This window comes from Helianthus annuus, chromosome 13, assembly GCF_002127325.2.
Source record: "Helianthus annuus cultivar XRQ/B chromosome 13, HanXRQr2.0-SUNRISE, whole genome shotgun sequence".
NCBI classification, from domain to species: domain Eukaryota; kingdom Viridiplantae; phylum Streptophyta; class Magnoliopsida; order Asterales; family Asteraceae; genus Helianthus; species Helianthus annuus.
The window spans coordinates 84,027,103-84,145,430 of record NC_035445.2 but is presented as its reverse complement, the minus strand read 5'-3'; the positions used below and the strand labels follow the sequence as shown (position 1 = coordinate 84,145,430).

Below are 118,328 nucleotides of genomic sequence, written 5' to 3'. Positions count from 1 at the left end.
AGAGTGTTGTGTAATGATCTAAGGGCTTGGTCTTGGCTATAAATACCATGCTCATGCTCACAACTTTCACCACAACACAAACTCACTCATCTGATCATTCCAAGAGCTTTCAAGTCTTCTTCTCTGCTCTATAATCAAGTCTTAACTTCTGTAAGTCATTAGATCCTTTGTGGTTTGAATTATGCTTAGTATATAGCTAAAAACCAAACCGTCGTAAATACGGTTTGACTATTAAATAAATCCGTGATGGTTCCGTCTTATGACGAATCAAAGGTAGCTATGAGTTGGTATTTATGTGGGTAATAAACCTCTAAAAGGGTTCCCTCTGATCACCACTCTAACTACGACAAATGTCGAGTCAAACGTGCGGTTAAAAAGTCAACAGAAAGCTATTTTTGCGATTTATGCATAACCTGTAATATATATGCTATGAAACCTGTTTAGACACTCATAAAACATGATATTAAGTATATAAACTTGTTTGCGCTCGTTTGAATCGACCATTTGCTATATTGACCCGGTTCGGAGCCGAATGTCGCAAAAGTTTGACTTTTGCTTTGACTTCAGTTCTGACCCGTTTTAGTGAGGTATAAATATGCCTTAGGACTCTCTTTGGACCAGGTTACATGATGGTATAGACCTCTGTGATCGGTTCATGAATTGTCCGAGTCTTTTACGCATTTCCGTTAATCGCCTAAAAGTTGACCGTAACGGCCTTTTAAAAAATAAAACGAGTATTTCGGACACGTGAACGGACCATAACCTTGCTTATTAAATTATAAGCATGTCCTTAAAGTTTCACGTCAATCCGAGGTCTAGAATGAGAGTTATGCTAAATAGCGCATTTAAAGTAAACTTTTGTAATTAACGGCGCAATTAGCATAACGCCCATCTAAACCAAGATTTCGTCACCAAAACTTTTACCCACTGTATAAAATAATATTTTTGGAATTTTAAAGATTTTTAATAACTTTTACCTTGCTCATAACCTGCGGTTATGGCTACGGTTCGGTAAATACCGAATATGCCCTTTCGGCCAAAACTTGAGTTCTACAAGGTCTTTTGACCCGATTCCAGTTGCTACTGATTTTAAATAATAAATAAGGTATTTTAAACTTTATAAACTGTTCGGGAAACTCAGATTTCCTGTAGAACTCGAAAAGCTCCTTAAAAGTCTTTAAAATGACCGGAAAACCCCTACGGGGCGTAATATTAACTTAAACTCGTTACGGGCATCACGGAAGGTATCCTACTGATACCACAACCTCTTTAAGGCATATTGACTTAGGAAATAAACGTAAGACTCTCATGGTTAACCGTTTCGCCTATTGCGCACACGGTTCGGCTTATGAAACTAGTTTTCATAAAATAGCCGATACGGGTCAAATTATATTATTTGGACCCCAAAATCCAGAGTGTGAACCTTGAACCCATATAAAACAAGTCTCTGAACTTGTTCGGGGCAGAATCACATTCCATTCTCGGTTTTCGCCTTTTCGCGCGATTAAACCATATCTATATTCCGGAACCAACCAGGTCTAGGCTACGGCCAATATAAAGACCCGTTAGGATTCTAAGAGGTTAATTAAAACCTTCGTTCCAGATAGGAGCCCGGTAAAAGCTATCGGCGATTTAATCAAACTAAGGAATAATACTTGCAAAGGTAAATACTTTAACTTATTTCCCCTATACGGGCTTGGGTTACGGTATGTTAATACCGCTTGATTGAGCATTATATTTATTCCATCGCTTAGGTGGTTAATTAAATAATATGATCGGCTCATTTAAACAGTTTTGTTTCTTAAAAGCCTTTGGGGGGTTTAATGACCGTTGTCCCGGATATCCTTGGCATCATTTTACGAAATGGCCACGACCATCGACATCCCGGTGTAGGCGTACACCCGGTATACATTGTCGACATTAAATTAAAAGACGTAGCCGTTGGTTTTTATACTACGGTTTTACGCAATGTGGTGTGTCTATAAATCTTTAACCCGGCACGACCCGGGCTACTGAACGCATAAAAGAACATGTAAAACATTCACAAGATTTTAATAATTTTCCCAAGTTATAAAAGAGTTTGTGCCTTGTGCATTCAAATCAATTTTAAATAAACATTTTCAAATGTGTCAGTTGAATGTATTTACCAGTGTAAACTGACGTATTTTCCCCAAAAAGAGTAAGTGCAGGTACTATACGAAATTGGCTGGTATTAGCTTCCTAAGCATCACGAATAGTCTCGCAAACTCGATGCCGTATCTGAATGAACAATATTTATTTATTTTGATCCGATGTGGATACATTCGACTTCTGTAATACATTTGATATTACAACCAGAGGTTGAAGTATATATTTATCTTTAAAGCTTCCGCTGTGCATTTATATAATTGTGTGGTTTGACTATATTGTTGCCAACTACGTCACGGTAATCCCCCACCGGGCCCACCAGTGATACACGTGGAAACCGGGGTGTGACACGCTGCCATCAACGAGGCCAAATATAAATCCAAACTTGAAAAGTACTACAACACGCGCGTCCGCGTTTGTACTTTCAATCCAGGAGACTACGTCCTACGCGACAACGAAGTATCTAATGCTGAGCGCCCAGGCAAACTTGCCCCCAAGTGGGAAGGACCCTACCTCATCAAAGAGGTCTTAGGGAAGGGCACATACAAATTACAAACGTTAGAAGGCGAACCTATCACACGAACATGGAACGCACAACAGCTTCGACGCTGTTATATGTAAGCCATGTTCCTACATTTTCTATGTAACATACCGGGCCGCAGGCCATTGGTAAATAAATAAATAAGCAATTTTATACATTATTGTTTGTTACTGCTATTACAAATGCGTGTTCCACTTTGCGGTATCCCAAAAACAGATTGGCAAAATCTTCATTCGCGATACCCATACAAAGTGGTAACCACACACAAATATTGTAATAGGCCAGCATAAGGCAAAAAGACTTGCATATTTATCCGGCCGGATAAACAAGTTTTTGTTAACACTAACACAATTCCTGAGCCCAAAAAGGCAAACCATGGAATTGACGCGTACTCATACGACAAAGGTATGGAGTGTACTTGAACCCATTCACAAATGGGTAGAGTTCCGGATATATAAGTTTTTACAAAGCTTACACAATTCTAAAACCCTAACGGGGTAAATAACGGAATTGACGCGTACTCATACCGCAACAGTATGGAGTACACTCGACCCCACTCACAACGGGTAGAGATTTGCATACATACGTTCAAACATGCAAGAATTAAAAACACTTGTACAAATTGAACAAAAAAAAAACTTTATATTCAAAAAATTCAAGCACCCACGCGATGCTTAATGGATTTACATAAAGTTCCTATTATATGCAAGAGGAAGACAAAAAGGGGGCACACTAGCCAACCTAAACCCTATTTTGTACCACTGGTTCCAGCATCACCAGCGGGATCTTCCTCTTCCGCATCGGCATAGAGCATCCGCAGCCGATCTACATAATCCGCAGCCTCTAAACAGTCGTCCAACTCCTCCACACAAGCGAGGGACGTATCATAAAAGGAGGCTATAGCCGCGTTCAGGCGACCTTCGGTGTCCACGTCACGGAACCCAGATCGCTCTGCAGTAAAACCGCCTTCAGACATGACGTTCATATGACTGACACAGCGGCTGTAACCAGCTTTAAAACCGGCATCGCGGGCACGTTCCTTGACCAAGTCTAAACCAGCTGCGGTCTCAGGTGCATCCATGATAGCCTGAACAATCTGCAGTAAAAGGATGATAAGTCTCGGATACTAATCGAAGCAAATATAAAGGCAAAGGATACTTACACGCGCGATACCGTGACTCCGCATCCACTCACGGTCAGCCTCCAGTTGGTTAAACGAAGAGGTCAGAGCATCTCTGGCCTTAACGGCAACATTGGCCCGCTCTTCCGCTGCAGTCATGCGGGCTGTGAGGTCAGTGACCGCGACCTCCCGGGTCTGAACCTCAGCCTGTCAAAGAGCAGAAAACAGTTTACTCAGTAAACATTCTCAAAAAGCAGGGAAATATAAAACAAAGGTAACAAGTCATACCTAAAGGCTGGCAACAACTTTATCCAAACGAATGCGCTCAGCATTCGCCTCTTCAAGAGCCTTGGAAGAACGGTTCTCCCTCTCTTCGGCCTCCTCCAGGGCCTTCGCAGCACGCGCCCCGGCTTCCTTGGCCTCTTCAAACGCCTTTATGGCCTCGGCCTCCGCCTGCTGCGCTTTAACCGCAATCGCCTCAGCTGCAGCTTTCTCTTTGCCCAAGGCAACGTTCGCTGCCTTGGCATTTGTCAACTCCTGCCGAGCACGAAACAGATTGTCATTCTGCTTAGCCCAAGATTCATTCCACTTCTTGCGCTCATTGGACAACTTTTCGTTCCAACTCTTGCGTTCATCAGAAAGGAGTTTGGCAAGAGTACGAACCTGTTTCAGCTGAGCAGTGGCAGCCCACTCCGAGGTCTGTTTCTGCTTCTCAAACGCAGCTCTATCCTTCTCAAGCTGCTCCGCACCCGCACGAGCAGCCTTGACCAGCTCTTCCGCTTCGGCCCGCAGACGAGCAGCTTCCTCCTCTCTGCGGCCTAACACCTTGTAGTCTTCCAAAATGGCGTTAGCCACTATGGAACTTTCTACTAGCATGGTGGAAAGTTGATTGATGCGCAGCTCACGGGGTGCGGCACGGGCACGTTCAACTTCAAAGGGGGTGCCCAGACCACCCAAAATCTCCTTACACGCAGAAGGGTCATTGGAAATATCATCCCCCTGCATAACAGTCTAGGGGGGTCGGTGATACACAGTACTTCGACCCTGGGTATACGTGCGGTAATAATACTCCAATTCAGACTCCCCAGGCTGAATTGGAGGCCCATCATAACCCGCACCACCGGTACCCGAACCGGTAACCTTCACACCAGCAGAAGACTTCTGCGGCTCATCATCAGTCTTCTGCGCCTCCGCATCAGACTTTTGTCTTACAGAATCCGAAAACCGTAGATCCAAATTATCACCTTCATTGGGAAAGATTAGATTGTTGGAGGAATCAACGGTATCGAAAATCTGGGTCGCAACCTTCTCCGCGGTACCCTCCGTTCGCACGGTTGACTCAGGAACCACCTCGACAGGAGGTGTCGAAGGTTCCTCAGTTACACCCGCACCCGTGGCATGCGGGGGTGACGCCGGAGCATCAAAGATAGAAAAATCTTTATCTTGAAGCTCTGCAAAACAAAGTCAAATAGCTATCAAAACACAAGTTGTACATAACACTTGAGACAAGCTATACAACACTTACCAACAGTACCCGCAAGTTTCTTTGCTGTCGGACCAGTCCTCTTAGACTGCAACCTCCGACGTTTCGGCCCACCGGCACCAGCGGCCATCTCTTCTACTTGCCTCTTCCCAGCACCAGACTGCGAGCCCGCAGCTGTACCTAAACCCTCAAGGGTATCAGATACTATCACATAATCCAAGTATCTACGAAAAGAAGAGTGAGAGATACCTGCCGCTTGCGGCACCAGATGAGGCACAACAGTGACCTCCGGTATTTTCTTCTGGCGAAAGCGCACGCCTTTCACCGTTTGCCTCTTAGGCACACCCTTCGCGTCAGGGTCCCCTAAGGCCCCAAGATCACCTGCATGAAAACCATTCAAGAGGTGAGTCAGTGCAACCATTATTGCTATCACAAGAAAAAAGGATTCCTAAATCTACCTTTGCCCCGCGGCAACTCAACTGCCAATGCGGCCTCAGTAGGCACCCGGAAGTTATCTCGAATGATAACATTAAACTCCTCCTCGCCATCCGCACAAACAACTGTTTCAACCTGACCCTGGAAATCCGGGGCAAACATCCTCCATAAGGGAGCATCCTCTGATAGCAAACGTACAAGTCAGTAACGCATACGGGGATAAGAAAGTTAAACAAATGAAAAGTACGTACCACCACTTTTCTCCCGCACCACGGGCTTTGACTTCTTGTTCCTCCTTGTCAGCATCATGCGCAACACCCACAACTGTGTGTTGCTCAGCTTCACCGACTCAATGGTCTGCAACTGCGGAAACCACTCCACCGACTTCATGCTAGGGACTGCAATGGTCTCTGATATGATCGTCTCAGTCACATTCCGAAACGTCATATTTGCAACAATCGCAGCAGCCTTGATGTAAAAGAACTTCATTTTCCACTTCGTCATCCCCTTGGGAGGAGTCATCAGTTTGGGACTACCATCTCGTTGACGGAAGGAAAAGAACCCCAAGGACACCGTCATTTGATAAAACCATCGGAAATCTCCAACGGTAGGCTCTATGCTAAGAGCACGAAAGGTTGATTCAAAATTTCGAATCCGGATCAAACCAAACGGACTCAGTTGAGAAATGTGGATCTTGTACCACTCCAAAACCTCAACAAAAAAAACAGTCAAAGGTAACCGGAGATTACAGTCACCAAAAAAGTCTGCCCACATGGTAACATAACCGGCCGGAGCATCGGCACCGGTGTCACCCTCCGATGGGTAAAATGCCCCATATTCAGGGGGCATTTGAACGTCAAGAATCAGACGATCAAAGGACTTCTTAGTCCATTTTAGCACCGGTAAACCACCACCGGCGGCTCCCCCTCTTCTTCCTCCGCCACCACCGGCGATGAAGGCTCCGGATTGTCACCTTCCACATTATGTGGACTTGATGGTTCAGCCATCAGAAATGTCGACGAAACGAAAGAACGTGAGTAGAAACACTAAACTCAACCTCACCGGAAGTTCAAGAAGTATCGTCGGAGAAGACAAAGAAATGTTCTCTCACCGGCAAATTTTTGAAATTTCAAACAAGTGAGGGGAAACCACGAACGGTTTCCCCTTATATACCCATCGCAATTAATGCGGAGGGAGAAAACGAATCATCACGTTCAAAAAGAACGAATTGCGCGACACCACGTGTCAAGCGCCGTTTTCGCTGACGGTTATCACGCGCGCGTGGCCGCCCACGCGCCTGACATAAGAGACGTTTACATTCCTTGCTACAGTGCATTTAATGCCTCGGCCAGTGCAAACGTCCTTTCATTTCAGCACATGCCAGAAAGATCTCACCAACTTCCACCAACTCACACGTGAGATCAGCCACGTATGCAACAAAAAGCGACTACCTTATCCAATTACAAGCGGCGTGCGGTTTCTCTGGTATACCGCACCATAACCCATACCGCATGTCGTTTTTTTTACATACCCCTAAAAATAGGCAAAAATATATATCTCCACACTATAAGGGGGTATAATACCTGTCCGCACTACCCACGAGCACACGTGGAATATGCGGAAATGACACACACGAGCCCGTTCAGGTGTGTCAGATACTCAGAACCAGCGTTGTTCTTTGGACTGAACCGCATCTCAGATACAGGTAAACCGCATTGCCTTCATTCTCTTCAAGCTTCAAATCCCTCATGTCCGGTTTACAACCACAGAGGGTGCATGAACCCCTTCTTTAACAAGAAGAAGGAAGGGAATGTACGCGCGCGCACATCAGCAACCCTGACTCGTGAACCTTCAAGAGCCACATCCGAACAACACACCCGTTTCGAGCGAATATGGGAATGCAAAACCGGAGACACTCATGAGTCGCTGCGGACATAACCATAGCTTCCGCAAATGGTTGTTACGGAAGAGCCACAACTAACTCCACATCGAGGAACGAAACTACTTCAAGGAAAAACTCCTCGGTATTGGAGCGTGAAGGAAGGTGCCTAAGGAAGAGATGCGGACAAGATCCCCAATGATCATACGAGCCCTTGTCGAACAACAAGCGATCGAACAAGCGGTAACAAGTCTGCTTATGACTTTGTCACCCTACTTGTACGTTGGATAGAATAAACAATGATAGGCATTACCATGCCTATGATCATGTTTATTTGACCATTATCCAGAATCACATTGTTCGACCAAACATGGCCAACAATGACGCAAGTGCCCAACGTTGTTCCCACAACCGTGGCCAACAATGTCAAGCAACGAGGTAACCGCAAAGGACGTGCGGTTACTTGAGAGCTAATGGGAAGAACATGAACACCCCACGAAAGGAATCATCATTAGATATCCAATCATGGGAACAGCATGCTCTCTTCTTTATTCACCACTTCAAAGGTTGGTTCGAAGTTTGTGCACACCTTCAACCACCATCTCAAAGATTGGTTCGAAGTTTGTACACTTCCTCCAACTAATTCCTACAGTTGGTTCGGCGCACCAACAGGTGGCAACCAGCCAAAGGCTGAGAATTTCGCATCAGACGAAACATTTTCACCGGTACGGAAGAGGCGTCAAATGACCCTTCCATACCTCCAGCTTGATTTACAAACAGAAAAGACCATCCACATGGTCTAGGATCTTCTCCAGACTCCAAACTACCTTCTAAACACCATAGTCCAGTACTCCTCCCACATACAACTTGTATGTGGCAGCAACACTAGACTGGGGGGACTTGAAGGGGTATGGTCCCAGACCTCGCGTCAGCATCGACCGCGAGTGACCATTACCCTTATCAAAACCCCCACCAGCTAACAACCTACTTGTGCCCATGCGAGAACGCGTCGATACAAGGGTTGAATCCAATCTATCTAGTGATGAAGGAGGACTTACATGGAACATGAGAACGGTAGAGTGATGCGACATAGCATCACATCTGATGTATGAAAACAGAAGTATTCACAGCGATGCGGCCTCGCACCGCGTCCAGTGAACACTTCTATCAATACAACGAAGCTGGATAACAGCAACAGTCACCACAGGCGACGATGCGGCCAGCACCGCATCTCGCGTATTTCTTGATCACAAGCAAGAGACGCGATAACATCAGATGTTACCGCAGGCAGCGATGCGGCTAGCACCGCATCCTATACGCTCAACAAGTGGGACTGACACCACAGTGCAAGTGGAACCAATGGCAGTCACCTGTCAGGTCTACGTAAGCGACAGACTGACGTGGCGTCGTCTCCCCGGCCGACATGTCTGACACACCTGCAAAGGTGCAGCATGCCGTCAGTCTATCCATCCACCTCCTCCTTCACTCCTCGGCTATAAATACCAACCCCAAACCAGGTTTAAGGTATCTTTTCACAACTCTCTCACTACTACTACTATCTTACTTTGCTTCCCAAGCAAACTACTGATTCTCACGCCGGAGAGTGGTAACAAGGAGCACCCCCCACCCCATCCTCCTTGTTACGAGTCACGGTTTGTTTCCTTGTGCAGGAGATCAACCCACCGGTGATCCAGCCAGCGATCCTCGAGAGGAAGGGATTAACCCTTCTTGACGAGACCAATGAGTTAACCCTGCCCGGTTAACCATTGTTTCATCAGATATTAAATGTAAAGTTTACTAAGTATATAAGTTGATGTCTTGTATTCTTGTAAGTGGAATTGCCAACGCCCCGCTTGTTGTAAGCGCATATAATGTATATATGTGTGGGCGCTCGGGGATAATAGTGAAAGTGCACTAATTTTAACGTTATTTTACTAATTTTGTGAAAATAACATTAAAAGAGGAGAATGGTTAATCATGTATCATGTGGTGGCGTTGATAGCCGAAAGACAAGGGGGTACATGCACTAATTGGTTTTTGTCTCAATTGTTGAGTGTTGTGTGCCTTATGTCCATGATTTGATACAAAACTACTATCAAGCCGAGGATCTCACTGAAAACAGCAGGTAAGGTTGTCTACGTATTACCTTATTCAGACTCTACCTTAGCTTTGCTATTGGTGGAATTTAAGAAACAATTATAAGGTTACAGAAAAAGATAACTTAAGATTAAGAAGCTTGAATATGCCTTGTTTCGACCTTGATATCGTCATTAATGAACTTTAAACACGAGCTCAGTATGTTCATACTTATACAGTTATGCAATGCATTATTTTGTATGTATATATTTACATATAAATATAATATATATTTATATAACATTTTATATTAAATTATATATTTTATTTAATAAAATAAATTTATATGAATAACATGTTCGTTTAAGCTCGCAGGTCTAATAAAACTTGATATAGCTTTTTAATATTTTATTATTTATTATTATTATTATTGTTATTATTATTATTTATTATAATATTAACTTTTAAGCTTTAACTTTTTTTTAACGGCCAACAAACTCAATCTCGAGTAATCTTGGGGCACCCACTGGACAAACGGAGTACTCCGAGAGTAACCCGAGTCCACCACCAATTCCGGGGAAAACCCGGTAACCCACCCGCCCGTAGGCACGACAGTGAAATTACCGGTAAAACCCGTTTGGCTCAAGGATCCAACCCAGGTTTCCCTGGGTCTCCTATCATTGCCCACCAGTGTCTCACTCTGCACCAAATGGGAGTCGAACCTGCATCTCTCAAGAGAAATGCAAGCCCCCCACCATTTGATCTAGAGATCATTGGCACTTTTAAGCTTTAACTTACTTTTATTTTTATTTTACTTTTTTAAAACAATATATTCTCTTTTGTTTATCATTTCTTTCCTTAAATCATAATTGCATCTCGGGAAAGAGCTTGTATAAGTTTGTATGGATTTAAGTTTTTTACACGAGTTTCTCAAGTATCTAAGAAGTGTCTCGGTTCAAGTGGTAGGAGAACTTGAGTTCTTCATTGAAGACTCAAATTCAATTCTCATTTGGTGTAAAAAAAGAGTGAGGCATGACCCAAGGAAACCTGAGTTCGATCCTTGAGCCAAACGAGTTTTACTGGTAATTTACCGTCGCACCTACGGGCGGGTGGGTTACTGCGTTTTCTCCGAAATTGGTGGTGGACGACTTGGGTTACTCTCGGAGTACTCCGTTTGTCCAGTGGATGCCCCGATACTAGAGTGTTCAAGATTGATTTATTGGCTATTAAAAAAAATCTAAGAAGCGGCTCGATTTATTTACACTTTTTTTTTATCAAATTAATGCTTACAACCAACTTTTAGCTATCACCTTTTTAATGAAAATAACTTTAATAACTAATCATTATATTCTAAACCTTTTTAGTTTTTATCATAAAGTTGATGGTTAATAAACTAGTTCTAGCGAGCGGTACATAGCGTTTCTACAGTTAACACCACACGTGAATGCATAGTTTGTTACTGAAAAACTCCATGTGATGTGAATCACTAACTTTTTTTTACTTTATATGCATCACCATATATTACAAATCATTAAAAATAAGACTAGGAAACATTACTTGATTGACGGCAATAAGATGAAAAAATAATTTTTGTGGGTCAAGTACTTTTCTTACATAGATCCAACTCACATAATGTATTTAACACTGTTTTAAAAATCGGACTAAACAGACCAATTAGTTGGGAGCCTCATGTGTCGCTAGTTTGCTTACTACTTACTAGCTTATGGGATGTATAAAATGAGCAAGTCGGTTTTGAGCGTACCAGATAATTAAGTCCGTATAAATTGTGAATCTTACTTCTTCACTGGTTTTCTACCAGATCCACTAGTTATATATAGACTCTCACTATTCTCGCACCCCTACATCTTATTCTCACACTTTTTTTTTCACTCTGTCTTTCTCTATATATCTATGTATGTATAAAAATAGATAGAGGAGATCGAAGGGTGTTATATATATATACCATTCCAATTTCTAGAAATATTAGCATTTAATGTCCATATTTGAACAACCAAACTTTAAATATATGCATGATATAATATATTAATTATTTCATAAATATAGATAAGAGATTGGAGTGTTTGATCTTAATTAATGCTTGTACAGCTAGTCAGTTCTTGTCACTTTGCATGGCATGATTGTTTCACAATGCAATGCAAACGTATCCCATTAATTGATTAAAGTCATATCCAAAAGTTTTTGTTATCGTGTGTATTCTTTATTTTATTATACAATATATGTCTGTCTTTTGCATTTAAAAAATAAATATATATGTACGAGCTCTAGAAAATATGATTAAATTTTTAAATTGAATCCGGGTCCAGTTATTAGTGGACAATGTTAAACATAGCTTTTAAGGTCAGCGGCATAATAAAAATCTTTTAACTTGCAGTGTTACAAATTATAATAAAATTACAACACAAAATGGGTTATGGTATGTTAACATATAATAATTTTAGTCATCGTTTTGAAAGTTAAACCGCTTAATTTGGAAACCAGACTCTTCACTTGTCATGTATGCATCCATTCTGTTAAAAATATTGGGTTTTTTATATATTCGCTATATAATCATTCATCTGGTTTATATTTTGGGCTTCATTATATTTTGGGCTTTTATATCTGTTACTTACTTGGTTGTTTAAGTTGTTGTAACAGGTGTTTAAGTTTGTTGTAACTGGCCCATCTAACACAAAATATCTCGAGGGTGTTGACTGTAAATACAAGGGCTAATATTGTACGTTTGCTTGAAGTTCTGGATTGATCTGAAACTTGCTAAAGTTTCAGATTATATAAGCTGTTGTTACTTCATTATTGGTAGTAGTTGGTGTCATCTTCTCTCTGATCATCCGTCACAATTAGGGTTTCATGTTCAGGAGTTGGTTGTGAATGTCTCTCACCTGTATCTGAGAGATTATTCTTTTGATTTTGTTGTACTTTTGAGTAGATGATCATCAGTGGATGATCATCTTTGTACAGTTTGTATCTTGTATTGTTGATCTTACTTTTGTAAGATCTTCTGGGTATTTGAGGGGCAAATCTCTTTGGGTTGGATAAATAAGATTTTGTCACCGTTTTGTCACTATATTCTGTGTTGTATTTGTTGTGTTTTTGATTCATAAAACTTTACATGGTATCAGAGCTTCTTGGCTCTTGATCCGTTCTTGTTTCCGCTGATTAAATCTGATTTAGGTGTGGTTTGTGTGTAGGTCTGCTTCAAGTTGCAGATCTGGTTCTGTGGTTGGTAGATCTTCTGGATCTTGGGTTTTTTGGATATTTCAAACCCTAGCTAGGGTTTCTGTCTTCGTGGTGAAGAGCTGCGTTGGTCTCTAAATCCTTGAAGATTTAGGGTAAACCAACCGGTTTTTATTGGTTGACTTTGTGAATAAACTTCAGATCTGTTTAGATCTGGTGTTGTCTTGGATTGCTTGCACCCACTGTGAGATCTTTCTTTATCCTCTCTTTTTTCTGTTGGTTGATATAGTTGAAGTCGGGGTAGTGAGGACCGGCACTTGATTGTTTGTGTTTTCTGTGATTTTTGTTATTTTTGCTATTTTTTGTTGTCTTGGCTCCTATATTAAGACCTGTCCAGGCACCTTGAGTGATGAACCTGGAATCTGGACACTGATATAGCTTCGTCTTGTTTTTTTTGTCTGTATTCTTGTTTCGTGTTGTTGTTATATCTGTTGTTTCCTATTGTTTGTTAGTTATGACTGATAAAGGTGATAGTTCTGGGTCTTCTCAGACCTTGATTAGTAAGTTGGATATAGGTGATCCTTTGTTTTTACACCCTAGTGATTCAAGTTCTTTAACTATTGTTGGTATAAAATTAAAAGGAACTGAAAACTATAGGGTTTGGTCTAGTGCTATGAAATTAGCCTTAGAAGCCAAAAATAAATTTGGCTTTATTGATGGTAAATGCAAGAAAAATACTGATGATGAAGTGTTAAGTAGCCAATGGGACAGATGTAATTCTGTTGTATTAAGCTGGTTATTAAATTCTGTCTCAGAGGAGTTGTATTTAGGACAAGTGTTTTCTAAATTAGCCTCTGATGTCTGGATAGATTTGAAAGAAACTTATGACAAAGTTGATGGCTCAATAGTTTATGATTTGTATAAAAAGATAAATTGTATTACTCAAAATGGAAGTTCAGTTTCTGAGTATTATCATAAACTGAATACAATGTGGAAGCAGTTTGATGCAGTGCTTCAACTGCCTTCTTGTTCATGTCAAGCAGCCAAAGATTATAATGATTTCTCTACTTTAATCAAACTCATGCAGTTTCTAATGGGCTTAGATGATGTATATCAGCCTGTTAGAACAAATTTATTAACAAGAGAGCCATTACCTTCAGTCAAAGTTGCTTTTTCAATTGTATCCAGAGAAGAATCACATAGAAATTCAAGTGTAGGAACTAAACCTCAAAATGTTTCTTTTGTTTCTAAAACTGGTCAGAATTTTGAACAAAAAAAGAAAGAATTTAGAGGTCCTAATCCAAATTTCAAATGTACTCATTGTAATAAAGTGGGTCATACTGTTGATAGATGTTATGAATTAGTTGGTTATCCTTCAAGTTCCAAGAAGAAACCTGGAGGTCAAAGTGGAAAAAACTTTTCTAATAATAGAGCAAATGTATCTTCTGTTCCATCTGTTTCTCCTTTTTCTCCAGAACAGGTTGCTAAACTCTTGAGTCTTGTTAGTGAAAAAACCAGTTCTGACTCACAGCCTTCTAATATGGGAGGTGAGTCTGTTTGTAGTTTTAATTCTTTAGGAGAATTTGTGTGTTGTTCTAGTCTTATTAATTTTGGTTTTGACTGCAATTGGATCTGTGATTCTGGTGCTAATCAACACATGGTCAAAACTGATATAGATATGTTTAATAGTGTTGATGTATCTGAATTTGATTTGTTTGTGTCTCATCCTAATGGAACTAAGGCTAAAGTGTCTAAAATTGGAAGTATAAAACTTGCTGAAAATGTCATTTTAAATGATGTTTTCTTTGTTCCTACTTATAGTGTAAACCTTTTGTCTGTTTATAAGTTGTCTAGGGATAATCAAATTACTGTTGTTTTTAATGAGAATACTTGTACTCTTCAGGATTCGAAATCAGGGAGAGTCCTGGTGACTGGTAAACAGGACAATGGTCTGTATTTTTTAAATAAAGGTGGTAATTCTGTTAATTTTTGTTTTAATAGTTTAAACAACAGTAATTTGTGGCACAGCAGGCTTGGTCATCCTGCTGATCAGGTCTTGTCAATTTTAAAAAATGATCTAGGTGTGGTTGATGTTAAAAAACACACATGTGAGGTTTGTCATAGAGCTAAACAAGTGAGAGTTCCTTTCCCTTTGAGTGAACATAAAACAAAGAATGTAGGAGATATTGTTCATCTTGATGTCTGGGGTCCATATAAAATTACTAGTAGAGATGGATTCAAATATTTTTTAACTGTGGTTGATGATTTTTCAAGAACTGTTTGGTGTTATTTATTGAGAAATAAAATGGAAGTTTTTGAAAACATTGAAGGGTTTTATGAATTACTTCTAACTCAATTTAAAAAAAGAGTCAAAGTTTTTAGAAGTGATAATGGAACTGAATTTATTAATAATAAAATGGACAATTTTTGTAAGACAAAAGGTATTTTGCATCAAACTTCATGTTCTTACACAACACAGCAAAATGGTGTGGTTGAAATAAAGCATCGTCATCTTTTAAACTTGGCAAGATCACTGTTGTTTCAAAGTGGTGTTCCTTTAAATTTTTGGTCTGATTGCTTGTTAACTGCTGTTTATATAATTAACAGGTTACCTTCATCTGTGCTGTTAGGAAAAGTCCATATGAGTTAGTTTTTGGTTTTAGACCCTCTCTTGCACACTTTAGGATATTTGGCTGTTTGTGTTTTAGCACAATATTAAATGATTCAGATAAGTTGTCTTTTAATGCTGAAAAATGTGTTTTAATTGGATATTCTAATGTTAAAAAGGGTTACAAGTTGTGGAGCTTAGATAATAAAAGAGAGTTTTTTTCTAGAGATGTTAAATTTTATAAAACTGTCTTTCCTTTTAAATCTGAACAACTAAGTAATCTTGATAAAATTTTTCCAACTAATTTGAATCATTTAAATTTCTTTGATAGTGTTGATACATTAACAGCCTGTCCTACTGTTCCCGATGATGAAGAGGGGAGTCATGAATCTCATGAGGTTACTGGTGGTGATCAGCAACCAATCCCCTCTACATCTGCCGTTCCAAGAAATGTTAATGTTGACCCTCAGCATTCTACTCTTGGAACTGAAAGTAGTAGTAGTGAAGGATCTGGTAGGGCAGAGGGCACTAGTGTCTCAAATGATGAGGTTAACCCATCTGAGGGAACAAGTCCTTCTTTTAGAAGGTCAAGTAGGAAGTCTGTGTTGCCAAAAAAATTTGAAAATTTTGTGTTAAACAGTAAAGCTAAGTATAGTTTGGACAAAGTTGTTAGTTATTCATGTTTGTCATTTGAAAATAAGTGTTTTACTGCTACTCTTAATAAAACTGTTGAACCTTCAACTTATGAGGAAGCAGCTAGTGATCCCAGATGGGTAGAAGCTATGAACAAAGAGATGGATGCTTTGTTCAGAAATAATACCTGGGTACTGGCTGATCTTCCTCAAGGTCGAAAAGCTATTGGGTGCAAATGGGTGTACCGGGTTAAATATAGATCAAATGGGGAAATTGAAAGATTTAAAGCCAGACTAGTTGCTAAAGGCTTTAATCAAAGAGAAGGTCTTGATTTTGGAGAGACCTTCTCACCTGTAGTTAAAATGGTTACTGTTAGAACTGTTATAACTCTTGCTGTGTTTTATGGTTGGTCTTTGTACCAACTGGACGTGGATAATGCCTTTTTACATGGAACTATTAATGAGGATGTTTACATGAAACTGCCTCAAGGTTATTATTCAAAAAATGAGACCAAAGTGTGTAAGCTTGTTAAGTCTCTGTATGGACTTAAACAAGCACCTAGAAAATGGAATGAGAGACTTACTGATGTTTTAGTTGCAAATGGTTATGTGCAAAGTAAATGTGATCATTCCTTATTTATGTTGTCTAAAACTGATGTTACTGTGTTTTTGTTAGTATATGTTGATGATGTTGTGGTAACTGGTAATTCTGAAATTGAAATTAAACGAATTAAGCATGTTCTACATGAAACCTTTAGAATTAAAGATTTAGGGGTTTTAAAATACTTTCTTGGTATAGAAGTTTTGTATGATAACAAAACTGTTTGTCTTAACCAAAGAAAGTATTGTTTAGAACTTCTAAATGAGTTTGGTTACCTTGGTTGTAAACCTGTTAGTGTTCCGATTGAACAGAGTTATTTGGTTACATCTAAGCTTGAAAAAAATCAACAAGATCTTAAAAACATAACTGGGTTTCAAAAGTTAATAGGGAAACTGATATATCTGTCTTTAACAAGACCGGATATTAGTTACACAGTACAATTTTTAAGCCAGTTTATGCACAAACCAAAGGAAAGTGCATTTAAACTTGGCTTTGAGACTTTTAAGATACTTAAAGCAAAGTCCTGGTAAAGGATTGACCTTTAAGAAGTCTTCTGAGTTAAATTTATATGGGTTTGCTGATTCAGATTGGGCAAAATGTTTGTCCACTCGAAAATCAGTTACTGGGTTTTGTATTTTCTTGGGAGAGTGTCTTGTGTCTTGGAAAAGCAAGAAACAAAGCATTGTTTCAAGATCTACAGCAGAAGCTGAGTATCGTGCTATGTGTTCTGCTACTTGTGAGTTGATGTGGTTAAGAAACTTGTTATTTGAATTAAATGTTGATTGTCAGTTACCTATGTTATTGAGTTGTGATAGTTAAGCTGCATTGTCTATAGCAGCTAATCCAGTATTTCACGAAAGAACTAAGCATTTTGAGTTAGATCTGCATTTCTTGAGAGAAAAGGTTGCTAATGGTGTTATTAGCCCTATAAAAGTTGACTCAGAAAGTCAACTTGCTGATATCTTTACAAAAGGGCTAAGTGTTGATCAACATGAAGCATTTTGTGAAAAGTTGGGGCTTGTTGATCTGTTTAAACCAGTTGAATGAAGGGGGGATGTTAAAAATATTGGGTTTTTTATATATTCGCTATATAATCATTCATCTGGTTTATATTTTGGGCTTCATTATATTTTAGGCTTTTATATCTGTTACTTACTTGGTTGTTTAAGTTGTTGTAACAGGTGTTTAAGTTTGTTGTAACTGGCCCATCTAACACAAAATATCTCGAGGGTGTTGACTGTAAATACAAGGGCTGATATTGTACGTTTGCTTGAAGTTCTGGATTGATCTGAAACTTGCTAAAGTTTCAGATTATATAAGCTGTTGTTACTTCATTATTGGTAGTAGTTGGTGTCATCTTCTCTCTGATCATCCGTCACAATTAGGGTTTCATGTTCAGGAGTTTGTTGTGAATGTCTCTCACCTGTATCTGAGAGATTATTCTTTTGATTTTGTTGTACTTTTGAGTAGATGATCATCAGTGGATGATCATCTTTGTACAGTTTGTATCTTGTATTGTTGATCTTACTTTTGTAAGATCTTCTGGGTATTTGGGGGGGCAAATCTCTTTGGGTTGGATAAATAAGATTTTGTCACCGTTTTGTCACTATATTCTGTGTTGTATTTGTTGTGTTTTTGATTCATAAAACTTTACACATTCAATCGCTTGTGATCAAACTGAGCAATTGCTTGTGATCAGAGAATTGGCCATGCTAGGTTGAACCGGATCGATCCATAATTATTGAATCGTTTTTTGTCGGATCTCGATTGTAATAGCGATGCTAGTTATATATGGGTTGGATGGATCTGGAAGAAGCAATGACCGACGTTGTAATAAACGAGTGTTAGGAACCATGTAGGTGATGGAGGCGTGGAAGGGAGACGTCACACGAAGCTCAAATGATGAAAGGACGATGATGAAAACTAGAAAATCAAAATAAATTATATTATAACCTTATTAAAAAGCAACTAAGTTATGCATAAGAGAGTTGTACAATTGGCTTTGGGAGCTTTTCAAAAAAAATTGGAATTTTCCTTTTTGACCCTAAAGTTTTAAACTTTGACAATTTAAGTTTAAAGTTTTAATCTTTGTTTCATTTTTAACCTTAAAGTTTTAATCTTGACAATTTAAGTTTATAGTTTTAATCTTTGTTAATTTAACCCCTTTCATTAATTTGATTTTTCACTTCTAATTCAAAAGTTTTCATCTTATACAATTTAACCCCTTTGATTAATTTGATTTTTCACTTCTAATTCAAAAGTTTCCATCTTTTGCGATTTAACCACTTTGATTTTTTTTACTGATGTGTTGTAATCTTGGCTTTGGGAGTTTTTCAAAGAAAAAATGGTTATGCATATGGTTGTTGTAACCTTGGCTTTGAGGGTTTTTTAAAAAAAATTGATTTTTTTACTTTTCACTCAAATGTATTTCATAAATTACCTTTAACGCAAAACTATTTGTTTTTTTTACTTTTAACATAAAACTTTTTATCTTTTGCAATTTATGCTCACAACCTTTTTTACTTTCAACTTTGGCCCTTTATAATTTTCATTTTCCGCAAATTTTTCGCTTTATGCTTCGTTCTAAATTTTGTGACTAAACACATCGAAACGTGCGTCTTTGGTTTAACGTTTTTACGTTTCGTTCTAAACTTTGCGAGTTAACACGACGCAACGTACATGTGTGGGTAAACGTTTTTACATCGTCTATTTTTTTCCCGTTTGAAAGGTTCAACATAACGTGCGCATCCTAAATCGACTTAGTTATAACTAAAGAATCCCCGCCGCATTACGGCGGATCGTAATTCTAGCTAAAGATTAATTCATTGTTTTTTAACAACAAACTAACATACTCTTATGTACTTTTATATCTGTATTTTGGATGATTTAAACTCTCCACCTTTTGGATAGAGAGAAACACATGTCTATTGAGGATGAAAGATTCATTATTGTTTGTTAATTTTTTAAGTTAAATATATATCTTGTAACCTTTTTATTTTTGTAATTAACTTTGTGGCATTTTTATACCATTTTGTATCTATACTATATAATAAAAAAAATCTTTTTAGGGACACTTGTCATCATATTATGTCATCCCTTATAGATAATTTTAATTTTAATTTTAACTAAATGTTAATCAATTTATGTTAATCAATTCATATTTCTGTAAAGAAATATCTTTCGGATAGAATCGATAATAAGTTAATTATTCAAGAATTTCCCACTTGTATCTTAAAACATAAATTGATTAACATTTAGTTAACGTAAATGTTTGCAAATTATTATTTATAGTTGTTAGTTGATATAAACTATTTCTAGATTATAAGAAGAGTTATCTATTATTAATTAGAAGAGATTAAACTAAAATTATAATTACCTATAATAGATTGCCTAATATGATGGCAAGTGTCCCTAAAGAGGTTTCTTTTATTATATAGTACTAGCGGTGAGACCCGTGTGCAAACACGGGTGGTTTCTTAGAAAACTATGCATCACACATATTAACAGAAATTATAGATAGGTATATATATATTTTACCAAAACGTGTTATCTATTGTACATTATAGAGTCGAGTGGGTATGGTTTATTATAAAACTTGGTTATAACCCCGTGTTTTACACTGGGTTGCATAAATAAATTTTATATACTAAATAATAAAATAATATATCTTTAAAAACCTCATTTATTGTACGGGTTGAATAAATATAACTTTATATAAGAACCATAATAATAAAATAATTACATCTTTAAAAATATGCGCATTACACGGTTTGCATAAATGTAATTTTCTGTACTAAATACTAAAAAATATATATCCAAAAATAACCCAGTGTTTTGTACGAATTGAATAAATCTAATTTTATATATCAAATAATTAAAAGTTATATCTTAAAAAACCTCATGTATTACATGGATCGAGTAAATGTCATTTTGTATAGTAAAAATAAAAATATTTAATATATTAATACAAAATTTGATTTTCGTGATAAAAGTAGATTATTCTGTTGTTGCAAAATTTGTTAATGAAGTCTCAATAAATTTACCATTTTATTTAAAACTCCGTAAATGTATATATATTTTTTTATTATTTGGTATATAAAATTACATTTATTCAACCCGTACAATAAATGAGGTTTTTAAAGATATATTGTTTTATTATTTAGTATATAAAATTTATTTATTCAACCCCGTGTAATACACGGGGTTATAACCTAGTTTTCTATATTTAAATAAACTAATTACTAAAATCTGCCAGTCTGGTAATGGTACTTCAATATTGTAGTCTATTCGATAATCGATCTTATTTATAAAAATATAAGAAAAAACATTTAAGTCGTCCCAAATTTATGTCGACCATCTATTTAGCCAAACCACAAATGATTCTATAATTGAAGAGAGACGAAAAACAAAATAATAAATGTAAAGAAATTTTTTCAAACGTTATCGCTTTGCCTTAAAGTTATTCCCTTATGGATTCACACGAAGATGGATGCCCAAACCATCTATCCAAGATTATAATGTTATATATTCTTTTTTTCTATCCGTAGATTTCTATTGCATGTGTTCTATATTTATTATCATATTTTGACGGATGAGTTATCGTACAATAGCCCCTTAAAAGTGTGACGGTACGTGAGTAAATTACGCATGTTCATTTGTAAATCATGCATGTTATAAATTTCAAACCCTAATTACGCATGAAAAAGAAATCACGTATGGTCAAAACACAAACCACGCATAGGGATGATAATGGATCGGGTTTGGGACGGGTTTACGTAATCCCAACCCCAAACCTGGTTAGATAAGCTTATCCTAACCCCGTCGGGTTTCTAGCATGTAAATACTCATCGGGTATCGAGTATACCCGCGAGTTTCGGGTAACACGTTAATTTAAAAAGTTTGCCCATTCAGTATACCCGACCCAAAACCCATCGGGTAACATTATTAATCGGTTACATTTAGTATTAATACTATAAAAATATCAAATAATTACAATGTATACAGAATAAAATACCTATATGTATAAAAAATGGATGTATGATATATATGCATATTTAATAATATTAAAGAAATTATATTGGGTGTATAATCGGGTAAACGAGCATATCATATGCATATTTAATAATATTAAAGAAATTATATTGGGTGTATAATCGGGTAAACGAGTACACTTTATCGGGTAAACAGGAGTATCACCAAATCCCAAATCAGTCCCAAACCTGCGAAAAAAATAAAAACTATTTCAAAACCCGTCCCAAACCCGATTAACCGACCCCGAACCCGTCCCAAAATGTGTCGTGTTTCGGGTTTACGCATCAGGTTCGGGCTCGATTGTCATCCCTAATCACGCATAGGTTGGTTTACCCTAATTACGCATGTTATATCTATAGGAAATAGGTTCACCTTTTGTAAAATATAATTACAAAATATATCATAATGAGACTCTCGTTATTCGTAGGAAATATCATAGTACAATACCGGTTGCAATAACTAAATAAAAAGAATATAAATATAATTATATATACTAATCTTGATTCAAGTCGTATCTCTGGTGGGTCCTTCACGCGCACTTGATAGCATCCTAGACTCGAGTATTCATCATCTTGAGTCTTGAAAAATACTCCTTGACTGCAACAAAGAGCACACTAAAACGTTGACGATTTTGGTTGAGGCACGTGTTCAACACGCTTCCCTTAAAACAGATTTCGCGCCTCTACTAAAGAGGACGCGTCTGTCTCCCAGGGTACAACAGCCGAAGCAGTCTGTACTGCCGGAGATGGCTCACCGGCCCAAGGTTACATCTGGTAATTGTAGTGTTTGAACTCATGTGGTGGAAAACAAGTAGAGAATACTCATCTCTCTAGTTGGTCTTCAAGTGTTTATCCTACTTCTTGTATTCTTCATGTATAAAGCAATACCCTATTCTCTTATCACAAAAGAAAGCACATAGCCTACTATTTGTACAAGACTAGTGAAAGGTTTCACTTAATTATTCACTTAATTAGTCACTTAATTAGAGACTTAAAAACTCGAATAAAACTAATTAAATACTCAAGAGTTACTCTTTAACTTACCACATGAATATTCTAATTAATATTTATAATTTCATTAAATTATAAATATATTTAATATCCATTCACCAAATTTCCAACAATATCATAATTACGCACGTTATTTTGTTAATCGCGTATCATCGCACGTTAAGAGTCTTTTGTCTCTTAAACTTTATCGTATTTTGACAAACAAATGCAAAACTATTTTATTACTAATACGTGTAATATACAATTAATATCATACTCATCTTATACATAATCTTTTGCATTACATGTTATTATTGGCAACATTATAATACAAGTCTCCGATCACGTCGTGAATTAATCACATGATGGAACAAGCATTAGGGTTTTCTGCACTAAATAAATCAGTTTCCGAAGGACGGGGATCGTGAAGAAACATCGGTGGAGGAGGAGGCAGAGGTCGATGTTGATATTCCATGGCATACCCATGATTAGCATAACCTTCAATGTCGTAGCCATGAGTTGAAAACCCCAAAACACCATAATCTTGATTATGATAAGTCTGATTATACACAGGCATCGTGTATATATAAGGGTTATGGCTATAATATTCAAATTTATTTATCACGTCTATATTTTTGCCCCCGTCACTACCACCGATCGCTTTTGCATCATCATCTGGCTTCTTTTTATCACTCTCATCAGTTGCGGCTTTTGCCTCGGCATTTTTCTTTTTCTCGTCTCCTTCTTTGCTATCCACGGCTTTTTCTGTATCGTTTTTCTTTTTCTCGTCTCCTCCACTATTATCCACGGCTTTTTCTACATCATTTTTCTTTTTATCGCCAACAGTGTTGTCGCCTTCTTTCTCTTTTTTACCGTCATCAGTGTTGTCTCCTGCTTTCTCTTTTTTACCGTCACCTTCTTCAACTTTCTTTGTGGCGGTTTTTTCACCATCCTTGTCATCTTCTTTTTTTGGAGGGACAACATCGACATTTCTTTTCAATTTGTCTTTTAAATACGGTACAAGTTCTTTCATATTCATTTTTCCTTTCACCGTAACCAAATTCTTGTTGCCATCGGGTTTTACCGATTCTACCCCTATCCACAATATATAAAAAAACATTAGAACAAATAATCATTTATGTAGAAAACTTATACTTTTGACTGATAAAGATTTGAACCATTAAGCAGTGTGAGGGAGGAACACGTTAGATAAACACCTATTACATTGTAATACTAAAGATCCGTTGATGGTTAATGTTGCTTTCAATTTAATCATATATTAGAATTTGAGAATACCACCTAATACATCATGGAAAAAACTTTTAGTAATTTAGAGTTATTATTTAAAATTGATTAAATTAAAAAAAATAAATTATTAGTTAACAAAAATAAATGGAGAGGTTTGAGTGGTTACTAATATATTGGACGTATGTGTCCATCTAAATCAAAAATTTGTATATTAGTCTGGATGACGTAACTTTACTTTAAATGTATTTAAATTTATACAAAATAATAATTATTTAATAATTTAAGAACAATTTTGGAATTAACTCTTACTCACCATCGAACTTTGAGATGATTCGTTTAATTTTTTGTGAGCAGCCATCACAATGTAATGAAATCTTCAACACCACAGTAGTCGATTGAGGCTAAATAACCACCATGTAAATAAATCAAAACTAAAAAATATATATACTAAGCAAAGATATAGAAATAGTGAACTAAAACTTCATGTCATTTACTCAAATGATGTATGATACCTCTTTGGGTTTCTCATTGTTAGATTTTGGCTCCGGTGGCTTTTCATCGCCTTTCTTTGCACCTCCCTCATCCTTTTGGGGTTTAGGAGATATAATTTCCACGGTTTTCTTGGTCCTGAACTCCACTCGCTCCTTGATATGAGCAGGATCTACTTTCCCCGTTATTGTCAGCTTGTTGTTTGCACAATCGGCTTTTACAGTTTCCACACCTACATACATACAAATAGATATGTTAGTTGTACTAGATATGTATGTATACAAAGGGATGTTCAATAGAGAACCAGATTGATGATTAGTTTGATCTATGTCTACTACCTTCAATAAATTGTACGGATTTCTTGACCTTTTTGGCGCATCCGGCACAATGCAAATCGAGCTTTAGAACGATAGTGATTGGCCCTTCGTCAACTTTCTTTGTGTTATCGGCATCAACGATCTTCTTTTCATTGGCTTCTTTTTTTACATCGACGTTGTTCTATAATAAAGTTCTAAGTAAGCAATTATAAAAAAATAAAAAATAAAACCCTAAAAACAAAGGGAATGGAATGGGTTGAAACTAACCTCACCCATTTGAATTGAGTGTTTGTTACTGAATTTTTGAGGGTAGAGAAAGTTGGAACTAAAAACTTTAGGAATTTGAGGTAAAGGTGGACATTTATAGGGAGTTGGCTGTGGGTTGTGGAAGTTCAATCCTCACCCAACTTTGGCATCTTGTGGAAGTTCTATCTTATATACAATATACACATAAATACATAATATGATATTGATTATTGGTGGATTTAAGCGTGTGTGTAAAATATATGTGTATTAAATTTATTTGAATGCAAGTATATTGATATTTTATGGATGCAAGTGTATCAATATTTTATAAACACTTGATATTGGGATTCCCTAAATAATATACAATGTATGAAGCATGCCTTATGGCTTAAACTATAAAAATCATCCGCGCTACGTTGCGGGAATTCGACTACGATTGATTCTTTTCATGACAATATCAACTCGCTATGGCGACCGAAAGAAAAAAAAATACAAAATAAAGTCGTGTTATGACCAAAATGATATCTACACGTAAAAAAAGATGTTCCATATGGTAAGGTTAAAAATTATTCTTTTATGTGTAAATGTTATGCAATATCTAATCAGTTTATTCGATTATCGAATTTAAAAAAAAATGGAAACATTTGCAAGGGGTATACTCAAAAGCGTTTGAGAAAAAAAAAGGTAAAATTAAAATAAGCCTAATGGAAGAAAAAAAAGTAAAGCGAATTTAAATTATGTTACGCATTTGTAAATTATACAAATATAATATTATAAAGGTATGTTTAAACTCAATTCTGTATTTAAATTTTCAATATGAAAGCCGGATTTTAAACAAATAATCTACTACACACACTTATCTCAACATAATCACTTAGAATACAAATAACAATCAATGAAAGCCAGAAATACTATTATTTTGTTTATGTTTCTCTCAATTAGCGGTTCAGACACCAACCGTGAGTATATATGAACACAGTATCGGTGATAATTCATCCAACCACAAACTCCACCTTAAACGTTGTCGGTGCCTGGAAGTGAGTTATGCCAACCTGCAAGAGCAACTGAAACATGCAATCAACAAAAAAAAAAAAGAATACGTAGCAGATCAAGAATAAATATCTAGCAGGTCACCCTTGTCGGGGTTCAAACATGGCACATGCTCTGCAAGTGTGCATTAAGTATGCAACCAACCAAGCTACAACAATTTTGTTGATTGTTCCTCAAGATAATATATATAATATTAACCTAGAAGACAAAACGACAAAAAAAAAAAAAGAACCAACAACATGGCAGCTGGTTGGTACTGTTAATCTAAGATGAAAAATGTTATAGATGTAATGTAATATAATTTCTTTTAAAGTATCTAAGAAAAAGTTCTTATGGATTATTTAGGATACTATATGGTCGATTAAACAAATCCTTATCTTAGATCAGGATACTATATGGTCAATTAAACAAATCCTTATCTTGATCAAGAGATAATTTAAACGAATCTGATATAATTGTCTTAATATATTTATTTATAAATGCCTTAATAAATATTTATTTAAAGTACGACACAAATGGTAGATGTTTAGTTGAGTAAGGCAACAAAAATGACCTATAATTGTCTCATTAAAAACAATTTTAAAACAGTCTGGTAAGATAAAATACTTGCTAAAGGAAAAAAGAATGACGTATAATATTATCCTTCACTTTATTATTATTGTTGTTGTTGTATTCTTTTTTTCTTTCAATCCTTCTTATTTTATGCTTTCATAACAAAATAATAAATCTTACTATAAATACATGACACAAATAAATATATATAAATAATAAATAATAATAACTATATATAAAATAAACAACTTTAGTTAACTCATAACTACTAAAATTACTTATCAACAGAGCTTAAATTTTACATATAAATTAACTCCACCGACACCTAAAACCCAAAATACCAAATTAAAGAAACAACACTTAGAATTTTTTTAATTTATTATATAACCTAATAAATAGTTTGTGGTTGAGCCAACTCATACGGTTTTATAGCTCTTGTGGGCATGTGGATACAATTTGATGTACGAGTTTGGGGGTTGCATGTAGGTACATGATGCTTTTATCTATGTATGTATATATGCATGCATCCATGCATGAATGCATGATGATTGTTGGTAGATTGGTAGATGACTAGATGAGATAAACACTTGTGGGGTGTTTAATGTTTTCTCTCACGGTGCCGACGAGCTTTTATTCAAGTCAAAGTAAAATAGGAAGGGTTTATGGCATTATAGTCTAGTGGTATTTTTGGGCAGGACAAGATTTAGAGAGTACTAGGTTCTGGGTGCGATTCTCATAAACGGGGTTTTTCAGATTTATTGGATTTACTCCTGAATTGGTGTATATGCATTATTGCCTAGTGGAGACGGATATAATCGGATGGTTTCGCTGGTGGCACAATGATATTCTAGTGCTACGTCAGTGATCCAAATTTGCCGCTAAAAGAAAAATAAGAAGGCAAATTGCTATAAAGTTGTACGATTTAATTAAATCCTTTTTATATAAATGCTAGATGTATTTTGATTTTCTAACTCGTTATTCTAAGAAAATTATATACATAACTAGAGAATGAAAGAAGAGCTTAAAAAATGAGAGAAATCTTTTGAGGGACTTGTATTTTATATTCTAACAAAAGCATGTAACATATGTTATAGAGGTTGATTAGAAAACAATTATAACTATAATACTGAGTGCACGAATATTCTAGTTGTTTATTTATTAATTAAATTTTATTACGAGTAATAACTATAGTTCCTTGCAAGCTAAAACATTCACAATAATTTGGTCAAAAAACGAGTGAAATATAGCGTTCTGGTTATCTCGTAAAATTTACATATCTGGAAAATTGTATTTGATTCCATGCATTCACTAATGTGTGGCCCATATACATAACTACAAGTCTACAAATCTACAATAAACTAAAAAACGTATACAACAGGCCCAACATATCTACATTGTGTTATACACGAGGCCCAATAAATGCCTGGGAACCAATTTAATATTTTATCAAGCCCAAGCATTTTAGTAACTCAACGTAGAGGTGCACATAATCGTTTTTTTTTTTAGAGTAAATTACACAGATTGTCCTTTAATTACACCCTAAATTGCAGTCTGCCTTTTCCCTTTAATTTGTGCATTTCATGTCTTTTAAATAACAAATTTGCACACTCCTTGTCCTTTGCTCCAAACCCCATCCAACAACCCAGTTAAATACACCCATGTGCCTCTCACATGATGGATAAAATTGTAATTAACCTTCCACCTACCCTTAAAAACCCCAGAGTCTTCTTCCTCCCATCTCGTTCCCTCCCAACTTTTGTTGTCTACAACTTATAAACAAACAATACACACACAAACTCCTCTGTACATTCATCTCCTTCAAACACACACAGATATTCACAAGCAGCTCTCTCTCTCCTCTCGATCTAAAACCTGCAAACCCACACAAGCTCATAACCTGCTCCCTCACCCTCTCGACGTTCCTCACCGCCGCCGGAGAACCGGTGAGACACCCCCCCCCCAAAAAAAAACACCTCAACCTCTCCTAAACCCCTTTTTTCGATCGACAAAACGCACCACCGCCACCACCGTCTGGTGGTGGAGCGGCGACGGAGATAAGGAGAGAGAGAAAGACGGGCAAAGGAGATGGCGGCAGCACCGCCATACGCGACGGCGCCGTTTTCCGGCACGACCCGCCAACGGCGGCGGAGCCGCGACGGCAGTGGTGGTGTTTATTGTTGTGTTCAGCTTCGGATGTTTCGGGTCTCGTATGGTTCAAACCTCAGGTCAGATTTCAGTTTTACTTCGGCTCGTGTTATGTTTGGTCCGGTCAAGACGGTCAACGGTCAGAATTTCGATCCGACTCGGGCCAGCTATGGTGATGTCAGTTCAACGTAGTCCCAGTTCGAGTTTGGTTCTTTCCGGTAAGGATTTCGAGCGTTATTTGTTTAAATTTCAGTTTTGTTTCAAAAATCAGTTTCCGCTTTTGATTTGTTTCGGTCAGTTCGATTACAGTGGGCTCGGTTTACAATCGTTTGATTAGGGTTTCTATGGTATTGGGTTGATCGTGTGGAGTGAAGGGTTTGGAGAGTGTGTTCTGGGAGGAAGAAGACTCTGGGGTTTTTAAGGGTTGGTGGAAGGTTAATTACAATTTTACCCATCATGTGAGAGGCACATGGGTGCATTTAACTGGGTTGTTGGATGGGGTTTGGAGCAAAGGACAAGGAGTGTGCAAATTTGTTATTTAAAGGACATGGAATGCACAAATTAAAGGGAAAGGGCAGGGACTGCAATTTAGGGTGTAATTAAAGGACAATCTGTGTAATTTACTCTTTTTTTACCTGAACACCGGGTTTTTTAACACCTGGTTCTTGAAAAATCGGGGTTTCATACCCAAACCGAAACCAGGTATACTGGGTATAGATTTTTCGGATTATAACTGGAACCGGAAATAAGAATACCTGATTTTTCTCTAAAATTCAATGCTCGGAACGGGAACCCGAACACGAACCAGATTCAGGTATTAAATTTTGTCACACTCTCAAGTCTCAATCATGTGTTAAATTTTGTTGATGTTTAATTATTGACATTCTAAATATATTTGTACATTTTTTGGTGTAAATGAGCCGAGCTTAAACAAGTTTTGGAATTAACTACATAAGGCAAGGGGATCCATTCTTGCCTTTTGTCACGAGCCAAATATTTGAAAGTCGCAATGTTGTGGGTTGTGCTTGAACGCTTGGGTTACTGGCTAGTCCTGGACTTTATCGGGGGACGAAGTCAGTGTCAATGAATAGGTGTACGTGCCTAGTTGTGCAAACGACGAACGCACCACTGGTCGAGAGCTGGCGCCGCTCTCCTGATGAGTCCAAAGCAGGACGAAACCAGTGACCCACACAAAGAAGCGGGATGGATTGGCTTGTCTCTGAGGACTTGGGGACGCCACACGGGGGTTGAAAAGTAACCCCGTGACACTTTTCTCTCTTCATTATAATTTATTGCAATGGAAGCTTTAATGTAGCAACATCAAAAGCGTTATCATCAAGTGTTCTTCAAGGTATTAATCTATTATCATACCTACTAATGGACCTATTCTATCCCTCTTTTTACGTTGATGATGTTATATTCCTCGTTAATGGTAGACAACCAATGTGCTCAATTGTTGGGATTCATACATGGGGTAAAAAAATTGAAATCAATATAAGGTTTTGTACGAACCGTTGACCCACCCAAGAAATAAATTCAGATAACACATACATTCCAAGTTAAAGAAAACTGCACTAATATGAGCAGGGCCCACCCTAAGGGTGGGCGAGTCATGCTCTCGGTGGGGGCCCTTTTTTGGAGGCACTAAATTAATATATGTAAAAATATAAACTCGAAAAATTTATTGGACCCTCCATTTAAAACATTAACACCTCAATTTATTGGGTCATCTTTTTCAAACATTAAAACCTCCTAACTTATTGGTTGGGTCTAAATAAAAATGATTGATCCATTAAGAAGGTACACAGTAGTAGTAGTAATAATAATAATAATAATAATAATAATAATAATAATAATAATAATAATAATAATAATAATAATAATAATAATAATAATAATAATAAGAGTTAATTGCCCGGATGGTCCCTGTGGTTTCACGTTTTTTCACATTTAGTCCCTACCTTTTGGAAATAGCAGGTATGCTCCCTATGGTTTGTCTTGACATTTACTCAGGGGACTATCCAAGTAACAAAATGACAAACCATAGGGAGCATACCTGCTATTTCCAAACTAACTGACATCTACTCAGGGGACTATCCGAGTAACAAAATAACAAATCATAGGGAGCATACCTGCTATTTCCAAACTAACTGACATCTACTCAGGGGACTATCCGAGTAACAAAATAACAAATCATAGGGAGCATACCTGCTATTTTCAAAAGGTAGGGACTAAACGTGAAAAAACGTGAAACCACAGGGACCATCCGGGCAATTAACTCTAATAATAATAATAATAATAATAATAATAATAATAATAATAATAATAATAATAATAATAATTATTATTATCATAATTAAAAAAAAAAAAACAAGAGCCACATGACATTTATATTCATTTTAAAAACAAGAGCCACGACAGCAACATACACGACCTGGTCCCAACCCACTGCCCACCAACCACCACCACTACCGATGGTCGTCGACCACCAGTCACCCACCACCACGAACCTCTGTCGACCACCACGAACTTCACGCTATGTTATCTTTTTTCCCACTTCTTTAATTTCTACAATTTAGCCTAACTCATAATCGTTAATTGTTAGAATTAAGTGTTTTGTTAAAAGCCCTAAATTGGATGTTTTGTTGAATGTTGAGTGTTAAATTGAGTATTCAGTTGAATATTGAGCTCTAATAGATTAATTTTTAGAATTAGGTGGTTTGTTGAGCCTTAAATTAGGCATTTTGGTGAATACTGAGCCTTAATTTTTTTATTGTTATTTGTTAGAATTGCATGTTTTATTTAGCCCGGCCCTCAAATTATGTGTTTTGTTGACTGTTGAACCCTAACTGAGTTATTGTTAATAGTCATTGAAAGAAAAATCTTAGAGAGTATAAACTGCAAAAAAGTGACCAAATAATTGCTATCAAGATTACTATTGCTAAGAGAACTTCACGAATTATCAGTTAGCTATTACGGTATGTCATTTTAATACTATTATTTGCCATGTTCATTGTTATAACGTTAATCGCCCCAATCAAAAATCCAAAAACCCAAAAGCCCGACCCAATCAAAAATCCAAAAACCCGACCGGGCGGATCTTCTCTAATCGCCTCAATCAGAAATCCAAAAACCTGACCCGGTCGGATCTTCGGTCGGTGGTGCGACAAGAGGGGGAGAGGGTGGCACCAACACAAAGGACTGATTCCTACAGCAATTGGTATGTATATTCGCCATTTATATGTTCATACATGTTACTTTCATTTACATTTTGTATCTATCTTGTGCAATCGACTAAAAAAGTCAATCAATTTATTAGTTATTTGACCTAGACTTGTTGTTAATCAACTTATGCTTTGAATTTGGTTTCCCCTAATGTTAGACACCCTTTTTATGTCAAACACCATATGTTCGTTTTAATAATTGAGGATGTAACCGAACCGAGCCTTGTTCATGTTCGTTCGTTTAGCATGAACTTGTTAAAGAGCGGTTTAGGAACACATATCGAACGGAATATTCTTGTTCGTGTTCGTCCATTAAGGAATAGAACCTGTTCCCTTACGGTTCAAGAACACAAACGGACATATACATCATCATCATCATCATCATCATACTCAGTATATCCCACCAATAGCAAAACTAAGGTAGGGTCTGAGGAGGGTGAGATGTAGACAGCCTTACCTCTACCCCGTAGGAATAGAGAGGCTGCTTCCAATGAGACCACCGGCTCGATAGTAGTTTTGCATCAAGCCTTGGACATAAAGCACATAACACTTAGCAACAATCAGGTTAATTAGACATAATAAGCATAAACATAATTATTCCCAAAATAATGTTTCGGAGATCTAAGTTTCTAATGACCGAACATAAACTAAACTAAACAAACGGCCATACGAACATATTACCGAACGTTCACGAACACAACTGAAAGAATGCGACCCATAGTTATTAAAAGCCATCACCTCTTGCGCCTAGGCCCAATTTCCTAGCGAGGCGAGACAATTGCGCCTTAAGTCAAGGCAGTTGCGCTTTGATTCTCCAGGTGATGGTTCATGCGTAGATTCGGCGAGATTCCTAGATTATTGAGAGTTTTCGGCCAAATTCTCTAAATTCTGGCGAGATTCTAGATAGATTTCTACTTTTATCTAACGAAACTACTTTTCTACACTAATAAACTAGCATTTTATAACTTTTGGTACTAAATAGACGATATTAAATGTTATATAATAGATTTAGTTTATTTTATTTGAAGAATAAGTACTAATTTTCTATTATATAAAAATATTTTTGGTTTTTTTTGTTGTACGCTTTTTTTTTTTCTCAGGCCCGCGCTTTTTTTGCGCCTTGCGCCTAGGCCCCAGGCGAGGCCTATGCGCCTTGAGTGCGCTTAACGCCTTTAATAACTATGATTGCGACCTTTGTTCGTGTTCGTTCACTTAATTAATCGCACGAAATTCCTTGTTCATGTTTGTTCATTTATCAAGCGTACGAACGTAAACAAACTTCCCACCGAACGGTTCGTTAAACGTTCGGTTCGTTTACACTTTACAGCCCTAATTGTAGTTGTTGATTTGCCATTTAAAGTTTGAACAATCATTGTGAATTGTGATATATAGAACTTATTGTAGTATCTGGTAACTAGCATAGATAACAAACATCTTTATTCGGATTACACGCTAACGATATAACTAATTACACCACCATCTGTATCCGTGCTCTTCACTCGCTTTTCTTGTGTTCTTTAAACCATAGACACTTATTCCAGCACTTTTACAGTCCCCTTTAACTTTATAACAAACATAAACACTAGTATTCCGATAGATAGACACAAATATGTAAAACTTAATCAACCGTCGCGCTTCGTTAGTTGGGGACGGTTATGCCTACGTACCCAACTCCCACAACGAAGAACGCAGTCGCTTGCAGTAACAGATAAATAAACATGTGATCTTTCCCAAAGATAATGTCGTAGCACGCTACGTATAGCAGGAACAAGCCCATCAACAGCTCCGAGAAAAGAAGCCTGTTTATTATAATATTTATATTAAATTATTAGCGTTATGCAAATGATGAAGTGATAATTAATCAACACTTGTTGAGTAAACTACCTTTCGAAAAGGCGTGGCCGTGATCTCTTTGGTGGCCTGACATTGCTTTTTTGCTTTGTGGCGTTTCCGAGTTTTTCGGTCACGACCCACTCGTTGACCCGGTTTGCTCCTAGAAGTCCAATGATTGTCGCTTTGGATCGATGAAACGACATGACGTTTTCGAACAGGATCCATAGTACGAGAAGATGCATTGACCTGTGTGAATCAAGATGTAACTTTAGGTTGTTTTGTTTATCTTGGGATCCATTACTAGGCCTGTAAATGAACCGAACTAACACGAACAGAGGCATGTTCGTGTTCGTTCGTTTAACTTTAACCGAACACGAACATATAATCGAACACATTTTTTTGTTCATGTTCATTTATTAAGAAAATGAGCATGTTCGTGTTCGTTTGTGTTCATTCGTTTAACACCTAAACGAATAGTTAACGAACATAAACAAACTTATACGACGTCATTTAACAAACAATTAACAACACAATTAACATAATAGACTAAACATAAATGAACATAATATTTTTTATATAAATTAGTGATTAATTATCATAAATTCCATTGGAAAACCCATTTTTATTACTAGCAAACCAATTACCAATTAGTTATATTAGTATAAGTAGTTAGAAAGTTCCTTTAACGTTTAATATTTATATAAATATAACTACTTATGTATTTAAATTGAAACGAACGTAAACTAACAACCACAAACAAATGAACACAAACAAATATAAATTAACGAACGTAAACAGACGTTCACAAACAAAACGTGTGTTCACGTTCGTTCATTTAATTAAAGAGTAAAATGCACGGATAGTCCCTGTGGTTTGGTGAAATTTCACCTTTAGTCCCCAACTTTTCAAAATTATACTCTTAGTCCCTGTGGTTTGACAAGTTGTTACTCGGATAGTCCCCAAAGCGGATGAAGGTTACTCGGATAGTCCCTGTGGTTTGACAAGTTGTTACTCGGATAGTCCCCGTGGTTTGACAAGTTGTTACTCGGATAGTCCTTGTCATTTCACACCCACTTAACCAGAAAAACTAACCTCCATCCTCTTTGGGGACTATCCGAGTAACAATTTATCAAACCACAGGGACTAAGAGTGTAATTTTGAAAAGTTGAGGACTAAAGGTGAAATTTTACCAAACCACAGGGACTATCCGTGCATTTTACTCTTAATTAAATGAACAAAAAAATGTGTTCACGTTCGTTCATTTATTAAATAAACGAACACAAACGAATTTCTCGCCGAACAAGTTCACGGACAGTTCATGAACGTTCGGTTTGTTTACAGGCCTATCCATTACCTTAGGGTGCATGATGAGTTCAGAAGGGTGATCGTTGCGGGAATATATATGGCTATTGGTTTTGGAAGATGGACTTCTGGAACCATGATGCTTATCGGGATAATTACGCAGTAAAAGAAAAAGGTGACCCAGTGTGCTATTATCTTCCTTACTAAGAAGAACGCGTAGATGACATGGAACTTCTTCCAAACGGATACCCTCTGCATAGTAAAGTAAGATAAATTCATTTATAATTGTTATTAATATAAAGGAAAGGTTTAACTATTTAATTCGTTAGTTATACCTCACAAAAGATTATTTCTTTTGTCATCTTTCTTAACAGATTAGCGGGACCACACGACCATCGATGCTGTTGATATCGATAAGCTTTGAAGGTACTTGGGAGTTCGTTTTTGACCTGTGTGATATAATATTTTAGCTGTTAATTCCCGTAGATATATTAATTGTGTTAATAAAAAAATTAAGAGTAAATTGTCGTTTTCGTCCCTGAGGTTTGGTCAGTTTTGTGACTTTCGTCCAAAGGTTTGTATTTTCGCATCTGGATCCAAAAGGTTTGAAATCTTGCCATTTTCATCCGGCTCGTTAACTCCATCCGTTTTTCTCCGTTAAGTTAGGGGTATCTTCGTCTTTTTTGTTAACTTAAAGGGCAGTTCAGTCCTTTTCATTTTATGTACAAGCATTTAGCATAATGTACAAATATTCAAAAGACCGAATGACCCTTTTAAGTTAACAAAAAAGACGAAGATACCCCTGACTTAACGGAGAAAATTGGATGGAGTTAACGAGCCAGATGAAAATGGCAAGATTTCAAACCTTTTGGATCTAGATGCGGAAAAACAAACCTTTGGACGAAAATCGCAAAACTGGCCAAACCTCAGGGACGAAAATGGCATTTAACTCTTAAAAATTTATATGTAAGTATGTAACTCACATCTAAATCCCCAACAAAGACAAATTTCCACCCTTTTAGGCTGGCCCGAACCGCAAGATCCATGTCTTCTACAGTGGTTCGATCTTTCCAGCCACCGGCATCTTCAATTGCTTTTATACGCCAAACACCAGCAGTCCCTTACAACATAGAAATTAAATTAATTTTAAATAAAAAATTCATGATAACTTTCTTTAAACTTATTTGAGCAAAAAAAAAAAAATTGGCTTACCATTGAACCCAAAAAACTGACAAGTTGAAGAACCGACTTCTTGCTCAACAGTGAAATGATAGGCTAGTGACATCTCTTGGAGCCGAGTCATTATGCATTCATCAGCATTTACTATAAAGAACATGTATTAGTTAAAAACTCGTAACATAATCCGAAAAACTAAAAATTAAACCGTAACAGGTGAGTGTATATCTTTTTGTGTATAGGCTTGTAAATGAACCAAACGAACACGAACATATAATGAAACACATTTTTTTGTTCATGTTCGTTTATGAAGAAAATAGGCATGTTCGTTCGTTTAAAACCTAAACGAACAGTTCACGAACGTAAACGAACATAGACGAACATAAATGAACAAACACAAATGAACATTATTGACTAAACATAAACAAACATAAAGTAATATTTTATATGAATTAGTGATTGATTACGATAAATTCCATTGCAGAACCCATTTTTATTACTAGAAAGCCCAATTACCGATCAGTTATATTTATATAAATAGTTAGAAAGTTTCTTTAATGTTTAATAGTGATATAAATATAAGTACTTATGTATTTAAATTGAAATGAACATAAACAAATGTAAATAAACAGACGAACAAAACGTGTGTTCATGTTCGTTCGTTTATTCGAACATAAACGAACTTCCCGCCAAACAAGTTCACGAACGTTCGGGTCATTTACAGACCTATGAAGAGAAACGAGTAACATAGTAAGTTTTACCGAATTTCCATCGTGCTTGTACTAAAGCAAGTTCCGGATTTTCAAGGAGATAAGGTACAGTTCTCCAAAGAAAATCTTTGTCCGGTTGAAAATCCGCATCAAATATGACCACAAACTCACAATCCAACACATAATCTTTCGTTAACCCTTCACGAAGCGCACCCGCTTTGTATCCGTTTCTGTTGTTTCTCGTTTCATATTTTACATTCACTCCTCTCTGTATCCATTTCTTGCACTCCATTTCCACTAGCGTCTGTATACAACAACGAATTCAATTACTAAATAGATAATTTATCTTCCATCATTCGAGATTTTAATTTATGTGGTTGTTAAATTGTTACCCTTAGGACATCATTGGTGGAGTCATCGAGAACCTGAACAACGAGACGGTCCGATGGCCATGTAAGAGAACACACCGATCCAATCGAGAGCTTGTAGACCTGATAAGAATGTGAGTTAGATTATTTGAAATGTATTTTTAAGTTGTTTCTAATAATGTTTAGGGCTGCAACCGAACCGAACGAACACGGACAACTGGACAAGACCTTGTTCGTGTTCGTTTGTTAAGAAATATATGTGTTTTCATGAAATTTTCATGAACACTTACCGAACAAGATTGTATGTTTATGTCCGTTTGTTAAGAAAATGAACGTGTTCGTGTTCATGTTCGTTTGTGTTTGTTTGTTAATTTTTGGTAACGAACACAAACAGACACAAATTAATGTTCATGGACACAAATGAAAACAAACGAACACAAACAAGCGTTCATGAACATAACATATAATATACTAATACTTATTAAATATTTTATTTGTCGGATTTTGACGTATTTAAATAAAATATAGAAATTAAAAACACTAATAAACTATCGAACATAACCGAACACGTTACCGAACATAAATGAACGAGCGCAGCCTTTGTTCATGTTCGTTCATTTAACTAAACTAACAAAATTTCTTGTTCGTGTTCGTTCATTTATTAAACGAACGAACACAGACGAACTTCCAGCCAAACAGTTCACGAACTGTTCGCTGAACGTTCGTTTGCAGCCCTAATAATGTTTATTCTCTATGGAAATTCTAGATATGCAGGTCAGATATTCATTTGATGCTTATTTGGTAAGCCATCTTTCTTATGTTACCGATCACCGTCAAAATCAACAACAATATTGTCGATATAAACGGATTTGGTAAGCCATCTTTCTATGCACTGAACAAACATCGTACATGTATTAAATCAAACATAAGTACCTCTTTTTCATTGAACATCGGTATTTGAACCAACACCATGGGGTAACGTCGGTTTTGTTCAAGATCTTCTTTCAACGCTTCCAACTTATACTGAGTGTACTTCTTCTTTCCCGTAAACTTCACCAAAAGAAGCACGACAGTCATGTACACGCGTTCAATGAACATCATTATCGACATCGTCACACATATACAAATTGCAACCGTCAGTGGCGGGATCACCATCGAAACCCTCATATCCCGCCACATATCGGTGAAACTCCCGCTAAAATCGTACGCCGATTTCACCTCCGGCTCGCCCCGAAACAAATTTCTCATGGTGAAGAGTACAGTGTACAGAGATTGTTTAGAGGAGAGTGCGTAGAAAGATTGAAGCTATGCTTTATATAGAACGGGATTGAGTTTACGCCGAAGATGCTGACATGGCACTCGCTTAGGTGGAAGATGGTGGTGCATTGAGTGAACCGCTAAAATGGGCCTCTGGCAACAATTACAGATTAAGGTAATAAATCGGTAAATTTCTATATTCTTTGATAGATCATAATTTCTTTGTGTATGTTAGTGATATATATCTATGTAGTTAATATCGGTGATATATCGGTTAGCGGTCCCCATGTAATATATCGGTGTCAAATATCGGTCAGAATATCAGTACCGATATTATCGCCATATTGACCGATATTTGACCGATTTATCACTGATATATCACCGATATTCCCGATACCAGTACCTTTCTTCTTAGTTCTACACTTCTACCATTCGTCTTTCTTCTTATTGCTGCTATTATTGTTTTAAGTCTTAATTGTTTATTGTTAGTGTTAAATGTTGGTGTTTTAAGTCTTAAATTGCTATATATATATATAGAGAGAGAGATAGAGAGAGAAAGTATATCGTACATTACGGCTTAACGTACTTCACGTACAACAACGTGCGTGATTTGTTATATAACATGCGTGATTAATGTTTTCAATATGCGTGATTATTGTGTTTCAACATGCGTGATTTTGGATTTTTGAGTTATAACGTGCATGATTTTAAAATGAACGTGCGTAATTACCTGTCGTACGTGATGTACGTTAAGCCGTAATGTACGTTAACCTTCCTCTATATATATATATATATATATATATATATATATATATATATATATATATATATATATATATATATATATATATATATATATATAATAAATTCTGCATGATATTAAAATTACCGATATCCCACCGCGATAATCTATATCAAAAATATCGGTCCTTGACCGATATCAGATATTTTACCACATTAACCACTTAGATATAGATATATATATGTTATTTAGTTTAATGATGATAAGGTGGTGAACTTGATAGAGATTATAAATAGAAAGTATTAAAATGAGTTGCTGGAAATTTTTGTCGTAATTGAGAAATTCGTCGCATTGCCGTAATGCTCACGCAGGGGGGTGAGTAGAAAATGTCTATTTATAGGTTAAAATTTCCGTGTAACTCATGCTTAGTGTGCGTTCACATTTGCTAACGGCATCAAATGCCTAAATTTTCATATTGTTTGCCAGCTGTCTTGACCGACTAATATGAAAGTCGTAGACACGTAAGTAAGTAAGTAAGTAGGTGATCAGGAATCCTGCATGCATCCTTCTCAAGCCATAAGTTTATTTGATACTGAAGTTTATTTTAGGATATTAATATGTATTTAAATCCAGTTATTAACATTTGAGTTTGACATGTTGGGTAACAAGTCAAAACATGTGTGAGTGTAAAAGGTTGATTTTTTAGCATGCGTAATCCAAAAACGCTTTTTGTTCGTTCGTTTTATGCTAGTTGATGTGTTCAATATGATTATAAAATTTGTAGTATAGACATAGTTATTAAAGGCGCTAAGCGCACTTAAGGCGCATAGGCCTCGCCTGGGGCCTAGGCGCGAAGCGCAAAAAAAGCGAGGGCCTGAGAAAGATTAAGCGCATAATGAAAAAAAGTTAAACTATATTATGTATTACAAAAAGAATACTATTCTTCAAATAAAATAAACAAAATCTATTATATAAAACTATATATCATCTATTTAGAACCAAAAGTTCTAAAAATATTAGTGTATTAGTGTAAAAAAAGTAGTTTTTCTCGGATAAAAGTAGAAATTTGGCTAGAATCTTGTCGGAATTTAGAGAATTTGACCGGAAACTCTCCAGAATCTGGGAATCTCGCCGGAATCTACGCTTGAACCATCACCTAGAGAATTAAAGCGCAATTTCCTCGACTTAAAGCGCAACTACCTCGCCTCGCCTGAAAAATGGGCCTAGGCGCAAGAGGCGATGGCTTTTAACAACTATGAGTGTAGAATAGTTATCTAAGTTTTTTTTTTTAATAAATCGACTTAGGAGGGTTAATTCATTTGAGTACATTTGAGATAACTTGTGACCCGTTTCCCTTTTTCAAGTTATGTATTTTAGATCAACCTATTAGAGATACAACAACAACAACCGTACCCAGAGATACAACCTATTATGTAAAGCTAACAGCTTCTTCGGTTAATTCATATTTTTGTTTCTTTGATTCTTTTTCCCTTTTCTTTTTAATATCATATATTTGGTTTCTTTTATTTGTACTTCATTCTTTAGAAATTATAAGGTATGACTTTACACACAGTCTATAATACACTTGCTGTACGCACATTTTCTAAAGGGATATTGGTCTCTAATAATCCCAACTAGACGTCATTAGCCATTGGCAGTCCCACCTTTTTTTATTCCCCCTGACAGTCCCACCTTTCAAGTATTTTTCCTCCACCGGTCCTCAGTTAAAAAAACTTAACGGAGTTAAGTTTTTTTCCGAGTTATAAACTGACGTTTTAGGATTTTTGATTAGAACGAGGATACGAGTCGAATGATGTAAAACTTACCTTGAAATTGTGCTCCAAACGACGAAAACGGTGCTTCAATTCGGGTGTTTAAACTTCCAATTAACTAAAATCAAGTCGTTTGTAGCACCGTTTCGAGGTAAGTTTTACATTAATAGACTCGTATCCTTACTCTGATCAAAAGCCTTAAAACGTCAGTTTGTAATTCGGAAAAAAACATAACTCCGTTAAGTTTTTTTAACTGAGGACCGGTGGAGGAAAAATAGTTGAAAGGTGGGACTAGCAGGGGAAATAAAAAAAGGTGAGACTGCCAATGGCCAATGACGTCCAGTTGGGATTATTAGAGGCCAGTATCCCTTTTCTAAAAGGCCTCTCAACAATAATTTTGTGGACCGATTAAAGAAGATTGTCGCAGTTTTCTGGGATAACAAGTGAAAATGTGTTCGGGTAAAAAAGTTTGATTTTGAGGTATGGGGCCGAAACATGTCGGGTCAATTCACAGACACATTTTTATACACTTTATCAACGATTAATTTGTTAATTGTGATTACAAAGATTACATTACTAAAGTAGTTATCTAAGGTTTTTTTTTAGTAAAGCTACTTAGGAGGTTTATTGCATAGTCAACCTATTAGAGATAAAACATTATCTTGTTCGACCCATTCGTGTGAAAATTTATAATATCTTAATAATTGATTTTCAGGCAAAGACGGGAGAGTGGAATCATCATCATCGCTGCGGTTTCTCCTCATCTTGTACATTTGACATTATTGTGTCTTTCCACAGCTATAACACATTTTAACTTTTGCTTTAATGTCCACTCACCATTGACATGAAAACACTTCCAAAATTTGTCAGATTTGTTTGTAGTCTTTTTATATATATTTAATCATCAATTATTTGTTGAAGTGTCAAGTTACATTAGTTACCTGCAGTGGCGGAACTAGAACGATTTAGTTAGGGGGTCATCATAAGCTTATATTCTATACTGGTTCAAATTAGGGGTCCATCTCTAAGTTTGTTCTTCAAAAACTCAAAATTTTTAAATAAAACTTCAAAAAGTTCTGGTAACCGGAGGGTCAACGGACCCTCTTGATCCCCCTCTGGTTCCGCCCCTGGTTACATGTTACTACAAAGTTAATGTAAAGTTGGTTGCTTTGAGTGGTTTCAAGCTTTTTCTGTGGAGGCAATTTACAAAAGTCAAACTCTGCTATGCATTCTTTTGACCATATTTTGGTCAAACAGTTGGTGGCATGTGGATGCTGGTCCATTAGTTAAGCCTAGGTTCTTTTGTAAATTTCGAGTATGTTTTGTGTTAAAAGTTGAGATTCTCTCATGTTACTAGTTCTATGCCAGAAGAAAAAAGTGGATAAACAAACTACACATATACTTTTTCTTCTTTACAAAACTCATTTGATGTTAAAATTGTAACATGATAGGGATCTCAATCCTTTTGTACCAGTTAGGCCTACCAAACCAGTCATGTTGGGCAATGGGTTCCGAGCAAAAACGAGTTTGGCTTAAAACAAGTCGTTTTAAAAGATTAAAAAACTTGGTTCGTGTCAAAACAGGTTTTGGCTAAAATAGACTCGGGTTGAAATGAGTCGTTTTAAAAAGAATTTAGCAAAATAGGTTTACCTGCTATATTATTTTATGACGGCGGCTAGTGGTGATGACCGGAGGTGAGGATGGTGGTGGTGACGGTGGCGAGTGGTAGTGTGTCAGTGTCGATGGTGTAAACGATGACGGTGGTGTCGTTGGCCACAGTGTTGATGTTGGTGACAATCGGTAGGTGGTGGAGACAAACAATGGTTGTGATGGTGCTAACCTATTTAGATCTGTTTTAAATTAAAAAATTTATAATTGTGACTCGTTTTAATCTCTTGTTATTTGAATATACCAAAATTGACTTGTTGTCTAAATTGAATTAACCCAAATAAACCCATATTCAAATTACTTTTGTTTCCCAAATCAACCTATTTTCGAAGAATGGGTCATATCAAGTACCCTACATTATTGTACAATGTGGTTGTAACAGGCTCGTTTAACGTATATTCCAAGTGAAACAAGTACCGACTCAATTTAATAAATTGTTAGTGTTCTTAGTGCTTAATTTGTTCGGGCTATGGTATTGGATTTTTGTTTTGAATGTGATGATATCACATAAAATGTAATAATATCACATGAAATGTAACAACATCACATAAAATGTAATAATATCACATAAAACGTAACAACATCGCATAAAATGTAATAATATCACATAAAACGTAACATCACATAAAATGTAAGAATAAGGTGTTATTATATGTTAAATTTTAATTATTTATTAGAAAAATTATATTTTGATAAGTATAAGGGATATTATCGGTGCAACCTGCAACTTGTGTGCATCAAGAAGTAAAATAAGAAACAGACTTTTTGACTCTAATTCGCTAAATATTGAAAATCATTTTTTTTTTCTAATTTCAACATCAATTTCATAGTAAAAAAACCAACTTAAGGAGTTTATATTGGTTAACTTTTTCTAAGGACTAGTGGGTTGTATACTTGTATGTTAGGTCTAACTTTTGGCTATTTTTGTTTTCTTTATTTTTTAAAGGGTTTATTGATTAAATAAAGAGGTGCTATGTTCTTTACTTGAATTACAAGTCGTTAGCTTTCTTTTTCATTCTATTTTTTAAAAACTATTAATATGATATATTAACTCAATAATAATTCTAATTTTACCACCCACAATATAGATTTATAAAGGGTTAATATAACTAAACACCAATGTATTTTCTTATTTTTCATGAAAAAGTCGTTCAACCCAATTATCATGTATTAAATTTAGTTCTTAAACATAAATTTATCCAAAACATATGTAAGTGTAAAAAGTTTATATAATAATGACTTGTTACCCCTAAAAATTTCAAAATAAGATTGTATAGTTTTTTTTTTTTTTTTATACAAAAGTTGAATATCATTTCATCTAAGAGCATTCACATCCTAACCATCAAATTATGTGAGGAGGAGTTTTTATATTATAAAGGGTATAAAAAGTGGTTGTGAGTAGAGGAGAGAAAAAATATTACTGTTCATCTGTATATTTTGGGGGACACTGTTCACCCGTTATAATTTTTTAATATATTTTGAAACTGGTTGTGAGTGGAAGTGAGAGAAAAAGGTAATGATAATATTATTTAATTGAAATGAGAGAGAAAAAGTATTTGTTTTTAGTGGAAATATATTGATATAGGAGTTATTTTTTAGTGGAATGTATGTATAATTTGATGGATTGGATGTGAATGCTCTAGCTTTGACTAATTTAGGGAGCAACGAATTACTACTTTATTAAGTTTTTTTTTACAAGTACATACATTTTAGATAGGTTTGGGACCATGGGCGTAGGATAATAGGGGCGGGAGGTGGCGGCCGACCCCTCGAACTTTTCGTTCAGTAGTGGGGAGTATGCAGTTTTCGTATAGAAATTTTTTGGTATATACGTTTTTGACCCCCTGTTTTATAGAAATATTTTGGTATATACGTTTTCGACCCCCGGTCGAAAATTAATTGGGACTTTAATATATTAAAATTGGGTTGAAATACTTTTCTTTTGTGTGTGTGTATTTTTACATGTTTTTAGACTTGAATATATCAAAGTTTGAAGACTTTAATATTTTTATATTTTTTTGTGTAGATAGAGGAAAACACATAAAACCAAAATTACATTAACTCATATGTTTATATACATGATTAAATATTTTTAAATATATTTATAGTAAATGTAGTTCATTAGTTTTGACAAGCTTAAACTTCACAAAAGAAAGATGGATAGGATTAGGCATTTACCATACATCAACAAGGACCACATGAAGAAAATAAGGCAAAAGTTGAAGCGAACACCAAAATGTCCTTGGTATAAATAGAGATGGTTGATGAGAAAGAAATAATACGTATTAAACTTTTAATTAAAGAGATACAAAAACTACACATGTGTTTGTACTTAACTAACCCAAATACCCAATATAACAAAAGAATAGAACAAATTGGGATTATACGGTTATATAATATACGAACATCACTCTCATCAGGGACGGCCATCAGAATTTATGTACCATGTTTGAGCTCGAAAAAACGTGCTCTTAGGCCTTAACGAAATTGGGTATTTGGCTCATTAGAGGTTTAAACCTAATGACAATGGGCTAATAACTAGTCTAAACCATAAAAATAGTTTTGTAAGTGGGCCAATATTGGTGTTTGCATGAGTATACCCTATTATTTTATTTATTTTTACATTCACATATCGGATTCTTTTTTAAAATAATGTGCCCTTCGAAGTATCGGGCCTTGGTCGGTGGTCCTCCTCGCCCACCCTAAGGGCCGGCCATTACCATCATACTCAGTATATCCCACCAATATTAAAGATAAGGTAGGGTCTGAGGAGGGTAAGATGTAAACAGTCTTACTCATGCCCTTTAAAATTAGAGAGACTGTTTCTAGTGAGACCCCCGACTCAATAGTAGTTTTGCATCAAGCCTTGGACATAAGACACATAACACTCAACAACGAGACAAAGGCCGATTAGTGCATCTACCCCTTGTCTTTCGGCTATCAACGCCACCACATGATGCATGATTAACCGTTCGTCGCTTTTGACATTATTTTCACGAAAATAGTAAAATAATGTCACACCCCAACCGATGGCGGAAACATCGGGATGAGACGAACAAATTGCTCAAAACAACATAACACTAAATGTGACAATATGAATTAAATCATTTTATTAAATTCTAAAGGGCAATACAAAGTTTCGAATATTCAAACATAAATTCAAACAAATAGTTTATTGCTAAAATGGGTATCTAGTCCATCCTAACTTGATTCCTTCATCATCTTGACTATCAACCTGCAACATGTATTAAAATAACATCAACAAAAAAATGTTGGCGAGTATACAAGTTTGATACATAGCATAGTAGAATAAAATGTGTAAATACTCATATCCAACACGAATAACATGATCCACTTTGCCTTTCCCAATAGACTAGCGGGAAGTTAACACGTTCAACTTGTTCAATACGTTCAACTTGTTCAGTACGTTCAACTTGTTCAGTACGTTCAACTTGTTCCATACGTTCAACTTATTCAATACGTTCAACTTATTCAATACGTTCAACTTGTTCAATACGTTCAACTTGTTCAATACGTTCAACTTGTTCAATACGTTCAACTTGTTCAATACGTTCAACTTGTTCAATACGTTCAACTTGTTCAATACGTTCAACTTGTTCAATACGTTCAACTTGTTCAATACGTTCAACTTGTTCAATACGTTCAACTTGCATAGCATATGAGATTAACAAGCAGCGAAATGTTTCGTGTTTAAATGTGGATAGAGTGTAAATATAACAAGTTTCAAGTGTTGTGTAATTTGAATATGGAATACATGTTGCACCCAAAGTGTTTAAAACGAAAATGGGATCGAGTATACTCACATTGGTGGCGTTGCGATTTCTTGTAATAATGCACGAGTAAAGATTGGAGAATAATCCAAGATAACAGGATGGTTATCCTAAATAATAGTACATGACGAACTCGTTATTATTTATGGATTAAATAAGTAGTCCTAATATTTACAATTTACGGAATAGTTAATTACGTATTTTAATTTAACTCGTTAAATAAAGAAGTTAAAAGAATTAAAATAAATTGCTAGTTATTTTTAGTTATTATAAAATTTAAGGTTGTATTACTCTAAAAGAAAGGAAGGAATTAAAATGGTAAGAATAATGCAAAACAAATTTATCTATTATATTTATGGATATAATAACAGAAAAGAAAACAAAAAATGATTTAAAATTTAATGTCCTAAAAGTGGTGACACCGGATTCGAAAACAGCGACAATTACGGAGGTCCGGGTTCGAACCCGTGAACTCTAGTCAGCACAAAAGCACTTCAACCATTGGACTGTATAGGCTTTTGTGATGTGTTTGAATTATCATTTGATTTAAACTAGTACAGAAAGCTATCTTCCCTTTTTGTTATAAACTCATAATTTTGTTGTTTAATTCCAGTATGGTGTCGAATGAAAGCCGCAAAACAGGAGGGTAAACAAGAAAAACGAAATGGGCAAGCAAGCATACCGAACAGTGGCTTCGAGGTCGTGTCGGGAGCTCTCGGCGGTTGACTGTCTTCTCCGGCGATCTTCCGGCGAGTTCCGGTGTTACAGGTTCTTCTCCGGTGAGGACTCCGGCCTCCAACGAGTGTGTGAGTGATACAAAAATAATAGAGTTTAAGAGGGTGTTGTGGTGTTGTCGAAACAGATTGTGTGTGAGGAATGAGGGTGTCGAGATGAGTAGTGGGATTCCCTTGGTCCGTGAATGCACTGGTATATATAGATGAGTATGTGGATGTATGAGGCCATTGTTGTGGATTAAGTTCTTGATTGGTAAAAAAAAAGGGAAACCGTGTAACTAGAATCAATCACCGAGAAGTTTGCGAGACAAGAAATGGAAATCCATTTTATATTCGGAAACGCGGAATGACTGTCTTGGCGGCAAGCATTTTTAGAGGGAATTACAGCTTGTTTATGTATAAATATCATGTTTAAATCAAGTTTTATTCTAAAAAAAATGCACAATAGTCGTTGACATTCACAATACTAACAGTTTTCATTCTTTTCATTACTTAAAATGGATTTTTGAATTTCAAAAGTATCACTTGAGGCCCTTGTATTTTTAACTTAGCTTAAATAGCTTTGTCCAATGTTTCCTTTTAATATATACCCAACTTAACCAAGTTTAATTAGAAAGTTAATTTTTAAATCTTTTATATATTAATACAATATTAATTAATTTAAACAAGTAATTAAATAATTAAATAAAATTAATTAAATTGAGGAATAAATCGATTATTTGTTTCGCGAAAATTTCTCGAGTTTCAAGGATTAGGATCCGTATTTTTAAAACGGGTCGGATTTTGAAACGGGTCGATTTGACGGATGTTACAAATAACGTTAAAATTAGTGTAATTTCACTTTTGCCCTCTAAGAGTCCACACGTATATACATTATATGCGCACACCGCAAGCGAGTCGTATCGTTATATAATATACTAACTAAATCAATAAGTAATATGCTTATATGGTAGTCGGCACATATCATCATCGTTTGGATGATTAAAAAAGATAAATTTAGATTTGACTAATAAATCATTTGATTATTAAGAACAAAACATTAGATAATAAAGGTGCTCCATTCAGTCTTTAAAAATTGTTATTACAAAATTACAAATGATTTTTCCATTGAAAATATCTTTGGAAAAAAGTTTTGACTTGCTTTTTTGCATCGAATCAGTGTATTATTATATTTACTAGTATTAAGTCCTTGCGTTACAGCGATACTGTGTTAAGTAGTAGCAATACTATATCATTGTTAGCCCTTGCGTTGCAGTGGTACTGTGTTAAGTAATAGCAATACTATACCATTGTTAGCGACCACCAACATCGGAAAAGCTCGTAAAAACAAAATAAATAAAAATGGGAAAAAAAATAACGGTGAGCGAAAAGCAAACGTAAAATCTTTGAATCGCGCACGCTCGTTGCTGAGAAATTAAACCGAAACGTAAAACATAGAAAAAAATAACTAAGTCCATCCAGGACCTGCGTCTTGGATGAACTTGTCAAACACAGAAAAATAGATGTGACGCGGGACCAGTCAAACGGGAAAAAATATAAGAAAAAAATGTTGAACCCCACATGCACGTTGCGATGTGTTAACTCACAAAATTTAGAACGAAACGAAAAACTTGGGAAAGATGAAAAATATGGTGGACCAAAATTGAAAATAAAAAAGAGTTGGGATTAAACTGAAAAAGATGAAAAACTTTGGGTTAAAATTAAAAAAAAACAAAGGGTCTAAATTGCAAAATTGAAGTTATATATTAATTTTAAATAAAGATAAGGATAAAAATAGGTGATATATTAATTAATATTAATATTAAAATAAATTTATTAAACAAATATAAATAAAATTTATGAGGTTGAAGGATAGAATGTCATCTGTCATTATTTGGAGTCTTTTATTATAAGTTAGATTATATTCAATCAAATATAATTACACTTAAAATCTAGCATTTCACCCGTATCAGTATTTGACCTAATAAATTTATAGAGTAAAGTACAAGGATGGTGTTGTGGTTAATCAAAATTTTGAGTTTAGTTTCTATATTTTTAAAAGTACAAAAATGTTCTATGTGATTTGCACTTTTTAACATCTTTAGTCTCCAATTTTTGTCAAAAGTACACGGATGGTCCATGTGGTTTGCACTTTGTAACACATTTAGTCCCCCAACGTTTAATGACTAAATACGTTACAAAGTACATACCACATTCAAGCCCGACTAAAGCATAAGGGCCACCAATCCCTAAGGGCCACCAATTTTTACATTTTAGTGATATATTAATTTGGCCTAGTTTCTAGTTCTTTATGTTTGACGGCCCACCAGTCAACCTAGAAGAGCAAAAACCGTTGGAAATCCGAACCCTCTTCTTTGGGTGAAATCGAAGCGTCGAACTATCTAAATATGAGATGACATAATTGTGTTGAAAATCAATCAATGAAAGGGATGGTGTGTTTAAAGTCGAACAGTGAAACGATAGAAATCATCATTTGATCGTTTCTCCTAAATCCTAATGAAAAACCTTGCCCTTCGTGAAATTCAAAGTCCAGGGTTTCTCCTGAAATACAAAATCCAAATCCTTGAAGAATTGTTGGTGCCCAAACTTCTTCATGCAAAGTTTCAACATTTAATGCATTATTTTATTCCGATATCTTTAGGTTTGAATTTTCTTATGTTTATTTTCAAAATGAAGTATGGTGATTGGTTTTGATTTCACGAACTTCAAGATTTTGTGGTTAATTTAAGTGAACCAGAACTGGGATGTTGATAATTCTGCTGAAGCTGTGGAGAAAAAGCAAAGGATAACTGTGATGGTGTGATATTAATGTTAATTTTGTTTCAATCGGTAACAACATGAGCCTTGTTATGCTAATCTCTACTTGGATATTTATAATAAATCAGGAGGTCATTTACAAGATCATAGAGATGTCTAAATCATCTGTTAATGATAATGTCTGCAAATAATTAGCTCTGGTAACTTCTTGTTTATATAAACCATACCAAAAGTTTTTTTTTTTTTTTTTTGGAAAAAGGCCTCGGGTTTTTAGTTCGCTTTAGGCCTCTAAAATGGTTGAGCCGGCCTTGACCACATGGACTATCTGTATACTTTTAGCATAAGTTGAGGACTAAATGCGTTACAAAATGCAAACCACAAGGTCCATCCGTATACTTTAAAAAGGCTAAGGACTAAATCCAAAATTTTGGTTAACCACAAGGACCATTTGTGTACTTCTCAAATTTATATAACTGGCGACTTTTAATGCCACTTGGTAATACTTTTTTCCATTTAACTTCTGATTTTATTAAGCTAGAAGATATACACAACAAATTTACAAATTATCAAAACTACATTTAATCCAACTTCCCCATTTAAGAGAAGGGACTTTGGATTGGTTCTTTACCCATAGGAATCATAGCGTCTTTATCTTCTCCATTAACCTCGCTGGATCAATCTTCTTGTTTGTAAAGATAAATTTATTTACCGCCTTCTAAATAGATCAACAAGTCGGCATGATTATAGATTGGACCATCTTCTTTTTGACCCCCAAGCCACCAGCATATTTATGACATTGCAACATATCATTCATCTTAAAAGCATAAATAAAGGGATTACACACCATGTCCAAACCATTTGCCATAAGATCGAGGCCACCAAGCAACTAGTTAAGAGGTGATCGATGGATTCGTCCTTCTCTCCAAACCATTTGCCATAGCGGTGGGGTAGCGTGTAACACCCTTCTAATTATTATTCGAATTTAATAAAATATGCTTATCTTTAAAACAAAAGGCTTCACTTCATTAAAAGTACAAAATAAAAGTGTTCATAGTGATCATTTACTAGTTAACTACAAACTAGTTTAAACATCCCAAAAGTGATTAGATAATTGCTTACATCATAAACATTGTCTACAACAAGGTTAATTATATGCGGAAGCTCCAAAATATTGTGTTCGGTTCTTCAAAACGTGCTTGATCGCCATCCGGATTAAGTTCCACTTCACCTAGTGTCAAAACCACTCAAAAAGTTAGTTTTGACTTTAATATAATGCATAAAACAAGTTCAAGAATCAAACAATTGAAAATAAAATAAAAATCCGGAATAGGGCCTGTCGCGTGTCGCGCCACACCTCCCTCCTTTTGTTGCGTGTCGCGATGACTCCCGCGTGTCGCGCCAGATCCCATGGATCATGTCGTGTGGCGCGGGGGATACGGTTTTCTAGCAGGTGCAGGTTAAAATCCTGCATCTGCTGCCCAGCACCAATTTTCACAATTCCAACTTTAAAAGCTCATAACTTTTGATCCTAAGGTCCGTTTTAGGTGATTCTTTTTCCTACACGTCTGTAATTTAATTACCGACGTGCCTATTACAATTATTATACCGAAAATTTGGTTTACGGACCGAATAACTAAAATCACTATATAATTATTCAACCCACTATATTTACACCAATTTTACTACCATTACAATAGTAACCTTAAGGCGCTTTTACCCAACATCCGTGCTTAATATCACCGGCATTTCATTACCAATCCTATGGCTTCATGGTTTTGTGATTGTCAACGCCAAAAGCTAACTTTCAAACACTAACACTACTTACTACACAATTATTCGACCCATTTGACTCATTTATGGAATCCTCCATTATAATGACTACCAAACGCTTCTTAGTCGAATCTTAACCTATTAATTCAAGTAGTGAACATTGTCACCTTAATCAACACAACTTTTATCCTAAAACACAACTATACATGTTTTAAATGTCAAATTTTCTTAATGTAACGAAACGAGTTACATACCTTCACAGCACACCCTTCAATCGTGCGTCAACACCGGCTTGTCCGCAAGACGCTCCGGCTTCCTTTCCTATAGAGTTCAATCGCATCGCATTTAGAACTCTTTGATTCACATAATACGCATAGTTTACCAACTAGTACGAATATACGGTTTTGTTCAAATTTCAACATTAGCCTTCATTTAGGCATTTCCACAAACACCTTAAGGGCAGAATTTTACATGATTCATTATCAAGTTCATAACTTGTTATATGGCTCAAATTACATCAATCGGACTATCTCATACAATTGTTAACATCAATAAATCTGAATTCACTTCATAAATATCGGATTACACTAGAACTACAACCAAAATCCAAGTGTTTATCAATTTCCACAAAAACCCACTAATCACCTTCAATGGTGGCGGAGCCAGAAATTTTTTCTTATGGTGTCATTTTTATGGATACCTCGGTTTATAGTAACCCGGAGTCATTTGTAATATAACCTTGTTTATTATGTAATTCTTTTAGAAGAAAACAAAACAGTGGTGTCATTTGTAAAAATGCAATGGTGTCGCTCGTAAAAAAACAATGGTGTCGCTCGAATTTTTCCTATTATAAGTTCTATTTGCTACACAAAATTTAATGGTGTCGGACGACACCGTTGTTCAAAGTGTGGCTCCACCACTGTATGGTGTTCATGAAGTTTGCTAGAATTAAGCATGATTTCAACATATACTTGTCTAGGGTTTACTCCTAGACACTATATTGTTCCTATTCCATCTATATAACAAACATACAACCATCAATTTCGAATTCTCTAAGTTCATTCAGAAATTCAACTAGAGATTTCCATAAAATTCACATACCTTATGACCCCTTTTCAGTGGAGATCACTATTTCGTGCTTGAAAATCGATTTGGGACTGATTAGGGTCTTCAATTTGGGGGAAAATCGCATGAACTAGGGTTTGTGGGGAACCCTTGTGTCGCCCCTGTTGTTTGATCGACCAGACACACACCTTTGTGTGTGTTTGGTGTGTTTTATTTTGTTTTTATGAAATTAAGTTTCAATTTTAACACTTTTAGTCCCCTAGCTATTGTTTAGTTCACTCTTTAGGTGTTTTAACCCACTTACTTGTTATTACAAAACTCATGACTAACCGGGTTATTTATTCCTAGTTAGTTTATTCTTGTTTATTTTATACTTTATAATTTTTAATATAAAGTTTTATATTTTCGGGGTGTTACATAGCGGCTATCGGGCTCTTCCATAATAACGGAATTTCTATAATCAGTGTTATTGACCTCTATTTAATCGCTATTGACCGTTATTTTGGATGACATGGCAGATGTGGACTCGGAGGAAGATTTCATGGCTTACGATTAGATCATGTTTCGAATATTGGTAATTTTGAGTTTTTGAATTTTGATAATACTATTAATATTACGCATGATAAAAAAATTCCGATATCCCACCGTTGTAACTTATACCTCAAATATCAGCCATTGACCACTATAACTACCAGCTCCACACATCTCACAAAGCCAAATCCTCACCAACATCACAGCTTTGCTCCTCGGAATAAGACTGTTTTTAACCACTTAGTCGAAACAAGTTGTACATCAGACAATAACAACAAAATAGGATCAACAAAGAGCATGCAAATAACATTTGCACACCCAAATGGCCATAAAAGCATCAAAACAACCATAAAACAAAGCTCATAAGCAATAGATGGTTGCACTTTAAGTTACCAACCTAAGCCTAAAAAAATATCATAGCTAATGGTGTCGGATGAGCGATAACTCATCTTCATTGACCTAACAAACAAACATCACAAAAACTAACAACAAATCCGAAACGACAAAACATCTTTGATGAGCATTATCGTTACACCTTCACAGACCCTTAAAAGGAACAACTAAACAAAGGAACGTTTAGGCAACATGATAGTCTGTTTCGAACCACTTAGGCTAATCGACTTGTACATCAGTCAGCAACAACAGAACCCAAATGGCCATAATCAACATCAAAACGGTCATAAAACAAAGCTCATAAGCAATAGACAGCTGCAACATAAATTACCACGCCAAGTCCAAAGAAACATCATAACCAATGATCTCTGATGATCCATAGACCATCTTCATCGACCCAACAAACAAAAGTCACAAAGACATTCAACAATTGTAACATCTCAAAGAATCTCTAGTGAACAATATCGTTATACCATCCCAGACCCTTAAAAAACTCAAAAAGGTTTCATCCAAACATCCAAAAACAATTGTAAAGCAAAATCAAAGTTAACCAACAACATTAGATGTTCAATAATGAGACCGCGATTCACATAAAAAAATACGCACCAACATATCGTTCACTGAGACACAAAACCCAGACCAGAAAATCGAAAATCAAACGACGAACCATAAGTCATCGTCTTCAACGAGGGAAGAACACCAAAAAAAGACCATACAACAACACACCTAAAACCAACACAAAACCCCAACATTAAACTCTAAAAAGAACCTCCAAAGCGTAATACATCGTTTCTAACGACGCAAAAAACACGTAAAAACAGAATGACAACAACAACAAAAATCTACCTGTAAACACGCGAAAGGCCAACGATTGGAACTAGTCTAGCCATCGTGTTGGGAGTTTGCCGGTCGTAGAGAGAAAATGAGAGAGAGAGGAAACTTCAAAGTGAAGTCAAAACCCACTAAAACAACCACTTAAAAAACCTACTAAAGAAAACAACTTACAAAGCAAAGGTTACAAACCTATGTTGCACACTAAAGCGCTAATGTGTAGGGTATAACCAGTAGAGCACAAGTACGCTGCAAATTGGTATAGACATATAAGTGATGCGAAAATGCATATATATATATATATATATTATGTTTTGGTACAATTATTTTACATATAATCACATCACATAAAAACTATAAGTATGTGCATGATTGTCCAAACACAAGTACTTACATTAAAAAGAAAATAAATTATGTCGCATTTAGCTACACTTAAAACATCATGCTTTTAAGTCCAAAACATGATGCATACATGTCAATTTCTGTGTCTTCGTAAACTTCTTACGAAAAATGTATTTTTTACGGGAACCTCACCCAAAAATATATATTGAAAAAAGAAAATCAATCCTACAATTCGAGGTTACAACATGTCGGGTATTGATAATCATAATTCTATACTCGATTGTTAAACTATGTCTCATATGCAACTTATTACAGTCGTGTATCAGGTATACCCATTAGTTTAAAGAAAAACACCCTCAGGATTTTTGAAGATATATATTTTTTTCTTTCCATTATAATTTTTTTAATATAATTTTATGTTTCTAACAACTATAGTAAAATGAAACATGATAAACTATATACATATCAACATTCCTATAAAATATTTTAAATATCCAAAACACGTAATTTCATAATAATATAAAATCTCAAAAGATAATTACGTATTAATCTTTCTATACTAATAAACAAAAATCTTTTTTGGACACGTGTCACTCTCTGGTGCCTCCTGCCTTTTAATAATAGTATTACATATTAATTTTATACACATAATATAATATTAATTAATATAGTTAGAGATAAACGTCTACATTCAAATTTAATTAACAATTATCTATAACAAATATATTACTAATATATTTTGATATAAACAATAATTACTAATAAAGTATCATATCACATGTACAAGTAACGAAAATTTAACTGTTCTTTTGTTTTACTAATTTATCTAAATAAGTGATTTCATTAATAAAGATTATATACAAGTTTATAATTTACATTTTTCGTCATTCAACCCGTGTAATACACGGGGTTGTAAGCTAGTTGCATATAAATTAAAATAGTATCATCAAAATAAATATAACAAAAGATATGTTAATTCTCTATATAATAAAACACTAGAATGAAACATTACTAAAGAAAAAGTTATTGAAAAATAAAACTAAGAATTCAATATTTCCGGGTATATATTTCGGGCAAACTAGTCTATACTTTGGGTATCTGAGCCAAACATCACTAAGGGGCTGTTTGTTTACCTCTTAGTGAGGCTCTTAATGGTTCAGATCTGTTACTGGTTCAGCACTTGATGGTTCAGACTATTTGTTTCGCGAGCAGATGTCTGAATGGTTCAGACATTTGCCTCTGAATGGTTAAGTATTATACTAAGTCTGAATGGTTAAGACCTCTATTCTGAATTGGTCAGATATTTGCCTCTGAACGGTTAATCATTATACTGGCTCTTAATGGTTCAGACCTCTTACTGGTTCAACACTTAATGGTTCAGACCTCTTACTGGTTCAGCACTTAACCATTCAGATGCTGCCAAACAGCCCTTAAATATTTTGATGTTTTGTATTTCTGATATACCCGTCGGGCTCGAGTATTTTTACCATTATCAGTGCCTGTAATTTTACTTAATAAAAACAAAATAAATAAAATAAAAATAAAAAAGAAATTTGTACAAACCCTCATTAGATTTCCCTCCTTCCTCAATTTCCTCTTCTTGAACCAACGCCTCTCACACCTCACCTTCTCAACTCATCATCTAATCAACACGTTACAAATCCCACCAACATCACCCTCTGCTAATTCACCATCTTTATACACACCTTTCCCCTTAAAAAACCCCCCAATTTCACTAAAAACACAATCTTTATCTGCAAATTTCCAATCTTTTTGCTTTCATCTTCAAACCCTCAACTTCATATTACAAACCCAGATCTAATTCACTCTAATTCCATCTGGGTATCCTTCCAATTCGTGATTCTTTGATGAATTTTGATGGGATCGAATGATAATTTGGAAAATGTTGTTGGGAATACAAACCCGTTTCCAGTTGGTGGTAGTTCTAGAGGAGTCGGGTCGACCCGGTCGTGGGGCACAACCGGGTCGGGTCAATCCGTTTCCACTAGTGGTAGTGCCGGGTCGCCGTCGACCCGGAGTGAGGCTGCAATGGCGGCGACTCCTGCGAGTGAGAACACGTTTTTGAGGTTGAATCACCTTGAAATTCACGCTGATGATGCTGGATCTCAAGGGGCTGCTGGGTCAGTTTTTTTTGGGTTAATTTTGTTTCAATTCGTTGACTTTTTGATTGACATGAAATTGTCAATTGTTGGAGGAAATTAATCAAATTATTTCATACCTTACAATAAGTTGTTTAAACTTTAAAGCATGAAAGTTTTGATCTTGATGATGTAAAGTTTTGCTATGTTTTTATGACTTATGATGAGTGTATTGTTGTTGAAGATTAGGGTTTGATTGTTATGAATCTGGTTTCCTTTATTGATGATTCTTATGGTTAATAGGAAGTTTTAACTGTCAAATAAATTACGCCCTGCTTGGGGTATGCGCATATAATGTATATATGTGTGGGCCATCGGGGGGCCAAAAGTGAAAGTGCACTAATTTTAACATTATTTTACTAATATCGTGAAAATAATGTTAAAAACTGAGGACGGTTAATCATGTATCATGTGGTGGCGTTGATAGTTGAAAGACAAAAGGGTACATGCACTAATCGGTTTTTGTCCCGAGTGTTATTTGCCTTATGTCCAAGGCTTGATGCAAAACTACTATCGAGCCGGGGGTCTCACTGGAAGCAGCCTCTCTATTCCTATGGGGTAGAGGTAAGGCTGTCTACATCTTACCCTCCTCAGACCCTACCTTTGCTTTGCTATTGGTGAGATTTACTGAGTATGATGATGAACTGTCAAATAAATTAGTGTTTTTTGGGCTTGATCATCATGATATTATGATGTGAAAATGTATGTTTTACAAAAGCAGGTGTTTGTAAACTTTGTATTAGCTAGTTTTCAGAATCTGCATAGGTTTGAACTTTTAAGTTATAATGATTCGGTAGAACTTTCTTTTGATAATCTTAAGTTTTAATGTCGACGGGTAATGTGACATTTAGACTTTTATTTTAGAGTAAACTTCCGTTTTGCTCCCTGTGGTTTGGTCACTTTAACGGTTTTGCCCCAAACCTTTAAAAATAGCCATTTTACTCCCTGATGTTTTGGTTTTGTTGCCAGTTTGCCCCCTGCGGGGAGCAAAATGGAAACACAAACAATTTGGATGGAGTTAGAGGCGGGGAGCAAACTGGCAAAAAACCGAAACATCAGGGAGCAAAATGGCTATTTTTAAAGGTTTGGAGCAAAACCGTTAAAGTGAACAAACCATAGGGAGCAAAACGGAAGTTTACTCTTTATTTTAAGTTTGGCAGTCGGATAAAGTTTGTGTTTGGTGATACTGATGAGTAGCTTTAACCAGGAATAAGAAGAAAAAACGAGCTCAACGTGCAACCGGAGGAGATAAAGGCGGTAGAGGACTTCGTCAGTTTAGCATGAAAGGTTTAATCTCTGTCTGCACATTCCTTTTTCTTTTTTCTCATAAAAATGATTATCTGTTCACACTAACATGGTTTTCTATGTGAGCTAACGGTGGCATATTCGGCCCGTTTATGAGTAAACGGGTTACTTTGGGTTATGCTTATATTCCAACGGGTCAAACAAATAGCGTCTTTGAAAAGTTAACTACAACAGAAACATGTCAAACGGTTGAAAGTCACCCAAAGCGTAATTTAAAATTTTGAAACATCCTAAATCTTATCATAAAAAGAATTAGATTATTGTCGTAACAATATAGCTTTTGTAGACGTTTAACGCCATTGATTAATAACCTATAATTTTCGAAAAAGAAAAGTCAAAGGCTTTGACCCGTTATCCAAACCACTAATTGCTGTGCTGTGAGCTAATGCTTTCTTTGATTGCGTCATGGCTAGTGTGTGAGAAAGTTGAAAGCAAGGGAAGAACCACTTATAATGAGGTCAGTGGATTCATTTTAATCGTATTCTCGAGTCCTCATCATGTCCTATTTGTATTATTTAAATCTTTTTTTTTTCAGTTATATTATTTTAACCACTTATATCTCGAGTCCTCATCATGACGTACTTTCTACACTTGAACCAACGTATTTCATATCTTTCGAAATGCACCGTGTTATAAAAAAACTGAAATAGATAATTTGATTTTCAGGTTGCAGATGAACTTGTAGCTGAATTTTCAGATCCCGGCAATGGCGATCAAGCTCCAGACCAGGTTTGTGTCACTTTAACAACTTTACGTTTAGATGTGTTGGTTTTATAAATAGGTTATTTGCTATGCAGTTAATGTGGTAAAATATCGGATATCGGTAAAGGACCGATATTTGAAATATAGGTTATCTCGGTGAGATATCGGTGGGATATTGATAATTTTAATATAATACAGAATTTATATATATAGCAATTTAACACCAATAATTCAGTGTCATATAAGTGATATATCGGTTATATCAGTGATATATCGGTCAAATATCGGTACCGATATTTGACACCGATATTTTACTAAGGGACCGATACGACCGATATAACCGATATCTCACCGATATTAACTGCAAAGGTTATTTGTTAACTGATATTACAAAAAAACGGACGTTTGGCCACTCTCAACCCGTTTGACCCGTTTCTCTTTTATCTCAAGTGATTTGACCGATTGATCTGGTTTGAGATAAAACACTATTCAAATCAACCCGTACATAATTAAACGGGTCAAACATACCACATTTTACTTAAAACAGTTAAAACTTATTAGTTTTTTGGGTAAAGGGTTACCCCGGTAAATTTAACTTATTAGTTACAGTAGTCAGACAGGTAACTTTAACTTTGAAAACTTTCTTGGGAACAATATCGATCATTTTACCTTGCAATTATTGTATTTTGGTTTATATTTTTCTTCTCTAACTTTTGAATATTCATCACAGCAACAATATGATGAGAAGAATATCCGTAGACGAGTATATGATGCACTAAATGTTCTCATGGCTATGGATATCATTTCTAAAGATAAAAAGGAAATACAGTGGCGCGGTCTACCTCGAACTAGTCTGAACGATATCGAAGAACTAAAGGTCTCATTTGTTTCTTTTTACTTAACTAATGTTGAGGTGGTAAAACGATCGGGAAAGCACCTTTTTGTTCAAAGTTTTGGTTTTTTAATAAACAATTAGTGTGTCGATTTGAACAATTTTGAAGTATTTATTTATTTATTTATATATTACGTCATTTAAATGTCTCAGAGTGAGCGTCTTGCTCTCAAGAACAGAATTGAGAAGAAAACTGCTTATTTGCGAGAACTCGAAGATCAAGTGAGAACCGGCTTATATGATTTGTATCGGCAATCGAGTATTAACCTTCTTTTTTAAGTTTTTGCTGAAGTGTTTTTTTTTTTTTCATTATAAAGCATGTAGGTCTTCAAAATCTAATTAAACGGAACGAGCAGTTATATGGCTCTGGAGACACACCAAGTGGTGGAGTGGCTTTACCTTTTATACTCGTTCAGGTACGGTTCTTCGAAAAACGTATTGACCAGATCATTAAATTTCTGTTATGAATTTTTACCCATATGTAAGCTAGCTTTTTGCTGTCTGGTAATTTTAGACCCGCCCTCATGCGACTGTCGAGGTGGAAATTTCAGAAGATATGCAGCTCGTTCACTTTGACTTCAACAGGTTAGTTCATAGCAATAGCGCACGTTTGGTTTATTACTTTATTAAAAATTATAATTTACCACAGTAAGTATTAAGTTTTATTCTTGATATAATTGCAGTACACCGTTTGAGTTACATGATGACAATTATGTCCTCAAGGCCATGAAGTTAAGCGGGGGATCAAACAATGTTTGTACAGACGGAGGTGTCGGGTCCAGCATGTCTGCCATGGTTCAGCCTCCCGCCCCTTTGCCGCCACCAAGGTCCGCCAGACCTCCGCCATCGCCATCGCCGCCACTTCCCGGTATACTAAAGGGGCGTGTTAAGTATGAGCATTAGTCAGATACAACCTCTGCTATATCTGTATATTGTGTGTTCATATTCTGCTTTGCTAATGGCGGATTTGTGCTTCATATATGGATCATAATGTTTTTTTTTTTTTTTTTTTTTTTTGTATTTGAATTTATGGTAGTTTATTTTAATTTTTTTTTTGTTTTTCGACTGTATATTGGAAGCATGTCATTTATGTTTAAGATTATACCATATATATAAATATATGGTCTCATTGCTCACCAAGTACTAACATCTCTCAAGTTAACCTGAGGTACATGAAGCCGCTAAAAACGGGTGTTTTCGTGTTATTGGATTTTAGAAGCACGCAAGTGTGTTGTGGTATTGAGGATTCGGAGGAAGACATGTTACACCCCGTTTTCGGTTTCATGGCTCGATTAAGCGGATCGTTAGAGCGGCTAATGTGTAATGAAAGCTAGGTTATCTCTGAATTATAGGCAAATGTTGAGGGGGAAAAGTGTAAATTGGTAATTGAACCTACAACTTAAAAACCCTAAAGCCGTATGTGAGCCAAACCTTTCATTAGGGGTGTTCACGGTCTGGTTTTGACGGTTTTTGGGTCAACCTGTGAGCCAAACCATTAGTAACAACTTTCTATTATCGAAAACCGAAACCGAACCATTGCAAACGGTTTGGTTGGGTTGATTTCATGGTTTGGGCTTTATTAAGCTCTTATATGAAAAACACAAAATAAAAATAAAATGAACTATCCAAAAATACATAATACATGTTTTCATATAATTGAACATATCTTAATTGGTTCAAGCACTTCAATTTATTGTACTACATTTGTTCATATGTTCAAAGACAAAACTGAGATGGAACAGATGGCTAATTTGATTATGAGGGATATGGATTGTGGGCTCCATCTGCATTTCAATTATAGTCTCAGCTCCATTTTTATTAAACCTAGTATAAACTACAAATACTAATAGTTAAATATGTGTTAGGTGAGGTTACTGTAAAAATGATTTTTTTTTTGTGAGAAGGCATAAGAATTGACATATAGGCATTATGTTTTGTACTTATGCATGATGTTTTGGCAAAAATAAACCAAACATAACAATTTAAGACACAATGCAATGAATTATAGGCATGAAATTTAAAACGCAATTAAAACACACTACTTAACGTTCTTGGCATGGTGTTTTAAGCCTAAAATTCATTGCATTGTGTCTTACATTGTTATATTTGGTGTTTTTCTTGCCAAAATCTTACACGTTTTGTCCTTTAAGCCAAACCAAGTTAGAAATTTCAGTTAAATGATGTCACATGCACCGCACACGAGGGTAGAATAGTCTTTTCCCCTGACCATTCTATTTCCCTCATTTAAAACCCTCAATCGTTGTCAGGGGAAAAGACTATTCTACCCTCGTGTGCGGTGCACGTGACATCATTTAACTAAAATTTCTAACTTGGTTTGGCATAAACGACAAAACATATAAGATTTTGAAACATTAAGTACAAAACCGACCAGTTTTGAAGACAAAGAACACCGTCTGCAATTTGCTACAAACATAAAGAATAAAACTTGTAATTTACTCTAAAAATAATATACTTAAACTTTACGGCTTGTAATTTACTCTAATAATAAATAATATACTTAAACTTTACGGTCTGGTCCAATCAAATCTGATTTTAGGTATAAACCATAACCAAACAATTTACTACGGTTTGCATTTTATGAAATTGACTGACCAAAAATGTAGACAAAAACCGACCGTAAAACCAGACCGATACTCCGTTTAAATGAATAAGTAAACATCTCTAATTTCTGTCCCTGTTAAACTTTGTAGCAACTTGCTGGATGGGGTTTATTTTGGAGACATCTTTGGGAACATTTGAACCATTTCTTTTTGCATCCACGGCTACATGAGATATTATTTAGTGTGTAGTTAATTATATTTCCACTACCACTAATCCGTAATTAACTAACTGAAAGGAAAGGATGAAGAGATAGGGAACCATCTCTCACCTGAATAACCGGTGGTTGCACTGGTGGATCTGTAGAAATATCTCAATGCTCCATCTCCACATATGATTTCCACCATGACTCTCTCTCACGTCATCCTTCCTTCCTACAAACTCTTCTTTTTCGCCGCTCCAGAGCCTCGATTCTCTCAACTCCGTCATCCTCACGGCGGCAGGTTTCTCGCCGGAGTTTGCGCTTCGTCTTCGTCACCGAGTAAAACGAGGTTTTATGCTTCAAATTCACTTTCAATTGCATGTGTGTGTGTTTGTGTTGATTTTGTTGTGAATTGAGTATCGATTAAGAGTGTTTTTGATTTGTTGTGTTAGTGTTGGGCGTAGGAGACAGACGAAGACGAATGCAGATCTGTGTAACGATTTACGTGAGTTTATTTCTGAAATTGGACTTCCTGATGGACATGTGCCTTCGTTGAAGGAGCTTTCGCAGCATGGCAGGTTTACTCTGTTGCATTATCTCTCTCTGATTTTAGCTTAATTGCTTGCAGTTGCACACATATGCTGATATGAATGTTATACCTATTATAGCAGTCATGGTACTAGAAATTGCTTGGACAATTAGGTACAGTTAATTAGAGGCCTTGTATGTTTGGCTTGCATTGAACTCAAGTTTGTATTATCAACAGTAAGGAGAGTATTTTCATATATTAGGTGAGGTAAGTTAATAACGGAAAACCGAAAATTTACAAGCTGTAGCAACCTAGTTAAGCTGTGAATAAATAAACAAAAATATTCTACGTTAGGAAGGCCGACTCGCTTTTCATACGGAAACTGGTTCAATATTTCATGACGTCTCGATATAAATTTATCGTGTTACCAATGTGTTTCCCCCCAATCTTATGGCAACATATAACAACTTTATGAAAGCACACTTTTTTGTTAAAACAGAAAGATAGTTTTTTATGCTAATGGAAATGATTACTAATTGTAGCAACTTTTTTTGAATTATTCCCGTTTGCTCTTACATTATTGTATAGGCAAGACCTTGCAAACATTGTGAGACGGAGAGGATATAAACTTATTAAAGAGCTTCTTGCAGCCTCACAAGAGATCAAAGTATCTGATTCTGATGCAGAAGGGAGCTTGACCGAGGATATAGCTAATAAAGAAGTAGATGAACTGACAGGTAGATTCTATTGGTTTTTTCATTTATTTATGTTATAAAATCCCACTGAACAATCACTATAATAATAGGTCCGGATGAGAATATAAAAGAGTTGACTGAATACATGTCATCGTCACATGAAGACATGTTATCTCCACATGAAAACATGTTAGGTGAAGGTTCAACGAAATTATCATTGCAGGAAAAAGTGGCAAAGTTTATTCAGAGTGGAGAACTGGAAGAAATTGAAGGCATATATTTTTGTCCTTTGGGGTCCATTAAATAATATTTATCCTTGTATTTATTTCATTAATTCTTCAAATATAAGTTAACCTCACGGTGCTTGTTGATGTTCAGGAAGTGAGGAGCCAAGCAGTAAAGTTCTTTGCGAATCTGACTCTGCGAGTTTAGATTTAGAAAATGGAAGTGTATTGACTTCCCAGCTTGTTGATTCAACATCTCAATTGAGGTTTGCGTTGTTACTTCTGCTACATTACTTACGCATCTGTATATTTTAATTATACCTGCTTGTATGCTTGATCATATGGTTTAATGATTCTTATTCATACATTCACATCATTCGTAGGAATATTACTTCCAGCGATCAAGTAGCAAGTGACGAGGCTGCTAACACCGATAAGGACTTGGAAGTTGAGTTCGAGGTCGTTTCATATCAACTAATTCTCTCTTCTCTCTCTCTCTCTCTCTCTCACACACACACACACACACACACACACACACTCACACCCATAGTCACCTAATTCGCGGTTCGCTCCGGTTCGGGTACGCGGTTCGGGTTCGCAATTCGCTAGTTGGGACGAATTCGGTTCGGAAGGGGGTAGGTTCATTTCGGTACGGTCCGGTACGATTCAGTTCGGTGTACCATTCCTTTCCATTCGGTATACACAAATTAAAACAAAAATTACTAATTTTATAAATCCAAATAAGTAAACAACTTTTTTAGGTTAAAATTGAAAAGGTAAAAATATAGAGATTTGAGGATGAAATATGTAACTTAATAAAAAAAGCTTTAGGTTAATATTTATAATAACATAAACATAAAGGATGAAATATGTAAATAAAAGAGGTTTTAGGTTAAAAGAGATGAAAGAAACGCAACGTACAGCCTCCAACTCCATCTTCTCCTCCATTTTCACTAGGGTTCATCATTATCACAGGTAAGGTTTAATTTTTTCATCTTCATCACCATTCGCCGAATTGATGAACATGATGCGCTGAATTGAGCGAATTAGGTGACTATGGTACTGGCGCCGTATCCAACCCTAATACGTATTGACCCTTAAAATTCGCTATTATTGCAAACGGAATTCAGTGAATTGGTGCAGCAAATTCGCAGAATTGAATGGAATGAAACGCTGAATTCATGGAGTGAATTCGCGAATTCGAACCGTATTATACAAAAACGAATTCCGTATGGTACGAAACGTACCAATACGAAATTCGCCACTTTTCTAGCGAATTAGGTGACTATGCTCACACCGCCATGCTCACGTGATCTTTTTGTGTGAGATAGATGATAACAAAGGAGGATGAACCTGAAATCAACCGTATCAAAGTTATGCTGGTATTATATCTATCTCATCGTTCATCATGAGCTTGTTATTGGATCTTCATATCTTTTGTAAATTTTCTAATTGTTTTTTTTATGTCCTTAGCATAACAAGGAGTTGGAATTGTCTCAGTTGAAGGAACAGATTGAGAAGAACAAGGTAATTCTTCTGGTTTTATACTGAATCATTATGTTAATATATATGCCAGTATATAGAATGTTCACTATATTATGCATCTTTTGTGTCCAACAAGACCACAACTAATAACTGGTTATCAATGTACCTTGCTTGCACAGCAAGCTTTGTCTGAACTACAAGCTAAAGCCGAAACAGAGATAAGTAAAGCACAGAAACTTCTCTTGGATAAAGATGCAGAGTTACTTGCAGCTGAAGAAAGCCTTTCTGGATTAAAACAGGTAACTTACCGTTTGTTATTTTACATCGTCAATCACAAACGTCAAATTTTTACGTTAATGGAGGCTTTCACTTCGCTAGGTTCAAGTTGAATACTGGGGGGAAGGTGAGACTGTACAGGTGGCGGGTAGCTTTAATGGGTGGCATCATGGTGTAACATTGGATCCACAGCCTACTTCAAATATCACAGACCCTGTTGAATTGAGGTTTTAAACTCTCTAATTGCTGAAACGATTAAATTCAATATGGTTAGCTCAAAAGGAAACACGTCAAGTGAGTCAAAGGGGTTGACTGTGGCCCGAAGTTTATTTTCCATGCACAAAAACCTCCTAAATCATTTTACTCATAGATTAACTTTATTATTTATTTATATATAACTTCTGTAATCGTATTTGACACTAACTTTTCTAAAGTTGTAAACAGAAAGTGTTTCAGGTCAACCCAACCCATTTTGACCCGTACCAGTTACCCACCCCACCCATTATCCCACCTCTACATAGAGAGAGATTAGGGTTAAAACTTCCTGGACATTGACTTTAGCTTGAAAATAATAATAGCAAAACTTTTTTTTTTGAGTAAAATGCCATTTTCGTCCCTGAGGTTTGGCTAGTTTTGCGACTTTCGTCCAAAGGTTTGCTTTCCCGCATTTGGATCCAAAAGGTTTGAAATCTTGCCATTTTCATCCGGCTCGTTAACTCCATCCATTTTTCTCTGTTAAGTCAGGGGTATTTCCGTCTTTTTTGTTAACTTAAGGGCAATTCGGTGTTTTTCACAATACCCCTGAAAAAGACCCCTATAAGTTAACAAAAAGGATGAAATTACCATTTACTTAACGGAGAAAAATGGATGGAGTTTTTGAGCCGGATGGGAATAGCAAGATTTCAAACCTTTTGGATCCAGATGCAGAAAAACAAACCTTTGGACAAAAGTCGCAAAACGGGCGAAACCTCAGGGACGAAAATGGCATTTTACTCTCTTTTTTTTCCACTTATCTGCTTAAAGACACCTTTTAACTTTGAAGAATGATATATTTATATCAGGAATACTAGGCTGTGGAGGTCCATGTTGTGGCTATATCCTGGGATTTACGAGGTATGTGATTCACTAGCATCAATTTATTATCTTGAATAAATAGAAGTATTGTTTAAAGCTTGCAACACATGCAGATCAAATATATAGTTGATGGCAAATGGATGATTGATCCCATGAAAGAAGTGGTAACCCGGGGATCCATACAGAACAATGTTCTTCGAGTCGATAGATGATGGTGAATAATTCCATATGTACATACCATTCAGGTATCATAAGTTCTTTTTTCATGTGGGGCATTTCACTTTTGAAATAACTTGAGATGACTCGTTTTTCTTCGGTTGTTAGATGTTGATGATTAGATAGGTGACTATTAATGGATGTGGTACAATCAACATGTAGGCAGTTGTTCACAAGCTGGAGAGTTGAGATGGGGTCTTGTATGATGAAGCGCTTTTTTGTATATTCATAATGCAGTTAGGGTTTTACATTTCTGCTTAGAAAGTTAACATGTTTTGTCATCTCTGGACTCGAATTGGTGGGGGCTTCTGGCTCATGGACCATATATAGTAATAAAACCACCCTGAGCCTGTTGATATACATGAGGATTGGTTTGATCACTTCTGGTGATGCTTGTGTATAAGAAAAGAAATGCCGAAAAAGTGAAAATACGGTTGCAACTCAACTCGATCCATGTTATATTAAATGGATACAATTAAAATATGAAAGAATGAAAATATTAACACACTTAAGTTGTGTTACAGAGTTTCATTAAAGGGGAGAAAAGAAGAGAAAATAAGAGTTTTTTTTGCCTAAACTTGATCTTCAAAGAGAGAGACAGAGTAATACGTGAGAAGATGCATTCCACAAGTCAAGACCTATGACTCGGCGGTGTTCCTCATTTAGATCTGCACTATAGCGAAAGGAGTGCGTCGTCGCATATCATGCTGTCATATAAGATATAGCTTGTGTGTAAGAATTAGCAACCACTTTCATACCGTCTAGGACGCATTTGTTGTTTGGTCTTTTAATTTATGATACCGGAAATAGACTCCATAAGATTTAGGACATCGACCTCTATAAATTATTTGTGTGATGAAAATAACACGAAGTCATGTAGTTATACCAGTAGTGGTATAAAGACATGGATGAAACCAGCTAGGCTACCATCGTAGACAATAATCACTAGACATGGTGTGGTGGTAAAGTGTCTTTCTTGTATAAAAAAAAAAAACATTTTCCTTCCAATTTCCAAACAAGGTTTTAAAGTCACCAAAAACAATTTCCTCTTAATAAAACAAGTTGAAATTGAAATCACTTTCGAAACCCCATACGATGATTCTTGAAAAATCTAATGAAAAAACACTTTTCTTAAAAAAAAAAAAAAGCAAAAACAAAAGGATAATATCTGGTGGAAAGAAGGAACTCGTGGAGACCACGTCCCACTAACGAATTTTCATCAAAATACCCAAAACGTGTCTCTTTCTTTGCCTTTCCCCCTCTATTCTTTCACCCCTTAAACAACAGACACACACTAAACCAGTAACCTTTCAAGAAATGGCAATAACAATGTTGAGCAGTGCTTCATTTCACAGACTCACACCCTCCATTTCAACTTCACTTCCACTTATACCTTCCACTGTTTCATCCTTAGCCAAATGTATACCCACAACCAGCAGGCACAAGTCTTCTTATATCACAACTTTTGCACTTAAAAAACCACTTCAACAACAAACAATGGAAACGGTGGAGGAGACTGATGAAACCGAAACCGTGTTGTACTCGGCCTCTCCTCTCCCTCTTCTCCTACTTGCAGCCCTTCCAGGAGGTGTGTGATTAACTACCTTAACAAATAACAATGTAGCTTATCTTATGTTATCTTCATTTGGTTGGTTTAATGAATTGTATCTTGAATTGTTTGATTATGTGAATCATGTTAGCCGGGACGGTTAGATCGCTGTTTGGGCCTTTTGTTGAGCTTGTTAAGTCATGGGGTCTGCCTGACTGGCTTGTCCATTGGGGTCATCCTGGTAACATGGTAGGTATACTTACTAGTTACTTACTTACTTTCAGTTTGATAAAAAAATTAAGGGGCTGTTTGTTTACCTCTTAACGAGGCTCTTAATGGTTCAGACATCTTAGTGGTTCAACACTTAATAGTTTAGACTGTTTGTTTCACGAGCAGATAATGATTAAGCATTATACTGAGTCTGAATGGTTAAGACCTCTAATCTGAATTGGTCAGACATTTGCCTCTGAACGGTTAAGCATTATACAGGCTCTTAATGGTTCAGACGTCTTACTTGTTCAGCACTTAACCATTCAGATGTTGCCAAACAGCCCCTTAATTTATCTTCTTTTGACATAGTTACCAAGGGGGTTGCTAAACGGGCTGTGTTCGCGGGTTGATTGATGGGTCTAACATCCGTTTTACCCGATTTATTTCACATTTGAATATTTTTAAAATTAGAATTTTACAACAAAAACTACAATTGTATATAAAACACTTACATTTTACTTAAATCTTTTATGTTAATTTCTCTTTTAAGTTATAATAAATTATGACATGCGATACCCAACTAATATAATTTATGGCATAAAACATATTAAAAATATACAAATAAAATGTAAATGGGTTAAGCGGGTCAACCTGCCAACTTGCTAGGTTGACACAAACTAGATCCGTTTAGCTAAACAGGTTCGCGGGTTCAACTTGAAATTGACCCGAATCCGTTTAGACTAAACACAAACCGCGAATGTCGTGTTAGGTTTGTGTCGTGTCAGAAAGTCACACCCCTAGTAGTGACGTGATTGATTTCATTCATCATCTTGTAGGCAGTCGTGCTCTTCGCCATGGGTGGTTATGGAACTTATTTAGGTTTTCGGATTCGGTTCTCTGATGATGTGGTAAGAATCTTTGCTATGATTTTAGCTAATAATCATGTGTTATAAAACCGAAAGGGTTGACACAGTAAAAAAACCAATATGCTTTTTTAATTTTACAAGGTGTTGGTATATTAAATTTATTCGTGAAATCAACAATAAATGTCGATGGTGATTTTTATTGACGTGGATGTCATGTCTGCTGACGTTAAACAATAGTCATTTAATTTATATCGCTTTATATCAAAGTTATACAAAAAAGGTTATCCATGTCAGCATTTTTGCATATTTGGATTGCCTCTTTATCAAATCTTGACCCATTTAATAACCTAAAAAAAAAAAATTAAGGTGTAACAAGTCATTATTTGAGTTTAGTGATTTTAACAAACCAAAAATTGAGTGTCCTTTTCATGCAATGTTGGTTTTTTATGGTATTAACCCAAATAAAAACTGTACATGAATAGCAGAAAATAAAAAAAAAAAAAAATATACTGATTGACATTGGATGAATGAATTTAGGAGGAAAAGGCAATGGCTAAAGATTTGCATCCTAAACTCCTTGCCGGAATGTTCTTCTTCTTCGCTCTCGGAGCCACTGGTGGTGTGACCTCTCTACTTACTTCCGACAAGCCCATCCTAGAAAGGTAACCGTTATAATGTGTGCGTATAATGTTGTAGGTTTAAGATTCATTGCTGACAGGTAAGACTGTCTACATCTTACCCTCCTTAGCTTTGCTATTGGTGGGATTTACTGAGTATGATGATGAATGATGATGATACGAGTCTTTCGAAAACTAACTTGTACATTGTATATACATTGGTTGCTTGCAGTCCTCATGCTGTGACAGGGTTGATCGGTCTAACGCTTTTAGCCATACAAACAGCATTGCCAACATTATTTGAGGTAAACCCGACTCTCAACCATATTTTCAGCTATTTTTATTTTCATAAATATGTAAGTGAAAGGACAGTGATATGATATTGATGTTTTTATCGATCGTGCTAATGACTTGTAGGGAAATCCGGGGCTAAGGAATGTTCATGGGATATTAGGTAGTGGGATTATGACATTGTTTCTAGTACATGCGTATCTTGGTCTTCAGCTCGGTTTGAGTTACTAATCTGATTATGACGGTTTTGTCATTCGTTTTATCGATGAATAATTGCATAGCAGTTAGCCTTCTGGAGACATTTATAAGTTGTATTCATTTTTTTTGTCAAAATTGATGTGTTTAAATTCACAGGTAAAGCTGTAAGTGTTTCTGAAGCTTTTTTTTTAGTTGGGATTGAAACTCTTGAAAGATGTCACTCTAAACAAATTTATAAGCTAATTAGTTTTAGAATTTATATATTATCTCCAATCGTGTATGTCAAGTAATTTCCCGCCTGGTATCGGACATACCCGTTAGTTTTTAAAAGATGCATGGGATTTTAAAATACATTTTCTTCTTAGACCATGTGTAGTGGTAGAAGGTTATAATGCCCCCACCATGGGGCATTATACGACACGTGGCGTCCTAGTCAGCAAGGGGGCATTATAGTAAAAGTGGTGTAGTGGGGCATTATGCCAATAACTAGAGGTGGCAATCTTGACCCAAAGGCTTTCAAGTGGGTTAGTTTGGGTTACTTTTAAAATTATATGGGTTAGTTTGGGTAAGATATTTTAACTAAACGGGTCACAACGGGTCAATTGAAATTCCATCTTGTTATTTTCGGGTCAAAACGGGTCGACAATTTTAAAGAAATGGGTCGATGTGGGTTAGCACCTTAAATAAACGGGACATGTTTCGGATCAGAATGGGTTTTGGCACGGGGTGGGTTTTGGATCAGAACGGGTCGGTTTGGATCGGGTTCGGGTCGACACGGGTTTCCGCACGGGACGGGTTTCAGATCGCAACGGGTTTTAGGTCGACACGAGTTTCCGCATGGGACGGGTTTCGGATCGCAACTGGTTTTAGGCCGAAACGAGTTTCCGCACGGGACGGGTTTCGGATCGCAACGGGTTTTAGGCCGACATGAGTTTCCGCACGGGACGCGTTTCGGGTCGGGACGGGTTTCAGTTTGGTTTCGTTTTTTGTTTCGGTTTGGTCGGTTTTTTCGGTTTCGTTTCGAATCGGTTTCAATATTTTCAGTTTTTTTTTTGTTTCGTTTCGGTTTCGATTTTTTGTTTCCGTTTGGTCGGTTTATTCGGTTTCGTTTCGGTTGAGTTTTGATTTTTAGTTTCGTTTTAATCAGATTTTTTTGTTTCGTTTTGAATCGGTTTTGATCTTTTCAGTTTTTTGTTTCGTTTCAGTTCGGTGAGCCATAAACCGTTGTCTTCGGCTAGCGAGACTGCAACATTAGAATTGGCAAAGAGTCCAATGGTGCCAATGCCTGATGCTAGTCTTCTTGTTGGTTTTAATGTGTAGTCTACACTTTCATCCTGGGCCAAATTGGCGGCAGCCACATCTGTGCGTTTGTCACTGGAGAGCTTCGGGATGGCCAGAAAAGTGCTGAAAATTTGGTTCAACTTTGTCACTGGAGCCATGGTTGTTATGGTTATGGTGTTGAGTTGATAAGAGTATTATGGGTTTTGATTTTTTATTTCGTTTTGATCGATTTTTTTGGTTTCGTTTCGGATTGCTTTCAATTTTGTCAGTATTTTTATTTCATTTCGGATCGGTTTCGATCTTTTTAGTTTTTGTGTTTCGTTTCGTTTCGGTTTTTTTGTTTCTGTTTGGTCGTTTATTCGGTTTCGTTTTAGTTCGGTTTTGATTTTTTGTTTCGTTTTGATGGTTTTTTCGGTTTCGTTTCGGATCGGTCAATCCTTTCAGTTTTTTTTTGTTTCGTTTCAGTTTTTGTTTCGTTTCAATCCTTTCAGTTTTCGGTTTTGTTTCGGATCGGTTTCAATCTCTCATTTTTTTAAAGAAAGCAATTTTTAACCAACCCGACCCGAAACCCGTTCTGACCCGGACCCATTTCAACCCGAACCCGTTCTGACCCGAACCCGTTTCGACCCGAACCCGTTTCGACCCGAACCAAAACAACCCTTTCTTGTAATTGACCCGTTTTGACCCGAACCTGTTTTGACCCGAACCCATTTTGACCCATGACCCGACCCGACCCGAACCGACCCGTTTGCCAGGTCTACCAATAACCCCCATTCAATCATTTTACAATCATTTCACAATTATTTTTTTTAATTTAAAACATAAAAAAAACTTCATTAATTTAAAAATAAAATTACATTACTTGAAATAAAAATAAAAAAAAACTGAAAAAAAAAACCGAAAATAAAAAAAAAAACAGAAAAAAAGCTGAAAAACAGAAAATAAAAAAAAAGAAAAAAATAAAAAAAAAAAAACAGAAAAAAATAACATGATCTAGAGTCCATATTTTTCTCTAATTTTTTGGCGACGCATTTCCGCAAGGATCAACGCATCGCCTTGCAGGTGGTCGATAGGTTTGGACAAAAACTCGATGTCCTTTTCCATTTGCCTCGCCTCTTGCATCTCGTTAAATTTTTTGGTTTCGGCCACTCGTTCCTTCATAATCTCATAACGTTGGTGGCCGAGGTCGCGAATGTCTTGGAGACGACGGTTCATCTCCTCGAAATCATCCTTTAACTCGAGATCGGAAGACGACTCGACCGTTTTTTTCCCGGTTCCCTTTCTTCTACCGGTGGGTCGGACCAACTCTTCTTGAATTCCCTCATCAACGTCCACCGCCTCATTTAAATCAACATTGCGGGCATCCGATGTCGGAGTTGACGGGTCAACGGAGGATGATGTTTTTGACCTTTTAGCCCGACGTCTACTACTAGACGTCATTGGATTAACTACCGCCCACTTTGGACTTTTTCGTAGTAGCTCCCAACACTTATAGTACGTGAAAGGGCATTTTGTCCTCTCGTACTCCTCCAAACTCTTCGTTAAAACCCCAACGTCACCTTCACCGCTCGGCCGATTATCGTAGTTACGTTGGAAGACTTCTTGGAACCCATGACACTTGTTATTGATGTCGGTCCATTTGCTAGAAATGGAGTCTTTGTCCCGATGTTCGCCTTGACCCCACGTGCTAAAGAAGAGTGCACGAACCCTATCCCAAAAAACTGGGCCCGTTTGAAAGTTTGCTACAAAAATAAAAAAAAAAATAAGTTGTTTGTTAAAAAATAAAGTAACAAAATAAGTAAAATAATATTTATATAAAATAGTTACCGGTCTCTTCGTCCTCCGAAATGTCGACAAACGCCCGAGTCAACGCGTATTCCTCTTCCTTCGTCCATTTAATGATATTTTTTGTACGCCGCGGTGCGTCCTTATCCTTCTTCTTATGCGACCTTTTGCCGCGTTTCGATGTTTCTTGAACCGGTTCGGGTTGCGTCTCCGGTACGACTTCCACATCGGGTTCGGCTTCGGGTTGTGACGGTTGAGACCCGCCGGCTTGACCATAGCCGAAAGTGGGAGGAACAAACGGAGGGGCGCCACTCAAGTAAGCCGCGTAAGTTAAAAAGCTCGGGTCCATGTCTTGAAGGTTGTACGGGGTTTGCGGTTGGGTTGTGTTCGGGTTTGCGGGTCTAGCGGGGACACCAAAAGGAGGGCGGTATGGATGCATGATTGTATAAAAATTAGAAGAAAGTGGGTTTTTTTTTTATAAAAATTAGAAGAAAGTGGGAGAGAAAGTGGGAGAGAAAGTGAGTTTTTTTATAAAAAAAAGGTGTGAATGTGGGGTATATATTTATAGTGGGAATATTTTAAATTAAAAAAAAATAAATAAAGAATGTTACCGTTGGGGAACGGTCAAAAAGTGGCCCCCATCTCATTTTAAGCGTTATATTTAAAACGCCAGGGGACTTTTTTTTCGAAAATCACGCCCCAAAACGCCCCCTGTAATGGGGGGTTGGGCGTTATAGGGCGTTTTCGGGCAAAATTTTTTTAAAAAAACGCCCCACTACGGGCGGTCTTACCATTCTTATTTTTTTATATAATTTTGTATTATTAACAACTACAATAAATTATAATATGATTAATTACATACATATCATTACCACTATAAAAAGTTTGAAATATCTAAAATATGTAAAATTTATGATGATATAAATCTCAAATATAAGTTAATAGGAAAAGGATCATGTGAGAAGTGATATGCTAGTTGAGAAACTTGAGAAGCATTCTGGACCACACATTTTTCTAAGCCTTTCGTAATATACACATATGTATAGTTTAAAATTGACTATATACATATGTGTATAACTCAATATACATATATGTATATAGTCAATTTTAAACTATACATATGTGTATATTACGAAAGGCTTAGAAAAATGTGTGGTCTAGAATGCTTCTCAAGTTTCTCATATAGGGTGGACTTCTCTTAGGATCCCTACCCTAAGTTAATAATATCTCATATCATAAAAAATATAAATATTACTAGACTAGAGTTAATGAAAAATGAAAAAAAAAATCAGATATTTGAATCGGTATATGGTTTGGGTAAATGGGATCTTTTCGGGTAACCTAATCCCATGCCCGTCCCTTACCCTCAAATATTTTTCACAAGTAACTCCATACCCGAATACCCATCCCAAATATATTGAGTTTCATTTTATTCGATCAGGTTCAATTCTCATCCCTACTCACAAGAGACAGATCAAAGTATCTATTTCTCTGAGGCAAACGGAGCTTGACTTATGGCTAACAAAGAAGAATATGCATTGACAAGTTTTATTGGTTTATAAATGACATAGGTAGAGAAAATAAGTTTTATTGGGATGGCTGTTGGTGATCCTAGTCCCATACCTAGTTATAAAACCGTGTTTCATGCCCGGTGCAACACCCAAATGGTATATGTTAGCTAATTACCCGTCGGGTGTAGGGTATACATGTTAATTTGTTAAAACTGATTTTCAATTACATTCATTTTTAAAACCTCCTTTATTACACGGGTTGAATTAATGCAATTTTATATATTAAAAATAATACTAAAAAAAGTTATATACTTAAGAATACCGTCTATTGTACGAGTTGAATAAATGTAATTTATATACCAGATATTGAAAATGTTAGATTCTTAAAAACCCTATGTATTATAAGGGTTGATTGGATGTAATTTTGTATACTAAATAATAAAAATTAACATCATAAAAAACTCCATGCATTACACATCTCACCAATCCCCAATGACGCCATTGAGTAATAACGGCAACCGCCGACTCGTAGAACAAAAGAAACGATGTTGGTGGCCCTCGTTTAGGGATTTTAGGATGAACAATTGAGATTGGATTTTGGAATGGCGCATTTTCTAAAATCGATGAATGATGATGATTGCTAATGCTATGTCGCTAACCCTTTTGTCGCATTAACTGATCACATTAATTGAAACGATTAGGCTTTGAAAGAATTCGGGCCTTTATTTATATTCCGGTTTAATTTTTTTTAATCATTTGGGCCTAATCCGCATACTACATGTGAAAAGTTTCTAAAAAAATTAGTGGCCCCTATTTTTTGTGGCCCTAGACCAATGCCTAATCTTAATAGTTTCATTTAGTGTCAATGTGAGACTAATTCATTTGTTTAATTTTGCCTCTTAGTGAGAGGTTTGGCCTATCATCAAGGGATTTATATGCTTTGGAGTTAGAGGATTTTGACGTTCCCATATAAAAAAGTCTGATATAATAATAATAATAATAATAATAATAATAATAATAATAATAATAATAATAATAATAATAATAATAATAATAATAATAATAATAATAATAATATCTGAATTTAGTAATGATAAATGTTAGGCTTTAGATAAGGTATTCAAATTTATTTAAATATATTTAATATTAACTATGAAACTAAAGGGATTTAGGCGGGGAAATAGAATTTTAGATGGTCCCAATCATCGTCATGTGTCCTTCATATGATTTACTTTATTATATAGTATAGATAGATTACCAAGAAAATAAAAAAATATATAAAGTAAAAATTAGTAAACTCATAGATTACTTTATTATATAAGAACAAAGAAAACTTAAAAAAAAATAAAGCGTCTACTGGTATGGTGCGGGTAACCGGGTATGTATGTTTTGGCTAACGAGGTCGGGTATTATCTAATACTATACTTGTCCTATGCCCGAGAAAAAATTGACGCGAATCCCATATCCGGCTTCATACCCGTCCCGAATATTTCGGGCATCCCAACCCGTCGGTTCCTACATGTTCTACGTGACATGTGACTGGACTCGTTTATACGTTTTTGTGAGAATTTATACGTTACATGCTCGCATGGTCGTATAATTGAAAGAGATGTCACTCTAATGTCTAATGCCCAAAGGCAAAAGAGGCCTGAAAAGAAACGAATCCAAATAGGCCCAACAACGAACAACCTACAGTCCTACATGAAAACATAAATGGATGAAGAAACCAATCCATATATAGGCCCAACAACGAACAACCTATACATGAAAACGTAAATTAGATAAAGGTGAAAACATATGTGGCTTGCCAAGTGCCAACCAGAGAAGGCTATTGGGCCATCCAAGTCGGGCGAGGGCCTGAGGCCCAAAAATCTAAGAGGCCCGACAAGTTTTTAAATTTTGTTATATATCATGTATATTAAAAGGCCTAAAAAAACTTCTTTTACCTACATGTTAACTTACCCAAATATGTAAAAGGCCCAGTTATTCATTTAAGCCCAAATTTCAAACCCTTAAAAAAATAACAAGGATGTGTGTGTGTGTGTGTGGGGGGGGGGGGGGGCTACACTACTGTTTTTTTTTTGTAACAATTAATTATTATCGTCGTATTGTGGTTTTTGAATATGTAATTGATAGGTTTATATGATAGGGAGGGGGCCCAATTTTTTTTTGTCTCGCACGAGGCCCAAAAGCTTTTTTTTTATCATTCTCGAGGATAGCCCTGGTGCGAACGTGTTGACTCACCAATAACTACTTATGGACAGAGTGTTTACGGGTTAATACAACTCGTTTATACTTTGATTAATCCTTGTTGTCACCGATCAAATTGTCCATTTTTCAAGCAATGTCTAGAGTTTCGATTCCACGAACACAGGTATCCTTTTTAAAATAAACCGTATAACATCGGTGTGTATGGGTCAACTCTGTGCTCAAATCAAAACAAAAACTGAAATTTTAGTTTATCAGTGAATGAAAATTGATTGTTTTAGTTTTCAGTTTAGCATATGGGTCGGTTTTTGGTTTAACATATGTGTTTGAAGTAATTGGGCTTGGTAAAAATAGGCCAAAAATCATGAAATTGGGCCTTAAACTTGAGCTAAAGTTATATATTTTATTTAATGACAAAGGTGTAGTTCTATCTACTTTAGACAAGTAATCTAAATCATATGTCTTTTCAGTCTTGAAAGCTAAATAATATGTTGAATAAAAACTGAAAAATGACATATTTTTTACGTTAATGTGTTAATTATTACTTCTTTCTCTTTGTTATTTGCTCAAACGGTACTTGGAATTGTTTAGTGTCTAAAAAAAATGGGACGTGAGTGAGTCTGTTTGCATCTTCGGATCAAGACTTATGTGATAGACCATTTGCAATTTTAAACTTATGTGCGCGTTTAATATTGCGTGATTTGATTGCTTATATTATTACTTAAAGTCGTGTATACAGCGTATGGAGTTTGATAAGATCTAATGCAACTTTTACTTTGACCCAATCCGTTTCGACCAGTCTAACATAACATTGCCCATTAATATAATCCATTTTTGCACCCCCTGACGAAAAATCCTGGATCCGCCACTGCACATAATTATTTAACATATATTTTGATTTTATACATACAATTACACAAATCAGTAAACCTATTACATACAAGTCACTAAACCTAATATTAGTATAGAAAAGTCCATAAACTAGTTAAAAAATGGACTTTTGTCTTTTTAACGACTTATAATTATCTATCAAAATTTGATGAAAGAGAAAAGTGCCGGATAGTCTATGTGGTTTGCTCCGATTTCACCTTTAGTGTCTACATTTTCAAAATTAAAGAAATAGTCTCCAACTTTGGCAAATTCGTTCTCGGATAGTCCCTGACGTAGATAGAGGTTAGTTTTCTTAGTTAAGTGACTGCGAAATTTCTTAAATGCCCTTCATATTAATATTTAGATTGACACGAGTGTCGTATAGCTCTTTTGCTAACGTAAAATGACTCATCATCATGTCTATCGTTTTAAATACAAATTTGTACTATTTTAATATAATAAAAAAAACATGGTCCATGGCAACATTTTTTTTCAAATGTTTAGGTAACAAATCATTTTGTGAAAAATCCACACACGTGTTTAATTTACCAAAAAGCTAGGGACTTTATTATACAAAGAGTGGATTGTTCGTACAAATTTTCGATATATGTTGGATTTTTAAACTTTGAAGCATATACCCTCCTCTCGATATAATAAAGAGTGAACTAATTGATTGTTTGATCAATTATACAAGTGAATAAAAAGCAATCATTTTAGAAAATGATGAGATAAAGAAGATTATCCCAACAATAATGCGGTGTGCATTCTAGCCATTTTGTCGAAAGGGGATCGCCACTTTATAATGTATTAGAATTTTCACTTCTATATAACATTACACATTTTAACGATTTCGTACCATCATAAGTTACTCCAACCGGTTGAACTACAACTCCCTGCCATCGTGCATTCGTGCGCTACCTAGTCACCACCATCAACGATAATGAAAATTTTACTTGAAGAGCCTAATTCCGATGTGGCAGATTATGAAAAAGCTGAATAAACAAAAAACTCATACAAGTACTATGTGTAGTGTTGCATGAAGGGGAAGCGACATCACTGCTTTAACGCCCCAACACCATTACACTTCAATGAAAAGGGGCGCCAAAACAAGGGCCGTTAGCCCACTAACGGGCATGAGTGGGGAGGAGAGTGGGGCCCAAGCATTTCCCAACCAATATTTTCTTTTTTTATTTCTTTTAAATACAAACAATGAATCAATGATTGGAGTGTGGTTAAAACTACTACACTATTGTTAAAGTGTAGTTTAGTTAAAGGTTTTCTGCCTATGCGGTGCTAAAGTAGCCCTTTATCTAGCAACTTTAACACTATGCGCTACACATAGTCTTACATACCCATGTATTTATAGAGTAGAAACCCGTAGAGCCGACTTAACTATTGGGCCTAGACTAAGTACTTATTTAAGATAGATTATGTTATCACACCCTCATAGTTGTAGCAAAGGCGAAAAAAATATGAAACTCATATTGATACGTAACTTAGTAAATTGGGTGTAAGTAAACTCAATCGTTTTTTAAAGATGTTAAGAGATGAGTACAACCTAAACGTTGCGAAGGTGACCTATAACTATCATAAATCGTTGAAATCCACTGAACTCTTCAACCCATAGCAAACCAGATGGTTTAGTCGGTTTGAAATATATGTGGTGCAGTCCATGGTTAATGATTTGAAAAATCGGGTTTAGCGGTTTGGTCGATGGTTTTGATCTTCGAACCAACCATTCAATCTTTATTTCTTTGATTCTTATTTTTGGATCATGTAGTTATGTATATGCATAATATTTCTAACTATCTTTAATATATGAAACGTTCAATACAAACTAAGAAAACGATTCTAACTGTAAAACAAACAGTTTTAACCGGTTTGGTATGTCCAACCAACCTACCCAACCCTTTCGGTTTGATTTACCCAACAATAAGACATCTTTAAAAATTCTTATATTTTATGTCCTTCATAGTGTAACTGTATACCAACTTTATATAAGATGATTCGCATATAGTTTTTTTCCTTGCATAAGTTAAATGAATAAATGTGGGGCTCACTTGCAATATGATGCTATACATGGAGACAAGACCACATAATTTTGATGTACATCTTGGACATGACTCCACATCTACTTGGTCCACAACCATAAACATCATTTACATCATGCACAATGGAGTGGACGAAGAACAACAAAATGATATCAATGAGTAACATGAGATCTTGAACCACTAAAATCAAATATTCCTTAACAATCCTACTTTAATATATTGTGCTACCCAAGAAATAATAAGTTACAACTATCATTATTTATAGCTTTTTATAAACAAAGTTGAATATGAATATGTATTAGAGAAATTGTGTGATGAATATAACAATATTTTGCGCGTGGTACTTTTATACGATATATATGATTATCGTATTACACCATCTTACTAAAAACTCATAACATATTAATGAGTGGGATTGCTTAAAACAACATTAACAAATTAAAACGTATCAATACATTGAATTCATGATTTAACTTGTATCATTAATGGATATTTGAATAGTCCCATCAAACTTTATGGACCAATATGTCCTTATCCATATTCTTGCATCTTGCACCACACATTCTTAACTTTATTACAAGGGTAGTGTTTGGTTATGTGCCTCAACTCCCAACACAAGTATTTCAATCACACTAGAAGATGTAAATGCCAAAATAGAAAGGAACGTAGGGAGATTTGGACTTAACTTCACCATATCCATTTGTTTGGAGACACTCCAAGTAGTTCAATTGCACACTCAGAAAGTTCACAAACTTCCATATCAGTGACCCCATTCATCATCTTGTTTCATTATTTAGGAATGGTGGTTGGTTTACCTTTTGTTTGTTTCAAGTTTCCAAAAGCATCGTTATCTACATTTATAAGTCTTTGTATCTTTACTTCATTGTATGTATATAAAAGTTATTCCATTTAATGCTTATTGTACAACAATAGGAATCATCCTATTTTTATACACTATGTGTGTTACTTTTTTTTTTTGAAAAGAACACTATGTGTGTTACTAGTTTTGTCCATAAAGGAAGTTATGAACTTAATACGACCTGTCAACAAATCCATGTGTTGTCATGTTAATTTTAATGATTTTTGGTCGGTTTTGTGCATGAAGATCACCTAAATACGTTCTAACCAATATCATGTCATCATTTAAGATTATTATTTTAGAAAGAGTATTAGGGTGTAGAGGATGGAGTGCGGGGAAGACGTGCAGTAACATCGCCGCCAACCCCACATTTCTTGCGGTAAACCCAAAATCCTGGGGAGGAGTCACCGCATGCGTAGTATCGAGTTTTTGACCGTCGGAACATTTATAACAGACGTTTGAGTGCAACATGGAAACTGAAGAGGAGAGTTGACATGACCGGGTATGATTGGCTGGGGTGGAAAGGATACTACTCCACTCGAGTGGAGCGCCCCTTACCACCTTAGGGTGGGGTAGGGGTGGACTTATGTATAAACATCGGGTTCCCAGGAACCTATTCGGTTTTTAATTTTTAGTATAAATGTATAAGACAAACTGAAAAGAAACCCATAAGTAAAATATTGGGGGAACCCATAACACAGATGCTCTAGTGTTCCACTGGTTAATTGTGCACCCCTTTACCTTGACACCCCCGGTTTGAATCCCGCATCATCCATTTCCATGCGTTTTTTTTTCCGATTTTTTTCCTTTTTTTTTTTTTTTAATTTAGTGGAACCCATATTAGGGTTAGGAAGTCAAATAGAACAGAACTGAACGAGTAACAGCAACAATACAGTGCACATAATTTCTCTTAGTCTCAACTCTCAACCTCGTCCCTCTCTGTCTCCGGTCGTTCTCCTCCGCTCCACCTCCGACCATTCTCCTCCGGCCACCGCTTCTCGTTTCCACCATTCCAGCCTTCAAATTTCCCTCATCCTCAATTTATCTCAGGTGTGTTAATGTCAATTTTTAACTTTTATTGATGTTTTAATTTTAATTTTGATGTTAATTTTAACTTGTTTGATGTTTTAATCTTAATTTTGCCATTTGATGTCTTAAGTTATTTTGTTGAAACTTAGAATTTAGCCATTTAGGGATGTAAAATTTAAAGTATTGTGTTTTCAATTCATTAGTTCCCTCTCCCTGCCCATTGAAGAAACAAAAGCAGAACCCCACACAACCACACCATTACCCCAAAATCAATAGCCCCTTCGTTATCGTGACCTCCACCGTCGTCCAACCCTGGCAGCCACTGTCCACCCGCCCTTGAATATCTCTCACTCTCAGATGTTTTTTCTATAACCTTTTCACTCAATTTGCTTGCTATATGATTATGAGATATGGTATTTAGTATTATTTAGGTATTATAAATTTGAAACTTAGTCATACTTTGTAGTTGATTTTTTATATTACTTGCAAAACTATTTTGATTTTTGGAGTTCTTAATTTCAGTGGATCATGACTGAGAAGTTTGTTATTTGCTTCGTATTAGTTTTTTTGGTTTGAGATCACAGGCTTAGGTATGAATTTGTATATTGGTGGAAGAGTAAAAGGCTTAAATTGGATCTTGTGAACACAATAGATGATGAGGCTTTTCTAGCAGAAATACTATCAAAACTTGTTGCCTAGGTCTTAGGGGCGTTTGTGTCGCAACCTCCGTCCCCTAATTACCCGGGAACGGGCGGCCGCGGCCAGTTTCAGTGGTATCGGTGTTTATCAATTTGGCAGCGGAATTTACATCAGGACCGTAGTTAGGAAATATTTTATCAAAGTAAATATCATACTTTTATAAAATTAAACACATGGGAAAATCCCAAGTTTCCAGTACAAACATTTTCACAGGGATAAACCCTATTTTATTCAAATAAAACATCTCTTTATTTTGGTAACTTTTATAGCCACTTTTCAAGCCTTCAGTGCTGTCCAGCTAGCTTCTATTTGGCTTTCACATTTTATTACCTGAAACGCGTTTAAAAACATTTTGTCAGTGGGAAATACTGGTGAGTGAATCCCAGTTTAATCAAGACAGGTAAAACCGTTTACAGCATTGAGGGCGGTCGCGCAATTACATTTGTTTATTTTCCACTTTAATTACCACCCACGGTACTGTCAACCCGACTTGTGGTCATGTTACTACTCACAGTGTAGTAACAAATTTTGTATAGAAAACCCCAACATACCGATGATAATTGTAGAATACAAATACTCAATCACTGTTTAATATAATGTAAATCATTTGAGGTTTGTAAAAACAGTTTGCAAAAAGGAGGATTACTCACATTGCTATCTTAGGGTATTCCTTTGTGATTTCCTGGTGATTATCTATTAATTACACAATGCACACGCGTTAGTATAATAACCCAATATTTACATTAGTTATACCCTCCCCGAGACAGAACTCCAACGACTACGTCGGGCAGAACCTCGACAGCCGTTACGGAATCCTAGATCAATCGGGCAGCGTATCTAATATGTAACCGGGGGTTATGATACTTACAACGAGGCAGAACTTCGTTAGTTAGCGGGTATAATGCCCGGGTATAGTGCCTACTATAGAGAAATTAGAGAGAGATATTGAAAGACTGAACGATTTGTGAACTGTGTTCGTCGACTCAATTTATAGGGCTGGTCAGACCCTTTCTCGCGCCCCGCGTAAGCCGAAGGCTTAGCCTCCGCGGCCCGCGACATAGGGGTGGTAGGGCCTAGCTTGGTCGACTCAGACCACTAGCCTTCACACGCGTTGTGCCACGTGGCACCTCAGAGTGCGGCCTGGTGGTTGATCTGTCGCGGCCCGCGAGCGACCCTTAAATATTTATTTTATTTAATTTTTAATTATATAAGGCATTTTGGGCTCGATTTTCGTATACGGGGTGTATTTTAAGACATGTAGGGACATTCTAAATATATTAGGGGTGTCGGAAATATTTTAGGAGAGTTGTTATAGTTTGGTTCGCGGAATGATTTGGAACTGGAATTGGAATTTGTATAGGAATTAGAATTTGAAAGAATTGGATTTGGAATTTAAACATTCCAATTGGAATTGAAAATTGTTGGAAATGGATTCTGAATTCCATTTTTGTTGTGTTTGGTTGTCAAATGAATTGTAATCCATCACCCCAGCACCCACAACTAGAGGTGTACAAAAAAACTGGTTTTAGAATCGAAACCGGAAAAAAAACCGAAACTGGTTTTTTTTTTAACCGGTTTTTTTTATAACCGGTTTTTTTTTAACCGGTTTTTTTTAACCGCCGGTTTTTATACCGGTTAGTATTCTTGATTTCAAAAACCGGTTATTAACCGAACCGGTTATTAAAAAACCGGTTAAAACCGGAAAAAAACCGGTTTTTTTGGGAAAAACCGGTTAAAAACCGGTCCCAACCGGTTATACCGGTTATTGTTTTGGACCTCAAAAACCGGTTATTAACCGAACCGGTTATTAAAAAAACCGGTTTTTATTTTGGGTGAAAAAAACCGGTTTTTTTTTTAACCGGTTTTTTAAAAACTGATTAACCGATTTGTACACCTCTACCCACAACCACCAGTTCGGGTCGAAACGGTACGGGTCGAAACGGTTCGCGTCGAAACGGTTCGGGTCGAAACGGTTCGATTCGAAACGGTACGGGTCGAAACGGTTCGCGTCGGAACGGTTTGGTTCGAAACGGTACGGGTCGAAAGCGTTCGCGTCGAAACAGTACGAGTCGAAACTGTACGGGTCGAAACGATTCGGATCAAAACCAGTATGGGTCGAAATGGTACGGGTTGAAACGGTGCAGGTCGAAACGGTCGAAGATTCCAATGAATTTACTTTAATTCCTTCACATATAGGAAGAATTTTGAATTCCTTTAGTTAAAGGAATTTGAAGGAATTCATGCCTAATTCCAATACAATTCCGTTGTCAACCAAACCAAACACATGAAGATTGGAATTCGGATTCCAATTCCATCAAATTCTGTGAACCAAACATTTTAAGAGATGGAATTCAAATTCCAATTCCCTTAAATTCCATTGAATTGCTGCAAACAAACGCCCCCTTAGTACTTAAGGAATGACATTATAAAAAATACATTTAAATTAAGGTCATCCTAGACCCATCAAATGAAAATGTTAATAGACTGAGATTTAACATGGCAATTAGATGGAAATTGATTTAATTTCGTTTAGTCGAACGAAACCGCTTAAGAATCTCTTAGCTAATAAGCAATAGAAATACTTTAGTCAGATGCTCTTGTAGTTGTAACCGACTCCGGTAGATGCTTATCTTTTCATCTTTTTGTGCTTCCTTTTCATCTATAAAAGTTCAGAGCGTCGTTTTATTTTGTGACTACTTCAGAGTAATGTTTTGTTCATAGATTTTTCGAAACCCAAACTAAAATAACCATTAAATATAAGGTTCTGACACGGGACTTGAACCCGTTAGCTAAAAGTCTATCACAAATTAATTTAGTCATAAAGTTAGAGAAATGTGTTTTTTAGAGACTTAAAGTTGAAGAAATGTGATTTTTTAGATACGGAGATAGATGATGGGATTGGAATGTTTTAAAGTATCATACGAAAAAAAAGTAACTTCAGTGATAAAGCACGACCCGGACGGAAATTCTAACGTCAAGTTGATGTAAATTAGAACACCTAAAAAGTGAACCAAGTGAAAAAAAATCCTGGATCCGCCACTGGTAAAGGGTGCTCCCCTCATGGGGAGTAGTCACCTCTCCACCCCAGCCAATCACACTATGTCACGTCAACTCCCCTCTCTATTTTGCACTCAAACGTAAGGAGTGCTCATCTCTTCACTCCCCAACCAATCATAGACGTATGAGGGGTTAAGAGGTCAAAAAATTCAACATGGCACGAGCGATGAGTAGTCTTCAGGTGTTCGAGTTTGCTGCGTACAAAATGGGTATGACAGTGGTGGTACCACGCGGTAAACCTAATCCCCGCTAACAAGCTGTTCACCCTTAGTTACATGTTAAGACAATGAACAAAACTATGGACAATGTTTTAGAATAATTTAGTTGTCTCGTGGGCTCATGGACCAATGTTTATGACTTCTAAGTTACATTTGTACCAATGAAAACAAACCTGGAGACAAAGACGTAAAGGTGGATAAATATTTTTTGTGTATCCAATAGATTTAAATAACTTATCATTTTAAAGGTATTAGTTTATTAAGTCGGTGTTATACGGAGAATCTAAAAAGTTCAATACATAAAAATATAAAAATATTTGATTTAAGAATAATATATAAAAATAATAATTATCATTGAAACTTCTTCATAGATCTAGTGGGAGAAAAAAAATAATATATATTATCGTTACAAAGTTCTCATTTAATATACACATTATTTCTTCTAATAAAATAATATATATTAAAAAATCATGCATGTTTTCACATTAATATAACCCCTTCTGGTTGCATCACACAGGAAAAACTAAATAGGTCTCTTCAATATGTAATGTTAATAATTCAGTCAACTCCAATTTAAAAACTTAGCAGTGTTCTTTTTAAATATCTTATGATTAAATTAAATAATATGACAAAATAAACCTGCATAATGCATAAGCTTTTTGACAATTTTAACACGGTATTCATATTGTATCACCCCTATATATATTCACATGTCATCATGCAAAATGGCAAATGCTTGTACGAAAGCCTTCCAAAATTTAAAATTTGTTAGTCAAATATAACAAACTTATTCGCAACCCTACCTAAGTAAAAGTTAAACATAGTGTGTACATCATAAAAAAACGTTGATACAAAAATTTAATAATATAGCAACTAAAGTTGCAAAGTAAAGATTAAAGAACAAAGATGAGTTTTACAGGGATTTTTCTTTTCTTCAGTTAAATTGAAACAATCGTTATAATATGTTTAAATGAATCAATAATTCAATAGCATCTTTATTAATAATATTATCGATATGTTGCATTACATATAACATAATTAAATTAGCAATAACTATGATATTGTGTGATCAAGCTGAAATAAATGATAATCTATATCTATCTATCTATACTATATAATAAAAGAAACCTCTTTTGGGACACTTGTCATTCTCTCATTTAATTGATTAAAATTATTAATAATACTAATAATAATAATAATAATAATAATAATAATATTTAATTCATTTTTTTAAAAGATGTAACTATTTTAAAATTTATTTTATTACTAGATTATGTCATCGTATGAATTATTTGGTTTTCAAAGCACTATATAAGATATAGAGCCTCAGATTGTAATCTTTATTTATTCAATAAAATTACATGTTATGACACTACAAATCAAAACCAGCGTCAAAACCTTAAAAAATTGGTGTTATGTAAAGCCTAAAACAACCTTTTTTTTAGCATTAGAAGTAGAATTTAGTAAGCCATGATTCCTACTGTGAGGCCAAGTCTAAACATGTAGAGAGGTCCTAGCTGAGGTCCTAGCTTCAAACCTAAAGTAATTTAGAACTGATATCTAAAACAGAATAAGAATAACGTTTTTCGTTAAAAAAAAACCATGATCGCCCCTTCACTTTAGCATTTAACTAGGTTAGAAACCCCGTGTATTACACGGGTTGAACAAATGTAATTTTATATATTAAATAATAAAAAAATTATATCTTTGAGAACCCCTGTATTTTACGGGTTGAGTAAATTTAATTTTATATATTAAATAATGAATTCATACGAATTCCAAAGTTGATATTAACTTTCAAATAATTAAAAAAAAATCCACCTAACATCACAAATGTTTCTGTTAAGTTCGATTAATTAATTTGTTCAACAATCACTATTACTCCCTCCGTCCCATTAAATGTGTCTTATTTTGAATTTTCAAAGTCTTTATTTATAAACTTTGACTTTAATTATATATTTTTTGTGTTATATAAAACTTGATGAAAATTAACCCGATAAAAACACTTGTAAAACACACTCAAATCATATAACTTTCATCAAGTATTATCTAACACAAACAAAATTATTTAAGTTCAAAGTTTATAAATAAAGACTCTGAAAATTCAAAATATGACACTTTTAATGGGACGGAATGAGTATCTTTATCATTCAGTATGGTTAACCGATTTATCATCATACAACCTCCCACCTATTCAATCATATGATTTTTCAATCTTATATTAACTAAATAAATAAAGATTAATATTCAATCTTATCCTACTTTAAATATAAAAAAAAATCCGTTAGTTCAGATTAATATTCAATCTTATCCTACTTTAAATATAAAAAAAATCCGTTAGTTTTTTTAAATATTTCTTTTTATTATTTGGTATATAAAATCATATTTATTCAACCCATGTAATACACGGGGGTTTTTAAAAATATAACTTTTTTTTATTATTTGGTAAACAATATTACATTTATTCAACCCGTGTAATACAATGGTTTTAAAGATATATTTTTTTATTATGTGGTATATAATATTACATTTATTCAACCCGTACAATACATATGGTTCTTCTAGATATAACTTATTTTATTATTTAATATATAAAATTACATTTCTTTAACCCGTGCAATAAAGAAGGCTTTTAAAAAGATAATGTTTTATTATTTGGTATATAAAATTCATTTATTTAACCCGTGTAATACACGAGGTTATAACCTAGTGAGCTAATATTCAAAAAGTGTAACTTAAAATTATGTTATAAAAATACAAATATAATTATTATATCTATAATGTGTTATATCGAAAATAAATTGCAAGAAAATGTTTTCCATTTTCAAAGTTAACCAGTAAAATATATGCTTAAATATACTTCAAAATGCTCTGTTCAATATTGTCAGTTTATTGGCATATGTAAAACATACTATTTAAAAAAAATTAAATAAAACTTTCGTTAAATATACTTGACGTGTCATGCAAGTAATCGAGAAACATGCTATAACCCGTCATGTTAAAATTCTTAGAAACTACTCTTACCTTACTCACTAATCACACACAACTTTTAAGAGATGGACCCCACCTCAAAGTTATGCTCTCCTACCCAAGAGCCGTTCAAATTACTCGCCGCTCGTTGCTCGTTCGGAAAATGCTCGTTCGATTTGACGCTCGGTTGTAAACGAGCCGTTCTGCTCGGTTCGGTTTGTAAACAAGCCAAGCATGAGCAAAGGTCCGCTCGGCTCGGTTCGGCTCGAATTATTATTTTTAATTAGTATATATACATATACACTTACGTATATAATAAACATGTATAGGAGACCGCTAAAATGAGAACCACATCGAGTTGTAAGAACCGTGAGAACTACACCGTACGGGGCGAGGTGGAACAAATTTTTTTTATAAACGTAGATGCGTGTATTATAAACACATTTGTAAAAATAAAAAATAAAAAAAATGTCGTGTGTGTAGTTTTGAGCACCACAAGTTTGTGTTTACGGGTACCGTAAATCTTACCGGAAAATTTACGGTACCCGTAAACACAAACTTGTGATGCTCAAAACTACAAGCACGGCATTTTTTTTGATTTTTTTTTTACAAATTGGTCCAACTAGCCCCGGATCAAGTAGTTCTTACAACTGGAGGTGTTTCTTATTTTAGCGCAATTCAACATGTATATACACATATATATTACACACAAATATAAATTATACATATATATACACACATTACACATACATATATACTTAATATAAATTAAATTTCGAGTTTTATATGTACCACTCTATTAGATTTTGGTCCACTATATACAAATTTACAACTATATCTATACGTACTAGCTCAACCACGCCGATAAAAAAATTAATATCAAATCTAAAAGTTAAACCATAAACCGTTAAATGATAGTCTGCTCAGCACCTCAATGTTTCATGTCGTTACCCTAAGTCGACCGTCTCCTACTCTCAACGTAATTGTTCGTGCAATATAATTATCGGCCACAACATTGTTATTCATAAGAAAAATATTATGCCATGAAATGTGCATGTTTTGAAAGACATAAAAACTTGCTACCCAACATTGTCACTATCACTCTCAGAAAAATTTAAATTGGGCGACACGGTTGTCCAAATCGCTCGAACTTCGCTCGACGCTCGCTCGGAAGTTTTACCGCTCGAAAAATGCTCACTTGATTTGAGGTTCGGTTCTAAATGAGCCGCTCCGCTCAGTTCGGTTTGTAAACAAGCCAAGCACGAGCAAAGGTCCGCTCGGTTCGGCTCGGCTCGTGAACAGCCCTATCCTACCCTTGCACGAGTTCTCCTACCGGCTGAATCAACCCATGAAGCCTGCCCTTGTGGGATGCGGCAATGTTGTGGCACAAGAAAGTATCCGAGGACGTGAGGGTGCACTGTTCCTCCTGAGGTTGTGGGTGGGGGGGGGAGGTTGTAAAGGGGTTTTAGAATAGAAAAGTGACGTCGTGTGACGTTATGTAAGCTTGGTAGAAAGGGCTTTGAAGAGGGTGTTGTAGGCTCTAAATGGTTTTTGTGAAATGGGTTTTTGTGAAATGCGGCATTAGGTTGTGGTAACTATATATGATTGTATATTAAAAAAAAATCAAATCAAAATGTGCGCTTCACGCCCTCAACTGGAGCCACACCATCTTCCACACCATCTTCCACACCCATTTATTAGGCCAGGGGTGTGGTATACCGCCTCTGGCCACATCATCACTTTTAGCGCCCCCTACCCATCCCCTGCTCGCCAAGGGGGGGGGGGCATTGATTCTCCGCCAGCCCAGTAACGAGCGTGATTAAGTATGCATGTGGACCAATTTCTTTTCCACCAATCACATTTCCCTCTTTTTTGATTTCCTTTTTCTTTTTTATATTGTTTAAAAGGGGCTTTAAACCATTGCAAGGATTTTAAAGCGAATGGGATTTAAAGCCCCTCATATGAGTTGGCGTCTAGGTAGAGCTGATGTGGCGTGATAAAACCCCTAGGGGCTTTATACCACACCAACCAACCTTATTATTTGTTTCTTTCTTTCTTTTTACCTGACTTATTTTGAGACGACCCAGTTTTAGCACCGCTTACAAGAAATCTTGAATTTGTCACTGATAACAGCTGTAAACGCAAACCACCATCTCGGAGCACAAGACGTCCCTCGTATTCTTTCAAAACTTGACTAATATCATATTTACTTGGAAAAAAAATATTGAATATACTTACTTTTTGGGAGGTGGGGGTTAGGTATAACAACCCTAAACTGACACCCTCGTAATATTTTCCAACACCCTAAAAATATTTAAAATATCCTAATATGTCCAAAAATACACCCCATACGCGAAAACAGACTCTGAATACCTTAATTATTATTAAATTAATTAAAAATGGATTTTTTTGGGTTCAGGCGGGCCGCGTAAGCCATCCCCGAACCCTTACGCGGGCCGCGACAACTTAAAGGTCCAGCAAACCCTGGTGTTGACACGTGTCACGCAACGTGTTGACCCTAGTCATGACCCGGATCACGTATGGCCTAGTCCACCTACTAGGCGGGCCGCGTAGCCCCTTGGCTACTCTTACGCGGGCCGCAAGAAGGCCCAAATCAGGCCCTATATAAAGGAGGCATCGGATCTTCAGTCTACTCGCTCATTTCTTTTCTTTCTAATCGAATTCTGAAGTAGCAGAAGCTATACTCGGGTCTAATACCCCCTAAATAATGAGGTTCTGCTCCGTTGTAAGTATCATAACCCCTGGATACGTATTAGATACTCTGCCCGATTGATCTAGGGTTCCGTAACGGCTGGCGTGGTTCTGCCCGACGTAGTCGTTGGAATGCCGTCTCGGGGAGGGTATTACTAATGTTAAAATGGGTTATTATACTAACACGTGTGCAATTGTGTAATGTATAGATTATTCCCAGGAAATCCTTACTGAAAACCTAAAACAGCAATGTGAGTAATCTCCTTTTTTGCAAATTGTTTTTACAAAACCTCACTTAATTAATTATATATTAAACAGTTATTGAGTATTTGTATGGATACAATTACAGTCGGTAAATTTGGGGTTTTGTATACAAAATTTGTTACTGCCTTCCGAGGAGTAACATGACCATAAGTCGGAACGACAGTACCGTGGGTAGTAATTGATATGACTTGGAAACAAATGTAATTGCGAGACCGCCCTCAATACTGTACAATGGTTTTTATTAAAACTTGATTGAACTGGGATTCAGTCACCAGTATTTCCCACTGACAAAATGTTTTTAAACGCGTTTCAGGTAACAAAATGTGAAAGCCAACTAGAAGCCAGCTGGACAGCACCGAAGGCTTGAAAAAGTGGCAATAAAGTTACCTAAAGAAATAGATTTTTTACTAAATAAAAATAGGATTTATTACAATGAAAATGTGTGTACTGAAAACTGGGGTTTTATCCCATCTGTTTAATATTATGAAAGTGTGGTATTTTACTCTGATAAAATATTTCCTAACTACGGTCTTGATGAAATTTCCGCTGCCAAAATAGACAAAAACAAGATACCACCGAAACTGGCCGCGGCCGCCCGTTCCCGTGTTTGTATAGGGGGACGGGGGTTGCGACAGAAGGTGGTATCAGAGCTATGTCACACCCCGACCACGTAGAACATACAAAACGTGGCGGAAACGTCGGGGAGTGTTGTAACAGAATCAATTGTTTCAAATCCATGGCAATTGAAGTTTCGTTTTATTAATCAAACATGAAAGTTTACATTGTTTTAAACAAGAACCAAAGAGTACATAACATAATTTAACTAATTCTTGTCTCGCTTTAAGTCACTAAGGCACAGGTCCGCCTAAGTATGTCTTGATAAGTCCTATGCATCATCTCCTGAAAACACATGTGAAAAATAGGTACGTCAGCATAAAAATGCCTGTGAGATACATTGGTTTTGTGAAAACGGAATTCATGACTTATGTTTGAGAAAATGTTTAGTCATGAACCATGTAATTTGCTTTGTCTTGTAAATCATTTGAAAAACGATAAGATCAGATGATATGTATAAATAAGAGAACACTGTATGGTTAAATGGATAACCATGTAAAATGAGTTTGTATAAGATAAGTCGTTTGCAAATCAATGTCTCGTGAAAAGTGTGATATTTGTATAAAATGTTATATGTCTCAAATTGAAATGATTCAAATAACGCTACGATATGTAATATCATACAAACACTTATATATAGGAAGTACCAGCGGCGTATCCACCATGCTTTTATCATATTACACATGCCTCGTTACTTAGATCACTTACTCAAACCAAACCATCAAGATGAAATGTTTAACAGTTGTAGAAATGTTTATGTATAGTCAAATGTCTATTGTCAAATGTAAATCATGTCAACAGATACAACCGGTTCACACGGTTCAATGGTTACAAACGGTTCATATAATCAGAGGGTTAAGACGGTTCACATAGTTAAATGGTTACAACGGTTCAAAATGTAGTATAATGTGTTCATATACTCGATGAGCATATGCAACAGAAATACAATGTAAAGCAATGTACTAAGTATGCACATAATGGGCATACGTAGCATGAGATGTATTGTAAAGTGATGTACTAAGTATGCACACAATGGGCGTACGTAGCATGCGATGTATTGTAAAGTGATGTACTAAGTATGCACACAATGGGCGTACGTAGCATGAGATGCATTGTAAAGTGATGTACTAAGTATGCACACAATGGGCGTACGTAGCATGAGATGCATTGTAAAGTGATGTACTAAGTATGCACACAATGGGCGTACGTAGCATGAGATGTATTGTAAAGTGATGTACTAAGTATGCACACAACGGGCATACGTGGCATATAATGTTTTGAAATCATGTACTATAAATGTACTAATGAACATAGCAAGTATATGATGTGAAAACAGGAAAGCATGAAAGTACAAGTAGGCACATGTGTTTCACCCCAAAACAGTTTGGAAAACAGTAAAAGAGGGGTTCAATGTACTCACCTGAGATTGCTTTGAAGTCCTTGTGTAATAATCACACAATTCTAGAGGTCACGGAATATCAAACGGCACCTAGTAGGTGACTATGTTAATATACCGGACCTAAATCGGAGGATCGGATAGGATGCGGGTTCGTAAACCAAACGAGTATGGAGACTCGTGTAATATGGTTTAACAAAGCCCACATACTAAAGTGAAACTTAACCTAAGTGCTTACGACCCATTACGACCCGTTTAGGTAGCTTATGCTACCTTAACGCGTCGTTCGCGTAGAACGCGTTTGGAACGCCTAACATCGTGACCATAAGGTATAACCTCGGAAGGTTACAGCTATGGTCACCTAATGTTTTTGGTCAGATCCTAATGATCGACCAAATGGGTCGGGTTCAAAAGTGTAAGCGATTGTTTAGATCGCTTACCTTACGACCCTATAAAAGCACTATACTAAAAGTGACGAGCTAAGCATGTTAGAACATGCTTAACTAAGTTTAGAAAACAGGTTTGGTATCAAAACAAACGGTTTTGATACCCACGAGTAGTTTGGTTACAAAATACACAAGAATGCGCATTTTGGCCGAAACTACGACTCGTCACTGAGCCTAGATAACGTGGTAATCAGTAGGTATAGTCACTACGGACTATAATCATCGTGATCACGCTCACGTTATGAAGTTCCAAGAACTTCGTGTTGACCATAGGCTGGTCAATGCAGAAAGTCAAAGAAAACTTTGACTTTCGGACTTGAAAAAACGAATAAAAGAACGAAAGAACACTTACGAAGGGTCCCCGAAAGCTAATCTCGATCCAGGAGCTCAGGTATGAAGCAAAGGCCTCAACTTAGAGCTTTAGATCAGATTTTGTGGGTTTTTAACCAAAGGGGGGGGGGGTATTTATAGGAAAAGCAAGACCGTTAGGATCGTTCTTGAATATCGTCCCACGATCCGATCCGTACACTTGTCGAAATGTTGTGGTGGCTTATTTTGCCCCCACCATAGGGTTTTGACACGTGTCGTTGCCCTTTGGGTGTTCGAAAGGTCGCTGCAAGTGGATCAGAAAACATTGAATCTGGTCTGTATGTCTGACGCGGCCCGCGTCAGGATATACACAAAACTCAGGCGGGCCGCCTGGCCTTGTCTGATCAGCACAAACTTTCAGAATTTACAGTTTAGGTCCCTGTTGCGTATTTAAGCCATTTCCAACACTTCCAAGGCCCGTAAAGCCAACTTTAAGGCCCTAAAATGATGCCTAAACATTGTGGACATGAAACATGCTCAAAAATATTCCGGAGGTTGGTTCGTTTGGCCGTACGATCGCGATGTTCGCTTAATTAGGACGGAATGCGCATAAGCGCGAAAGACAATCCAAATGACGCGACGAATGGATTTATCTCATGCCAAACACTAAGGCATAATATAAGGATGCTTATATAAATTTTTGGATGTCCGGATGTATTCAGAACGTAAGTTATGCGCGAAAGTGCAAACTTGTGCACTTTTTGACACTTTTAGTCCCTGAATGACCCAAAAGTTTATTTTAGCATACCAAACCCCTCAAAGCCTATTTCTAAGCTATGTAAAGGATATTTATGGTATGTTTAACTTATGGGAATGTTCCGGAATGTCTGTTTTAGTACGAATCGGCATACTTTCGCAGTTTGTCAAGTTTAGTCCCTGTAAGCGAATTAACTTGTTTTTGCCATACCAAAGCCTTCAAAACTTATTTCTAAGTTATGTAAAGGTTATTTAAGGTATGTTAAATATATGATGGTGTTCCGGAGTATTTGTCGCATTAAACTGAGTACGTTTACGCACCAGTTTGCGTATAATTCTCCAGAAAGCGTTGTAGAGCTTGAAATTGAACAAGAATTGATATGTGCAAAAGATACACATATTTATACAAGATCCCAAGAATGAAATACAATATTTCATCGGCTTGGTATTTGTTTGATGGTCGCGGTGACACAGGTGTCACAGTCTCCCCTACTTTAGGAAATTTCGTCCCAAAATTTATTCGTAGGAGTCTATTTGTGACTCTGCCAAATAACCATCAGCGATATGCAAGGCAATATCCTGTCATTTCCTTAACGGTCATTCCTCAGAAACGAAAATGAACAGACGGAGTCATATTCCTCAACGAGTATTCTTCAGAAATGGAAATGACGGAATAAGCAAACGGATGTTCATTTCCTCAACGGACAAATCTTCAGAAACGAAAAATGAACAGACGGAGTCATTTTCAATGGTTGCTTCATCAGAAATGGAAATGAAGGATTACACAACGGATATTGATTTCCTCAACGGATAAATCTTCAGAAACGAAAATGAACTAACGGAGTCATTTTCAATGGTTGCTTCATCAGAGTTGGAAATGAAGGATTACACAACGGATATTCATTTTCCCCAACGGATAAATCGTCAGAAACGAAAATGAACTAACGGAGTCATTTTCAACGGTTGCTTCATCAGAGTTGGAAATGAAGGATTACACAACGGATATTCATTTTCCCCAACGGATAAATCGTCAGAAACGAAAATGAACTAACGGAGTCATGTTCAACGGTTGCTTCATCAGAGTTGGAAATGAAGGATTACACAACGGATATTCATTTTCTCCAAAGGATAAATCGTCAGAAACGAAAATGAACTAACGGAGTCATTTTCAACGGTTGCTTCATCAGTGTTGGAAATGAATAGGGTTAACTCTAGACACATGACAGAAGTTGCTGTGATTTCTGTGCACTAAATTCCATAATTATGTATGCATCCATAATTACGTAATCCCTTGCACAGTCCGCACAGTTTGTTTTGTAATGTTTTGGGGAAGGATATCAAACTTGTGATGAGGGTGACTAGACTTCCATCGGGTCCTTTTAATTAGATCGACAGGGGATCTTCTTAGTTAGGCCACCAAGGAGTCCTTTCAGCTATATCATCACATGATATCCCTAACCAGATTTTTGGATGAATCTGTTTAACTAGACCACTCAAGGGGTCTAATTATGAAGTAGTACTTTATAATCCAAGGGACTTAACTGTAACGTAGAAGTCCATTAAAGATTTCAAGTAATACCTTTGGGTATTCTACGATGAATCTCTTGTACAAGGATGTAGGATTCTACGAGGATTTGGATAACATAATTTGGATCACATGATGTGTGTAAAATGCAACATATAAAACACATCAATTAAGGCATAAAACTAACCCTTTTTAAGTACTAATGTTGGAAAAAGAGTGTTTTTGTCTTCCTTTTGTATTTTCAGGATGAAATGAGCTCAAAATCATAAAAGAAGCAAAAAGACCACTAATTCTACCATAAATACAAGAAAAGGAACAAAAGTAGACTGCCCGGACCCTCAACGGCACCTCCCAAAGCAAAAAGGAAGAAACAGAGTCTGAACACGCCCCGTGTCCAGCGAACACGGGGGCGTGCCCAGGAAGCAGCAGAAAAGACAAACCAGTAGAAGCTTCCATTGCCCACCACGGGGCCGTGCCCAGCGAGCACGGGGGCGTGGTGAAAGTACAGCAGGCGCATTAATTGTAATTCACAATTATAATTAATGAGGAGAGAGAGTGTCAGGCGGGCACGGGGCCGTGTCCAGCGGACACGGGGCCGTGTCCAGCCTTCTGTTCAGCCTATAAATAGAGGAGCTTGGCTTCATTCTCTCTCATCCCTTGGCACACCACCTCTCTCACACCTCATCCACCACCCACCACCACCATAACACCATCATCCACCACCATCATCCATTGTCCATCGTAGAGTGTGTGAGTCGTCTCGGGATCCAAGATTGATCGTAAGAGTTCTTGACAATCAAGGCCATGTTTGCCTAAGTCTCTTACATCACTTGGTGAAGACAAGTGTTTAGTATAATACTTTTTATTTTTAATCTTTTGCACTTTTTATTTGGTTTTGTATTAATGACTTTAATAACTAGTTACTTATGTTGAAGGTGATCTTTCCTTATCGTTTGTCCGTGGTGTCTTGGCGTTATTTTACTGTCTATATAAAATAAAAGATTTTCACCATTCATATCTCCACGGTCTATATGGAGGTATGTTGGCTACCTGGTCGGGGGTTAAGGGAACAGTTTGGTAAGGGTCTTGCCCTTGTTCAGCGTTTAGAGGTCCTGCTTGGGACCTGGGTCAAATTTAGTAGGATCTCCTTCAATGCCCATAGGTATTGGATGGCGGGGATCCAAACTCTTTGACCCCCTCATAAGTTAACTACTATTAGTACTATAACCCGTCTATTTAGGACTGTATCCCTGCTGACTCAGACTACTTAGCCGAGGGTAACGTCACCGCCAGAAGCGGGGCCTACCACAATTTGCATTAATAACTTAATTCATTATCTTTCAATAATCCGACCCTTTAGGATTGTATCCTTGCTGACTCAAACTACTGGGTTGAGGGTAACGTCGCCTTCAAAAGAGGGGCCTACTACAATAACTAAGATAATCTCTTGAACAAGCGCAAAAGTGCGAAAATAATCAAAGGTTATACTAATACACGTGTCGGATCCAAGTGATTCATCTTGTCTATCTGTTTTTATTTTATTTTTATTTTCAGCATTTAGTTAGTTTTTATTTTTCTTAGTTTAAAACATTTTTCTAACCTTTTTGATTTGATTAGACGTTGAGGATAAACCGGTACTAAAAGCTCTTGTGTCCTTGGACGACCTCGGTATCTTACCAACACTATACTACGTCCACGATGGGTGCACTTGCCCATATGTGTGTTTAGTGTTAGTGAATATCGTGTTTTATAAATTTAAAACTTGGCTAAAAGTGTAAAAAGGGCTTAAATATACATAAAAAAATATATACACACTACACACGCATCAAGTTTTTGGCGTCGTTGCCGGGGACACAAGGATTTTAAGAAAGCTTAAAATCGACGACCTAATCAGTTTTTCAAAACCTTTTTAAAACGCGCGCATTTTTCTGCATTTTAGTTTAGTTTTGCATTTACAGTAGCCTGAACACGGGGCCGTGCTCGCTGAACACGCCCCCGTGCTGCATATTTTTAGAGTAAATACCCAGATACAGAGTCTGACCACGGGGCCGTGTTCACCCAACACGCCCCCGTGTTCAACGTGACCAGTAACTTTAATTAAAACGCCCAGATACAGACCCTGAACACGGGGCCGTGTCCAGCTTCTGTTTCCGTCTTATTTTTGTTTTCTGGTCCCGAGACTCAGTTGTGGTCTGTTGAGTGATTCTTATGGATCAATACTCAAGAGGTTACAACTACACCTATGATGAGGATGATTATAGGGGTAATTATTGCACTAATTGTCGTAACGCACGCTCGGTTCAATATAATACTTCATATCAACCATCCAATTCATACAACCATTATGAGGAGCCCAGGTACGAGCCATCAACTTCATACACATCCTATGAAGACCAAAGGTATGAACCTCCTCCCTCATACTCATATTTTGATGAACCAAGGTATGAGCCTTCATACTCATACTTTGAAGATTCAACATATGCGCCACCACCTTTATACTCTTATTATGAGGAACCATGGCGTGAACAACCCACCTCATATGAGTACTATGAAGAACAAAGTTTCGACCCTTATCCATCATATACTTACAATGAAGAACAATGGTGTGAACCATCTACTTCATATGAGTACTATGAGGAGCCAAGGATCGAACAACCGGATTCAAGCTTTGAGGATCCAAATTCTTTCAATCTCACCGAAGTGACCAATAGGATATTAGAACACATTAAAACTATCGAACGTTGCATAAAAGAATCTCGCGCAAGGGAAGAGGAATCCCACGCAAGAGAAGAGCTAAAAAATGATAATAACGTAGAGATAGTTGAAAATGTAAAAATGGAAGAACAAGAAAGTGAAAAACCGACACATGAGTTAAACAACGAAAATGGTGAGTCCGATAATGTTAAAATTCAAGAAGAGTCTAATTTTGAAGAAATTAACCTCTTGTCACCTACTTTCGAAAACCATTGTTTAATAACCCCTCATGCTAAGTTTTTAAAAGAGTTAAACACTAGTGCTAAAATCAAAGACTTAGTAAGTGTTAAGTTAACTAATGATCAAACCTCGCTAATAAAAGAAGACCCTTTTGAAATTAACATTACACCGGTTCCATGTTTCTTTCAAAATTCATTTATTAGTAATATCACCATCGATAAGGATCTTTGCGTTAACATAATGCCTAACTATATTTTTGAAAAATTAAGTGTTAGTGATTTTACTCCACTTCAAATACCCATTTTTCTATCCAATCGGAAAGTAATAAAATCAATCGGTGTAGTTGAAGATGTTTTGGTTCAAACAAATCAAATGGTAATCCCAACCGACTTCGTCATCCTAGATGACGCCCCCTTAGTCTTGGGAAAACCTTTTGTACAAACTCATAGAGCTTTGAAAAACCGGAAATTCAACAATCTACCTCTTCAATTAGGGGCATTCAAAAGGAGCATAGATCTTGAGCGCTCAATGAAATATCCTTTTGGCAACAATGACCCCCTAATTGAAGATGAAGCTGAACCACCTGATACAACCAACGAAGAGGACCACTTTGTCGAGGAAGAGATAGCCACAGAACAAACTTTTAAGGTTCTTGATCTAGATGAGCCACAAAATAAGGTGTCTTCTAAAGACCCACCCATTGAGCTCAAAGAACTTCCTAAAGGTTTGGAATATGCTTTTCTAGGCAAAGAAGGTAGTTTACCCGTAATTATTTCATCTAAATTAAGTAATATAGAAAAAGAGAAATTAGTTAACTTACTTAAAAAACACAAAAACGCAATCGCTTGGAAGCTTGTAGATATTAAAGGAATAAGCCCTTCCATGTGCACGCACAAAATTTTAATGAATGATGACTACAAGACGGCAATTCAACCACAACGAAGAGTGAACCCCAATGTTCAAGAAGTGGTTAAGAATGAAGTCATCAAACTACTCGACGCCGGACTAATCTACCCTATCTCCGATAGCCCGTGGGTAAGTCCCGTTCAAGTAGTCCCAAAGAAAGGAGGTATGACGGTAATAACTAACGAGAAAAATGAATTAATACCAACGAGAACCGTCACAGGATGGAGAGTCTGTATAGATTATAGGCGATTAAATGAAGCAACTAGGAAAGACCACTTTCCTTTGCCCTTCATTGATCAAATATTAGAAAGATTATCCGGTCATAAATTTTATTGTTTCTTAGATGGTTTTTCAGGTTACTTTCAAATACCGATAGCACCAGAAGACCAAGAGAAAACAACTTTCACATGTCCCTACGGAACTTTTGCATATCGACGCATGCCATTTGGTCTATGTAATGCGCCTGCAACATTCCAACGTTGTATGGTCGCCATTTTCCATGATATGATCGAAAAGACAATGGAGGTCTTCATGGATGACTTTTCCATCTTTGGAGACTCATATGACCAATGCCTCGATAATCTTGAACGAATGCTATCCCGATGTGAGGAAACTAACCTCGCCCTTAACTGGGAAAAATGCCATTTCATGGTAACAGAGGGAATAGTACTCGGTCACAAAATCTCAAGCGAAGGAATGGAAGTTGATCGAGCAAAAATAGAGACTATTTCTCGATTACCTCCTCCATCCTCCGTGCGAGCAATCAGAAGTTTCCTAGGACATGCCGGATTTTATAGAAGGTTTATCAAAGACTTTTCAAAAATTTCAAGGCCTCTAACAAAATTACTTGAAAAAGATGCACCCTTCATCTTTGACAAGGAATGCAATCAAGCATTTCTAACCCTCAAGGAAATGCTAGTCAATGCACCTATCATGATAGCGCCAGATTGGAAATTTCCTTTCGAAATCATGTGCGATGCAAGTGACTTCGCTGTTGGAGCAGTCTTGGGACAAAGAAAAGAAAAACATTTCCACCCAATCTATTATGCTAGTAAAACTCTTAATGATGCGCAAGAAAATTATACAACTACAGAAAAAGAATTACTAGCGGTGGTATTTGCTTTTGATAAATTTCGTTCTTATCTTGTTCTTTCTAAAACAATAGTCTATACAGACCATGCAGCCACCAGGTACCTTTTCAAGAAGCAAGACGCAAAACCCCGTTTGATAAGATGGATTCTACTCCTCCAAGAATTCGACATTGAAATCAAGGACAAAAGAGGAGCAGAAAACACTGCTGCAGATCATCTCTCACGCTTAGAAGACCCAGCTTTGGAGACAACCAGGGACGAGCAAATCAACGAGAAATTTCCCACGGAATCCTTGGAAATGATGGAGAGTAGACAAGAACCATGGTATGCCGACTACGCTAATTTCTTAGCTAGCGGTGTAGTCACCAAAGGATGGCCACATCATCAAAGAAAAAAATTCTTTGCTGATGTAAAGCATTACTTTTGGGAAGACCCCTATCTTTTCAAAATGTGTGCTGATCAGCTCATCCGAAGGTGTGTCTATGGTAATGAAGCACGAAGAATTCTCCATCATTGTCATGAAGGTCCATACGGAGGACATCATGGTGCCGCAAGTACCGCACGAAAGGTATTTGATTCAGGATTTTACTGGCCGACCATTTACAAGGATGCACAAAACCTTGTAAAGACATGTGATGCATGCCAAAGAACAGGTAATATTTCTTCCAAAAACGAAATGCCTCAAAATGGCATTCTCGTCTGTGAAATCTTTGATGTGTGGGGACTCGATTTCATGGGACCTTTCCCACCTTCAAAGGGAAACAAATATATACTTGTGGCAGTAGATTACTTGTCTAAATGGGCAGAGGCCGAGGCTCTTCCAACAAATGATGGAAGAGTAGTGGTAAAATTTCTGAAAAAGCTGTTCTCTCGTTTCGGGACACCAAAGGCTTTGATAAGTGATAGAGGTACCCATTTTTGCAATCATCAACTCGAAAAAATATTAACAAGGTATGGGGTCTATCACCGGGTCTCAACGGCATATCATCCTCAAACAAATGGGCAAGCCGAAGTGACTAATCGAGGTTTAAAACGAATACTTGAAAAAACCGTAGGAATAAATAAAAAAGAATGGGCCGATAAATTAGACGACGCTTTATGGGCTTTTCGAACTGCTTATAAAACCACTATAGGCACAACCCCATATAAACTCGTCTATGGAAAAAGTTGTCACTTGCCAGTAGAAATAGCTCACAAAGCCTACTGGGCAATAAAAAACGTAAACTTAGATTTGGAAAATGCCGGTAAAAATCGATTTTGTCAAATAAACGAATTAGACGAACTTAGGAATTATGCATATTCTAACTCCGAAATTTATAAGGAAAGAATGAAAAATTTGCATGATAAATATATTAAATCTAATGAATTTCGGGTTGGAGACCAAGTTCTATTGTTTAATTCACGACTTCGATTATTTCCTGGTAAGTTAAAATCTAGGTGGTCAGGACCTTTTTCCGTCACCCATGTTTTTCCACACGGTGCAGTAGAAATTAAAACTCGAAATGGGACACCATTTAAAGTCAATGGCCAACGGCTGAAACTCTACCGAGGATCCATTGAGGATGAGGAAGAGGAGATCTCACTTCAAACGGTTAACGAATAAACTCATACCCGACATGTTACAGATGTCGAAATTCACAAGGTTTGGCGCAAATGAACTGGATGCTAGGGCACGGTACGAGGTTCTACAAACACGACCGGAAGAGTACCCAAGGTGGGCGTGTACTGATTTGCTAACCATGGTGAACCAACTTGACCGCTTCAACAACATTGTGAGGGGTCCACTGCATGCCGCATTGACCACCCGACTACGGTCGGTACATCAATGCACAATGGAGTTCTATAGCACCTTCATTTTCAACTCGAGGCGCGAACCATTTGATCATGACGCGGTCGAATTTCGATGTGGAGGGACCACATTTAGAACATCCATGGCACAGTTTGGAGCCATCATTGGGCTGTACAGTGAAGAGGAAGCGGGGAATGAAGAGAATACAGGGGGGTTACGAGACTTGGATGCAACCGAACGCCAAGCCGCATGGGCTCAAATAGGTGAAGGAATCTACAACCCAAGCCGCACCAAAAGCACCAAACTGAGGGACCCGTTATACCGCTACATCCACAGGCTCCTCACGTACTCGCTAAACCAACGCCATGATAGTAGTGGCGTTGTTGGGTTGAAAGATTTGGTTGTCCTTCACTGCATCCACAACCAGAAGCCTCTCGATGTTCCTTACCTCCTGCTGCGAAACATGCACTTGAACCGCCTTGCTTCTGCTCCTACACCAATCTTCTTCGGGGGATGGGTGTACCGTCTTTTCAAGCACTTCACGAATATCCCAAGGTCCTTCGAAAGGAGTCCATGGTCGGGCCGGGTTGATTATCACATTTGCCGAGCCATGAACTTGCTTTATGAAGCGGAGGACGGGACGGTGAGCTTTCAAAGGACGCAAGGCTATGCATGGAACCCGCAGGAAGCTCTAGTTCTTCATGCACCACATCCCCATTTTCAATATCCACCCCAAGGCGATGCGGGCCAATCCTCCTCTCAAGGAGGTGGTTTTCCTAACTTTCAAAGTTTGCATGATCTTTTGCAGGAAAACCTCATGTGCTCAAGGAACACCTACAACCTCGCCAACAACACACACCACCGGATTGGAGCTATCGAACGCAACATTAACGATATACAAGATGATATCGGTAGCATCCGGGAGTACATGGCGAGGCAAGGGGGTGGAGGTGATGGTAGTGATGAAGACATGGAGTAGGAGGCTTGGAGGAACAACGGGCTGGTTGGTGATGAGCCCACAGGTTTAAGTGCCCTTCTTATCTATCAAACAATTCATGGCCTGCGTGCCATTTGTCGAACAATTTACTTTCCCTAACTATTTTTTTTATTTTGTTTTTACTTTATGTTTGGATAATGTTTAACAATGGTGATTTAGGATGGTTTGTGCTTGGTTGGTTGGTATTAAGTGATTAAACAGGTGCAATGCAAGGGTTAGAGTGCTAAACATTAGCACTTGCAGCCCCAGGATGGAGAAACCGGGAGAAAAACCTATTTTTCGGGCTAACAGACTGTCCACACGGGGACGTGTCCAGCCGACACGCCCCCGTGTCCATCTCCCAGATCTGCTGTTTGGCTACTGACCTGCAATTTTTTGCCCGACACGTGGCCGTGCTCACCCGACACGCCCCCGTGTCCATCTTCTGTAAGTTTTCGTTACTGGCAGTTCACCACGGGGCCGTGTCCGGTGAACACGGGGCCGTGTCCAGATTGCCAGTAACATAAATCTTTGCTTTTTAACACACTTTTATACATTCTAATCAACTAAAAAACTTTATTTTTGGACACATTGAGGACAATGTGTAATTTAAGTGTGGGGGGGATGCTAAAACCTTGAAATTTTGCAAAATCCTAAACACAAGCCTTACACAAAACTCTATTGGAACCGCTAAACACCCCAAATTTTTTTCAAAAACTTTTTCATTTTTTTTATTTACTTGTCTTAGTTTAAGTTGGGAAGAACAAGTTCTAAAAAAGGTTATATTTTTACAAGTTTACAACCGATAGCGTCGTGATAAAAAAGGAACCAACATAAGAAAATTATGAAACGGCATAACAAGTCTAGTTTAAAATTCGATTATATATGCTTGGTCACATTAAAAACCCATTCCCACAAAAGTGAGTTTTGAGCCTTTATTGAGCATAAAAATACACATATTTAGATTAAATGCTCATTTTTCGTTTCTTGTGTGAATAGCCGCTCGGTCCTTACAAATCTAGAACTTGCCACGACGATACATTCCCGGTCCTTACCAACTTAAACCCAAGTAAGTAAATGATGGAGGCATTAGGACTAACCATTTTTCTTTCAAAACCATTATTTTTCAATTTTTTTTTACCTACCCAAAATCCCCCTAGATAGCCCCTTTGAGCCTAAACCTTTCATTTCATTACCCCAAAACCTTTTTACCCACCAAAAACCTTTTTATTTATTTTTTTTAGTAACAAGTTCGCTTTTTCGTAAACTCATTTTTTTATGTGACGAAAAAAAAAAATGATGATGAAACTATAAAAAGCTTGTTTGGAGAAATACTTCAAAAATAAAAAGTCACTAAAAATAAGGTACTTCACGAAAACCGACGCTTGTTACGATTTTCGCCCTTTTTACTAACCACTAACTAACCACCCACCTTTAAACCCAAGCCTTCACCCAAAAAGTCCTCTTGATATTTACAAAGGTAAAAAGTTAAAAAGGAGGAGGATTGATTGCTTGGCAAGCCTATGGAAAGACGTAAGTTCCGTGCCGCTCTCGAGTGATTCACTAAAATATACACCTTCGGCCGAGTGTTGAGTGATCTCCCGTGAGGTATGTGAACTTGTATATAAATGGAATTTTAATAAGGCATGCTATGCCCAAATAAGTAATTTATCTTATGAAAAGTTCAAAATAAATCATAACGAATAGGATTGTAAATAAATAAAAATAAAGCCTATAAAAACCTTGGATTCCCGACACTCTAGGACAAGCTAAAAACTTCTCTTCTACCTATTCCATTTGGGAGTGTAAGCCACATTTAAAGAGTTTTGCTTGAGGACAAGCAAAAGTTCAAGTGTGGGGGTATTTGATGTGTGTAAAATGCAACATATAAAACATATCAATTAAGGCATAAAACTAACCCTTTTTAAGTACTAATGTTGGAAAAAGAGTGTTTTTGTCTTCCTTTTGTATTTTCAGGATGAAATGAGCTCAAAATCATAAAAGAAGCAAAAAGACCACTAATTCTACCATAAATACAAGAAAAGGAACAAAAGTAGACTGCCCGGACCCTCAACGGCACCTCCCAAAGCAAAAAGGAAGAAACAGAGTCTGAACACGCCCCGTGTCCAGCGAACACGGGGGCGTGCCCAGGAAGCAGCAGAAAAGACAAACCAGTAGAAGCTTCCATTGCCCACCACGGGGCCGTGCCCAGCGAGCACGGGGGCGTGGTGAAAGTACAGCAGGCGCATTAATTGTAATTCGCAATTACAATTAATGAGGAGAGAGAGTGTCAGGCGGGCACGGGGCCGTGTCCAGCGGACACGGGGCCGTGTCCAGCCTTCTGTTCAGCCTATAAATAGAGGAGCTTGGCTTCATTCTCTCTCATCCCTTGGCACACCATCTCTCTCACACCTCATCCACCACCCACCACCACCATAACACCATCATCCACCACCATCATCCATTGTCCATCGTAGAGTGTGTGAGTCGTCTCGGGATCCAAGATTGATCGTAAGAGTTCTTGACAATCAAGGCCATGTTTGCCTAAGTCTCTTACATCACTTGGTGAAGACAAGTGTTTAGTATAATACTTTTTATTTTTAATCTTTTGCACTTTTTATTTGGTTTTGTATTAATGACTTTAATAACTAGTTACTTATGTTGAAGGTGATCTTTCCTTATCGTTTGTCCGTGGTGTCTTGGCGTTATTTTACTGTCTATATAAAATAAAAGATTTTCACCATTCATATCTCCACGGTCTATATGGAGGTATGTTGGCTACCTGGTCGGGGGTTAAGGGAACGGTTTGGTAAGGGTCTTGCCCTTGTTCAGCGTTTAGAGGTCCTGCTTGGGACCTGGGTCAAATTTAGTAGGATCTCCTTCAATGCCCATAGGTATTGGATGGCGGGGATCCAAACTCTTTGACCCCCTCATAAGTTAACTACTATTAATACTATAACCCGTCTATTTAGGACTGTATCCCTGCTGACTCAGACTACTTAGCCGAGGGTAACGTCACCGCCAGAAGCGGGGCCTACCACAATTTGCATTAATAACTTAATTCATTATCTTTCAATAATCCGACCCTTTAGGATTGTATCCTTGCTGACTCAAACTACTGGGTTGAGGGTAACGTCGCCTTCAAAAGAGGGGCCTACTACAATAACTAAGATAATCTCTTGAACAAGTGCAAAAGTGCGAAAATAATCAAAGGTTATACTAATACACGTGTCGGATCCAAGTGATTCATCTTGTCTATCTGTTTTTATTTTATTTTTATTTTCAGCATTTAGTTAGTTTTTATTTTTCTTAGTTTAAAACATTTTTCTAACCTTTTTGATTTGATTAGACGTTGAGGATAAACCGGTACTAAAAGCTCTTGTGTCCTTGGACGACCTCGGTATCTTACCAACACTATACTACGTCCACGATGGGTGCACTTGCCCATATGTGTGTTTAGTGTTAGTGAATATCGTGTTTTATAAATTTAAAACTTGGCTAAAAGTGTAAAAAGGGCTTAAATATACATAAAAAATATATACACACTACACACGCATCATCACACAACAACACATAAGGGAACACATAAGCACAAAGTCACATAATTGTTTAACTTGATTATAATTTGTTATTAACTTGTTATCGATTGAATACGGATATGGAAACCAGTCGACGGGCTTCAATGTCCACTGGGATCTATCTGAGAAGATAGGAAGATCTCCCAAAATTTGAATTTTGATTACAAGAAATCACCACATTCGAATTAAGGTATACAACAATTAAGGACTTACGGGAAATCCTTGGGTACCCTATTAAGGATTTATAGTGGTACTTTGGGTATTCGTCACGTGTTGCAACTTGCGCCTTGTACTTCATTTTTCTTAGAAGAAACGGGTACTTAGGAATTCGTGGAAGACGCAAGAGATCATAGAATGGGAGAATTTTGGGGGTAGTTTGTTCTTCAAGGAATACGGTTCCTTGATTGTCGGTATTGTAAGGGATATGTCATTTATACATGCAACCACAGAAATACATTGCAATGTAAATAAAAGATTTATTTATAAACAATGGTAACAACTGTTTCTTGGACCTTGACAACAAAAGAAAATAATACATAAGACGTGATTATTTCTAAACGATGTTGTCTTCTAGTCAGTCAGATGCTCATCCCTGTGCTGGATTTGCATTAGCAAGCTTTGGGCAATTTCTTCGGAAATGACCCATCTCGCCACAGTTGAAACAAGAGCCTGGTAGAAAACGACCTTGAGCAGGATTGTTGCCAGCTTGGTTTGGCGCAGCTGCAGCTGGGCAGACTCTTGCTGTGTGGCCTATAAGTCAACAAGTTTGGCATTTGCGACACTGTACATTGGCGTGATGATGGAGGCCACATTGGTTGCACAAGGGTGCAGTTCCATTGTATGGTTTTCTAGCAGGGGGTTGAGCTGGTTGGTTGGGGACGGCTTGACCATTGTGAGCGACCACGGCAAAGTTCTGAGAAGCCTTTCGCTTCTTTGACTTCTTATGGGATTCAGTCTGTTCATCCATGGTCTTTGATTCCTCGATTGGGTTCGATTCCCCGACCGGTTTCTTGTTACCTTTTCGGAAAAGTTTACCTTTCCTGATCTTTGATTCAGTCAAGGTTGCAGATAGCTCAATGGCCTGTCTAACTGTAGTAGGGTTGCTACCAGTCACAATGTCTTGTATTGAGTCAGGGAGGCCATCAATGTACTTTTCGATTGCCTTATCCAAAGGTGTAACCATATTCGGGCATAACAAACTTAACTCCTCATAACGATCCGTGTAAGCTCGATGCTCACCGCTAACTTGCTTAAGATCGTCGAACTCCGTTTCCAAGGCCCTGATCTCGTGACGAGGACAGAATTCCTTCATCATCAGAGCTCGAAGTTCTTGCCATGTTTGAGCCAGTGCCACATCGGCACCCCTATCTCTCATCACACCATTCCACCATGTCAAAGCTCATTTCTCAAAGATGCTAGATGCGAATTCTACCTTTCGCTCGTTTGGACATTGAACATGTCTGAAGGTGCTCTCTAAACTCTCGAACCATTGCAGAAGTGCAGTCGCTCCTTGAGACCCAGAAAACTTTGATGGTATAGCCGAGTTGAACGTCTTGAAGTTGCAAGGGGCATTATTGTTGTTGTTGGCTTGGTTCCATTGAGCAAAGAGGTTTGGAAATTGAGCAGCCATTTGCTGCGCAATGATCTCTGCCAGTTCGGCAGTTGCTATCTGGTTTTCGCGTCGAGGAGGCATTCTAAAAGAGAAACAAGAAAGAAAACAAATGAAATGGCATTGGGTAAGAATATGATGTTACAATTACCGACCATAATCATGGTTGATGGTCATTTGTTTGAACCATGAAGCAAAGAAACAACACCTTGGCTGAATCAAAGCAAATAGAACCTCATAGTGTATCGAGAAGACATGCTCGCCTATAAGTGGACACTCACCCCAAGAGTTCCCAGGTAAGAGTGACTGGTCCGATTATGTAGATTTGTACGAACACTCTAACGTTAGACAGAAAACCCAGGGTACAGACATTCACTCTTCCAGTTTGCACGTGTTCACACTATTTAGGACCCAAAACTTTGACGAGAGTTTTGAAAATTCAAAGGGGTTCAAAACCTTATAACAGAGGGTTCAAAACCTAGTAATCAATCATCCTAGAACAGATGATTAGTTTTCAAAGCGGTTTTGAAATTTATGTTCTTGTTGTGGTCGTCGCCTAAGGATAGGTGACGGTGTTGTTTTATGACTAAACGCAAGTAAACTCGCGTTAGGGTCCTAGGAAGGTTATAGACAAGGTCAAAGCATTACTAATAACCTAATTCCCTATAACCATTGGCTCTGATACCAACTTTTCTGTCACACCCCGACCACGTAGAACATACAAAACGTGGCGGAAACTTCGGGGAGTGTTGTAACAGAATCAATTGTTTCAAATCCATGGCAATTGACGTTTCGTTTTATTAATCAAACATGAAAGTTTACATTGTTTTAAACAAGAACCAAAGAGTACATAACATAATTTAACTAATTCTTGTCTCGTTTTAAGTCACTAAGGCACAGGTCCGCCTAAGTATGTCTTGATAAGTCCTATGCATCATCTTCTGAAAACACATGTGAAAAATAGGTACGTCAGCATAAAAACGCCTGTGAGATACATTGGTTTTGTGAAAACGGAATTCATGGCTTATGTTTGAGAAAATGTTTAGTCATGAACCTTGTAATTTGCTTTGTCTTGTAAATCATTTGAAAAACGATAAGATCAGATGATATGTATAAATAAGAGAACACTGTATGGTTAAATGGATAACCATGTAAAATGAGTTTGTATAAGATAAGTCGTTTGCAAATCAATGTCTCGTGAAAAGTGTGTTATTTGTATAAAATGTTATATGTCTCAAATTGAAATGATTCAAATAACGCTACGATATGTAATATCATACAAACACTTATATATAGGAAGTACCAGCGGCGTATCCACCATGCTTGTATCATATTGCCTCGTTACTTAGATCACTTACTCAAACCAAACCATCAAGATGAGATGTTTAACGGTTGTAGAAATGTTTATGTATAGTCAAATGTCTATTGTCAAATGTAAATCATGTCAACAGATACAACCGGTTCACACGGTTCAATGGTTACAAACGGTTCATATAATCAGAGGGTTAAGACGGTTCACATAGTCAAATGGTTACAATGGTTCAAAATGTAGTATAATGTGTTCATATGCTGGATGAGCATATGCAACAGAAATACAATGTAAAGCAATGTACTAAGTATGCACACAATGGGCATACGTAGCATGAAATGTATTGTAAAGTGATGTACTAAGTATGCACACAATGGGCGTACGTAGCATGAGATGTATTGTAAAGTGATGTACTAAGTATGCACACAATGGGCGTACGTAGCATGAGATGTATTGTAAAGTGATGTACTAAGTATGCACACAATGGGCGTACGTAGCATGAGATGTATTGTAAAGTGATGTACTAAGTATGCACACAACGGGCGTACGTAGCATGAGATGTATTGTAAAGTGATGTACTAAGTATGCACACAACAGGTATACGTGGCATATAATGTTTTGAAATCGTGTACTATAAATGTACTAATGAACATAGCAAGTATATGATGTGAAAACAGGAAAGCATGAAAGTACAAGTAGGCACATGTGTTTCACCCCAAAACAGTTTGGAAAACAGTAAAAGAGGGGTTCAATGTACTCACCTGAGATTGCTTTGAAGTCCTTGTGTAATAATCACACAATTCTAGAGGTCACGGAATATCAAAGGGCACCTAGTAGGTGACTATGTTAATATACCAGACCTAAATCGGAGGATCGGATAGGATGCGGGTTCGTAAACCAAACGAGTATGGAGACTCGTGTAATATGGATTAACAAAGCCAACATACTAAAGTGAAACTTAACCTAAGTGCTTACGACCCATTACGACCCGTTTAGGTAGCTTATGCTACCTTAATGCGTCGTTCGCGTAGAACGCGTTTGGAACGCCTAACATCGTGACCATAAGGTATAACCTCGGAAGGTTACAACTATGGTCACCTAATGTGTTTGGTCAGATCCTAATGATCGACCAAATGGGTCGGGTTCGAAAGTGTAAGCGATTGTTTAGATCGCTTACCTTACGACCCTATAAAAGCACTATACTAAAAGTGACGAGCTAAGCATGTTAGAACATGCTTAACTAAGTTTAGAAAACATGTTTGGTATCAAAACAAAGGGTTTTGATACCCACGAGTAGTTTGGTTACAAAATACACAAGAATGCGCATTTTGGCCGAAACTACGACTCGTCACTGAGCCTAGATAACGTGGTAATCAGTAGGTATAGTCACTACGGACTATAATCATCGTGATCACGCTCACGTTATGAAGTTCCAAGAACTTCGTGTTGACCATAGGCTGGTCAATGCAGAAAGTCAAAGAAAACTTTGACTTTCGGACTTGAAAAAGCGAATAAAAGAACGAAAGAACACTTATGAAGGGTCCCCGAAAGCTAATCTCGATCCAGGAGCTCAGGTATGAAGCAAAGGCCTCAACTTAGAGCTTTAGATCAGATTTTGTGGGTTTTTAACCAAAAGGGGGGGGGGGTATTTATAGGAAAATCAAGACCGTTAGGATCGTTCTTGAATATCGTGTCACGATCTGATCCGTACACTTGTCGAAATGTTGTGGTGGCTTATTTTGCCCCCACCATAGGGTTTTGACACGTGTCGTTGCCCTTTGGGTGTTCGAAAGGTCGCTGCAAGTGGATCAGAAAACATTGAATCTGGTCTGTATGTCTGACGCGGCCCGCGTCAGGATATACACAAAACTCAGGCGGGCCGCCTGGCCTTGTCTGATCAGCACAAATTTTCAAAATTTACAGTTTAGGTCCCTGTTGCGTATTTAAGCCATTTCCAACACTTCCAAGTCCTGTAAAGCCAACTTTAAGGCCCTAAAATGATGCCTAAACATTGTGGACATGAAACATGCTCAAAAATATTCCGGAGGTTGGTTCGTTTGGCCGTACGATCGTGATGTTCGCTTAATTACGACGGAATGCGCATAAGCGTGAAAGTTAATCCAAATGACGCGACGAATGGATTTATCTCATGTCAAACACTAAGGCATAATATAAGGATGCTTACATAAATTTTTGGATGTCCGGATGTATTCAGAACGTAAGTTATGCGCGAAAGTGCAAACTTGTGCACTTTTGACACTTTTAGTCCCTGAATGACCCAAAAGTTTATTTTAGCATACCAAACCCCTCAAAGCCTATTTCTAAGCTATGTAAAGGATATTTATGGTATGTTTAACTTATGGGCATGTTCCGGAATGTCTGTTTTAGTACGAATCGGCATACTTTCGCAGTTTGTCAAGTTTAGTCCCTGTAAGCGAATTAACTTGTTTTTGCCAAACCAAAGCCTTCAAAACTTATTTCTAAGTTATGTAAAGGTTATTTAAGGTATGTTAAATATATGATGGTGTTCCGGAGTATTCGTCGCATTAAACTGAGTACGTTTACGCACCAGTTTGCGTATAATTCTCTAGAAAGCGTTGTAGAGTTTGAAATTGAACAAGAATTGATATGTGCAAAAGATACACATATTTATACAAGATCCGAAGAATGAAATACAATATTTCATCGGCTTGGTATTTGTTTGATGGTCGCGGTGACACAGGTGTCACAGTCTCCCCTACTTTAGGAAATTTCGTCCCAAAATTTATTCGTAGGAGTCTATTTGTGACTCTACCAAATAACCATTAGCGATATGCAAGGCAATATCCTGTCATTTCCTTAACGGTCATTCCTCAGAAACGAAAATGAACAGACGGAGTCATTTTCCTCAACGAGTATTCTTCAGAAATGGAAATGACGGAATAAGCAAACGGATGTTCATTTCCTCAACGGACAAATCTTCAAAAACGAAAAATGAACAGACGGAGTCATTTTCAATGGTTGCTTCATCAGAAATGGAAATGAAGGATTACACAACGGATATTGATTTCCTCAACGGATAAATCTTCAGAAACGAAAATGAACTAACGGAGTCATTTTCAACGGTTGCTTCATCAGAGTTGGAAATGAAGGATTACACAACGGATATTCATTTTCCCCAACGGATAAATCGTCAGAAACGAAAATGAACTAACGGAGTCATTTTCAACGGTTGCTTCATCAGAGTTGGAAATGAAGGATTACCCAACGGATATTCATTTTCCCCAACGGATAAATCGTCAGAAACGAAAATGAACTAACGGAGTCATTTTCGACGGTTGCTTCATCAGAGTTGGAAATGAAGGATTACACAACGGATATTCATTTTCCCCAACGGATAAATCGTCAGAAACGAAAATGAACTAACGGAGTCATTTTCAACGGTTGCTTCATCAGTGTTGGAAATGAATAGGGTTAACTCTAGACACATGACAGAACTTGTTGTGATTTCTGTGCACTAAATTCCATAATTATGTATGCATCCATAATTACGTAATCCCTTGCACAGTCCGCACACTTTGTTTTGTAATGTTTTGGGGAAGGATATCAAACTTGTGATGAGGGTGACTAGACTTCCATCGGGTCCTTTTAATTAGATCGACAGGGGATCTTCTTAGTTAGGCCACCAAGGAGTCCTTTCAGCTATATCATCACATGATATCCCTAACCAGATTTTTGGATGAATCTGTTTAACTAGACCACTCAAGGGGTCTAATTATGAAGTAGTACTTTATAATCCAAGGGACTTAACTGTAACGTAGAAGTCCATTAAGGATTTCAAGTAATACCTTTGGGTATCCTACGATGAATCTCTTGTACAAGGATGTAGGATTCTACGAGGATTTGGATAACATAATTAGGATCACACAACAACACATAAGGGAACACATAAGCACAGAGTCACATAATTGTTTAACTTGATTATAATTTGTTATTAACTTGTTATCGATTGAATACGGATATGGAAACCAGTCGACGGGCTTCAATGTCCACTGGGATCTATCTGAGAAGATAGGAAGATCTCCCAAAATTCGATTTTTAATTACAAGGAATCACCACATTCGAATTAAGGTATACAACAATTAAGGACTTACGGGAAATCCTTAGGTACCCTATTAAGGATTTATAGTGGTACTTTGGGTATTCGTCACGTGTTGCAACTTGCGCCTTGTACTTCGTTTTTCTTAGAAGAAACGGGTACTTAGGAATTCGTGGAAGACGCAAGAGATCATAGAATGGGAGAATTTTGGGGGTAGTTTGTTCTTCAAGGAATACGGTTCCTTGATTGTCGGTATTGTAAGGGATATGTCGTTTATACATGCAACCACAGAAATACATTGCAATGTAAATAAAAGATTTATTTATAAACAATGGTAACAACTATTTCTTGGACCTTGACAACAAAAGAAAATAATACATAAGACGTAATTATTTCTAAACGATGTTGTATTCTAGTCAGTCAGATGCTCATCCCTGTGCTGGATTTGCATTAGCAAGCTTTGGGCAATTTCTTCGGAAATGACCCATCTCGCCACAGTTGAAACAAGAGCCTGGTAGAAAACGACCTTGAGCAGGATTGTTGCCAGCTTGGTTTGGCGCAGCTGCAGCTGGGCAGACTCTTGCTGTGTGGCCTATAAGTCAACAAGTTTGGCATTTGCGACACTGTACATTGGGGTGATGATGGAGGCCACATTGGTTGCACAAGGGTGCAGTTCATTGTATGGTTTTATAGCAGAGGGTTGAGCTGGTTGGTTGGGGACGGCTTGACCATTGTGAGCGACCACGGCAAAGTTCTGAGAAGCCTTTCGCTTCTTTGACTTCTTAGGGGATTCAGTCTGTTCATCCATGGTCCTTGATTCCTCGATTGGGTTCGATTCCCCGACCGGTTTCTTGTCACCTTTCCGGAAAAGTTTACCTTTCCTGATCTTTGATTCAGTCAAGGTTGCAGATATCTCAATGGCCTGTCTAACTGTAGTAGGGTTGCTACCAGTCACAATGTCTTGTATTGAGTCAGGGAGGCCATCAATGTACTTTTCGATTGCCTTATCCAAAGGTGTAACCATATTCGGGCATAACAAACTTAACTCCTCATAACGATCCGTGTAGGCTCGATGCTCACCGCTAACTTGCTTAAGATCGTCGAACTCCGTTTCCAAGGCCCTGATCTCGTGACGAGGACAGAATTCCTTCATCATCAGAGCTCGAAGTTCTTGCCATGTTTGAGCCAGTGCCATATCGGCACCCCTATCTCTCATCACACCATTCCACCATGTCAAAGCTCATTTCTCAAAGATGCTAGATGCGAATTCTACCTTTCGCTCGTTTGGACATTGAACATGTCTGAAGGTGCTCTCTAAACTCTCGAACCATTGCAGAAGTGCAGTCGCTCCTTGAGACCCAGAAAACTTTGATGGTATAGCCGAGTTGAACGTCTTGAAGTTGCAGGGGGCATTATTGTTGTTGTTAGCTTGGTTCCATTGAGCAAAGAGGTTTGGAAATTGAGCAGCCATTTGCTGCGCAATGATCTCTGCCAGTTCGGCAGTTGCTATCTGGTTTTCGCGTCGAGGAGGCATTCTAAAAGAGAAACAAGAAAGGAAACAAATGAAATGGCATTGGGTAAGAATAGGATGTTACAATTACCGACCATAATCATGGTTGATGGTCATTTGTTTGAACCATGAAGCAAACAAACAACACCTAGGCTGAATCAAAGCAAATAGATCCTCATAGTGTATCGAGAAGACATGCTCGCCTATAAGCGGACACTCACCCCAAGAGTTCCCAGGTAAGAGTGACTGGTCCGATTATGTAGATTTGTACGAACACTCTAACCTTAGACAGAAAACCCAGGGTATAGGCATTCACTCTTCCAGTTTGCACGTGTTCACACTATTTAGGACCCAAAACTTTGACGAGAGTTTTGAAAATTCAAAGGGGTTCAAAACCTTATAACAGAGGGTTCAAAACCTAGTAATCAATCATCCTAGAACAGATGATTAGTTTTCAAAGCGGTTATGAAATTTATGTTCTTGTTGTGGTCGTCTCCTAAGCATAGGTGACGGTATTGTTTTATGACTAAACGCAAGTAAACTCGCGTTAGGGTCCTAGGAAGGTTATAGACTAGGTCAAAGCATTACTAATAACCTAATTCCCTATAACCATTGGCTCTGATACCAACTTTTCTGTCACACCCCGACCACGTAGAACATACAAAACGTGGCGGAAACGTCGGGGAGTGTTGTAACAGAATCAATTGTTTCAAATCCATGGCAATTGAAGTTTCGTTTTATTAATCAAACATGAAAGTTTACATTGTTTTAAACAAGAACCAAAGAGTACATAACATAATTTAACTAATTCTTGTCTCGTTTTAAGTCACTAAGGCACAGGTCCGCCTAAGTATGTCTTGATAAGTCCTATGCATCATCTCCTGAAAACACATGTGAAAAATAGGTACGTC

General features: G+C 36.7%; 6 protein-coding genes and 2 long non-coding RNA genes across 11 annotated transcripts; 4 read left to right on the top strand and 4 right to left on the bottom strand.

Moving 5' to 3' along the window:
* Positions 1 to 22,951: 22,951 nt before the first annotated feature.
* On the bottom strand, positions 22,952 to 25,196 carry LOC110898410 (heavy metal-associated isoprenylated plant protein 3). Its single transcript, XM_022145193.2, has 5 exons — positions 25,036 to 25,196; positions 24,790 to 24,949; positions 24,475 to 24,683; positions 24,276 to 24,363; positions 22,952 to 23,809 (listed from the first exon to the last, which is right to left on the bottom strand). Exons 1-5 carry the CDS (start codon positions 25,042 to 25,044, stop codon positions 23,073 to 23,075), a joined length of 1,203 nt encoding a protein of 400 aa, XP_022000885.1. The 5' UTR covers positions 25,045 to 25,196; the 3' UTR covers positions 22,952 to 23,072.
* Positions 25,197 to 31,793: 6,597 nt separating this feature from the next.
* On the top strand, positions 31,794 to 42,065 carry LOC110898409. Its single transcript, XR_002569392.2, has 6 exons — positions 31,794 to 31,981; positions 35,160 to 35,384; positions 35,495 to 35,546; positions 37,405 to 37,508; positions 38,141 to 38,806; positions 41,861 to 42,065. It is a non-coding gene; the product is annotated as an uncharacterized LOC110898409 (long non-coding RNA).
* LOC110898408 (glucomannan 4-beta-mannosyltransferase 1-like) lies at positions 33,398 to 37,383 on the bottom strand. Its single transcript, XM_022145192.2, has 7 exons — positions 37,058 to 37,383; positions 36,333 to 36,443; positions 36,104 to 36,240; positions 35,456 to 35,569; positions 35,173 to 35,372; positions 33,870 to 34,064; positions 33,398 to 33,784 (listed from the first exon to the last, which is right to left on the bottom strand). Exons 1-7 carry the CDS (start codon positions 37,296 to 37,298, stop codon positions 33,625 to 33,627), a joined length of 1,158 nt encoding a protein of 385 aa, XP_022000884.2. The 5' UTR covers positions 37,299 to 37,383; the 3' UTR covers positions 33,398 to 33,624.
* A 3,835-nt stretch (positions 42,066 to 45,900) lies between the features above and the next one.
* LOC118485799 lies at positions 45,901 to 47,664 on the bottom strand. Its single transcript, XM_035982255.1, has 4 exons — positions 47,631 to 47,664; positions 47,287 to 47,528; positions 46,638 to 46,714; positions 45,901 to 46,048 (listed from the first exon to the last, which is right to left on the bottom strand). The coding sequence occupies exons 1-4, from the start codon at positions 47,662 to 47,664 to the stop codon at positions 46,015 to 46,017; spliced, it is 387 nt and encodes a 128-aa protein (XP_035838148.1). The 3' UTR covers positions 45,901 to 46,014.
* Positions 47,665 to 51,168: 3,504 nt separating this feature from the next.
* Positions 51,169 to 53,095, bottom strand: LOC110902887. Its single transcript, XR_002571496.2, has 3 exons — positions 52,967 to 53,095; positions 52,120 to 52,186; positions 51,169 to 51,323 (listed from the first exon to the last, which is right to left on the bottom strand). It is a non-coding gene; the product is annotated as an uncharacterized LOC110902887 (long non-coding RNA).
* A 3,518-nt stretch (positions 53,096 to 56,613) lies between these two features.
* Positions 56,614 to 61,221, top strand: LOC110898407 (transcription factor-like protein DPB). Its single transcript, XM_022145191.2, has 9 exons — positions 56,614 to 57,168; positions 58,394 to 58,473; positions 58,905 to 58,948; positions 59,158 to 59,220; positions 59,924 to 60,070; positions 60,239 to 60,307; positions 60,403 to 60,501; positions 60,600 to 60,670; positions 60,769 to 61,221. Exons 1-9 carry the CDS (start codon positions 56,906 to 56,908, stop codon positions 60,986 to 60,988), a joined length of 1,056 nt encoding a protein of 351 aa, XP_022000883.1. The 5' UTR covers positions 56,614 to 56,905; the 3' UTR covers positions 60,989 to 61,221.
* Positions 61,222 to 62,841: 1,620 nt separating this feature from the next.
* On the top strand, positions 62,842 to 67,735 carry LOC110898405 (protein PTST homolog 3, chloroplastic). Of its 4 annotated transcripts, none has more exons than XM_022145186.2 (13): positions 62,858 to 63,195; positions 63,299 to 63,424; positions 63,964 to 64,112; positions 64,181 to 64,342; positions 64,449 to 64,560; positions 64,678 to 64,753; positions 65,626 to 65,676; positions 65,768 to 65,821; positions 65,959 to 66,078; positions 66,158 to 66,282; positions 67,117 to 67,168; positions 67,243 to 67,374; positions 67,508 to 67,735. In XM_022145186.2, exons 1-12 carry the CDS (start codon positions 63,038 to 63,040, stop codon positions 67,339 to 67,341), a joined length of 1,284 nt encoding a protein of 427 aa, XP_022000878.1. In that variant the 5' UTR covers positions 62,858 to 63,037; the 3' UTR covers positions 67,342 to 67,374; positions 67,508 to 67,735. The 4 variants fall into 4 exon arrangements, 3 of the variants coding, with proteins under 3 accessions (XP_022000878.1, XP_022000877.1, XP_035837920.1); XM_022145185.2 differs by having other exon boundaries at positions 62,861 to 63,195; positions 67,454 to 67,735; XM_035982027.1 differs by having other exon boundaries at positions 62,865 to 63,195; positions 64,026 to 64,112; positions 67,454 to 67,735.
* A 789-nt stretch (positions 67,736 to 68,524) lies between these two features.
* On the top strand, positions 68,525 to 71,342 carry LOC110898406. The gene is made up of 6 exons (XM_022145190.2): positions 68,525 to 68,933; positions 69,046 to 69,143; positions 69,941 to 70,012; positions 70,508 to 70,632; positions 70,820 to 70,892; positions 71,005 to 71,342. Exons 1-6 carry the CDS (start codon positions 68,663 to 68,665, stop codon positions 71,107 to 71,109), a joined length of 744 nt encoding a protein of 247 aa, XP_022000882.1. The 5' UTR covers positions 68,525 to 68,662; the 3' UTR covers positions 71,110 to 71,342.
* The last annotated feature ends 46,986 nt before the right edge of the window (positions 71,343 to 118,328 follow it).

Coding starts and splice junctions, on each gene's coding strand:
- LOC110898410 (XM_022145193.2), bottom strand. Junction 24,684..24,789: donor ATCCGTACAATTTATTGAAG/GTAGTAGACATA, acceptor GTATGTATGTAG/GTGTGGAAACTGTAAAAGCC. Junction 23,810..24,275: donor AATCATCTCAAAGTTCGATG/GTGAGTAAGAGT, acceptor TATTGTGGATAG/GGGTAGAATCGGTAAAACCC.
- LOC110898408 (XM_022145192.2), bottom strand. CDS start 37,298: ATGGAGTGCAAGAAATGGATACAGAGAGGAGTGAATGTAAAATATGAA. Junction 36,241..36,332: donor TCAGTTTTTTGGGTTCAATG/GTAAGCCAATTT, acceptor CTATGTTGTAAG/GGACTGCTGGTGTTTGGCGT. Junction 33,785..33,869: donor CGGCCACGCCTTTTCGAAAG/GTAGTTTACTCA, acceptor TATAATAAACAG/GCTTCTTTTCTCGGAGCTGT.
- LOC118485799 (XM_035982255.1), bottom strand. CDS start 47,664: ATGGATTTCCATTTCTTGTCTCGCAAACTTCTCG. Junction 46,715..47,286: donor GACCTCGAAGCCACTGTTCG/GTATGCTTGCTT, acceptor ACTATTATTTAG/GATAACCATCCTGTTATCTT. Junction 46,049..46,637: donor GAAATCGCAACGCCACCAAT/GTGAGTATACTC, acceptor TACATGTTGCAG/GTTGATAGTCAAGATGATGA.
- LOC110898407 (XM_022145191.2), top strand. CDS start 56,906: ATGGGATCGAATGATAATTTGGAAAATGTTGTTGGGAATACAAACCCG. Junction 57,169..58,393: donor GGATCTCAAGGGGCTGCTGG/GTCAGTTTTTTT, acceptor AGCTTTAACCAG/GAATAAGAAGAAAAAACGAG. Junction 58,949..59,157: donor GAAGAACCACTTATAATGAG/GTCAGTGGATTC, acceptor TTTGATTTTCAG/GTTGCAGATGAACTTGTAGC.
- LOC110898405 (XM_022145186.2), top strand. CDS start 63,038: ATGATTTCCACCATGACTCTCTCTCACGTCATCCTTCCTTCCTACAAA. Junction 63,196..63,298: donor TCGTCACCGAGTAAAACGAG/GTTTTATGCTTC, acceptor TTGTTGTGTTAG/TGTTGGGCGTAGGAGACAGA. Junction 64,113..64,180: donor AGAAGTAGATGAACTGACAG/GTAGATTCTATT, acceptor CTATAATAATAG/GTCCGGATGAGAATATAAAA.
- LOC110898406 (XM_022145190.2), top strand. CDS start 68,663: ATGGCAATAACAATGTTGAGCAGTGCTTCATTTCACAGACTCACACCC. Junction 68,934..69,045: donor ACTTGCAGCCCTTCCAGGAG/GTGTGTGATTAA, acceptor GAATCATGTTAG/CCGGGACGGTTAGATCGCTG. Junction 70,633..70,819: donor GACAAGCCCATCCTAGAAAG/GTAACCGTTATA, acceptor GGTTGCTTGCAG/TCCTCATGCTGTGACAGGGT.